The sequence below is a fragment of the Erinaceus europaeus genome, chromosome 1 (assembly GCF_950295315.1).
Source record: "Erinaceus europaeus chromosome 1, mEriEur2.1, whole genome shotgun sequence".
Classification (NCBI taxonomy): Eukaryota; Metazoa; Chordata; class Mammalia; order Eulipotyphla; family Erinaceidae; genus Erinaceus; species Erinaceus europaeus.
In genome coordinates this window covers 97079518-97223696 of record NC_080162.1, presented here as the reverse complement: position 1 = coordinate 97223696, position 144179 = coordinate 97079518, and the positions used below count along the sequence as shown (strand labels likewise).

The following is a 144179-nucleotide window of genomic DNA, read 5'->3' as shown; positions in this document are numbered from 1 at the left end:
CCTGGGGGAATCTCCTTCTCTAGGGTTTGTGGATCTTACCCCTTTATTCCTGAGTTCTTCCTGTCTTATGCAGGATCTTTCAGTATAAAGAGAGACACAGCCCCTGAGAAGGAAGTCAGTTAGGGGCCAGGCTGTGGTTTACCTGGTTGATTTCTCACATTACAAGGCACAAGGAACCTCAACCCCCCCATTTGCAGATGGGGTAGGGAAGCTTCACTAGCAGTGAAACAGTGCTACAGGTGTCTCTCCCTCTCTGTCTCCTCTCCCCCTCTCTATTTCTTTCTGTACTATCAAATAAATTAAGTTTAATTTAATTAAAAAGAAGTTGGTAAGAGGAGTTGGCTCCAGCAGAAGTGACAACTGTCAGGATGCAAAGTCAGAGTGGGCTCCATCTCAGTGGCAATCAGAGATGACTCAGTGGAGTCTACTGCCCACTTTTGGCCCTAGACTTCCTGTAAGAGTCTACTTTTATTTGCTTTGAAGGCTTGTGTCCTCCAGAAGCCATATGAGAACTGAAGGAGACACAGGAGGTCTTTGAACAGCTTGTAAAAGAAGTCTGGAAATACTAAGAGATATAGGGAACTGTGAAAAACCTCTATATTGCCCTACTTCTCAGCATTTTGAGAAATCCAGGCTGTAGGTTCCACAAAACTGGTCCTGCTGTTACTACTTGCTGGGTGAGCAAGGTGGCATCAGCCAGTTTGACAGCTAGTAGTCAAGGATCTGCAGATCCCAATCTGAAATCTGTGGGTCTTATGGTTTTTATTTTTTATTTTAGAAGGGGCTCCTTGTTTACCTTCTACTCTTCTTGCTCTCTCTGCCATGATTCTTCCTTTTGTTTTGTTTTTGCTAAAACTTTTTAAATTTATTTATTTTTATTTATTAGATAGAGATAGAGAGAAATTGAGAGGGGAGGGGAAGATAGAGAGGGAGAGAGACAGACACTGCAGACAGACACTGCAGACAGACACTTTCTGCCTGAAGGTGGGGACTAGCAGCTTGAACCTGGGTCCTTGCACACTTTCATGTGAGCACTTAACCAGGTGCACCACCGCCTATGGCTTACAAATAAAATGTTTCATACTTTAGGAAAACAAGCCATGTATAGACAGTACTTCCTCTTTCATAAGCTCCCAATGGGGCCTAGGGTAACACCCAGCATTCAAGTGCATCCATATTTTCTGCAGAGAAATGTGAATAGTCTCAGTCAAAATCTTAAAAAGGCTTATGTCACTTCAGGCAAGTTTTACCACTAAATGAATTAGGTACAACAGGTTTCACAGCCACAGAAGCTAGAACAAAAAACATAATGTGCCACTTGAGAAAGACTGGTCCTGAAATGAGTGCAGGCTAGAATGTTCCTTTATTGTTAGTGAACCTGTGAGGAAGGTAGTTTTGACCTCATTTTGCAGGTGTAGAAAATGAGGCTTGGTGACATGTGTGTAATCTTGCCAAAGCTGGGGGAGAAGGGATTTGAACAGATCTCTCTTCTGGTGCCCACACTCTTTCAGCCACAGTGTCCAGACATTGTTCCAAGCCATAATCACCTATCTAATCATTGCTGGAAGGACTGTCCCCCTACACACACACACACACACACACACATACACACACACACACACACACACACACCGTGCCTCCATGAATATGATTGTGGGCATGACTCAGGCTTCTGAAAGACAAACCAGTGTTGGGGCTAGTGGAATATGAAGACCAGATGTGGATTTTCTCTGCAACTTACCAACTGAAAAGAGTACTCTCTAGCATATAGCTCTGATATGCAGCTCCAAGTTTGGGAGTTACTTGGGTTTGATCAAGGGAAAACATAAATGGGGAAAATGCCACCTCCATGTAAGCAGTGTGTGGTGAATTGAAGCATGAAAGTGGGGCTAAGCTGGAGACAGAGAAGTCAAGTGGCCAGGCCAGGAGTACAGGAGGAATTGGGTGGGGGCAGCCTGGGACCTGTGTTCATGCATATATAGGGCTTTCTGGCCCACTCATTCCTTTTCAGAGCTACAGAGAAGCCTTACTAAGACAGGCCCCCAAATCTGAAGTAGAACTTACTGCATTTTACTTCTTTCAAAAGGAATCAGGCTAGTGGTTAGGCAAAAGCTATTTAGCAAAATAAAGAAACACATAATCAACTCCTACAGTAATGCCTATTGATTTGGGAGAGAATGGATGTGTGTTTGGCTGCAGGGTTCCTGAGTGGGCATCAGAGTTACCTGGAGGGCTTATTAAAATACAGAGTACTGGGCCCACCACCAGCGGTTTCTGATTCAGTAGGTTTGGGATTGTGTTCCTAATAAGTTCCCAGCAGAGCTTTGTTTGCTTGAGCCTGAAATTATCATATACCTTCCTAGAAAAGGTTGCTGGCCTGCAGAGCATAATTTTGAGAACCAGTGGTTGGCAAGATTCTATTACTGGTCTTTGCTGCCACATTCTGGTCACTCTTAAGAATGACATCTCTCTAGCATTTCCCCTCAGATCAGGTACTAGACAGGGCTGCCCACTATCACCATTACTATTCAACATAGTGCTGGAAGTTCTTGCCATAGCAATCAGGCAGGAGCAAGGAATTAAAGGCATACAGATTGGAAGAGAAGAAGTCAAACTCTCCTTATTTGCAGATGACATGATAGTATACATGGAAAAACCTAAGGAATCCAGCAAGAAGCTTTTGGAAATCATTAGGCAATACAGTAAGGTGTCAGGCTATAAAATTAACATTCAAAAGTCAGTGGCATTCCTCTATGCAAACACTAAGCTAGAAGAAATTGAAATCCAGAAATCAGTTCCTTTTTCTATAGCAACAAAAACAATAAAATATCTAGGAATAAACCTAACCAAAGAAGTGAAAGACTTGTATACTGAAAATTATGAGTCACTACTCAAAGAAATTGAAAAAGACACAAAGAAGTTCAAAGATATTCCATGTTCATGGGTTGGAAGAATTAACATCATCAAAATGAATATATTACCCAGAGCCATCTACAAATTTAATGCTATCCCCATCAAGATCCCAAGCACATTTTTTAGGAGAATAGAAAAAATGCTACAAATGTTTATCTGGAACCAGAAAAGACCTAGAATTGCCAAAACGATCTTGAGAAAAAAGAACAGAACCGGAGGCATCACACTGCCAGATCTCAAACTATATTATAGGGCCATTGTCATCAAAACTACTTGGTACTGGAACATGAACAGACACACTGACCAGTGGAATAGAATTGAGAGCCCAGAAATGAGGCCCCACACGTATGGACATCTAATCTTTGACAAAGGGGCTCAGACTATTATATGGGGGAAGCAGAGTCTCTTCAACAAATGGTGTTGGAAACAATGGGTTGAAACATGCAGAAGAATGAAACTGAATCACTGTATTTCACCAAATACAAAAGTAAATTCCAAGTGGATCAAGGACTTGGATGTTAGACCAGAAACTATCAGATACTTAGAGGAAAATATTGGCAGAACTTTTTTCCGCATAAATTTTAAAGACATTTTCAATGAAACGAATCCAATTACAAGGAAGACTAAGGCAAGTATAAACCTATGGGACTACATCAAATTAAAAAGCTTCTTCACAGCAAAAGAAACCACTACCCAAATCAAGAGACCCCTCACAGAATGGGAGAAGATCTTTACATGCCATACATCAGATAAGAGTTTAATAACCAACATATATAAAGAGCTTGCCAGACTCAACAACAAGACAACAAATAACCCCATCCAAAAGTGGGGGGAGGACTTGCACAGAATATTCACCACAGAAGAGATCCAAAAGGCCGAGAAACACATGAAAAAATGCTCCAAGTCTCTGATTGTCAGAGAAATGCAAATCAAGACAACAATGAGATATCACTTCACTCCTGTGAGAATGTCACACATCAGAAAAGGTAACAGCAGCAAATGCTGGAGAGGGTGTGGGGTCAAAGGAACCCTCCTGCACTGCTGGTGGGAATGTCAATTGGTCCAACCTCTGTGGAAAACAGTCTGGAGAACTCTCAGAAGGCTAGAAATGGACCTACCCTATGACCCTGCAATTCCCCTCCTGGGGATATATCCTAAGGAACCCAACACATCCATCCAAAAAGATCTGTGTACACATATGTTCTTGGCAGCACAATTTGTAATAGCCAAAACCTGGAAGCAACCCAGGTGTCCAACAACAGATGAGTGGCTGAGCAAGTTGTGGTATATATACACAATGGAATACTACTCAGCTGTAAAAAATGGTGACTTCACCGTTTTCAGCCGATCTTGGATGGACCTTGAAAAAATCATGTTGAGTGAAATAAGTCAGAAACAGAAGGATGAATACGGGATAATCTCACTCTCAGGCCGAAGTTGAAAAACAAGATTAGAAAAGAAAACACAAGTCGAACCTGAAATGGAATTGGAGTATTACACCAAAGTAAAAGACTCTGGGGTGGGTGGGTGGGTGGGGAGAATACAGATCCATGAAAAATGACAAATGAAATAGTGGGGGTTGTATTGTTAAATGGGAATCTGGGGAATGTTATGCATGTAAAAAAAAAAAAAAAGAAGAAGTAGAAACGCAAAGCAGAAATTGACTGAGTTTGGAGTATGGCACCAAAGTAAGAAAGCAGAAGTACACTAGAGTTTGCATTGAGTACCTCCCTAATACTTCCTCTCCACTTTTCCAAGCTTTGGGTCCATGATTGCTCAACAATTTGTTTGGCTTTGTATGTTAACTCTCTTTTCAGTCACCAGGTTCCAGGTGTCATCAGAATGCCGGCCAGACTTCCCTGGATTGAAGACCCCACCAATGTGTCCTGGAGCTCAGCTTCCCCAGAGACCCACCCTACTAGGGAAAGAGAGAGGCAGACTGGGAGTATGGATCGACCAGTCAACGCCCATGTTCAGCGGGGAAGCAATTACAGAAGCCAGACCTTCTACCTTCTGCAACCCACAATGACCCTGGGTCCATGCTCCCAGAGGGATAGAGAGTGGGAAAGCTATCGGGGGAGGGGGTGGGATATGGAGATTGGGTGGTGGGAATTGTGTGGAGTTGTACCCCTCCTACCCTATGGTTTTGTTAATTAATCCTTTCTTAAATAAAAAATAATAATAATTAAAAAAAAAAAAAAGAATGACATCTCTCTGACCTATTAGTTACACATTCACCTGACTGTCCATTTAATTTTCCCTCCCATTGGCAGTACCCATTCTGAAATAACTCATTCTCCTTGTTTCTCAACAACAACAAAAAAATTGATTTATTTATTAAACTAATTTTTTTACCAGGAAGACAGCATTATAGTTATTTAGATAGACTTTCTTGCCTGAGGCACCAAAGGTCCCAGGTTCAATACTCAGCACCACCAGAAGCTGGAGTTTAGCAGAGCTCTAGTAAAAATAAAATAAAATAAAATAAAATAAAATAAAACAGGTCTGTCTCTCTCCCTCTCTATCCCCTATCCCCTCTCAATTTCTCTCTGTCTCTATCCAAAAATAAATAAACTAACCTAAAAAAATACAATAAAATAAAATGTTCAGGGCTGGTGAAATAACTCACTTACATACATAATGTGCTGTGACCCAGGTTAGAGTCTGGCCCCCACAAGCAGTAATGTGGTTTCTTTCTATTTCTCTCTCTCTCTCTCTCTCTCTCTCTCTATCTATCTATATATATACACACACACACACACACACATATATATATATATTCTTCTCTTTCTCTTCCTCTTTATCTCTCTGATTTTATCTAAAAAAATTACTTCTGCTGATTTACCTACTGTATTTTCTGTTGATTATTTTGAGCAAAATCTCCAAATGTTGCTGAAGTTAAACTGACAAAGTCAAGATGTTTTTTCTGGGTCATTTCAGGATTATGAACTAAACTCTCTCTAACAAGAATCAAGAAATCTGAAATCATCAAAGTGGAAAGACCTGTACTTGAATTTAGGAGCTGTTACTCGCTGGGGTGATCTTGGGAAAGTTACCAGTTTTCTGGGTACTGAGTGGCCACCTAGATTAATACCTGACAAGTCCCTGGCATAGGGTTTGCATCCTGCAAAGATCCTCTGTAGGCTGGACTATGCTTTTATGTTTTTGTTCTCCTTGAAATGGAAATAGTGAGCCAGCTAGAGACCAATGAAGTTTGTTTGGTTCCTTTCTCTTCTATGCCAAGTCACAGATAGCACAATGCAAAACTCAAGCATGTATGGACCAAAATCTTTTGGGGGTGTAGAAGGTGAGAGTTCTAGCTTCTGTTATTGCTTCTCCACTGGCATACAGGATTTTTTTTTTCTTTTTTTTCTCCTCCAGGGTTATTGCTGGGCTCGGTGCCTGCACCATGAATCCACCGCTCCTGGAGGCCATTTTCCCCCCTTTTTTTGCCCTAGTTGTTGCAGCCTCCTTACGGTTATTATTGCCATTGTTGACATTGCTTTGTTGTTGGATAGAACAGAGAGAAATGGAGAGAGGAGGGGAAGACAGAGAGAGGGGGAGAGAAAGACAGACACCTGCAGACCTGCTTCACTGCCCGTGAAGCGACTCCCCTGCAGGTGGGGAGCCGGGGGCTCGAACCGGGATCCTTAAGCCGGTCCCTGCGCTTTGCGCCACGTGCGCTTAACCCACTGCGCCACCGCCCGACCCCCTGCATACAGGATTTTTAAAAATGGATTATCTGAGAGTCGGGCAGTAGCACAGTGGGTTAAGTGCACTGCGTGTGAAGCACAAGGACCAGCCTAAGGATCGTGTTCAAACCCCGGCTCCCCACCTGCAGGGGAGTCCCTTCACAGGTGGTGAAGCAGGTCTGCAGGTGTCTATCTTTCTCTTCCCCTCTCTGTCTTCCCCTCCTCTCTCCATTTCTCTCTGTCCTATGTAACAATGACGACATCAAAAACAACAACAACAATAACTACAACAACAACGAAAAAAAAAGGGGCAACAAAAGGGAAAATAAATTTAAAAAAAATCTTTTAAAAAAAAGAATTATCTATGACTTTATTACATGCAACTTTATTATATATAACCCATTCAATACATAGTTGGAATGACACTTTAAAGAGATTTAATTGGTAATTTCATAGCAATGGACAAGATTATAAGGTAATAGGTGTATCATCACTTCATCACTCCTACCACCAAAGTTCTATTACCTCCTACCCTCCAAATAATCACCATTGCTCTTAGTGAAGATCTTACAGACAGGTTGTTTTTTTTTCCCCCTTCAAATTCATATGTTTCAGTTATTTATATATGAATGAAATAATCAGGTAGTTGTCTTTTACTTCCTTCCTTCCCTAAGTATAATCACCTCCAGCTCTATCCATTTTTGTCCCCAAGGACACATATCATCTTTTTAAACTGAAGTTGCCATGTCCTGATGAGATTTTGCGCTGGACCTTTCTATGCTCTGAGATTTCTCAAAGGAGACCTACTCTCTCCCCCTTTGGCCCAGGGTCATTCATAGATAATTTCCAGCTCTGGGGTCCTGGGGAAGGTCTGACCCTGCAAAAGAATGTCAGGGGTTGGACTTCAAAGGACAAAGGTGACTGGTGAATGCATCAGTCAAGATCCTCCAGAAAGATAGAACAAATAGAACAAATAAGATGAGAACATATATAGAGAGAACATATATATAGAGAGAGACTGATTTTAAGATATTGACTGTGATGATGTGGCTTAGAATTTTGAACTTTTTTCTCTGTCTTATTGTCAACTGACAAATACAACATCTGTAGAGGAGACTAGCAGGTTGGAAGCAGAGGGAAGAATTAAGCTACAACCTGGGTCTAAAGGCTTCTTCCTACAGGAGGAATACCTTCTTCCCTGGCTGAACTCAGTCTCTTTCTCTTTAGGCCTTTGATAGTGTGGGTTCATCCACTTATAATATGGAGGGCAATAAGCTTTATCCACACAACTACTCACTTACTGTTAATCTCATCTTAAAAAACACCTTCACAGCAACACCCACATATGATTTTGACCAAACTTCTGGGTAACATAGCCTAGTCAAATCAATACATACAATTAACTATCACAATGGCCTTTGGGGAAGTAAGTCTCCAAATACAGGTTGGAGCAAGACACCAAGGCTGTATTTGTATTTGTCTTTGCCTGAACGTACTTTGCTTTCATTTAACACACTACCAGAAAGGTACTAGGTGCTGAGGGAAAGGATAAAGGTCATCTGTAGGGACCAGGCAGTGTCGTACTTGGTTAAGCACACACAAGCCAGTGTGTGAGGACCCAAGTTCAAGCCTCTGGTGGTGAAACAGGGCTGAAGATATCTCTCTGTCTTTCTCACTCTATCTCCTCTTCCCCTCTCAATTCCTCTCTGTCTCTATCAATAATAAATAAATAAAATTTTGTTTAAAGGTCATCTATAATATGTAGTACATGGTCTTCTCACATTGTCCCACCATTTTGAAAAGTTGAATTCTGAGACAGAGGAAACTTTTTTTTTTTTTTACTATCATCAGTTCCAGGCCAATTTGTTCAGAGAGAGAGAAACAGGGAGAAAGAGGAAGATACCAAAGCAGCACCAAAGCTTTCTCCAGTGCACTGGGAGCCAGATGCAAAACTGGGTTGCTTGAATAACAAAGCAAGCACCTTCCCAGATGATTTATCTTGTCATCCCAGGTGATACTATTTTTATGCACCATTTTTCCTGTTCATTCTTGCTATTTTTGTACTCCCGTGCCTCTCTGTGGTTTGGCATGTGATTTGTTTTGGTTGATCGATGAGACTGTGATCAGAGGTTTCCCTGTACTTTTTTTTTTAATTTAAGAAAGGATTAATTAACAAAACCATAGGGTAGGAGGGGTACAACTCCACACAATTCCCACCATCCAATCTCCATATCCCACCCCCTCCCCTGATAGCTTTCCCATTCTCTATCCCTCTGGGAGCATGGACCCAGGGTCATTGTGGGTTGCAGAAGGTAGAAGGTCTGGCTTCTGTAATTGCTTCCCTGCTGAACATGGGCATTGACTGGTTGGTCCATACTCCCAGTCTGCCTCTCTCTTTCCCTAGTAGGGTGTGTCTCTGGGGAAGCTGAGCTCCAGGACACATTGGTGGGGTCTTCAATCCAGGGAAGCCTGGCCAGCATCCTGATGGCATATGGAACCTGGTGACTGAAAAGAGAGTTAACATACAAAGCCAAACAAATTGTTGAGCAATCATGGACCCAAAGCTTGGAATAGTGGAGAGGAAGTGTTAGGGAGGTACTCACTGCAAACTCTAGTGTACTTCTGCTTTCAGGTATATATTTTACAGTAGTATATGGATACGTGTGAACATATGCTCTCTCTCACAAAAAACTGGTGTATATCTAGGTTTTGGGACTTTGTTAGAAAGTGAACCACCTGAGATGAAATTAGAGTATACTATGAAAGGAAAGGTCTCACCCGAGTAATGAAGCTGAAGGGTTGTCATTCCACACCTGAAGTCTCTGGACACAGTCTGAAGTGAAGCATGTTGAGGTGGCAATCGTTGCGTTTGTTAGGTTGTGATCGGTGGATGCAATGTTATCCCTGTACTTTTATGATGAAGTTTAGAATCCTGCGTTTCTGCTCTCTGCCCAGAAAACATCATGTCCCTGTGAGGCTGGTCCTAAACTGGAAGCATTGCCAGGGTCAAGCCCAGCTAACCTCCAACCATACACCTCCCAGAAAGAACAGTACATGAATGCTTCTTGCTATAAGTCACTAAACAGGGACGGGATATGTTGTATACAGAATGACTGTGGGAGGAAGTGACAATCTTACTCTCTACTGGTCCTTGGAAATATGACAGAAGTCACTGTCCCTCACTACCAAAGGCCCTCAGTTTCACATCAGATATATTGTGGTCCAAATCCTGGACCTCAAAAACTTGAGAATGAATTCTTTGTTATGGACCATTCTCAAATGTCAAAAATGTCAAGTTGGCAGACAATGTTCAGTTCTATTGTAACTTTACTGACTTTTTGCCTGCCTTTTCCAATCAATTGTTGAGGAAGAGGATTAAGATTTCTGAGTATTATGTGGATTTATCTATTTCTCATTACAGTTCTAACAGGTTTATTTCATGTGTGTTGAAAATTTCTTATTAGGGTCATAAACACTTATAATAGTTATATTTACATGTTAAATGGTGATAATAATGGTTATGTCCTCTTCATAAACAAAAGACCTTTTCATATTTATATATTACTTTGTCACTGATATCATTCACTGTTTTAAATCATCTTTGTCTGATGGTGCTATAGCTACCGTAATTTCTTGCCTAGTGTTAACATGGGTGATACTTTGTTCTTTATTGATAATTTAATCTATCTCTGTTTTTAGATTTAAAGTTCAGTCAGCATTTTAAGCAGCATATAATTTTGGTGTTTTTTGTAAGCTGACAATCACTGTCATTTATGAGATAGAGTAAGTGAAAGAATGTGCAATGCCAAGGATAGAAACTGGGTTTCCAAAGCATGCAGATTTTTTTTATAAAAAGGAAACATTGACAAAACCATAGGATAAGAGGGGTACAACTCCAAACAATTCCCACCACCAGAACTCTGTATCCTACCCCCACCCCTCCCCTGATAGCTTTCCTATTTTTTTTTTTAAGAAAGGAGACATTAACAAAACCATAGGATAGGAGGGGTACAACTCCACACAATTCCTGCCACCCAATCTCCATATCCCATCCCCTCCCCTGATAGCTTTCCCATTCTTTATCCCTCTGGAAGCATGGACCCAGGGTCATTGTGGATTGTAGAAGGTGGAAAGTCTGGCTTCTGTAATTGCTTCCCCGCTGAACATGGGCGTTGACTGGTCGATCCATACTCCTAGGCTGCCTCTCTCTTTCCCTAGTAGGGTGGGGCTCAGGGGAAGCAGAGCTCCAGGACACATTGGTGGGGTCTTCAGTCCAGGGAAGCCTGGTCAGCATCATGATGGCATCTGGAACCTGGTGGCTGAAAAGAGAGTTAACATACAAAGTCAAACAAATTGTTGAACAATCATGGACCCAAAGCTTGGAATAGTGGAGATGAAGTGTTGGGGGTACTCACTGCAGACTCTAGTGTACTTCTGCTTTAAGGTATGTATTTTGCCCCAGTTTATGGATACGTGAGAACATATGCTCTATCTCCTGGAACCTGGTGTATATCTAGGTTTTGGGACTTTGTTAGGAAGTGAACCACCTGGGATGGAATTAGAGAATACTATGAAAGGAAAGTCACCCGAGTAATGAAGCTGAAGGGTTGTCATTCCACACCTGAAGTCTCTGGACACAGTCTGAAGTGAAGCATGTTGAGGTGGCACTCGTTGCTTTGATTAGTTTGCGATCGGCGGATGCAATATTATTTGATATGAATTGGGAGAAGCATTCGGGAAAGTGGGCCCCACCCTAAGGTTCCAGGACTGGGGGAAATATAGGCTCTCTAGTGGAAATGTGAGGTTCTTGCTGTCTTAGGGTTCAAGAAGACAATGGATAGTTATTGTTATCATCACATTATTTGGTAATTGGATTAACTTTGAAAAGTCCCTTTGTTAGGGTTTGCTGTATAATACCCAGTATCTTATATATAGCTGTGCCACCGGTTGCTTCTGATCTACCTCGTCTAGGCTTTTGAGAGAGTCCGCATATCAAAGACTCAGCCTATGTATTAAAAAGACTCAGTCTGTGTTTTAAAAAGTTCAAGACATACAATCAATTTTCCCCCTCTCATATTAATTAAATAGTGATTTATATGACTACACTTTAATAGGAGTGTACATAAACACCATTCCCACCACCAAAAGACTGTGTCCCATTCCAGCCACCCACCCCTACCCCCACCTCCCCGGGAAGCCTAATGTCCACAGGGTTTTTACTTTGGTGCCCTAAGCTTTCCTATTCTTTAACCCTCTGGGAGTATGGACCCAAGGTCATTGTGGGATGCAGAAGGTGGAAGGTCTGGCTTCTGTAATTGCTTCCCCAGTGAACATGGGTGTTGACAGGGCGATCCATATTCCCAGCCTCCTTCTCTCTTTCCCTAGTGGGGGGGGGTTCTGAGGAGGAGGGGCCCTAGGACACATTGGTGGGGTTGTCTGTCCAGGGATGTCTGGTTGGCATCATGCTAGCATCTGGAGCCTGGTGGCTGAAAAGAGAATTAGCATACAATAGCATGCAGATCTTATAGTCTAATCTGTTGCTTAACTATATCCCATCTGAATCTTTGATTGTTATGAAATTTTTAGACCATGTACATTGAATATGATTTTTGATATGGTTAAGCCTACTATCTTATTTGACTTCTATATGTACCACCTGCTCTTGGGTCTTCCATAGTCACAACTGAGGATATTCTAGGATGTACTCATTTTTGGACTAGTCTTCCTTGAGTGGCAGAATAGGATGATTCAGCCTCTCATCAGAGTGGGACAGTCCTTACCATTGCTGCTTTATAGTGAGGATAAGGTCCTGGAGAGGCCCACAAAAGGACTTATGATGTCATTACTGATGAAAGCAACCAATGATGGTAAAGATAGGAATCTGGGTTGGGGGGGGTGGGGACTGGGCAGTAGCTCAGCGGGTTAAGTGCACATAGCGCAAAGTGTAAGATACAGTGTCAGGATCCCGGTTTGAGCCCCTGGTTCCCCACCTGTAGGGGGTTGCTTCACAAGCGGTATAGTGGGTAGGTGTGTATCTTTCTCTACCCTCTCTGTCTTCTCATCCTCTCTCTCTCTCAATTTCTCTCTCTCCTGTCCAACAACAATAGCTATAACAACAATAACAATAGCAGCCACTACAAGGGCAGCAAAATGGGAAAAACAGCCTCCAGGAGCAGTGGATTCATAGTGCTGGCACCTAGACCCAGCGATTACCCTGGAGGCAAAAAAACAAAAGATAAGAATCTGTTAGAAGATTATACCCAGAGTATCTAGAAGGAATCCAAGGATTTCCAGTGTATGAGGTGGTCTGGTACTGGCCCAAATGGCCATCACTGAGCCAGTTTCTTTCCATTTTGCAGTTTTTGTAGTCCCTTCTTTGTCTGACAAGCTTAGACTTTCTCCCAGTTGTTAAGGCTTTGAATGTCATTTATTATCCAAGTTGACACATGATTTACAGCCTAGCCTTGGGTTACTTCCTTGTATTTTGAAACAATTTAAGTAATTTTTCAAAGGTTTATACATTTACCCATGTAGTTATAATTTCTGGAAGCTCTAGGTTTTTTTAAATTAATTAATTTATTATTGGATAAAAACAAAGAGAAATTGAGAAAGGAGAGGGAGATAGAGAGGGAGAGAAACAGAGAGTTATCTACTTCACCACTCGTGAAGCTTTCCCCCTGCAGGTAGGAACCAGGGGCTTGAATCCCTCCCTGGGCCTTGCGCACTGTAGTGTGTGCAGACAAGGTGTGCCACCACCTGGCCCCGGATTTCTGGTATTTTTCCTTTGTTCCTTTGCATAGATCTAACTTTTTGCCTAGTGTTATTTTACTTCTACTTGATGGATTTCCTTTAACATTTCTTATACTGTAGGTCTGATTGTAATGATAAATTCTTCCAGATCAGAAAAAAAAAATCTGTATTTCCTAGGTCCATATTCCCAGAGGGATAAAGAATAGGAAAGCTTCCAAAGAAGGGGATGGGATATGGAACTGTAGTGGTAGGAATTGTATGAAATTATATCCCCTTTATCCTAAAATTTTGTCAATAATTATTAAATCAGTAAAAATTTTTTTATTTCATTTCTAGTTGTTGGGTATGGGCATTTAGTTGGGTTTTTTTCCTATTTTTTTATTTAATTTTTTATTTATAAAAAGGAAACATTGGATAAACTGTAGGATAAGAGGGGTACAACTTCACACAATTCCCACCACCAGAACTCTGTATCCCATCCCCTCCCCTAATAACTTTCCTATTCTTTATCCCTCTGGGGATATAGACCCAAGGTCATTGTGGGATGTAGAAGGTTAAAGGTCTATCTTCTGTAATTGCTTTCCCACTGAACACGGGCTTTGATTGGTTGATCCATACTCCCAGTCTTTCTCTTTCCCTTGTGGGGAAGGGCTCTGGGGAAGCAGAGCTCCAGGACACATTGGTGGGGTTGTCTGTCTAGGGAAGTCTGGTTGGCATCATGCTAGCATCTGGAACCTGGTGGTTGACAAGAGAGTTAACATACAAAGCCAAACAAATTGTTGACCAATCATGGACCTAAAGGCTGGAATAGTGCAGATGAAGAGTTGGGGGGGGGGGGGGTCTTCCATTTTGTAGGTAGCTAGTAGGCATATTTTAGTTAAATTCCAAAGGGCCTCTGGCTATACTAGTTTTTTTTTTTTCCCCTTTTTCTTTTTGCCCCTGAGCCTGAAATCTGATATGCCAGTGGATCCAAGTTATTGTCTAGGAGATGATGTCATTGCTGGGAAAAGGACCAGAAAGCTGGATCAGGGAAGAGAGTAGTTCTATAATATGGCAAAGGGGTATAAATGTTGTCCCTTTCATTTCTTTAGATTCCAAATATGAGTGAAATCATCTCGTCTTTCATTTTTTACTTATTTCACTAAGCACAATGGCCTCATCTCAAATATTTCCTGCTCTCTTTCATTTTAGTGACTCAACCACACATGTATTAGGCTATTTAAAGATATTCTTCATGTCAGTGGTTCTCTTTTTCTTTTTAAATTAAATATTTCTCTTTGAATTTAATTTTGGATTATTTCCTTTTTTTTCCTGTAGTGCTTATCCTCTCATTAATCCCACTTAATGTATTTTTCATTTTATATACTATAGCTTTAATCTCAGAGATTTAACTTGGATCTTTTAAAAGAATTTCCTAATGCTCACTATAGATCATGCTTTTCTGTTTTTTGAATGCCTGGTAACCAATGTCCAATAGGATGTTAGTCAGATATTGTGAATTTACCTTTGTTGGGTACTGAGTATTTTTTATTACTATAAATCTTCTTGAGTTTTATTCTGGGATGCAGTTAATTTAGTCAGAGACAGTTTGATCTTTTAAGTTTTGATTTATGGTTTGTTTGGTAGGTCTGGCACTGTGCCCAGTATCAGGTTAATTATTTTACATTATTGAGGCAAGATTTTACAGAGTACTCCTACTGTGAATTATGACAGTTTCCAGCCTAGTAGGAACAGGCACAACTCCAGCCACTCTGTGAACACCGGGCAGTGTTCCCACATATCCTCTTGGATGGCTCTCTTCCCAGACCTAGATAATTTCCTTACACAAACATGCTGGTCAGTACTTTGATAAATAAGGGGGATCCCAGCGTGTCTCTCTAGTTTTATTTGCTTTCTGGTGTTCTGTCCTCTAAACTCTAGTCACTTTGGGTGGCAAACATAAGAAACAAGGACTGGCAGAAACTAGAGGACACTGGATTAGTTACTGTAGAGTCCCATATAGTGTCAGAGACAAAGTCAATTCAGAGAGAGAGTCAGAGAGATGGGATGGGCACAGAACCAGTCAGAGTGGCTCCCTGGTCTTCAATTAAAAAAACTTTAAAAAAATATTTATTTATTCCCTTTTGTTGCTCTTGTTGTTTTTATTGTTGTAGTTATTATTGTTGTTACTGATGTCATTGTTGTTGCATAGGACAGAGAGCAAGTTTTTTTTTTTAAGGTAGATTGTGAAAATTTAAAATCTGAGATGGTCGGGATTTTTTAAATTAATTAATTAATTAATTAATTTATTTTCCCTTGTGTTGCCCTTGTTTTTTATTGTTGTTGTTATTATTGTTGTTGTTACTGATGTCTTCATTGTATATTTTTTAAGTCTTTCTACTTGCTTGCTGCACTTATTGAGTCACCACAAATTATATATAGTGTACTTTTACATTGAGGTATATATTTTACCTTAAGGTATGGATACATGTGCACACGTGCCCTGTCTCATGGGTCCTGGTCTATATCTATGCTTTGTGGCATTTGTTAGGAAGTATACCACTCAATATGGAATTGATGAGTCCTATGAGCTAGGAATGGTATCACCAGAATACTGGAGCTGAAGAGTTGACATTTCATACCTGATGTCTCTGGACACAATCCAAAATGAAGTATATTGATTATATCAATAATCAATATATTTATATATTGAATTATATTGAAATATATTGATATATACTGGTTGCATTGATTTGGTTGAGCTCAGCAGATGCAGTATCAAATGGTATGGACTGAGATAAGCAGGAAGGAAAATGAGCCACAGTCCCAAAATTCCAGGACTGAGAGAAATATGGGTTTTATAGAAAATGGGAAAGGTTCCTACTGTCTTCAAGCTTAAAAAGGCAATAGTTATTATTGTAACCAAGTTATCTGAGAATTTGGTTTACTTTGAAAATCCCATGATTAGTATTTGCTATATCATACAAGACCTTACCATGATTTATGTCATTTAATGCTGTTTACATATAGCTGTATCTTATATAGTGACACATCCAGTTTTGATATTTGACTTTTTAAAATTTTTATGTTTATTTATTTATTTTACCTTTTGTTGCCCTTGTTTTTTATTGTTGTAGTTATTATTGTTGTTATTGATGTTATCACTATTGGATAGTACAGAGAGAAATGGAAAAGACAGAGACGGGGAGAGAAAGATAGACACCTACAGGCCTGCTTCACCACCTGTGGAGGGACACTCCTACAGGTGGGGAGCGGGAAGGGGGTGTCAAACCGGGATCCTTAAGCCGGTCCTTGCGCTTTGTGCCACATGTGCTTAACCCGCAGCACTACCACCCGACTCCCATTTGACTTTTTTTTTTTTTCCCTCCAGGGTTATTGCTGGGGTTGGTGCCTGCACTATTAATCCACTGCTCCTGGAGGCCACTTTTCCCATTTTTGTTGCCCTTGTTGTTGGATAGGACAGAAAGAGGTTGAGAGAGGAAGGGAAGACAGAGGGAAGAGAAAGATAGACATCTGCAGAACTGCTTCACCACTTGTGAAGTGACATCATCTGCAGGTGGGGACTCAAGGGCTCAAACCAGTATCCTTACACAGTCTTTGTGCTTCATGCCATGTATACTTAATCCTGTGCTACAGCCCGGGCCCAGTGTTTGACTTTTTCTAACATCTGAAGATGGTGTGGCTGAGGACATCTCAGGTAGTGACTTAGTAGACCACCTTTTTTTTTTTTTAAATTGATTTAATATTGATATACAAGACCATAGGATGAGAGGGATACAATTCCACACAATTCCCACCACCAGAGTTCCATATCCCATTCCCTCCATTGAAAGCTTTCCTATTCTTTATCCCCCTGGGAGCATGGACCTAGACTCATTATGGGGTGCAGAAGGTGGAAGGTCTGGCTTCTGTAATTGCTTCTCTGCTTTACAGGGACACTGGCAGGTTGGTTCATACTCCCAGCCTGTTTCTTTTTTTTTTTTTATAATTTTTTTAAAATTTATTTTTATTTTTATTTTATTTATTTATTCCCTTTTGTTGCCCTTGTTTTATTGTTGTAGTTATTATTGTTGTTGTTGTTGGATAGGACAGAGAGAAATGGAGAGAGGAGGGGAAGACAGAGAGGAGGAGAGAAAGACAGACACCTGCAGACCTGCTTCACGGCTTGTGAAGCGACTCCCCTGCAGGTAGGGAGCCGGGGTTTAAACCGGGATCCTTATGCCAGTCCTTGTGCTTTGCGCCACCTGCGCTTAACCCGCTGCACTACAGCCCGACTCCCTCCCAGCCTGTTTCTATCTTTCCTAGTGGGGCAGGGATCTGGAGAGGCAGGGTTCTAGGACACATTGGTGAGGAGTAGACCATCTTCTTTTTATTTTCTTTCTTTCTTTCCTTTTTTTTTTTTTTTTTTGTAAGTACTATGGGGTCATTCAAAAAAGAATGTAATCACAATGAGAAATTAGAAATGACTAAGCTATTGAATCAATTTTATTTATACTAAAAGATTCTTTGTTATAGTAGACCACCTTCTAACAGTGACTATGACCTATGAGGACAGCAATTTGGCCCTTGGTCTATTCTGTTACTACCACCACAACCACCATTAGCAGACCATTACTACAACTACTACTGAGAGAGAGAAAACAGGAGAAAACCAGAACACTATTCTGACATATGCAACGTAGGGATGAAATTCAGGACCTCATGCTCACACATCAGATACTCTTACCTTCTATGCCACTTCCTGGCCATCCTCAATTTATCCTTGATTGAATCTGGGGACAATAAGAGCCATGGCAGGACGTTGAGAAATTTTTAAGTTCAAGGGAAGTGAGGCTATGTGTGGGTGGGCTTGGTTTGCAGTGGATGGAGGGGCTACTTTCAAGGTGAGGTCTGTGAAATTTGGTGACAAGGTGAGGTGGAGTATTGGCAGCATGCTAAATAGAAAGTCATGCTTCTCCTAGGACTAGAAAGTTCTAAACATCCTGCCTCATGGAAGTCTGTTCCTAGTCACCTTCTGCACCCTTCATCATCATTATCATTGTTGTTGTTATTAATAGTGGGTTATAGGATAGGAAGATTACAGGGGATTTTTCCAGGCTGTGTCCCCATCCTTTCACTTTCCAAAGATCTAAAGATAACCACTATCATTCTTAGATAAAGTGTAGAAACTGTTTGCTTCTGGTTTGTTTTGGTTTTGTTTTTTTAATATTTATTTATTTATCCGCCTTTTTTTGCCTTCTTTTTTTAAAATTGTTATAGTTATTATTGTTGTCGTTAATGATGTCATTGTTAGCTAGGACAGAGAGAAATGGAGAGAGGAGGGGAAGACAGAGAGGGGGAGAGAAAGATAGACACCTGCAGACCTTCTTTACCACTTGTGAAGCGACTGCCCTGCAGATGGGAGCTGCGGCCTCGATTGATTTGTTTTTTTAAGTTCACCTGTATTTGTTCTCTAGATTTTATATATGAGTGAAACCACATATGAAACTCATATCTTTCTTCTCTTTACTTATTTTGCCAAGTATAATCACCTCCAGTCCCACCCATTTTGTCCCAAAGGACATGCATCATCTTTTTTTGATTGAAGAGTAGTATCCCATGGAGTATATACCACATAATCTCTTTATCCAGTCATTTGTTGATGGTCATTTAGGCTGCTTCCACTCTCTTGCTATTGTGAATCAAGCAGCTATGAATATATGTACCCCTCATTTTTGCAATCTTTCAGAAGCTGGTGCTGCATCACAGCAAATTCTAGTGGATGATTTGTTTGGATGGAAATGCAGCCCCTCTGGGAACTTTATTTGCGTATAAGGAAGGAGGTTTCTAAAGGAAGAAGCTCCACGTTAATTTTTTTTTCTTTGCCTCAGCACCCCTACAGACTCCATAGAAAGAGATGCCCCAGGGAGTCAATAACTTCTCCCTTTCCCCACCCTTCCACCTCATTGTAGTTATTCTCTTGCCACCTATCTCAACTCAAGAGTAGCCTGAGCTGGGGGTATAGCATAATGGTTATGCAAAAGACTTTCTTGCCTGAGGTTTAAAAGTCCCACGTTTAATCTTTAGCACCACTGTAAATAAAAAAAAAAACTAAACAGGGCTCTGATGTTTTTCCAACCCCCCCCAAAAAAAACTAAGCAGGGTTCTGGTGTTTTTCTCTCTCTTAAAAAAATAAGTAAACTAGGGGTTGAGTGGTGGCACACCTGTTTGAGTGTACTTGTTACAATGTGCAAGGACCCAGGTTCAAGCCCCTAGTTCCTATCTGCAAGGGGAAAGCTTTGCGAGTGATGAAGCAGGGCTGGAGGTGTCTCCCTCTGTTTTTCTCCCTCTCTACCATCCCATTCCTTTCAATTTCTGGATGCTTCTATCCAATAAGTAGATACTAGGGAAAGAGAGAGGCAGACTGGGAGTATGGACTGACCAGTCAATGCCCATATTCAGCGGGGAAGCAATTACAGAAGCCAGACCTTCCACCTTCTGCAACCCACAATGATCCTGGGTCCATGCTCCCAGAGGGATAGAGAATGGGAAAGCTCTCAGGGGAGGGGGTGGGATGTGGAGATTGGGTGGTGGGAATTGTGTGGAGTTGTACCCCTCCTACCCTATGGATTTGTTAATTTATCCTTTCTTTAAAAAAATAAATTAGTTAATTAAAAAGAAAAGAAAGTTTAAATAAATAAATATTTTAAAGATAAAACTGATTTTTGATGGGGGTAGATAGCATAGTGGTTATGCAAAGAGACTCTCATGCCTGAAGGCTCCAAAGTCCCAGGTTCAATCCTCAGCACAACCAGAAGCCAGAGTTTAGCAGTGCACTGGTAAAAAAAAAAAAAAAAAAAAAATAGCCCAAGGCATGCACCTAGGCAGGCCATATAGCTGTTTCTGGTAGTGCATGGATCTGACAGGCTGTAACTTTGTGTTTCTCAAGTTTTATGATGTCAGGGATGACTCATTAGGTCGATGTTAGCTTTACTGATTAATCTTACTTATGCACATGTCTTATTTCTCCCCAAAGGCTTGCTGGGAGCATTCATTTTTGCTACACTAGGAACAAAATCACAAGCAGGTCTCTGGAGCATTGCATATTGCAAACTCCATCTCTTTGGCCCTCCACATTAATTTCCCTCAAATGACACCAAGGGGCCAATATGTTGCATGTACACCTTAGTCCTGACAAAATTTTTGCTTTCATTTCTAATCATTTGTACAAAATAAAGCTCTGGCTTGGATTTGTTTTGAGCAGGGAATTGATTGCCTCCAAACCATTTCCAAATTGCTTCCACTTTGGAATTTTGCTAAGCCTGATGTTTTCTCCCCTGGTCTGAAGACATCACACACGTTAAACTGGCTGGGGTTGCCAAGCCTTATGCCCTCGAAGGATTTTACATGTTTGTAATTAAAGCTGTGGCCCCATGCCTTTCATTGTTTGAGATGATTTTGCACTCCATTTGTATATATTGTTTTGTTAAACTGTTTTTTTTTTTCTTTTTCTTTCTGGGATTTATGCTGACTGCCAATCTGTATCACTTCTACATTGACTCAAAGATGAGAATAGGCAGCTGCAATAAAATACCTCATTCCTTAAAAAAAAAAAACACAATATTTTTTGATAGAGACAGAAAGAAATTAATAGGAGAAGGGGACATAGAGAGGGGGAGAGAGAGAAAGAGATCTGCAGCACTGTTGTGCTATTCATGAAGCGCCCTCCCTGAAGGTAAAGACTGGCCAGAGGACCTCACCAATGTGTTCTGGAACCTCACCTCTCTTGAGCCCTACTCCATTAGGGAAAGATAGAAACAGGTTGGGGGTATAAATCAACCTGCCAACACCCATGTCCAGCAGAAAAGTAATTACAGAAGCCAGACCTTTCAACTTCCTTCTGCACCTCAAAAAGAATTTTGATCCATGCTCTCAGAGAGATAAACACTATATCGTTTCTTCTCCAAAACAGAAGATTCCGGGTGCATCTGGGTGACAAGTCTAGCAGATGGAGACTTGTCTCAAGTGGCCTCCCCCAGGGCTCTGTTCTGGCTCCTACGCTATTTAATATTTACATCAATGACCTCCCAGAAACTTCTTCAAGGAAGTTCATCTACGCCGATGACATCTGCTGTGCAACTCAGGCATCAAAGTTCGACATCCTCGAGGAAACACGAAAGACATGTCTCTGATACCTGATTACTGTAAAAAATGGCGACTAATCCCTAGCACTGCAAAAACGGTATCATCTGTTTTCCATCTACACCATGCCTCGGCCTCACGTGAGCTTAATGTGCAGCTTGGCGATATGAGAATCCGGCATGAAGCCCAGCCAGTCTATCTTGGCGTTACTCTCGATCGCACCCTGTCATTTCACGAACATCTCATAAAAACTGCAGCAAAGGTGGGCGCGAGGAATAACATCATTGCAAGACTGGCCAGCTCCTCATGGGGCGCGAGCGCTTCCACACTACGATCATCATCTCTGGCATTATGCTATTCCACTGCAGAATACTGTGCCCCAGTATGGTTCCGTAGCCCCCATGTCCACTTGGTCGATTCCAAATTATATTCCTCCATGAGGATAATTTCTGGAACCATCCGTTCCACCCTGGTTCCATGGCTGCCAGTTCTTAGCAACATCGCCCCGCCAGATATTCGTCGGGATGCGGCATCATCTAAGTTCATTTCCCACGTCTACGCTCGACCGGACCTGCCAATATACGTGGATATCGTCGCCCACCCTGTCCAACGCTTGATGTCTCATCACCCAATCTGGTCCCCTGTGCCTACACTGAACTTCTCTGTTCCAGTCTCTTGGAAACAGAGCTGGCAGTCAGCTGAGGTAAAGAACAAACACCTCATCACAGACCCCTGCAAGCATCAACCCGGCTTTGACCTAGCACGTTATGATTGGGCCCTCCTCAATCGCTATCGAATAGGCCATGGCCGGTGTGCCGCTATGTTCCATCGCTGGGGAGCCAGAGACGACCCGAACTGCCCCTGCAGCTACAGACAGACTATGACCCACATAGTCAATGACTGCCACCTCTCCAGATTCAAAGGAGGTCTCGAAACTTTACATCAGGCTCAACCTGACGCTGTTGACTGGTTACGGAAGAAGGGAAAACGCTAGAAGAAGAAGAAGAGAGATAAATGTGGGTAAAGGGACAAGATCTTATTAGCATGATATCTTCAGTACCCAGTGGTGTGGCTGGCACAGAAAAGAAACCCCAAAAATGTTTGCAGAAGGAAGCAGGGAAGGAAGGGAGGAAGACAGGGGAGAGGAGTTATAAATGATGCCCTTCTACCCCAAACAGAGAGAGAATATCATTTGCAAATGAGTTGATCTTCACAAATCTTTGTAACATGGAGGAATTATCTGCTTCTTTGGCAATTTGCCAGAAGAGGCCTGATTCCAAGTCAGCCCAGGTCTTTGCTGTAAGTGGATACTGCTTTCTACCAACCACAGATCTTGATGAACCTTGATCTTCGCATACCCATCTTACGTGTTTAACTTTATCAAGAGTCCTGTTTTACCCATCCAGATGACTGCTTCCCCAAACATAAGGTCTCCTTATGAACTGTCATTTGCTTCCTTGTAGGAATATTGGTTACTATAACTGTGGTTGGCTTTTTCTTTTAACTGAGAATAATTTTTCTTTTTGTTAGGTATATCTTTTTCCTAGGCCCTTTGAATTTCTGAAGTGAAGTGTCTCATGCTCTATTTTAGTAAAAAGAGAGCATGGGAGGGCCAGGTGCTGGTGCACCTGGTTAGACATACACACTACAATGTGCAAGGATCCAGGTTCAAGTCCCTGGTACCCACTTGCAGGAAGAAAGCTTCACAAGTGGTGAAGCAGGGCTGCAGCTGTCTCTTTCTCTCTCCCTCTGTCACCCCCACCTTTCTCAATTTATCTCTCTCTATTAAATAATAAATAAATAAATAAATAAATATAAAGAACATGGTAGAGAAGACACTTGGGCATTTGGTGACAAAGACAAGATTGAAATTTTGTTCTTTTCACTTGTCTGTCTGGTGAGTGATTCATGAAAACTGCAGGACATTGGTCAGTCTGAATTCTTGGCTAATCGGCTACCTGACTCACCAGGTTGTTGGTATGCTTCTAAATTCTGCTTATAAGACCTTCTGTTTTGATCCTCACATTACGTTCGCTTGTATTACTTATGATGTGTTCTATTTACATAATCACCATTTTACCTGGGTCCCGCCCTGCCTGCAGGGTATTGGTTTAATCCCCACTGGTTAGATGGACGCTTTCTATATTCTGTTCGTGCTATTTTTTTTGCTCCGCCCCCTCTCCTAGTCATTTCCTTTCCCTTGCCACTTCCGGTGAAGAGATGCATAAAAGGCGATGTATCTTATTAATAAACAAGATACTGCTTCCCAGCTCAGCCATGAGTCCCTGGTCATCTCTCTACCACCCGTGAAGCTAGCCCAGTTCCAGGTGTGAACAAATCTAACAGCATCAGACTAGGGGACTGGTGTGCTATTTTCACAATGACATTAAAAAGCCCTTCCACCTCTACTTCCAATTTTTGGAAATTTGGGACTCGGTGAGCTGTGTGTTGCCCACTTTTCCAGCCTGGAAATTTAGGATATTTGTCAAAGAAAAAAAAGAATGGTGAAGTTGCATGGTTCTCTGGGATGGGGGAAGCTCAGCCCTAGCAACTGTCTTGACAGTTGCCCTTTCTATGCAATGCAATCTAGGGTATGACTCCTTTCCTTTCCTTTCCTTTCCTTTCCTTTCCTTTCCTTTCCTTTCCTTCCCTTCCCTTCCCTTCCCTTCCCTTCCCTTCCCTTCCCTCTCCTCTCCTCTCCTCCCCTCCCCTCCCCTCCCCTCCCCTCCCCTCCCCTCCCCTCCCTTCCCTTCCCTTCCCTTCCCTTCCCTCCCCTCCCCTCCCCTCCCCTCCCCTCCCCTTCCTTTCCCTTCCCTTTTGTTGAGGGAGTGCTCAGGGAAAGGAGCTCCTGAGGATTATTTTTTTCTAAGTTCACATGGTTGGACCAAGGACACACGCTTATAGAATAGAAATTTGCACATGAAAAGTGGATTTCTAATTGTTGGAAGGCTACTTTTGCACTATAGAAAGAGGGAAGAGCCAAGGAAAAGCAAGTGCTGGGGTGACATCAGAAGGGTAAAACTGGGGGACAGAAGGATGAAAAGGGGTCTTTTGGTTCCCTGCTTCTCTGGCTTTATTTTAGGTCCATAGGCCCTTGGGACATCCTTTTCACAAGACTCTTCTCTTTTTTTCCTTAAATCTATATTTTGCACAACTAAATAAAGGATCCAGACAAGGGAATCTCGTGTGCAGAATGCCTGAGTCAATCCTCCAACACCATGTAAGCATGGGCCTGGGAGGAGTTCCCAACTCTGGGGAACCTCTGCTTGTCTTAATATTGTCTTATCTGCTCCCATGTCAATCAAACACTTAAAAGGAATATTACCAAGCTTTACTGTCATAGTTGGGTGACCCCTTTCTAAAACAGGGGTGGTCCATAAAATCTCAGGCTCCGAATTCAAGCTGTTCTCTTGCTCCAGCTGGTTATTTCTATGCTGGAAGTTCCCACATACCGTGGGTTCCTCCTTCTGCTCACCCTCTGTTATTGTTACTTGGCGTGGTGGGTGTAGCGATGGATTGGGTCCCAAGCTGGGCTTCTGTTTGTGGAAGAAGGGCATAGCACCGAGCGGGTGACCTCCTTCCTTCCCTCTTGGGGGCGGGGCTAAGGGAAGCCCCACACCTAGTTTAAATCCCTGTTTACATTTGGCAGAGGCGTGCCGTTCCTATGGAACCTTGACCAACAATCTCTCCTCCAGTGAAATCCTTTCTGGCATCTGGGATAAGGCATTCGTGTTCTCTGATTCCCTGTCTGGAGGCGGGGAGCCCTGACTGGAGGTGGGGTTGCCCTGACTGGAGGCGGGGTCGCGGTCTATTTTCTGGACATTGGTTACACCAATGCCCTTGGCGACTGCACTGAAAGCAAGCCCCTTTTTGCTTATGTAAGGTAGCTGCATAGGCCTGTAACATAGGTCCTTGAAAAGAGCTTGATCTGAGATCCTGTGTAGCTATAATTCAAGTATCTGGGTGTTCATTTTTAAGAGTGATACAGGCCTGTCGAAAATGCGGAAGCATTCCATCCCAGACTATGGATCACAGGAGGAGAAAACGAGCGTCAGGATTATAAATCTTCCTTTCCAAACTCGACTGGACCCTGGCAATGAATTTAGCGAGGGATTCATCAGGTTCTTGTTGAAGGGAGAGAATGGGGGCTGAGGCCGCTCCCATGGGTGGTGTTAATCGCTCCCATGCTTTTAATGCACACAGGCGTACCTGATCAAAATACCCCGGTGGAAACTTGGTTTCCGCCTGTTGAATCCCTGTTTCTAATTGGCCTGTTCCAAACAATGCATCAAAATTCCCCTCTGGCTGATTTTGAATATTTTTCCGCGATTGTTGTAAGCATTCGTCACGAAAGAATGCCTCCCATTGCAGGAAGAGGGGGCCTGGGAGCGTAGCAGGAGTTACATCCCTCCAATATTGGGGGGTATTAAGGTTCTGAAGCAGGTCTTGTAAAATGGACCTGGTCCATGGGGCATGAAAACCATCATCCTTGATAGCCTGGCGTAGTTCCTTCAGGTCTGTGGCGGAATATGGATACCAGGCCTGAGGTTTTTGTCTATTGGGGGCAAAATTGACCGGAAATGTGTGGACTTGCTCTGATACGTGTGTAGCGGTAGGAGGAGTCACCGAAGTGGAAGCTTCTGGACAAGCGGCCGAAGAAGTGGTTTTGGAGGCTACAGGAGAATTCGGACATGTGTCTGTCAAAACAGGGGTGGGCGAAGAAGCAGCTGTGGAGGCAGCAGGAGGTTCCGGACATGTGTCTGCCAAAATGGGGGTGGCCGAAGAAGTGGCTGTGGAGTCCAAAGGAGAATTCGGACACGTGTCTGCCAAAATAGGGGCCTCAGGGCAAGATGCAGAGGAATTAGGGTGGGTCAGGATCATGACAGGCCTTTGCTTCTTGTTTTTACGGTGCTGGTTAAGTTCTAAGATCACTTCCTTTATCTCTTGGACCTCAGCCTGTAGGTCCTTAAGCCTTTTGAGAGGTTGCCCTATATATACCTTAAAAGCTGCTATGATGATCAACAGGATATAAGGTGCAGCCCCGAGAAAAATGTCCCAGATATATAAAAATTGTATACTGGAAAAAGAATGCAGAATTTGGAAAAGATTTTCCATGGTGGAGAGATCTCAGGAAAACAATAAGAAAGAAAAAAATCACAGTGCCTTAACACAATATTGCATATACCCAAAAGGTGTGTACTTATCTAGGATGTCTTCTTGTAAATCTGTTGCTTACGTGTCCCTGTTCCGGGCGCCAGATGCCGGGATAGCCTGAGGGTACTTCTTCCCGAGCTAGTGCTCTCTGGGTTGGAGAGAACTCAACTGGAGCCGATCTAGGCTGCTGTGTGGGAGAGGGATCAGGAACTCGTGCCACACTAACTTCGCAGGAGATACCCTCTGAAACTCTCAGAGCCGGAAAGCAATTTCCAAGTGTCTTTAATCAGAAGAGCAGCTGTTTTTATACTCTCCAAGTAGGGTGGAAACAGGATGTGATATAGAGAGGGTGGAGCGAAAAGTGACTGGTGAAAATCAGAGTGTGACAAGGAGAGGATCAGGGTGTGACAAGGAGAGGGGGTGGAGCAGGTGAGAATTCTACCACTAAACCACCAATGTCCTGGAGGGAGTGTGGTGCTTTATGTAAATGTAAAAGTGATTTATGTAAATAGACCAAAGCTTTGAATGGGATTAAATCTATCCCTATATGGTTAAGCATATGGTTAAGCAGAAGCCGGGGGGAGCTGGTATACTATCCAACGCAAGTGGACATGGGGGCTACGGAACCATACTGGGGCACAGTATTCTGAAGTGGAATAGCATTATGCCAGAGATGATGACCGTAGTGTGGAAGCACTCACACCCCATGAGGAGCTGGCCAGTCTTGCAATGATGTGATTCCTCGCACCCACCTTTGCTGCAGTTTTTATGAGATGTTCGTGAAATGACAGGGTGTGATCGAGAGTAACGCCAAGATAGACTGGCTGGGCTTCATGCCGGATTCTCATATCGCCAAGCTGCACATTAAGCTCAAGCGAGGCCGAGGCATGGTGTAGATGGAAAACAGATGATACCATTTTTGCAGTGCTAGGGATTAGTCGCCATTTTTTACAGTAATCAGGTATCAGAGACATGTCTTTCGTGAGTGTTTCCTTGAGGATGTCAAACTTGGATGCCTGAGTTGCACAGCAGATGTCATCGGCGTAGATGAACTTCCTTGAAGAAGTTTCTGGGAGGTCATTGATGTAAATATTAAATAGCGTAGGAGCCAGAACAGAGCCCTGAGGGAGGCCACTTGAGACAAGTCTCCATCTGCTAGACTTGTCACCCAGATGCACCTGGAATCTTCTGTTTTGGAGAAGAAACGATATAGTGTTGGCCACCCATGGAGGCAGGCATCTTGAGATCTTGACTAGGAGACCACGGTGCCAGACCGTCTTTAAATTCTTCTGGAATCCATTTTCAATGTAAATTGAGAGGGCCAGGACTTGTTCGCAGGTAGATCTTTCTGGGCGGAAACCAGCTTGGGCGGGTGATAGGAATTTCTCTGTAAGAGGAGAAATACGTGACAGAAGCATCCTCTCAAGGAGTTTGTAACACATGGAGAGGAGAGAAATTGGTCTATAGCTGGCGGCCAGTGTTGGGTCTTTCTTTGGTTTCAAAACTGCTATTATCTTCGCATGACGCCAATTTTTGGGCATAGATTCGGATTCCAAGATGTGGGACAGGAATGTAGTGAGCCACTTCTTTGCTGCAGGGCCCAAGTTAAGAATGAGTTCTGGGGTGATGTTATCATAGCCAGCAGCCATTCCCGGTTTAACCCTCTTCAAAGCGTCTTCCAGATTAGACAATGTAAAGGGAGAGAGTTTTGGAGATGGACAAGATAAACGGAAGTGGGATGACCACTCATGGGAAATTTCTCTTTTCCAGACTGGGTCGATCTTAGCACGTCCAACTTGAGTTAGGTGACTGGCCACTGAGTTTGGAGATATGGGAGCATGGGAGATGGGAGAGGGTTGGCTATCGGCACCCAGACTATGAAGACGCTTCCAGGCCTTCCTACTGGAGTGGGTAAAGTTCAGACTTTCCGTGAGTTGTTGCCAGCGGGCTTGGCGTGCTGCATCCAGGGAGGGAATGAGATGGTCAGCCACATCTGGGTCGCCCGACTCATCATATTGCTTTAGTAGTTGCTTGCATTCAGCATCAAGACAAGGCGTATAGTTAGCATGTCTCCCACGAGGAATAGCTTGGGAAGCTGCTTTGAAGATGGCTTGGCGGAAGTGCCTGTAGGAATCTTCAGAGGGGATAGAGTTAATTGGAATTGCAGGAATAGATTTGTTGGTAAGATCACTGAACAGACGCCAGTTTGCTTTCCGAAAGTTCCATCTTAGTTTCTTCGAGCACAGAATCAGTGGGAGCTGGAGACCAATGCGGATGATAGCTGGGCGGTGATGACTGTGCGGGAAGATCTTGAGAACTTGTCTCGTAGCGGGAAAGGCTTGGCCGTTGACTGTGCTAATCCAGCACGACGAGTCTTTATTCCATCTAGCACTGTGAAAAGAGCCTGGCTGTTCAGGATCGTATAATAGGGAGAGGTCATTCGCTGAAGCCCAGTCAGCTAAGATAGAGCCATCAGCACGAGTGGAGGAATATCCCCAGTCTTGGTGATGACTATTAAAGTCTCCAAAGTAAACGGCTGGGTGATTCGGGCTAGGCAGGACCTCATTATCCCATGAGGCACTGGGAGGCTTATATACGTTGACGAGCTGAATAGTTCCAATAGTAATGGAGTCGTAGAAGGCCGTATGGTAAACGTCCGCAAGATACGATTTGGCGTAGATGGCTCAGCCGTGTTTAGGATGGAGATTATAGCATATTAAATCGAATCCACTGATGGTGAATTGAGCAGCTTCATCGATTGCTATATGTGTTTCTTGTAGGCAAATAACATCTGCCTGATGCTGTATTGCCAATTGACCAATAAGAAGGCGTTTGGCAAAGGACAGCCCCTCAACATTAAGTTGGAGGACTCGAAGAGCAGGACCAACAGCTTGAAAGCTGTCAGGAGCTGCTTGTTGCTGGCTTTGTAAGTGACTGGGATCCATATGGATTCAGTCGGCTAGGGACAACAGTAAGAGGATATCACAGGTAACTGTAATCACCTTCCAAGGGCTCCATCTTCAAATAATATTAGTTTGGTGATTAAGATTTCAACATATGAATTGGGTGAGATCATAAACCTTCAGCTCATAAAATAATCTTTTGTCAAGTTTCTGGACCTGAGCCAATTTGGAGACCTGAAACATAATCAGTGAACTAGAAGCTTGAACCCTGGTCCTTGCACATAGCAACATGCACTCAACCACTGGGTTCAAGCCTCTGGTCCCCACTTATCAGGGGATATTTCACAAGCAGTGATGCAGGGTTACAGGTATTTCTCTTTCCCTCTCTATCTTCTCCTTCCCTGTCAACTTCTCTCTGTCCTATCAAGTAAAAATTTAAAAAAAGGTGGGGGGAAGAGATAGTATAATGGTTATTCAAAGAGATTCTCATGCCCGGGACTTCAAGGTCCCAGGTTCAATCCCCACACACCATAATAAACCAGAGCTCTCTCTGGTGAGAAATAAATAAAGAAAGAAAGAAAGAAAGAAAGAAAGAAAGAAAGAAAGAGGGTGGGGTAATTAGCATAATGGTTATGCAAAGGGAATCTCATGCCTGAGGCTCCAAAATCCCAGTTTCAGTCCCCCACACCACCATAAACCAGAACTAAGCAGTGCTTTGGAAAAGAAGGAGAAAGAGAGGAGAAAGAAAATCAATGGCACTTAGTAGGAGGCCATTCGGTTAATTGTTCTAATGAGCACTTCCTTTCTTGCCTGAGACAAGCCTGTGATGTCCTTTTACTGTTGTCTCATTCTAGTGTTTGTACTGGCAGAGGTTACAAAAACTGCATTGCTTCAGCATGATTGTGGCTGTCTATTACACTGACCTTAGCTCTTAGCGATGAGGCCCTTAGTACTCACAACCTAGGGGATTTTTCAGGGTATATCCTTCAGGGCTTCATCTTGCGGTCCCACCTACCACACTGTCCCAGTGTCCAACCCAGACCTGGGTAACTCTATCCTCAAGACTGGTTCTGATAGTGAGTGAAAAGTAAAGAAAACCAAGTAAGGAAGACTCTGAACTTCCTAATAAGCTGTAAGAACTGGAGAAGCATGGGGGCTAAGAGTGAGATTCTGAAATGTCAGTTGCATAGAGGGTTTGTTCTTAGGACAATGTGCTCAGGTTCATGAATTGCTCCAGGGACTCAGCAAATGTTATTGGAAGTCTTCGGGAACTTGAAATAGAGCTGATGAAATGGTAAGGATGGGAAATGAGAGGATCAGTGGGAGAACATATTCTTGAAAATGCTCTTGACAATTTTCACAGCTGGCATGAAGAGTGGTTCTCAAACTCATCAGATTCAATGTGCTCTGTAACATATGTGTGTGTGTGTGTGTGTGTATGTGTGTGTGTGAGAGAGAGAGATAGAAATAGAGATAGAGAGAGAGAGAGAGAGAGAGAGAGAGAGAGAGAGTTTTACAAGACTGTTGTCACAGAGGCACCATTTTGTATTTCCCCACAATAGGTGTCAGGATAGAGAATGGGAAAGCTATCAGGGGAGGGGATGGGATATGGAGATCGGGTGGTGGGAATTGTGTGGAATTGTACCTCTTCTATCCTACGGTTTTGTTAATGTCTCCTTCCTTCCTTAAATAAATAAATAAATAAATAAATAAAATCATAAATACTTTGGGAGCCAGGTGGTAGTGCACCTGGTTAAGTGCTCATGTTACAGTGAGCAAGGACTCAGGTTCAAGCCCCCGGTCCCCACCTGCAATGGGAAATCTTCAGAAGTAATGAAGCAAGGCTGCAGGTCTCTCTCTCTCTCCCTCTTTTTCTCCTCCTTCCCTCTTAGTTTCTCTCTTTTTTCTATCCAATAATAAAAAATAAATCTTTTTTAAAAATAAAAAAAAAGAATACCAGACCTTCCACCAAACTGTCACCTTCTTCCACCATCAGACACTGGGTCCATAAACCCCTTTAGTCCCTTCTTGCCTCCCCACCACTCTTCAGGAATCCTTACCTGCTGTAATAGACTATAATTAATTAAAGTTTCATCCTGTATTTTTCCTTTCTTTGTTTCTCTATTTATTTATTTTTTTATTTGACAGGATAGAGAGGAGAGGGGAGATAGAGAAGGGGAAAGATAGACACCTGCAGACCTGCTTCACTGCTCATGAAGCATTCCCTCTGCAGGTGGGGAGCAGAGGCTTGAACCTTGGTCCTTGTGTATAGTGATATGTGCACTTTACTGGGTGTGCCGCTGTCCAGCCCTCCACTTTTTTTTTGTTTCTATGATGAGATCATCTGGTATTTATCTTCCTTTAGTTTAACATGACTCCTTCAAGTTCTATCCAAGATATAGGAAAAGAGAAAATTCATCATTTTTTTTATTATTTTATTTATAAAATGGGAAGTATTGACAAGACCATAGGATAAGAGGGGTATAATTCCACACAATTCCTACCACCAGAACTCCGTATCTCATCCCCTCCCTTGATAGCTTCCCTATTCTTTATTCCTCTAGAAGCATGGACCCAGGATCATTATGAGGTATAGAAGGTGGAAGGTCTGGCTTCTGTAATTGCTTCCCTGCTGAACATGGGCATTGACTTGTCAATCCATACTCCCAGCCTGTCTCTCTCTTTCCCTAGTGGGGCAAAGGTCTGGGAAGGTGGGGCTCCAGGACACATTGGTGGGGTTGTCTGCCACAGGAAGTCTGGTTGGCATTATGGAACCTGGTGGCTGAAAAAGAGTTAAGACAGAAAGCAGAGCAAATTGTTGATTAATCATGAACCTAAAGGCAAGAATATTGCAGATGAAGATTTGGGATCTCTGTTTTGGAAAAGGCTAGTAGGTCTACTTTAAGTATATTTCAAGGGGCCCATGTCTTTAATAGTTTTCGCCTGAGCCTGACATCTAGTATGCAGGTTGTCTAGTACCCTGGTTGTTGTCTGGGGAGATATAATAGTTGAAAGAAAATGCATCTTTTCTCCCATCCAAGTACTAGTCAGGCCCGACCCTGCTTAGCTTCTGAGATCAGACGAGATTGGGCATGTTCAGGGTGGTATGGCCATAGACTAAAATTCATCATTTCTTTTTTTTCTTTTTTTTTAAATTTCTTTATTGGGGAATTACTGTTTTACATTCTACAGTAAATACAATAGTTTGTACATGCATAACATTTCCCAGTTTTCCATATAATAATGCAACCTCCACTAGGTCCTCTGTCATCCTTCTTGGATCTGTATTCTCCCCACCCACCTACCACAGAGTCTTTTACTTTAGTGCAATACGCCAATTCCAGTTCGGGTTCTACTTGTGTTTTCTCTTCTGATCTTGTTTTTCACCTTCTGCCTGAGAGTGAGATCATCCCAAATTCATTTTATGCTTCTGACTTATTTCACTTAACATGAAAAATTCATCATTTCTTATAGCTGAGCAGACTCCCATCATATATATGTGTGTATGCCACAACTTCCTTAACTACTCACCCGCCATTGGGAAATTGGGTCTAACAAATATTTCTTTTTTAAAAAATTAATTGTATGATTATTTTCTTTTAAAATATTTATTTATTTTGAGAGAGAGAGACTAGAGTACTTCTCAGCTCTATGGTGGTGCTGGGGATTAAACCTGGGCCTCAGAACCTCAGGCATAAATCTTTCACGTAACCATTATGTTGCCTCCCCAGTCCAACAAATATCCCTTTACATACATGCACACAATTTCTGAGACCTATATAAATGCTCTGGCTGAATAAAGTAGAAGGGCGATCATTCATAATAAAACAATATTCTATTTTTTATAAATTTTTTTGTATAAATTCATTTTCCCTTTTGTTGCTCTTGTTTTTTTTTATTGTTGGTGTAGTTATTATTGTTGTTATTGATTTTGTCATTGTTAGATAGGACAGAGAGAAATGGAGAGAGGAGGGGAAGACAGAGAGGAGGAGAGAAAGATAGACACCTGCAGACCTGCTTCACCGCCTGTGAAGCGACTCCCCTGCAGGTGGGGAGCCAGGGGGCTTGAACCAGGATCCTTAAGCCGGCCCTTGTGCTTCACACCACATGTGCTTAACCCATTGCGCTAACACCTGACTCCCTAAAACAATATTCTTTACAACATATAAGTTTTTAAAAATTTTTTTATTAATATTTATTTTATTTATTTATTCCCTTTTGTTGCCCTTGTTGTTTTATTGTTGTAGTTATTATTGTTGTTGTCGTTGTTGGATAGGACAGAGAGAAATGGAGAGAGGAGGGGAAGACAGAGAGGGGGAGAGAAAGATAGACACCTGCAGACCTGCTTCACCGCCTGTGAAGCGACTCCCCTGCAGGTGGGGAGCCGGGGTTCAAACCCGCTTCCTTATGCCGGTCCTTGTGCTTTGCGCCACCTGCGCTTAACCCGCTGTGCTACAGCCCGACTCCCACATATAAATTCTTGATCAGACCTCCTCTTAGGAGACTAAATGTAAGATGCTTGTGCCTATATGTGGAATCAACCTGAAAGTGACAAGCTACAGTGTAGATTATGGATACTAGGAAGAAAATTGCCACTGGAAATGGAACTTTTTTTTAAGTTTTAAAATTTTATTTATTTATTTATTATTGGATAGAGACAGACAGTAATTGAGAAGAGAGGGGGAGACCGAGAGGGAGAGAGACAAAGAGACACTTGAAGCCCTGCTTCACAATTTGTCTTCACTTTGTTTCTTTCCCCCTGCAGGTGGGGACCAGGGGTTTGAACCTGGGTCCTTGTGTAATGTGTGCACTTAACCAGGTGCACCACCACCTAGTCCCAAAATGATACACACTTGAAGTTTACATAATGTTCTTTTTTTTCTAAAAGATTTTATTTATTTATGAATGAGAAAGATAGGAGGAGAGAGAGAAAGAACCAGACATCACTCCAGTACATGTGCTGCTGGGGATTGAACTTGGGACCTCATGCTTGAGAGTCCAATGCCTTAACCACTGCACCACCCCCCGAACCACTACATAATGTTCTAATTAGACAGTACTTCAATAAAGAATTATAGATTTTGGGGGCTAGACGGTGGCACATCTGGTTGAGTACATATATTTTAATGTGCAAAGATCTTGGTCCAAGCTGCTAGCCCCCACTTGCAGGGGAAAAATTTTATAAGTGGTAAAGCAGGGCTGCAGGTGTCTCTCTGTCTCTCTCCCTCATTATTGCACTCCTTCCCTCTTGATTTATATCTGTCTCCAATAAATAAAGAAAAGTTTTTTTAAGAAAACTAATTTTTTATTTCTAAAAAAATGAAATAAAATGATGTCAAGACCTTTGGTGGTGGGTGTGGTATGGAATTAAATCTTTTTAATCTGATAATCCTCTAAACCACTATCAAATCACTTAGAAAAATGCAATAGTGCCAAATAAAGTCCCAGACTACTTCACCCACACAGTAGTTATATATCTGGAAAAGTCCTTAGTGACACTGTACAAAAAGCAATTTCTGCTCAATCTAAGCCCCCAGATCATCTTGAATAGATTTTTACTTACAGGAAAAGTATTTGGTAAAGTCAGGCACATTCATAGTGGAATGGCCATAGACTGAAAAGTCAAGAGGAATATGGGACAATTCTCCCTCCATCTTCTATAACTTGAGCAGTTAGGATTCCAGCTCTTTATCCACTGGAATATCTATAGTGTGGCCCCATCTGCTGTTTCCTCAAGGGGAACAAAGACATCGGGGGTACCCTGTGTAAAGTATGCTAAGGATGTACAAGGAACAGGCATGCTAGCTGTCCTTTTTTTTTTTTTTTTGAAAGGACCATAAAGTGGGACATTTTCTGTGAAATTATTTAATAAGGCACACCAGGATGGGGATTCCACCACTTGCAAATTACAACTCAGTGGAGGAGCTCTCTGTGGCCTCATTTCTGCTGGCCCTACACTTCTGTTAAAACACATCACTCGCTGTGTGACATTTTCATTATTTACTGCTCCGAGGCTCAGAGAGTAAAGCGGCCAGGCTGGTCTCCACTCACTCATTCATTAGTTTTAATTAAACCCTCTAATTTTATTTATGCTGCCACAAACTGATTAACAATTTTCCAGCAAAGAGAAGGGAGTCTTAAAAAGCATCTAGAGGAATCAGTGAGTCTCTTAACACAGACCTCACACAAGTGAGGTGGGCTATGGGAAGGGTTCCCCTTAGGCTGCAGGAGGTGTGCTTTTTTTTTAAAAAAAAATTTTTTTTAGGAGGAGTGCTTTTTGAAGCTTTGCCACTTCATACAAACTTGGAACAGATGATGGCTTTGAGACCTGAGGTCTCCACGGATCTGATGCATTGAAAGTCAAAGGGCGCATCTCTAACTGCAGTGCCTCATAGTCCATGTGACTGTAGGATACAGAAGGACTGAGAGTGGCATCCTGTGACCCCAAAGGAAAAAAGGTCAAGGTTATTGGAGGCATCAAAGAACTGTTCCCCAGTTCATCTGGGGAAATGGACGATCCAGCCAGTTACAAACCAGTCTGGTGAGTTCTGCGCTGGAGTTATGAATAGTGAGCAAAGAGAACTCCCTTGCAGGCTGAAAATGGGTGTTGGGAAAACTTTACTACGAAAGGAACAGGACTTGAATTAAATCATGGAGTGTTTGCAGGCTACCTACCACTATATTGACAACCTGAAGTGAAGAAAGACTTGATCAAAGACTCAGGCATTTATTTCCCCATTTTCCAAGGAGCAGGTCTATTTCTTCCTTTCAAATGTGGATGAAAGATTATAAATGACTGATTTGGAGGGTTTTAATCCAGTAATGTGCAAATATTATTTTCCCCTCCTCTAGATGTCTATCAGCTTTGCTTCTTCAGGTTCACTTTCTGCTTCTCAAAGTAGGGTGTAAAGGAAACTTGGTATCTTGCCAAGATAATACTACTCATATCATGTCTTATGAGTTTGACCTATATTCTGGTAGAAGGTTAAAACCTGTTGGGCCAGGTGGTACACCTGGTTGAATGCACATGTGACAATGCACAAGGATCTGGGTTCAAGCCCCTGGTCCCCCACCTATAGTGGGGAAGTTTCATAAGTAAAGCAGTGCCGCAGGTGAGTGTCTCTCTCTCTCCCTGTTCCCTCTGTCTCCATTCAATAAATAATATATAAATAAAATTAAAAAGGTAAAAACGTGCATCTTTTCTGGTAAACATTCAGCTTAATTAATTAAATTCCAAGTCCAGTTACCAGAGTTCTACTTATCGAGCCCTTGCCTACCTTGACTTTGCCATTGTCATCCAATCTTTGGTTTGCAAAGCTTTCAAATTTCTCTCTGCACTACTAGTTCCTGTCTGGAATTCTGCCTCGCTTATTCCCAACTTCTTTCTGTCTTTAAGATTGTAGCTTAAGTGTCTCCTATATCAACTCATTTTCTTTTCTTTTTTTTTTTTTATCGTTATTGTGGTTATTATTAGTTATTGATGTAGTTATGGTTGGATCGGACAGACAGAAATGGAGAGAGGAGGGGAAGACAGAGAGGGGGAGAGAAAGACACCTGCAGACCTGCTTCACCACCTGTGAAGTGACCCCATCCCCTGCAGGTAGGGAGCCAGGGGCTTGAACAGGGATCTTTAGCCAGTCCTTGTGCTTTAGGCCATGTGCACTTAACCCACTGTGCTACAGCCCAACCCCCTCATTTTGTTTTCCTTAATAACACTTAGTACTTTATATTTTATGGCTTCTATTACCCACCTCAACACTAGACTATAAGTCACATGAAAGCAAGGACCTTGTCAGCCCTGTTCACTCTGTGCCTCTTATATCCAATAGACCAACTGGCTCATAGTAGACACTCAATAAAATCCAAGTGTTCAAGTTACTCACATTCATTAGTTGGTGTCCTGCTTCCTCTAGTGATGATTTATTAAACTGTATGTTTTTTAAAAAATACTTACTCCCTTTTGTTGCCCTTGTTTTATTGTTGGTTATTATTGTTATTGATGTTGTCATTGTTAGATAGGACAGAGAGAAATGGAGAGAGGAGAGGAAGACAGAGGGGGGAGAGAAAGAGAGACACCTGCAGACCTGCTTCACCACCTGTGAAGCGACTCCCCTGCAGGTGGGGAGCTAAATTGTATGTTTTAAGAGTCAACTACTCAAAGGAAGATGAACAAAAAAGTTAAATTGCCCAACTAAGATCACATGATTTCACATTTTTTATTCTCATTTTTGACAGCTTATAAGCATGTTTGTACCCTCATGTTGTCCTCACTATTGCTAAAATCATATATTCTCACTGTTTCCATTCACATGAATGGATCAGCAATAACATTTCTTCTCATATGTTCAGAATTATAATTCCCTTCAAAATCTCTTTAATGGCCAACTGCACATGTTCATATCAGTGCTGGTTACTACTAATAAAATTACATGGATGTAGCAGACTTTAGCTCTAAAATCAGGGCACATTGAGATCCATATCTTCTAAAGTTTGAATAGAATTTGGCTCATACATACCTATACCTGCTCTTTCATTATGTTAACTTGGAAGAATGAGGTGTTTGCTGGAGATTACAAAAAATGACCCTAAGTGACCATCAAAACAAACAAATAAACATCAACAAAATTAAACGACAGTGAACAAAATTAAAGAGGTTTAAGAAAAAAAAATCATAGCAAAGACAAATTAAATTTGGGAAGACAATGAGCCAAGAGAAATCAATGCACAGAATTTTATGATAGAGGTAGAACCAAAAAGTAACGAGATGGCTCTTCATCCCCAGCTTGTATATTTTTACTGTACACACATGGACACAAACAAAACCATGCATACATTTCAGTGGGAACATACGATTTCATTCATCGTTTTATATACTATATTGTGAACTGCAAACTCCCCAATAAAAATGATTCAATCATTCATTCAACTTATACATAACATTGGTTATTCTAGTGACTGCTAACATAATCTTGGCAATCACAGTTCAACCTATAAGTAAGGAGTAGTACTGGAGCAAGGAGAGTGCTTGCAAAAGTCAAGATAATTGAACAAGGGAGATGGGGAGTTGGGACTGAGTGGATGCAAAAAGAGGGGTCTGAAGGTTCAGGTGGGCACAGTAAAAATTTGAGTTATTACTGCTTTCCCCTCTTTATTGAGGGGTATTAATGGTTTACAGTCAACAGTCAAATACAGTAGTTTGTATAAATGTACATTTCTCAGTTTCCCACATAACAGTCTAACCTCCCACCTCATCTTCCTCTGTCATCATGTTTCAGGACCTGAACATGTTTCAGGATCTGGACTGCCCCCACCCCACCTGAGTCTTTTACTTTGGTGCAATACAACAGCTCCATATTACTTAAATTTTTTTTTTGTTGCTAATATTATTATTATCAGAGCAGTGCCTTATGTTGGTGTGGGGGATTGAACCTGGGACCAGAGTCAAGCATGAAATTCTTTTGCTCAATCATTATGCTATTTTCCCTGCTGGTTTTTATCTCTTTCTTTTGTGGAGTCAGTGATTCTTTCCCAGCCTTTTAAAATCTTAAAAATAAATATTTATTAATGAGAGACAGATATAAATAGATAGATAACACTAGAGCATTACTCTGGAATGGGAGGATTGAACTTGCAACTTCAAGCTAACAGATCAGAAGTTCCACCTACTGTACTATTTCCCCAGGGTTTCTCTTATATAGATTTTATAGGTATTCATCCATCCATCCATCCATCCATCCAGGTAGAGAGACAGAAAAATAAAGAGACGTCAGAGCATTGAAAGCCCCCCCCCCCCCCCCCCCCAGTGCTGGAATGCTATCAGAATCTCAGGCAGAGAGATGGACACACTGAGGCTTTAATGCAGGAAGCAGTGTTTATTATGCCAGGAGATCCAGCCGAACTTGCACCATGCAAAAAGGTGCTTGCTCTTTTATACGGTTATCAACTTTCCCATAGTAACTCAAAGAACAAGCTTAACAGATTATTTTTTCCGTATACAGAGAGTACAACTTGTTTGGGTTATCAGCAGACTCTTGGGCAGAAGTAGCAAATTCTAAGGCTACAGAGCAAGGCCACTTTGATGACAGCAGTAGAAATCCCTGTTGATGCTGAGAGGAGGGGTAGAATTGCCTCCAAGTGCAATCTTCTTCAACTAAGGTGTTAGCTTGCTTTTCTCTTTAGAAATTACCTTGCTCACCACAGTGATACATCCCATGCGATGCTAAGGATGGAATCTGGGTTGCTGGCATGACAAGATACAGATTTACCTGATGGGCTACCTCTACACTTGATTGAAGCAAGGTGGGTAGTGTGTGTGTTGGGGCGGGGGCTGGGGAGAGAGTGGTGTCTGAGAAAAAAAAGCCCTCTTGTGAGTCCCGGGGTAGTGCAGCAGGTTAAGTGCACGTGGTGCAAAGCACAAGGACCAGCTTAAGGATCCTGGTTTGAACTCCTGGCTCCCCACCTGCAGGGGGGAGTCGCTACACAGGCGGTGAAGCAGGTCTGTAGGTGTCTATTTTTCTCTCCCCTTCTGTCTTCCCCATCTCTCTCCATTTCTCTGTTCTATCCAACAACGACGACATCAGTAACAACAATAATAACTACAATAAAATAACAAGGGCAACAAAAGGAAATAAATAATAATAATAAAAAAAGAAAACAAGAAGAAAAAGCCCTCTCTACTCTTAGTCTTTACTGATGACCAAGGTGGTGGCTACAAAAATATGGGTCACTCAAGCCAGTTCCCTTCTTTAAGGTTAATTTATTTTCTGGAATTCAAGATGTAAGTATCAGCATTCACGTTTTCCCACCCATGCCCATATTTCCTCCTCCTCTCTCTCTCTCTTTTTTTCAAGTGCTTCAAGAATAGCGCTTTATTTTTCCTCTCTCTTTATGGAAAGGCATGTTCTATTTTATTTTTTCATCTCTTACTTAAAGAAGTGTCCCATCTAGGGTTGAAAGGTCAGGCCCGCACACTTGTTCGACGTAGAGATGATACATACTGTCAGCTGGTAGAATGGATACACTTACAGCCTTTTCTCAAACCACATGGTCCCGCGGGCGGCGCATGCGCTCCAGGCTCTACCCATGCCAGCCTCGGTCGGACCGGAATTGCTGCAGGGGGCGGCGCTTAGGCGGTGCCAAAGACGCATGCGTGGTGGCGGGTCCTTGTCGGCTTCTATGGCAGCTGGTGGCGGTGACGTCTAAAGTTTCTGTTCCGGCAACCTCGCGGCCCTAGGGTGAGTGTTTGCACTGCTGGGCTGAACGTCAGGCGGTGAGTATCTGCTTCGTTTGGGCTTCCCAGCTGGTTACCGTGCACTAAGCCGTCCTCCCAGGTCGCCGGAAAACCACCTTCTGGGGAGGGGTCCGCCTTCCATGTCTGGGCCACCTGCGGCCGGAAGTGACGTTGTGGGGCGCGCTCACCTAGGCCGGCGGGGCGGGGCTCTGACACCCCCCCCAACTTAAATCACGGGGGTGGGGTGGCGAGCGTGCGTCTGTCTGTCTGCTCCAGCTTTAGTGTCAGCGTCTTGCCTGTAAGGGCCGGCTGTGCCATCTTAGATCCTGATGGAGATTCTGCAGCTGTAGAGCAAACATGGGGTAAATGCGGGTCCAGCACGTTGGATGCAGGGAGGAATGGAAATGCTAAGAAAATGTGGCTTTTCACGAGCTTTCCTTGCTCACTGCGGTGCCTTGCTGCCAGCACTTCACCCTATGGCGCGCCATCACTTTTACTGTTTCTGCAACCCACCTTCCAGACTCTGTGATCCTGTACAAACAAGTTGGGTCGTGCCATCATCGCCTTAGTCTAAAACTCTTTTGAGAGTCAGTCCATTGCTCTGGGTGGAGTCAAATCCCAAACTCTTTGTTTTTGGCCCCTTGCCAATCCCTCCTTTTTTGGTTCTTGCCTCCCCACAAACCCCCCAGTGTTCCTATCCACATCAAATACTTTGGAGAAGACTCCATTGAAATCACTCAAGATTTTCCAGGGGAGCCTTTTTCTCCTTTTCTTTTCAATTTATGAGAGCTGAAAGAGAGACTAGAGCACTACTCAGCTCTGGGTTGTGGTGGTGCTAGGGATTGAACCTGGGGCCTCTGGAGTCCTAGGCATGCAACCTGATGCTCTAACAATGTTGAGTTACCTATATGGCACCAAGAATAACTTTTTATTATTACTATTTCTGTTCTTTTAATTGATTTAATAGTGATCAACAAGACCGTAGGATAAGAGGGGTAAAATTCCACACAATTCCCACCACCAGAGTAGAATAACTTTTTATAGGTGGCTACCCACATAGCCACATTTCTTCTTACTCTTGGTGAATTATTTATTATCAAATTGAAAAAGAAGTTTAGTTTGTGTTCTCTTGAGAGAAATAATACTTGGGAACTTGAATTTATGTAATTGAGGGACTATTGATCTTTTGTTAGAAGTTAGCCTGCTTTAAGATAATAAGCTGCCTGTTATCATGGGTGGGAGGAGCACTAATCTATGTTGGGTGTGGAAATATATCCCTGTAATCTTAAAATCCTGTAAACCACTGTTCAATTTAAAATAAAAAAATTTAAAATACACGTCAATGTGTAAAATACACGCTGGATTCTGAAGTGTTAATATAAAAAGTGAATATTTAATAAGCACTGTCATATTAAAAAGTGATATAAATGCCAATTCTTTATAGCCAAAAGGCTTATTGAAATTTCTTTTTTCCTCTTAGTCTTTAGAGGATGTCAGATGAGAGAGTCTTCCATTCATGTCAAACTCAGGAACAAGACAGCTTACAAGGTCAGTCTGTCAGTGGTCATGTGGAAATGACAGTCAAGCAAGAAAATAATGACCATGCGGAGATGGAGGAAGACCTTCCCTCTTGTTCTTCTGCTAATGTCCCATCCACTTCCATGGAGGGCTGTCCATTGGAACTTCCAAGGAAAGGGCTGTCGCTGCTGCACATCGACAGACATCAGATCCAGGCAGTGGAGCCAAGTGCACAAGCTCTTGAACTTCTGGGGTTGGGAGTGGATGTCTACGACCAGGACGTCTTGGAGCAAGGGGTACTTCAGCAGGTGGACAGTGCGATCCATGAGGCCAGCCGTGTAGCTCAGCTTGCTGATGCAGAGAAAGAGTATCGGTCAGTCTTGGATGACCTCACGTGAGTGCTGTCTTCTTGATTTCAGAGTTTGTTTATATTTGACAGAGAGATTCAGTTAATAGAGAACTGTAATAGTACACAGATTTAGATTCATAGAACTTTGTGGGATGGAGTTAATAAGGGCAGTCCTTAACCTTGTATTTGAACTCTGGCCCTTTCCCTTAGGAACAGTACTGTACATGGTAGTTAGGCTCTTACAATAGCCAGTTATGTATGATGTCTTGGAGTGTTCTTTTTTGTGGGAAAACTATCATCTGCCCTCTTACTTATAAATAAAAGCTGATTTTATTTTAATGAGAGAGAGAAAAAAGACCAGAACACTGCAGCAGCTCACCTGGCTGAGTGCACACATTACCAAGGACCCGGGCTCAAGCTTCCCCAGTCCCCAGTTTTGCAGGGGGAGGCTTCACAAGTGGTAACGTGGTGCTGCAGCTATCCGTTTTTCTCTGTCCCTTTTGAGCCCTCCTTTTCTCTCAATTTCTCTCTGTTCTATCAGATAAGAGAAAAACAATAAATGAATAAAAGAAGAAAGGGCTGCTGGGGCCAGGCAGAAACACACCTCGTTAAATGCTCACATTGCAGGTTCAAACCCTTGGTCCCCACCTACAGGGGGAAAGTTTCATGAGTGATGAAGCAGTGCTGCAGGTGTTTCTCTGTCTCTCTCCCTCTCTATTTCTGCCTCTCCTATCAAATTCTCTCTGTTCCTGTTCAGTAATAAATAAATAAGATCAGAAAAACAGAGGGTGACTCAGTGCCATCTTTTAAGGAAGAAAGGAAGAATGGCTGTTAGGAGTGGTAGATTTGTGGCTTAGAACTTTCTAGCTTGTACACAAATAATATTCAGGAGACATGTACCCTAAGGTCTAATGTGTTCTTTTTGAGATACTAGGAACAAAACTACTCTCTCACATACTTTCTTTCTTATAGTTGCTTTCCCTACCCTTCAACTGAATGTCAGTCTTCTGGCAATATTTTAGATTTTTTTTTTTTTTTAATTTCTAGAAAAAAATAAAAAAGGCTCCTCATTTTTCCTTTCTTCTCTCCTACTTTCCTATAAGGAAAGGTAGAATCCCATGGAAACTCCCTTCTTTTCAGAGAAACACACTTGGGCTCTGTTGAGCATCACACAGTGATGGGGAAGTAGAAGCTCTGGACATGGGCTAGTGTGAGGGGCAGAGGGTGGAGGATTGAGCCCACTCCCTATTGCCTATTTGTCCTTGCCTGGCCAGTGTTCTGGCATTGTCAAGCAAGAAAGAAGGTGAGGACTGGGTCCAGGGATGGTGTAGTCAGATGGGGCAACTGGTGGAGGTCAGAGGAGGGAGGACCTTGGAGCTAGTGACTGTACAGTGGGAGAAGCTGCAGCTACATACACTATATATGTATTATATGTACATACAGGTAACTGTTGATACTTGAAAACCATGTTTTTTTTTTTTGGGGGGGCTCAGGTTTCCTGGATGTTCTTTGGCCTCTTGAGTACAGATATTCTCATATAGCTATATAAACTGATATTCAGGCATAGGAACATTGACTTTTTATAAGAATACACCTTTTGCTTTTGAGCTTGAAATTGTGCCCACTGCTTGCAGAATTGACAAGAAAGTGCTATAGAGTCACAAGGCAAAATGCCACTCGACTGATGATTACCAGCCTGTCAGTAACTTGACTTGGGATTATCAGCCTGTCAGTAACTTGACTTGATAGCATCCTAAGTGTCTTGAAAATTGGGAGCTACAGTCCTATAGTATCTATCTTAGTGGTAGTTCATTGTAAACTGATTTTATTTTCTTCATACTACAAATGTAGTGCTACAGCAAATAAGTCGTCTAGTCAAGAAGAAAAGATTATCATAGATGTCTGGCATATATAAGGAAGTATTTAAGAACATACCTAAAATTTGGACACTTCTCTCATGGGATTTAAAAACCTGAGTTGTTGGGGGTCAGGCGGTAGTGCAGTGGGTTAAGCACACTTGACACCAAGTGCAAGGACTGGCGTAAGGATCCTGGTTTGAGCCCCCAGCTCCGCAACTGCAGATGAATCGATTCACAGGTGGTGAAGCAGGTTTGCAGGTGTCATCTTTCTCTCCCCCTCTCTGTCTTCCCCTCCTCTCTCGATTTCTCTCTGTCCTGTCCAACAACGAACGGCATCATCAACAACAATAATAACCACAACAAGGGTACAACAACAAGGGCAACAAAAGGGGGAAAAATGGCCTCCAGGAGCAGTGGATTCATGGTGCAGGCACTAAGCTCCAGCCATAACCCTGGAGGCAAAAAAAAAAAAATATATATATATATATATATATATGTATTAAAAAATCAAAAAATGTGAGTTGTTGATAATGGGAGAGACTATTTTTGGGACAAGAGATACGTGGGAAATCTATCATCTGCTTACTTACTTATAAATAAAAGCTGATTTTACTTTAAAATTTGTTTTTAATATTTATTTATTTATTGGATAGAGACAGCCAGAAATCAAGAGGGAAGGGGGAGATCGAAGTAGAGAGACAGAGAGACACCTGTAGCCCTGCTTCACCACTTGTGAAGCTTTCCCCCTGCAGGTGGGGACCGGGGGCTCAAACCTGGGTCCTTACGCACTGTAACATGTGCACTCAACCAGGTGCACCACCACCCACCCACCCACCCTTTTTTTTTAAGTTGATTTTATTTTAATGAGAGAGAGAAAAAAGACCAGAACACTGCTGAGCTTTGGATTATGGTGATGCTGAGGACTGAACCTGGGGTTTTCATGTATGCTTTTTTTTTTCTCATATAAAAGGATGATCTATTACACTTTGTTTTAGCACAGTATCTTGTTTAATATAGACACTTAACATGCTGGTAAGATGAATGAATTGATTTACAAATGGGAATAAATTGATTGAAATCAGCCAGATAAAAGAAAAACATGGTGCCAGGTGGTAGTGCACCTGGTTGAATGTACACATTCATGTGTTCAAGGAGCCAGTCCCCACCTGCAGGGGGAAGCGTCATAATTGGTGAAGCAGTGCTGCAAGTGTCTTTCTGTCTCTCTCTCTCTTCATCTCCTCCATTGCTCTCAATTTCTCTTTGTCTCTACGTAATTGCCGGGCTAGCATCAGGTTGTTTCTTCCCGGGCATGTGCTCTCTGGGTTGGAGAGAACGTGACTGGAGCCAACTTGGGCTGCTGCTTACTCAGCGACGGGAGAGAGACCAGGAACTCGTGGCGGAGCGGGAACACAATGTGTCTTTATTGATCAGAGACAACACTTTTACATGTTAGAACTGGAAGTGGCAAGTCAGAAAAGGAAATGGCTAGGAAAGGAGGAGAGAAAAGGAAAGAGTGGGTTAAGGTAGAAACTCCCTTAGCAACTGTTGCGAAGGTTTTAACCGGTGGGATTAATTAATACCTTGTAGGCAGGGCGGTCTCCAGGTAGAAAGAAGATAGATCAAAGGTGGGGATCTTTCAGGCAAAACAATGATTATGGGGAGTCGGGCTGTAGCGCAGCGGGTTAAGCGCAAGTGGCGCAAAGCACAAAGACCGGCATAAGGATCCCGGTTTGAACCCCGGCTCCCCACCTGCAGGGGAGTCGCTTCACAGGTGGTGAAGCAGGTCTGCAGGTGTCTATCTTTCTCTCCTCCTCTCTGTCTTCCCCTCCTCTCTCCATTTCTCTCTGTCCTATCCAACAACGACAACAACAATAATAACTACAACAATAAAACAACAAGGGCAACAAAAGGGAATAAATAAATAAAATAAATATTAAAAAAAACAATGATTATGTAAATAGACCATAGTATCAGCAATGGAGGATGGAGCAGAAGGGAGGGGGGCGGGGGGCGGTGGTGGTGGTGGTGGCTTAAGGCCCGACACCTAATAATGAGTAAAACTTAAAAAAAAAAAGACACTAACAGTCATCTTAAACTTCTAACAGTTCTTCAAGTTCTGTTTGTGACTAAAAAAACAAACGCATTTGCTGTAAGAACTTTTATCTTTTAGTTAATAAGTAAAGGGACATGTTTTTATTAGCATTTCTTTCCTTATATCATCCTATGAAAAATTGTTACCAGGGTGAACAATGGACATTTTCTTTTCCTTTTTCAGGTCATGTACAACATCCTTGAGGCAAATCAATAAAATTATTGAACAGCTTAGTCCTCAGGCTGCCACCAATAAAGCCATCAACAGGAAACTAGATTCTGTAAAACGACAGAAGTATAATAAGGTGATTCCAAATAACATATGAAGTAATGGATTTTTGATAAGTCATCATTTATGCCACTTTAATAGGAAGTGTCCTGAAAAGTATTTATAAGATGTGAAACAGATATATATGAGTAAGTTCCCCTTTTGATGTTGTACTCCGCCTCACTCACGTACGTCTATGGTTGGCCTAGTTTTCACTGTTTTGTTTGTTCAGCTTAGACTCTGGTTTGGCAAGCTGGCCTCTCTCACCATTGTCATCCTGGTCAAGTCTTGCTTGTATTGTTGGTCAACATTTTTTTTTATCTTCCTGTGATCTTTCAGGGTCTTGTGTTCACTAGATTGGCCTTAGGTATTACAGTCATTCCCCAGCCACATTGACTGGGTCTGCACCTAGGGATATAGGACCTAGAGTAGGAAATATCTATGACTTACAACATTGTTAAGAGGCTTGAAGCCTGCTTTAGGTTTTACATGCACTGTATGAAAGTACTGCAGTAGACAGGAGTGACCGGTCGTTTTATTTCTTCATGCTGTCAAACATGATTAGCAGATATTCATGTGCTTGTGAGATATATTGCAGTGTTAGAGAGCTTGTTTCATTTTTTATTTAAACTCTACTTGTAGAGGTATGCGTAGACTCAGTTTTGTCTTTTATTATCTTTTCACTCACTAGTCCATTATCTTCACTATGCCATCTTTTTCACTTGCCTCCAGAATAGTAGCCCAAAGGTCAGAGTTAATGGTTTGTGACAGCACATGAGAGGAGACATGTGGCCTCTTAGGAACATATGAATGAGTGTGCTGAGACTTTACTTACCAGGATCTTTTTATTAGTTGGGTTTCAAGGCGTGTAGAGGAACAAACTTTAGGTACTAGTCTAAAGCAGTGAAATATTTCTGTCTTTCATTAGCAGCTCTTTTATGTTTAGAAATCAACTAATTAGAAAGTAAGGTTGTTGTAAATAAGGCTTTGCTGAAAGATTTTGTTTTAATGTAGTCAACCAGAATCTCAGTTGTGTGCATTATCTGAACTATCTTCTGGCTCAACTTCTTAATATTTAGAATGAAAGAGCATGAGAGAGGGAAAGAGAGAGAACAAAGCATTGGTCCGCCATCTTTGTTCTCCCTACTTGTCTGAGGTGGTGCCAGGTGGAGTCTAGAGCCTCATTTGTGCAAAGTAGGAACTCTGCTTCTCAGCCGCCTCTGTGACTTGCAAAGAAGGGTTTTTTAAGAGACAATGAATTGTAAATTATTATAGCATTATATCTATATTCAGGATTTCTACCTGGCCCTACACTCATTTTGGTGTTTACATTTTATTGATCTTGGGCAGAAGAATCAGGTATCACAGGCCTAATTGATGGGGAGGTCTTAAAAGTGGGTATAGCCAAGCTCGGATGATGTAGAGGGAGACAGGACAAAGAGGAGTCTGGAGTGGGTATGGTAAAATATATGGTATAGCAATATGTATTTTGCTGTCTTCTAAGTTAGTAGAGTCAGTTCAGATGAACTTCAGTACTCTGCACAGAGAAAACTGTGGTGGCCACGTTGATGGGAATGTTTTTAGGTCTACTTTCTGCTCAGAAAGTGATCATTATAAGTTTATGGCATAGTCAGATACAAGATTTCTGTCTGATTTTATCTTGCTCTTAACTGACGTTTTTAAAGTTTGTGATGATACCATTTCTATTTAATAATAAATTGCTTTATTGTTGTTTTTTGTTCATTATTTACCATTTAAGGAACAACAGCTAAAGAAGATCACAGCAAAACAAAAACGTCTGCAGGCAATCCTTGGAGGAGCAGAGGCACACATTGAACTAGATCATGCCAGTCTGGAGGAAGAGGATTCAGGTAAGAATACTGAGGATAGGGAGTCGGGTGGTAGCGCAGCGGGTTAAACCCAGGTGGCGCAAAGCACAAGGACCTGCAAAAGGATCTGGGTTTAAGCCCCCCGGCTCCCCACCTGCAGGGGAGTCACTTCACAGGCGGTGAAGCAGGTCTGCAGGTGTCTATCTTTCTCTCCCCCTTTCTGTCTCCCCTCCTCTCTCCATTTCTCTCTGTCCTATCCAACAACAACAACAGTAACAATAATAACTACAACAATAAAACAACAAGGGCAACAAAAGGGAATAAATAAATAAATAAATAAATATATATATATATTTTTTTATATCCCCAGGAGAGGAATTGCAGGGTCATAGGGTAGGTCCATTTCTAGCCTTCTGAGAGTTCTCCAGACTGTTCTCCACAGAGGTTGGACCAATTTACATACCCACCAGCAGTGCAGGAGGGTTCCTTTGACCCCACACCCTCTCCAGCATTTGCTGCTGTTACCTTTTCTTTTTTTTATTTTTTTTATTTTTATTTAAGAAAGGATTAATTAACAAAACCATAGGGTAGGAGGGGTACAACCCCACACAATTCCCACCGCCCAATCTCCATATCCCACCCCCTCCCCCGATAGCTTTCCCATTCTCTATCCCTCTGGGAGCATGGACCCAGGGTCATTGTGGGTTGCAGAAGGTAGAAGGTCTGGCTTCTGTAATTGCTTCCCCGCTGAACATGGGCATTGACTGGTCGGTCCATACTCCCAGTCTGCCTCTCTCTTTCCCTAGTAGGGTGGGTCTCTGGGGAAGCTGAGCTCCAGGACACATTGGTGGGGTCTTCAATCCAGGGAAGTCTGGCCGGCATCCTGATGACACCTGGAACCTGGTGATGCAAACTCTAGTGTACTTCTGCTTTCTTACTTTGGTGCCATACTCCAAACTCAGTCAATTTCTGCTTTGCGTTTCTACTTCTTTTTTTTTTTTTTTTTTTTTTACATGCATAACATTCCCCAGATTCCCATTTAACAATAAAACCCCCACTATTTCATTCATCATTTTTCATGGACCTGTATTCTCCCCACCCACCCACCCACCCCAGAGTCTTTTACTTTGGTGTAATACTCCAATTCCATTTCAGGTTCGACTTGTGTTTTCTTTTCTAATCTTGTTTTTCAACTTCGGCCTGAGAGTGAGATCATCCCGTATTCATCCTTCTGTTTCTGACTTATTTCACTCAACATGATTTTTTCAAGGTCCATCCAAGATCGGCTGAAAACGGTGAAATCACCATTTTTTACAGCTGAGTAGTATTCCATTGTGTATATATACCACAACTTGCTCAGCCACTCATCTGTTGTTGGACACCTGGGTTGCTTCCAGGTTTTGGCTATTACAAATTGTGCTGCCAAGAACATATGTGTACACAGATCTTTTTGGATGGCTGTTTTGGGTTCCTTAGGATATATCCCCAGGAGGGGAATTGCAGGGTCATAGGGTAGGTCCATTTCTAGCCTTCTGAGAGTTCTCCAAACTGTTCTCCACAGAGGTTGGACCAATTGACATTCCCACCAGCAGTGCAGGAGGGTTCCTTTGACCCCACACCCTCTCCAGCATTTGCTGCTGTTACCTTTTCTTTTTTTTTTTTTTTTTTTATTTTTATTTAAGAAAGGATTAATTAACAAAACCATAGGGTAGGAGGGGTACAACCCCACACAATTCTCACCGCCCAATCTCCATATCCCACCCCCTCCCCCGATAGCTTTCCCATTCTCTATCCCTCTGGGAGCATGGACCCAGGGTCATTGTGGGTTGCAGAAGGTAGAAGGTCTGGCTTCTGTAATTGCTTCCCCGCTGAACATGGGCATTGACTGGTCGGTCCATACTCCCAGTCTGCCTCTCTCTTTCCCTAGTAGGGTGGGTCTCTGGGGAAGCTGAGCTCCAGGACACATTGGTGGGGTCTTCAATCCAGGGAAGTCTGGCCGGCATCCTGATGACACCTGGAACCTGGTGATGCAAACTCTAGTGTACTTCTGCTTTCTTACTTTGGTGCCATACTCCAAACTCAGTCAATTTCTGCTTTGCGTTTCTACTTCTTTTTTTTTTTTTTTTTTTTACATGCATAACATTCCCCAGATTCCCATTTAACAATAAAACCCCCACTATTTCATTCATCATTTTTCATGGACCTGTATTCTCCCCACCCACCCACCCACCCCAGAGTCTTTTACTTTGGTGTAATACTCCAATTCCATTTCAGGTTCGACTTGTGTTTTCTTTTCTAATCTTGTTTTTCAACTTCGGCCTGAGAGTGAGATCATCCCGTATTCATCCTTCTGTTTCTGACTTATTTCACTCAACATGATTTTTTCAAGGTCCATCCAAGATCGGCTGAAAACGGTGAAATCACCATTTTTTACAGCTGAGTAGTATTCCATTGTGTATATATACCACAACTTGCTCAGCCACTCATCTGTTGTTGGACACCTGGGTTGCTTCCAGGTTTTGGCTATTACAAATTGTGCTGCCAAGAACATATGTGTACACAGATCTTTTTGGATGGCTGTTTTGGGTTCCTTAGGATATATCCCCAGGAGGGGAATTGCAGGGTCATAGGGTAGGTCCATTTCTAGCCTTCTGAGAGTTCTCCAAACTGTTCTCCACAGAGGTTGGACCAATTGACATTCCCACCAGCAGTGCAGGAGGGTTCCTTTGACCCCACACCCTCTCCAGCATTTGCTGCTGTTACCTTTTCTGATGTGTGACATTCTCACAGGAGTGAAGTGATATCTCATTGTTGTCTTGATTTGCATTTCTCTGACAATCAGAGACTTGGAGCATTTTTTCATGTGTTTCTCGGCCTTTTGGATCTCTTCTGTGGTGAATATTCTGTCCAAGTCCTCCCCCCATTTTTGGATGGGGTTTTTTGTTGTCTTGTTGTTGAGTCTGGCAAGCTCTTTATATATGTTGGTTATTAAACTCTTATCTGATGTATGGCATGTAAAGATCTTCTCCCATTCTGTGAGGGGTCTCTTGATTTGGATAGTGGTTTCGTTTGCTGTGAAGAAGCTTTTTAATTTGATGTAGTCCCATAGGTTTATACTTGCCTTAGTCTTCCTTGTAATTGGATTCGTTTCACTGAAAATGTCTTTAAAATGTATGCGGAAAAGAGCTCTGCCAATATTTTCCTCTAAGTATCTGATAGTTTCTGGTCTAACATCCAAGTCCTTGATCCACTTGGAATTTACTTTTGTATTTGGTGAAATACAGTGATTCAGTTTCATTCTTCTGCATGTTTCAACCCATTGTTTCCAACACCATTTGTTGAAGAGACTCTGCTTCCCCCATATAATAGTCTGGGCCCCTTTGTCAAAGATTAGATGTCCATACGTGTGGGGCCTCATTTCTGGGCTCTCAATTCTATTCCACTGGTCAGTGTGTCTGTTCATGTTCCAGTACCAAGCAGTTTTGATGACAATGGCCCTATAATACAGTTTGAGATCTGGCAGTGTGATGCCTCCGGTTCTGTTCTTTTTTCTCAAGATCGTTTTGGCAATTCTAGGTCTTTTCTGGTTCCAGATAAACATTTGTAGCATTTGTTCTATTCTCCTAAAAAATGTGCTTGGGATCTTGATGGGGATAGCATTAAATTTGTAGATGGCTCTGGGTAATATATTCATTTTGATGATGTTAATTCTTCCAACCCATGAACATGGAATATCTTTCCACTTCTTTGTGTCTTTTTCAATTTCTTTGAGTAGTGACTCATAATTTTCAGTATACAAGTCTTTCACTTCTTTGGTTAGGTTTATTCCTAGATATTTTATAGTTTTTGTTGCTATAGAAAAAGGAACTGATTTCTGGATTTCAATTTCTTCTAACTTAGTGTTTGCATAGAGGAATGCCACTGACTTTTGAATGTTAATTTTATAGCCTGACACATTACTGTATTGCCTGATGATTTCCAAAAGCTTCTTGCTGGATTCCTTAGGTTTTTCCATGTATACTATCATGTCATCTGCAAATAAGGAGAGTTTGACTTCTTCTCTTCCAATCTGTATGCCTTTAATTCCTTGCTCCTGCCTGATTGCTATGGCAAGAACTTCCAACACTATGTTGAATAGTAATGGTGATAGTGGGCAGCCCTGTCTAGTACCTGATCTGAGGGGAAATGCTTCCAGTTTTTCACCATTGAGTATGATGTTGGCTGTAGGTTTGCTATATATAGATTCCACTATCTTCAGGAATTTTCCATCTATTCCTATTTTTTGTAGTGTTTTGATCATAAAGGGATGTTGTATTTTGTCAAAGGCTTTCTCTGCATCTATTGATATGACCATGTGGTTTTTGGTCTTGCTTTTGTTGATGTGGTGGATCACATTGATTGACTTACGTATATTAAACCAACCTTGCATGCCTGGGATAAACCCCACTTGGTCATGATGAACAATTTTTTTGATATACTGCTGTATCCGGTTGGCTAGAATTTTGTTCAATATTTTCGCATCTATGTTCATCAGAGATATTGGTCTGTAGTTTTCTTTTTTGGTTGTGTCCCTGTCTGCTTTTGGTATCAGGGTGATGTTGGCTTCATAGAAGCTGGCAGGGAGTATTCCAGTGTCTTCAATCTTCTGGAAGACTTTTAAAAGTAGAGGTATTAGTTCTTCTTTGGAAGTTTTGTAGAATTCATTTGTAAAACCATCTGGTCCAGGACTTTTATTTTTGGGAAGATTTTTGATAACTGTTTCAATTTCATTAGCTGTGATGGGCCTGTTCATGTTATCCACTTCCTCTTTACTTAGTTTTGGAAGTTGGTAGGTATCTAGGAAATCATTCATTTCTTCCAGGTTCTCTAGCTTGGTGGCATATAGTTGTTCATAGTAGCCTCGCATGATATGTTGAATTTCTGCAGTGTCTGTTGTGATTTCTCCTCTTTCATTTACTATCCGATTTATTTGGGTCTTCTCCCTTTTTTGTTTTGTGAGTCTGGCTAAAGGTTTGTCGATTTTGTTTACTCTTTCGAAGAACCAACATTTACTTTCATTGATCTTTTGTATGGTTTTCCTATTCTCAATGTTATTTATTTCTGCCCTAACTTTAGTAATTTCTGTCCTTCTGGTTGCTTTAGGATTCCTTTGTTGTTCTTCTTCTAGGTCTTTGAGATGTGCAATCAGGCGGTTTATTTGTGCCTTTTCTTGTTTCCTAATGTGTGCTTGTATAGCTATGAACTTCCCTCTTAGGACTGCTTTAGCTGTGTCCCAAATATTTTGATAGCTTGTGTCTTCATTTTCATTGAACTCTTGAAACATTTTGATTTCTTCCTTGATTTCCTCTTTGACCCAGAAGTTGTTAAGAAGTGTACTGTTGAGCTTCCACATTTTGGCACTGTTACTAATCTTTTGTTGATTGTTAAATGTTAGTTTAATTCCACTGTGGTCTGAGAAGATGCTTGGGATGATTTCAGTGCTCTTGAATAGGCTGATGCTGTCTTTGTGGCCTAACGTATGGTCTATCCTTGAGAATGATCCATGTGGATTTGAGTAAAATGTGTATTCCAGTTTCTTGGGATGAATGACTCTGAAAATGTCCAATAGTTCTAGTTTATCTATCTCTTCATTTAGCTCCCTTATGTCTTTACTGATTTTCTGCCTGGATGATCTGTCAAGTTGAGATAGTGGGGTGTTGAAGTCCCCTACTATGATTGTGTTACTGTTAATATATTGTTGTAGCTCTTTCAGTAGAAGTTTGATGTATTTAGATGGCTTCTCATTGGGTGCATAGATATTAATAATTGTTAAGTCCTCTTGATTGACTGATCCTCTGAGCATTAAGTAGTGTCCATTCCTATCTTTTTTAATCTTATCTATTTTAAAGTCTATCATGTCAGATATGAGAATAGCTGTTCCTGCCCTTTTTTGTGGGCCATTGGCTTGAATGATAGTTTTCCATCCTTTCACTTTAAGTCTGTGTTTGTCTTGTTGCGTTAGGTGAGTTTCCTGTAGACAACATATTGTTGGGTTGTGTTTTCTGATCCATCTTCCTACTCTGTGTCTTTTAATAGGTGAATTCAGGCCATTCACATTTATTGATATCAAAGATTGAAGATATTTTAACGCCATTCTTGTAGAGTTTTAGAGTGTTTTGATATATGTCTTATTTGTGGTGGTCTGACTGTTTATAGGAGACCTTTCAGAACTTCTTTCAGGGCAGGCTTGGTGATGGTTGCTTCCTTCAACTGTTGCTTGTCTGAGAAGGTTTTGATGCTTCCATCTAGTCTGAATGACAATCTAGCAGGATATAGTATTCTTGGCTGAAAGCCTTTCTCATTGAGCACTCGATAGATATCTTGCCATTCTCTTCTGGCCTGTAGTGTTTGTATGGAGAAGTCTGCTGCTAATCTTATGGGTTTTCCTTTGTAGGTGACTTTTTGTTTTTCTCTTGCAGCCTTGAGGATCCTTTCTTTATCCTTATTCCTTTCCAATCTAAGTATGACATGTCTTGGTGTCTTTAGGTCTGGGTTAATTCTGTTTGGGACCCTCTGGGCTTCTTGAATCTTTATGTCTTTGGTGTTGTCTAGACTAGAGAAATTTTCAGCTATTATGGCCTGGAGAACGCTTTCTTCCTCCCCTTCTCTTTCTTCCTCTGGTAAGCCAATAATGCGTATATTGTTTCTTTTGAAGTCATCCCATAGGACTCTGTTGTTGTTTTCAGCATCTCTTAATCTCTTTTTGAGATCTCTTACTTCTTTTTTAGTTGTCTCTAATTCATCCTCAATCTTGCTAATTCTGTCTTCAGCCTCATTGATTCTATTCTCTCTGCCCTCTACTGCTTTCTGGAGTTCATCTATTTTGTTGCCCTGCTCTGATACTGTTTTAGCTTGTTCAGCTAGTTGCCTTCTTAGCTCAGAGATTTCAGCTTTCAGCTCTCTAATAACCATGAGATAATTAGAATTTTCTTCCATATTCTCATTTGTTGTTCCTGCATTTCTGATTACAATTTTTTCAAATTCTTTACTCACTCCTGTTATTATTTCCTTAGCTAATGTTTGGATGTTGAACTCGTTGTTTTGTGCTTCACCCTCTGGAGGACTTTTAGCTGGACTCTTGTCCTGGTTCGAGTCTCCAATATTTTTTCTTGTTGTTTTAACCATTTTAAATAAGTTAACAGTTTTTTCAATCCCTGAGTTGGAGTTCAGTGGTGTAAAAGCCTTTTTTTTTTTCCCTTGTAGGCTATGGGAGCCTGAGGGCTTTTAAACTATCAATAGGCTTCTTAGCTTAATCACTGACTCCTGACCAAGAGATAAAGCAGGGTGTGGCAGAGATAATCCAGTGGTTATGCAAAGAGACTTTCACAGCCCCTCAGCTATGCCACCGAGGTATAGGTCTTCTGAGTTTCCCGGTTAGATCTCTGTACCCTGGTGTCCCTCCCTGTTGCTGCTCCAGATTCTGAGGGTAGTAGCAGTGGAGACTCAGAGTTGCACTTGGTGAGTCTCTGGGGAGTCCTTTCCTCCCTTCAGCTGTCCCCTTGTTGGTGGAGCAGACTGAAGGTGGTGTCTCCACTGACAAACTGTCGAACTGTTAGCAGTCACTTAATCTCTCCTTAGGCCCCTCTCTCCTCTCTGTCACCAGCCATGCGTGTTTGTACTCACGGGTGATTTACTGGGTTTCTGTGGTCATTCTAGTCCTGTCTTGTTTCGGTCCGGGTGGTCTCCTTTGGTATTCCTAGTTGATCCGGGAGAGGAGAGGAGAGGAGAGGAGAGAAAGCAATCTGCTGCTCGTAGCTCCGCCTCCGGAAGTCGAATCTAAATAAATATTTTTTAAAAAGAATACTGAGGATAGTGATGGGTGTGTGTGTGTATGGGGGTTGGGGGTATGGGGAGATAACTGCTGACTATAGGCATCAAACATGAAGAAAAGACTTTTTTAAATTTAAGAATATGCTTTTATAGGTCAGGGAGATAGCATAGTGGTTCTTTTACAAAAAGGCTTTCATGCTTGAGGCTCTGAGGTCGCAGCTTTAATCTCTGAGTTAAAGCTGAGCAGTGTTCTCATAACAAAATAAATAGGGAGTTGGGCGGTAGTGCAGTGGGCTAAGCGCACGTGGCACAAAGTGCAAGGACTGGCAGAAGGATCCTGGTTTGAGCCCCGGCTCCCCACCTGCAGGGGAGTCACTTCACAGATGGTGAAGCAGGTCTGCAGGTGTCTTATCTTTCTCTCCCCTCTCTCTCTTCCCCTCCTCTCTGAAATGTCTCTCTGTCCTATCCAGCAACAATGACATGAATAACAACAACAATAAAAAAAGGCAACAAAAAGAAAAATAAATATTAAAAAAATAAATAAAAATAAGTGTATATATGTATATGAATGTGCGTGTATGTATCTTCTTTATTTTTTCAGAGATAAAGAGGAAAGCGAACCAGAGTACCACCAAGGCACATGAGATGCCAGTTCACTGTGTTACCACCCCCAGCCGCAGCCCCCACAGTTTTTATGATTTCACCACTCTTAGGCTGCTTTGCTTAAATTTTATTTCATTAGTGATTTAATAATGATTTACAAGGTCACAAAAATAATAAGGGTATAATTCCATACCACTCCTGCCACCAAAGCTTTGTATCCTCTCACCCCCACTCCTCTCCAGTGGTAAACACCATAGTTCTCCTAAGATCATAGATAAGTGTGTGTGTGTGTGTGTGTGTGTGTGTGTGTGTGTGTGTGTATGTATATAATTGCCCATTTTTATTCACGTCTACAGTCCTGCCTTCACTTCTTTTCTAAGATAGACCTACATCTATTAAAACTGCTGAGTATCTTTCTATTTTTCCCTCTTCCCTCGCAGATAAGAAATAGCTCTTGACATCCTCAGGTGTTCTCAAGATTCTCTTCTCTCTCAGTGATGGGAATTTCCTGGTTACTGATGTTCTGAATTTCAGTGGTCATCTTCCCCTAACATTTACCCCTCTGCAAGTATGGACCAAAATTCTTTTTTTTTTTTTTTAAATATAAAATGTTTTTAATTGTTTTTGAAAACATTTAAAAAACAATTTTTGAGCACTTTCAATAAAAAAGAGAACTGAAATGCTACTGCAGTATTCAACTACTGTAGTTCCAGCAGGTACACAGACAACAAAACAGTGGGGAAATCTGACTTTTTTGTACTAAATGAAAACATGAAAGAGGGCTTGTTTTTGTCATTATGATGGAGTAAAGCACAGTATAGTACAAGACTGTTAAATGAATCTCAGAGGCACTGCACACATACACACACACACACACACACACACACACACACACCTTCTTTTCAGTTCAAAAGTCAGTGCGTATTGCAATTATATGCAAAGTTATTATTTTGTTTTGGCTGTATTGAAACTGGTTCCATGCTGAACAGACAGGCATAGTTATCCACAGGTTATTTACTGGGACTTTCTTTTTTCTTTTTTCTTTTTTTTAATGTTTGCTCCTTTTGCTTAGTGTTGAATATGTTTCTTTACTCAGACTGTTCTCATTGTTTTGGTGTTTACCACATCTTTGCTTGATGTTTATCATGATAGGACTTCCTGAAGTAAATAACTTTGCATATAATGGACCAAGATTCTTTTGGTGGTACAGAAGGAAGGGGTTTTGGTGCCTGTAATTGCTTCTCTGCTAGGCATGGACATTGGCTGGTTGATCCATACCCCCAGATTATCTCTCTTTCCTCAGGCTGCTATTTCATTTGGGTAGGGTAGAGAGAAACACACGGCACCTGAGCTTCCTAGTGTACCATGGCACTCCATGAGGTGTGGGATTAAACCTGGACTTGGCCTGCTTTGCCTGGTGAACTATTCGTTTGGTCCAATATTATGTCTAATAAGTTCAAAATCTCAGCACTGTTGGTTAGTTAATTTCATAAAGAAAGTTAAGTGATCCAGGAGGTGGCACAGTGCATAAAACACTAGACTCTCAAGCATGAGGTTCTAAGTTTGATCCCCAGCAGCACATGTACCAGTCTCTGACCATGCTTGTGTTTCTTTACTTTCCCAAGTTTTTTTTTTTATTTTTTTTTTAACTTTTGAGAATAGCAAAGGGAAGCTAACCTCCATTTCTCTGCTCAGATGACTCCCTGAGATTCTCTTTCCCCTGATCTTCACATTTCATAAATTGTTATGAGAATTAAGAGTCCTTTCTTACAAGTAGATGGACAAGAATAAATTAAAAGCAAAACCTAAAGTTGCAACTCTTGGCTCTACTTTTCTCATCTAACATGAGATGAGGTACTTGTTGCCTTTTATTCAACATTGTACTGAATAGTAGATTAATGGAATAAAAGAAATGTAAATGTATGAATTAAAAGAAGAAATAGAAGTATCATTATTCAGAGTGTATGATTATGTAGAAAATCCAAAAGAATCGATAGATAATCTATTGTAATTACATTTTGATTTAACAATATTATTGAATACAAGGTCAATATACAAGTCAGTCATTTTTATATATAGACTAAAACAATTAAATTTACCAGTGATGCCATTTAAAATCAAGTATGTGGAAATAAACTTATATAGCTTTCGAGTGGGAGTAGATTTCATAATGGTTATGCAGAGAGACTTTCATGCTTCAGGATCCAGAGTCTCAGGTTCAATTCTCCACACCACCGTAAATCAGGGCTGAGCAGTGCTCTGGTAAATAACAATAATAATAATAAATTAATTAATTATAGCTTTCTGTAATACTTTTTACATTAAGAGTTATAAAATGCCATTGAAATATTAAAGATAACAGACAATGAGGATATAGACCATGGTTGTGGATCAGAAGACACGAAATTATAATACTAGTTTTTTCTATTTATAGTTTCAACACCAGTATAAATTTTAGAGTACGTTAAAGGCAGTGGTATAGGTTGGAAAGTGTAAGGTGAGGACACTAACAAACAGATACCTTTTCTTTTTATTTTATTTATTTTTTCCCTTTTTGTTGCCCTTGTTTTATTGTTGTAGTAATTATTTTTATGTTGTTATTGATGTCGTTGTTGTGGATAGGACAGAGAGAAATGGAGAGAGGAGGGGAAGACATAGAGGAGGAGAGAAAGATAGACACCTGCAGATCTGCTTCACTGCCTGTGAAGCGACTCCCCCTGCAGGTGGGGAGCCGGGGGCTCGAACCGGGATCTTTATATCGGTCCTTGCGCTTTGCACCACGTGCGCATAACCTGCCGCGCTACCGCCTAGCTCCTACCTTTTCTTTTTTTATAAAAATATATTGGGTCTGGATTGCCAAGATAGCTCACTTGGGAGGGTGCCTGCTCTGTCATGTGGAGAACTCAGATTTAAGCCTTACCTTCACTGCATTGGAGCAGGTTTGGTGCTGTGGTATCTTTCCCTCTGTTTCTTTGTCTCTATCTTTCTATCTGCTTTTGGGTCCAAAGCTCAGTCACTGCACCACCTCTCATGCCTCTGTCTTTCTGTCTGAAAAAGTCTTTCTGGAGTGGTCAATTCCTGGAAATGAAAACAAAACAAAGCAAAACAAAACTAAAATGTAGTGGGCTGAGAATAGCCAAAGGAGTTTTGAAGAACAAAATATCAGGACCCAGGGTTATATTGTTACAAGGGCAGAAATATAAGCCAAGGGGTGGAATGGAGAGTCCAGGAAACAGACCCACCAATATATACTCAGATTTAGAAAATGTTTACATGAAGCTCAAAGCCAGGTATAACTTACCTATGGTGTTAATAAGTCAGTTATTGTTTTGGAGTAGTATTGTGAAGGGATCCACTGGGGTGCTAGTAATTTTTTATTTTGATCTGGCTTTTGTGTGTGGCTATGTTTTGCTTGGAGAACTCATTGAAATAAAACAAACAAACAAACAAAACCTGGTAAAACGTTTTAGGATACAAATGCCTTCCCGCTAAGCCTTATTTCTTTTGTATTTTCAACTATAAATAATTTTTCCAGAAGTTAATTTCTACTAGTTAATAATGGATGATTTTTGAGTGGCATTATAGTATGGCATAACTTCAGAATTTACTTCATCTCTTCAGGCAGGTAACACCACATGCCTAATTTAGTGTTGTCCAGTAGACCTTCTTGCTATAATGAAAGTGTTCACTGTGTTGTCTATTACAGGTTTTTCCCATTATCTGAAAGTAGACTGTTCCTATTTTTTAACTGGATAGATTATTTTGGGGGTTTGGGAATGTTGTTAACATTAATTTACGTGGAATAATTTTTATTGTTTCCAAACCCCCAAAATAACCTACTAAATTATATCAAATGGGAATGCTCTACTTTGGATATTGGGGGAAAACCTGTATGGTAACCATTAGTCACATGTGATTAGTTTAAGACTGAAATGTGGTAGGTGGACCTGAGGAACTGAATTTCCAGCCTAAATTTAAATAGCTCTAGTTGACTGACTAGTATAGCCACATGATGACTCTTTTTTGGGTAAGAGCAGAGCATTTATACTTTAGGTATATATCCTGATTTAAAAAAAAATATTGAAAAGTAATTGATATATAACTTAATTTCACATAGACAGCAGAATGCTTTGTATATAATAGGAGGTGATTGCCATTCTAAATATAGTTAGCATCTATTATCAACCACAGTTAGAAGTCTTTTTCTTTTTTTGACACCAGGGTTATTAGTGGGACTTGGTGCCTGCTCCTGGCAACCATTTTTCCTCTCTGCTCTTTTTATTTGCTAGGACAGAAAGAAATTGAGAGGTGGAGAGGGGAGAGAGAGGGAGAGAGAAAAAGAGACACCTGCAAGGACTGCTTCACCTTTTGTGAAGCTTCCCGCTTGCAGATGGGGATCTGGTAACATGTGCACTCAATTGGGTGCACAACCACTTGGCCCTCTGTAATTTATTTCTTTGAGACATTTTAAGATTGCTCTCAACTCCTATATAGTGTTGTTAACTATTGTCATTAATGCTGCACATTACATCCCCAGGACTTACTTTATAATTAGGTGTCTGTACCTTTTGACCACCTTCTGCTTCTGCACAATGACCACCCCTAGCCTTTTGCAACCACTTGCCTGTATTTGTGCAGATTGTCTATTTTCAGTTATTACTGTTTCTTTTTTTTAATTATTTTTATTTATTTCCTTTTGTTGCCCTTGTCTAATTGTTGTAGTTATTGATGTCGTTGGATAGGACAGAGAAATGGAGAGAGGAGGTAAAGACAGAGGGGGAGGGAGAGAAAGATAGACACCTACAGACTTGCTTCACCACTTGTGAAGCGACTCCCCTGCAGGTGGGGAGCTGGGGGGGCTTGAACCGGGATCCTTACAGGTCCTTGTGCTTCGAGCCATGTGCACTTAACCCGCTGCTTTACTACCCGACTCCTAGTTATTACTGTTTCTTAAATTTAATGCCATGTGAATACTGGTATTAGCAATGACATGGAAACTTGGGAGATTCTTTCCTCATAGGTTTATCTTTAACTCTTTAAACACAGCTTGGGGCCAGGCTGTGGTGCACCTGGTTAAGCACACACACAACCGTGCACAAAACCTGGGTTCAAGCTCCTGGTCCCCACCTGCAGGGGACAACTTCTCGAGTGGTAGAGTTGCAGGTGTCTCTGTTCTCTCTCCCTCTCTATCTCGCCCTTCCCTCTCAACTTCTCTCTGTCTTTATCCAATAATAAATAAATTAAATTTTAAAAAAGAAACAGCTAAATTTACTGTCTTACATGACATGAATAGGCCTGTTTGGGGGGGTGCATAGGGAGTACATTTATAGTGAAATATTTTGGGAAAAGTTATTGAAAAATCACCTTTTCTTAACAGGAATAATTAAATTTGGCCTGATGAATGTTGTTAAATTTTTTTCTCTATTCATCTATGATAAGCTTTAATGTGTCTGATTTTTTTTTTTCATGAGTTACACGTGTCTACTATTTCTTGAATAAGTGACTATTCCCATTGTACTCCTGGGAAGTTTTACTGTGTTCCCAATGCATTGACCTCTCTTTCAGAGCCAGGACCATCCTGTCTTGGCAGCATGCTCATGCCTGTGCAGGAGACTGCTTGGGAGGAGCTTATTCGCACTGGCCAGATGACACCATTTGGTACCCAGATCCCTCAGAAACAGGAGAAAAAGCCGAGGAAACTAATGCTCAATGAAGCATCAGACTTTGAAAAGTATTTGGCAGATCAAGCAAAACTGTCTTTTGAAAGGAAGAAGCAAGCTTCTACTAAAAAAGCAACTAGGAAAGCTCCAACTTCGGTGACTTCTAAGCAGAGTTCAACACCCAGTGAAAACAAACCAAATAAGAAAAGTCAAGTTTTGTCAAGGACAGATAAGCGCTTGAAAAAGCACATGAAGAAACTCCAGAAGAGGGCTCTTCAGTTCCAGGGGAAAGTGGGATTGGTAAAGAGAAAGAAATCATTAGAGTCTGATGTGAGGCCAAAGACAAAGGGAGACTCTGAGGATGAGGAGTCCGAGTACTTACCTTCAGAGGTAGAACAGGAAGAGGCTGAAGGTGCAGAGCTGTCAGGAGAAGACACAGATTGTGAGCTGAGGCCTGTGCTCAAACACCGACAGAAGAAAGTCATCAAGCAAGAGGTTGATGACGACTTCTTACCAAGTTCTGGGGAAGAAACTGAAGCTGAAACTGCAACTGGAGGACGTCGAAAAGCAGTGAGATGCCGAGATGATGGAGATGAAGATTATTATAAGCAGAGGTTAAGGTCAGTTTGCAAAGATGGTAAGCAGATTGTACTTTATCTTGGGCAGTCGGTTTACTTTTAAATAAGAGTCCAAGGAGGTGTTTTAGTGGGCAGAGTGTATGCTTTCAAGCCTGAAGCCCCAGCAGATTCTATCCTGGCTCAATAATCTGGCATTGTATACTGCCTGAGTGGTGCTCTGATCTCTCTATTTATCATTAAATAAATAAGTAATTAAAATATTTTAACTTAATTTATTTATTATTGAACAGGGACAGAGAAGAAATTGAAAGGAGAGGAAGAGAGAGAGAGGAAGAGAGAGGAAGAGACACCCCTGCAGCCCTCCTTCACCACTTGTGACGCTTTCCCCCTGCAGATGGGGACCAAGAGCTAGAACAGAGGTCTTTGAACTGTAAAGTGAGCGCTTAACTAGGTGTGCCACCGCCTGGTCCCCAGATAAATATATTTTTTAAGTTATTAAGAAGTTTAAAGAATTCTTGATCCAACTTACTATTGTAGCTGTCTGCACATTCTAAGAGTCGGCTTCTTGTAGCCTTAGCTTGCTAGAACTAGTAAAGCTCTTAACCTGCAATGCTTCACTCACTAGTTCGTCTTCATCTTTGGGGTCAGCATTAGAAAGAAAAGCTCGGGAGCAGGACTGGACCAGGAGCTGTGAGGGGGACTAAATATTGTAATCCTTTCCACCAATAGTGGGCTTCTTGCAGGGTCAGGAAAATGGAAATGTTCAGTCATGTGGTATACATGAGGTGGTTATTGTTTTTTTTTTTTTCTTTTGAAGCAGAAAATCATTCCAAGGGATCAAGGGATATTCCTTTCAGAAAAGCTGTGGGCAAATTAGGCTTTAGTATGTTAGAGAAGCAGCTTGCTTTTTAAAACCTCTTGTCACGAGAAAATAGTCATTACAGATTCATAAACCACAGACATACCAGTATACTTAGTATGTACCACATACCTCTCCTTTTCATTGTAATTTTTATTCTTGAGACTGACTTTGCTTTATTTCCATGACTTTATCAGTATATGGTGCTGGTAAGTTACAAAGTGAGTACATTGTTTTATGAGGTAACTATGATGTGTTTTCCTTTATTTTGTGTGAAACAAAAAAGTCTGTACACTGTAGATTTCTCTAGTGTCACATAGAGCATGATGCTATTCTCATGTCTTATACTTACTGTGAACCTTAAGATACTCTAATGGGAAAGGAATCTATCTAGTAGATTCACTTTAAAAATATTTGCTTCTAAGGTGGTTTTTCCCTCCAACCTCTAACAAACTTTCAATCTTAATTCTTAAAGTAGAGAAACCAGTTAAAAAAATTATTATTATTATTTTTAATCAACTGTGACTGTTCACTGGCGAACTGAGGGGGCTGGGTAGTGATGCACCTGTTTGAGTGACCTGTGTTTAATTCAGTCTCCTGGTATCTGCTTGCAGGGGTGGGGGGGGGCGGGAAAGCTTCACAAGTAGTGAATCTGTATCTCTTCTTCCTCTCCTCTCAATTTCTTATGTGGCCTAAGATGAGCCTGGCCCCCACCTCATTGAAGGAGCTTTGCTGTGGTCTCTTTTACTTTCTGTCTCTATCTTGAAAGAAAAAGAAAAAGCTCATGATCCATATTTAGACTGCTACATGTATTTCCTAAAGTTTTAAAAGTAGATGCAGCATAGTTCTTGTAACAAGTAATTTGAGGGGGCCAGACGGTGGCTCATCTGAAAAAGTGTACTCATTACAAATAATTTGAGGACCCGTGACCTAAATTTGTTTTTTTTAAGAGGTAGTATACTCAAGTTGAGTAGTACTATTTATAGTATATGGTACTACATAACTGATGAGTAATTTAAATTTGTCACAACTTTAAAGTTACTTTGCACATTTAATATCAAAAGATATTTGGGAAGCTATTGCTCAATACTCTTGGATAATCTTAATCTTTTTCTTAACTACTATAGAGAATTAATAAAAGTGTTAATCTCAACATATTGATTATATATGGAGCAATACATATTCTTCCCATTAAGTTGTGTCAATATTAAATGTGTTTTTAGTAGATCAGTATTATTATCAAGAGCAATCTCTTTTGATTAAATTTTAAATATGAATACAGTTTAACTTCTAGGCAATACGTTTTTCTTAATAATATTATGATTTTAAAATGTAAACTTTACAAAGCCATATCATAAAACAGCTTTTTGTTAAAGTTCCAATAAACTCTTAAATGATTTAAGAAATATCAATAACTAATTACCACCAAAATACTGAAGTTTTAAAAGTTTTATAGCTATATTTATTAATGCCATTAAACTGCAAAGATTCCACATTGAAATGTTCCTAGTATGTCTTCCCACATACTCTTTGGTTTGAGAAATGTTAAAAAAAAATTAAATGGTCAGGATGGAGAAACACAGTAGCAATATTTTATTTTTTAATTTAATTTAATTTAATTTTTTTAAATTTTTTATTTAAGAAAGGATTAATGAACAAAAACATAAGGTAGGAGGGGTACAACTCCACACAATTCCCAACACCCAATCTCCATAACCCACCCCCTCCCATGATAGCTTTCCCATTCTCTATCCCTCTGGGAGCATGGACCCAGGGTCGTTGAGGGTTGCAGAAGGTAGAAGGTCTGGCTTCTGTAATTGCTTCCCCGCTGAATATGGGCGTTGACTGGTCGGTCCATACTCCCAGTCTGCCTCTCTCTTTCCCTAGTAAGGTGTGTCTCTGGGGAAGCTGAGCTCCAGGACACATTGGTGGGGTCTTCAATCCAGGGAAGCCTGGCCAGCATCCTGGTGGCATCTGGAACCTGGTGATTGAAAAGAGAGTTAACATACGAAGCCAAACAATTTGTTGAGCAATCATGGATCCCAAGCTTGGAATAGTGGAGAGGAAGTGTTAGGGAGGTACTCACTGCAAACTCTAGTGTACTTCTGCTTTCAGGTATGTATTTTGCAGTAGTTTATGGATACGTGTGAACATAAGTTCTCTCTCACAGAAACTGGTGTATATCTAGGTTGTGGGACTTTGTTAGAAAGTGAACTACTTGAGATGAAATTAGAGTGTACTATATAAGGAAAGGTCTCACCCGAGTAATGAAGCTGAAGGGTTGTCATTCCACACGTGAAGTCTCTGGACACAGTCTGAGGTGAAGCATGTTGAGGTGGCATTTGTTGCATTGGTTAGGTTGTGATCGGTGGATGCAATATTATTTGGTTTGGATTGGGAGATGCATACGGGAAAGTGGGCCCTATCCAAGGGTTCCAGGACTGGGGGAAGTAGGGGCTCTATAGTGGAGATGTGAGGTTCCTGCTGTCTTAGGGTTCAAAAAGACAATCGATAGTTAATGTTATCATCACATTATTTGTTAATTGGGTTAACTTTGAAAAGTCCTTTTGTTATGGTTTGCTGTACAGTATCCAGTATCTTGTATATAGCTGTGCTATTGGATGCTTCTAATCTACTTGGTCTAGGCTTTTGAGAGAGTCCGCATATCAAATACACAGCCTATATATTAAAAAGATTCAGTTTGTGTTTTGAGAAACTTTGAGACATACAATTGATTTTCCCCCTCTCATATTAATTAACTACTGATTTATATGTCTACATTTTGAGTAGCAATATTTTAGAGCTGCCTTTCTGTTTTGTTTTTTTCTGTTGTTGGCAGTGTTGATCTTTGTAGATTAAACTTGTAATGCTATTCCTTTGAGTAAAGACAAAACCCTCTAGGATTTTTTACAAAAACTTGGTGATAGATTCTCAGAGTAAAGCCATATAGTTTACAACACAGAAAATGAAGTTTTATTCTTAATGGTCAGAACACATGAATAGGAACGGTGCACCCTTTGTTGAATTTTTTTTTTAAAATATTTATTTATTCCCTTTTGTTGCCCTTGTTGTTATTGATGTCGTCGTTGTTGGATAGGACAGAGAGAACTGGAGAGAGGAGGGGAAGACAGAGAAGGGGAGAGAAAGACAGACACCTGCAGACCTGCTTTACCGCCTGGGAAGCGACTCCCCTGCAGGTGGGGAGCCGGGGGTTCGAACCGGGATCCTTACGCCGGTCCCTGAGCTTTGCGCCACCTGCGCTTAACCCGCTGCGCTACCGCCCGACTCCCCCCCTTTGTTGAATTTAACAGTTGTGTATTGGATGTAGCCTTGTTAATTATTTAATCATAACTACATTAAGACATTTAATTCTTTCTTAAAATATATTAATGCTTTAGGAACTAGGGCTTGCCCTTCTAAACTCTTGGAAGTGAAAATGGATGATTCTTAGATATTTCATCCATATTTATTCTCTCACCTCAGAAGTCAGATCTTTTATTAGCTCTAGGTAAGTGTTAATTGACTGGTAGGAGTTTCCTATCAAGTCTTTTCTATAGCTTATCCTTTTCTGGAACTGGATAATAAGGTTTACGATCCTACTTTAATTTAGCCCATGACCAGTTTAGACCAAGATAAATCTTTGAAGGATTTTCTTTCTAATTTAATATTTATTTATTTATTTATTATAAAGAGAGGGAGAGAGAGAAAGAAAAAGCTAGAGTACCAGTCGGGCATGTGTGATGCTGCAGATTGTACTCAAGACTTCATGCTTGAGAGTCTGACACTTCATCCACTGTGCTACCTCCCAGGCTACAGTCTTTGAAGTTTGAACTGTTTTTTAAAATGATCTTATTTTTTCCACTCTCAGTTTTGTTATGTATGTATGTATGGTTTATCAATGTATTTATGTTGGTTGTGATGCTGGGGATCAAATCTGAGATTTGTTTTACCAAAGTCCAGCTGTCCCAAATTTTATCTTTCTTCCTTTTCTGTACTAAATTGCAACCGGAGGCTGTCTCCTTAGTAGTGTTCCCTAGTTTTTTATGCCTCTTATAATGTACCCAGATGGGTGAGTCACTTAGAAGTAAATCTCAGGTGGAGGGTAGATAGCATAATGGTTATGCAAACAGACTCTCATGCCTGAGGCTCCGAAGTCCCAGGCTCAATCTCCCCCTCCACCACCACCATAAAGCTGAACAGTGCTCTGGTAAAAAAAAAAAAAAAAAAAAAAAAAGTAAATCTCTCCACGTTAGTGGCATATGCAGATCTAACAACATATCTTGCTTTTTTATTTTAATTTTAATTTTGTAATACCAGAGTTTCCACTAAGGGATATCTCTCAATTTTGAAATTTAGTTCTTTCTTAAAATATATTACTGCTTTAGGAACTATGACTTGTTGGGAACTCTTAAGAGCCATTGACTTAATAGAAATAACATATATTCATAGGACTTCTGCAGGCATGGCCAGGGATTCACAGCTGCTTCATGTCACTCCATTGATCAACTAGTTAAAGGAACGGAAAATCACCTGAAAAGTACAATTTTAATTTCTTCAGAAATAACATGTATTCGGTGTTGGAAGTCACATGTGTTCAAGGTCACTTACCTTGTTCACTGTTTAATATGTGAACCTTTCCTCTCAAGGTGATCAAAAAATCAGTGGCCATTTTTTTACCTTAGTGTTGCTGATTTATTTTTCTGTTGAAATATGAGGCCAACTGTTATTGTTTTATCTTGGTGGGCAAGGAATAGCAGCATTCATGCCAGCTAACTGCCAACCTTGATACAGAGCACAGTGTCACCAACTCTTCTCCTTTCTTCTGTCAGTACTGCTTCAGGCAGGCTTGGGGCATAAATAGGATTACGTTGTGAATGTAAGAATGTACTTCCAAAGTTAGGTTCTGTCTTCTGGAATAAAGTCTGAACATCTGTAATCTGACTAAAGCCTGTTCCCTAGAGCTCTTGTATTTCTTGTTTAAGTTGCTAACCCAATAGTTTGTATTGTCTTGGCAATGAGTATCGACTAAAGTAAGGGTTCCTAACCCACAGACGGATTTTTGCAGAATCACTTAAGAACCCCACCACTGGAGATGGTGATTCAGCAATTCTAGCCTGATGCCATCAAGCAGTCATTTTTAAAAGCCTCTTTGAGTGATTCTCATGCACTTCAAGTTTGAAACTGCTTGATGTATGTTGTTTTAGCCGAGCTGGCTTCACGGGCGGGTAACAGAGACTTGGGGACACACGGCTGGGCTGAGAAGCTGCAGTTTAATCTTTATTCACGAACAGGCAAATCACCACACCATGTGCTTCCCCCATCATCCTCTCCCCGTTGGTGCTGCTGGGACTCTGCCCGTCCTTAGCATAGGGGGCGGGGAGAAAGAGGGGCGCAAAAGTAGCAAGGGGCAAACCAATTCTTCTCAGAGGTCGGGGGGAAGGGAACATATCAACAGATGTATATAAGTTCACATTACTTCTGCTCCTCAGCAATTTCAGCCTTTCCCTTTTAAAGCTGAACATAGGATATTAAGATATAAATATACTTCTTACATCTTATTTGTATGTTATTTTTCTACGCTTCATTCTAGGCTTTGACCATATGCACTGTTGTTACAGTGGCTGTACACACAGTTTGTTCACTTTGTTCATATGTGGAAGTAGGAAGGCAGTGAAGCTGAGTAATGACAGTGTATTGGTTCCCTTTCTAATCATGGTCTTGAGTGGAAAGTACAGTATTTAGATGTGACCACAAGGTGGTGCCAAGAGTCAGCAAATATATGTCTCCACTTCCCTGGATGGGAAACCAAATTAAAAAAAAAAAAACTAACCCAGGGATCTAGGAGTTTAGGGGAGATTACTAGGGAGTCTAGAAAATCAGGCAAGTATGGTATGAGTGAGTATAGAATTTGTCTCCTAGTCAGGTATAACCCGTATCTGTAGTCATAATGTGCAATGATGTAACTTTTTTTTAAATTAAAAACATTTTTTTAATTTGCTTTCATTTTCCTCTTTTGTTGCCCTTGTTTTATTGTTATTGTAGTTATTATTGTTGTTGTTATTGATGTCGTCATTGATGGATAGGACAGAGAGAGAAATGGAGAGAGGAGAGGAAGAAAGAGAGGTGGAGAGAAAGACAGACACCTGCAGACCTGCTTCACTGCCTGTGAAGCTACTCCCCTGCAGGTGGGGAGCGGGGGCTTGAACCAGGATACTTCTGCCGGTCCTTGCGCTTTGTGCCACCTGCGCTTAACCTGCTGCGCTACTGCTCGACCCCTGATGTAACTCTTTAATACATTTTTAAGCCTAAAGATTTTATTTTCTTCTAGGTTTTACTTTTTTATGTGAAAATTTTTGAGGTAATAAAAGGTTGAGGGCTCCATTTGCTGTGTAAATTTTTTGTTTTTGTTGTCCTTGTTTTATTGCTGTAGTTTTTATTGTTGTCTATCTTCATTGTTGGATAGGACAGAGAGAAATGAAGAGAGGAGGGGAAGACAGACAGGGAGAGAGAAAGATAGACACCTGCAGACCTGCTTCACTGCTTGTGAAGCGACTCCCCTGCAGGTGGAGAGCCCGGGGCTGGAACCAGGATCCTTATGCCAGCCCTTGTGCTTTGCTCCGTGTGCTTAACCCACTGCGCTACCACCCGACTCCCCCGCTGTGTAAATTCTACAGAATATTTACTAATACCTTTCAGAGCTCAATCATTTGGGAAAAATAGTATCTTTATAGCTCCTTTTCCCTCCCTACCCCCTCCCCAAACACACACAGCAGGACTTCTGAGATGAAGCATGAATTGGATGCTAATTTGGAGGGTTTGAATGTATCAAACCAGGCCAGACAAATGTTGAAAATAGTCTCTTGGAGTTGGAAATTTGGGGTCTTGGCCTGAGCAAGAGTGTCTTAAGTAGGGGGTGGCATGGTGCAGTATGATAACATCAGGAGTAACTAACATTATTGGTTGCTTACCATTCAGTAGTACTTCACTTCACTGGTTTAATTGTCATAACTCCCCCTAGGAGTGGAATCTGAGCCCAAAAGGTTGAGTTTGCCCAAGAAAGAAGTAAGTATTGGGTTGTTGGAAAAGTCATGCCGTATTTTTCTATGCAAAAATGCATCATGACTTTTCTGACAAACCAATAGAATAGAGCAGAGAAAAGGAAGGAATCTGAAGGTGACTGAGTCAGGTGGCAGTGACAGGTCAGTTTGATCTGGTGCTATGGACTCAGATGAGTTCTGCCTCAGTGACTAGTTTCTCCATCTGGGGGTCTCATTATTTGCCTGAGATATTGCTAATGACTGTGAATGAACCTTTCCCCTACTGCTCTGTTTCCACTTTATTCTTTTCTTGGAGTCTCTTTCTTTTCCTTTTGCCTAGAGCTGGCTCATTTCGTTTTAGAATTACCCTTCTATTGAGTCTTTTTACCAGGTGAGGGTTTTTATACCTTTAGGCTATACTTATGCAAATACATGTTACACCTTGAGTTTGATTTACTTGTACTTTAAAAAAAAAACTAAGTCATTTGAGCTTCAAAAAATGTGAACTTACTAAAAGTTTAATATTTGAATCAAAAACCTAAATGTGATGATACAGAAATTTTTCCTTCCAAGTTTTGGAAGTTCATTTCTTTCATTCTTTTTTTTTTTTTTTTTAAAGAAATAAACCTATGATCTTTATTATTCTTATTAGAAATTTCTGTTTTAAAGAGAGTGAAAAAAGTTAGTCCTTGAGGAGTTTTCTTAGAGAGCATCTGGGCTTCTTTTAAATGACGAAGACACAAATGAAGACTAATTCTGCCTCGTGCTATGCACACACACCTCATTCTCAGCTCCAGTGTATAATTGTCCACATCAGTCTTAATTTACTCTGTGAGAGCTGGACTCCTAACTGAGGGTATTTCATCTGCTCAGATGTGCCAATTAAATCTACCCAGATAGACCATAAAAAGGCAGATAAGAAAAGTAAAACACTGAGTATCGCAATTTAGCAAATTAGACTAATCTGTAAGGGATTCTTAGCTCTCTGAAATAGAAAACTTATCACACTACAGAAATGCAAGCTATATTAAATAACCAGCTTGGTGCCTTGAATATATTTTAAAAAAACCGAATTGTGCTCACTGTGCTTATGTTGTAGATTTTTTTTATGCATATTGCAATAAGTAGAGGGTGACTCTGATACTACTGTTTCACCCCAGATTAATAATGACTCCAGGCATAATGTGTGACATTTTCCTCATGGTCAGTGTAGGTCTGCACTGCTTGGGCTTGCTGCTGCTTTATGACATAACAATGAAGACAGAGTAGTGAGGGGAGTTTTGAATCTCAAGTACCTCAATATATAACTATCCTTAAATTTTACAGATCTCATTTATTTTATTAGTATGTGATCTCAGGTTACTAAAAATCTGACAAATCCCATTAATGGGTATGTTGTGCCCTTTTTTGTAGGTTAGCATAGGCAGTTGTGTATGCTAGTTTTTTTTTTTTTTTCTTTTCCTCCATTTTTTTTCTTTATTGGGGGAGGTTAGTGGTTTACAGTTGACAGTAAAATACAGTAGTTTGTACATGTGTAACGTTTCTCAGTTTTCCACATTAACAATTCAAACCTTCTCCAGGTTCTCCTCTGCCATCATGTTCCAGGACCCAAACACCCTCCCCAGAACCCCAGAGTCTTTTGTGCAGTACACCAACTATTTTTTTAAATCAAACTTTTATCAAATATATATTGTTTCTTTTGCCCAGATTATCTGTAGTTAAAAGAACTGCTGAACTGATTTTACTGTTATTTGGAAAAGTTGGCAGGTGTCTAGTGAAAAATGAGTTTTGATTAATCCTGCCATATCAAAGGAAGCCAGGAATCATGCTGTTGTGCAAAAATGAAGGTCATTTTTCTCCTCCTTAAACTTTAGCCCTAATTTGGGGGCAGTGGTCGTAGTAAGGAAGCTGAATTTTTTGAGAGAGGAGGGGGGTGAGAGGGAGAGAGACAGACAGACAGACACCAGGGGGACCAGAGGCTTGAAAGCAGTCTCTGCAAAGCGGGCGCATGTATTCTTTACTTGTTGTGTCACTACCGGGCCCCAGCCCTAACATTTTAAATACAAACTTGAAATTTTAGAAATTGATTTCCCTGAGTCGGGCGGTAGCGCAATGGGTTAAGCGCAAAGCTCAAGGACCAGCATGATAATAACAATGATAACTACAACAACAGTAAAACAACAGGGGCAACAAAAGGGAATAAATAAATACCTAAAAAAAATTTTAAAAATTGATTTCTCCTTGTGCAATCGTTTTAATTTCATAGCAATTATAAAGGTGATCCTAATACTTTTTTTGGTTCATACTGTGACTATAGTATAGTTTTAGTGAATTTGAAATTTAAAAAAATATATTTACTTCCTTTTGTTGCCCTTGTTTTATTGTTGTAATTATATGATTGTTGTTATTGGTGCCGTTGTTGTTAGATAGGACAGAGAGAAATGCAGAGAGGGGGAGAGAAAGATAGACACCTGCAGACCTGCTTCACCGCCTATGAAGTGACTTCTGCAGGTGGGAAGCCGGGGGCTGGAACTGGGAACCTTATGACGGTCCTTGCGCTTTGCGCCCCATGCGCTTGACCCGCTGTGCTACCTACTGCCCGACTCCTGAATTTGAAATTTTTTTTGTCATCGCCATGGTTTCACTGATCTGGGTCAGCTTTTTTCAGATAAAGTCAGAAATGGTGAAAGGGAGAAAGACACCACAGCATGAAAGTTTTCTCCAGTGCAGTGGGGTCCAAGCTCAAGCCTGGGTTGCATGCATAGCAAAGCAGGTACACTATCTAAATGAGCTAGTTTGCATCCCCAGAGAGGCAAGACTGTGTATAGACTCTGGGGCCTGTTTATCGGGGTGAAATATTTGCTGTAGTGTTTGGGGGTAAGCTACCTCTCCTTGCCTACCTTTCTTCAATTGTGAAACAAAGAAGAGATACTACTACTATTACTAGTAGTATTTGCCTCATAAGATGAAGTATTAAATTAGCTTAGTACATGTAAAATGCTTAAAACAGTAGTCAGTATGCAGTGAGCACCTGTAGCTTAATTATTACAATTACTTAGTACTAGTACTAAGTGTTTACTTAGTACTTAGTATCTGTTTCCTGACTCAAATTAAAAAAAGATACACATCTTATGGATGTTTATATGTATAATTCCAAAGTACAACTTTGTCCAGAGTTAACTGACCTTACTTAAGGATGTAATCTATCTGGTTGAGACTAGGAATTATAGACCACAAAATCAGAATGCCATACTTCTAACCTAGTGGCTGAGATCACCATGTTTTATCTCCATGCTTATAAAATGCATGTTAGAGTAGCACATGCTCTTCAAGGGTGACATGCAGACTATAAGAGATACAGAGATCTAAGATATTTGGCATATGATAAACTCTTAATAAAATTTTAACTATGCCTATTTGCCTGTCCATTAGATAAAACATTTACGACACAGATTCTGCTGATCCAGTAAGAGGGACTGTGAGAATTATGAAGAACTTAGTGATATATATGAAAAGGTGACCTCTTGCCAAAATAAAAGATAGTTTAACAGTTGGTATTAGTATGCATAAATCATTAATTGTTACAAATTTAGTTTTGTTGATGTAGGCTTTTTCTTTTCATGCTTTTTTATTAATATGAGTAAGATCCATTTAGTGATAAAATCTTTAGGAATGTAAGTGTATTATCGCTTACTAGGAAGAAAATAAGCCTTTTTTTTATTTTTTTCTTTTTCTTTTTCCTTTTCCTTTTTTTGGTGGCTGTGGATGTGGATCAGAGACAGAGCACAGGAAGTACATGCATGAGGTCCTAAGTTCAATTACTGGTACCTCTCTTATGAATAAATTGAAAGATACACAATTCTCCTTTGCACACACTAGGGGGCACTAGACATCTGCCCAGGGGAGATACTTAAAACGTCACAGCATATTCTGTTCTAAGTGTGGATAAGTAAGAATGACACCCTGGTTCCTCACAGTCCTCTCCATTCTAATGGCAGTGTTTCAGATTCTTCTGTTGTACCTTGTAAAACTTGATTTCTATTTTTTTTTTTTTGCCTCCATGGTTATCACTGGGGTTCAGTGCTGGCACTATGAATCCACTGCTCCTGGCCACCATTTTTTCCATTTTATTGGATGGGATAGAGAGAAATTCAGAGAGGAGGGGGGGTAGGGAGAGAGAAAGACACTTGCTGACCTACTTGACTGCTAGTGAAGCAGGCATCCTCCTTGCAGGTGAGGAGCAGGGGTTGGAACCCAGATTCCTGCATGGGTCTTTGTGCTTTGTACTAAACCTCCCCTTACCTGTTATAGGCCTATAATACAGCTCTCTGGCTGCATTTACTTTTATTTTTTTTTAGTGAGTATCTTAAATCTGTAATTTTTTGGATAGGACAGTGAGAAATTGAATGAGGAGTGGAAGATAGAGAAAGAGAAAGACACCTGCAGGCCTGCTTCACCACCTGTGAAGGCGACTCCCCTGTAGGTGGGGAGCCGGGGGCTCGCATCGGGATCCTTACTCCAGTCCTTGTGCCACCTGCGCTTAACCCGCTGCACTACCGTTCAACTCCCAAATCTGTGATTTTTAATAGAGTTCTTCTCTAATAGATGCTACCAAAGTCTGAGAGAAAAACGTCCATTTGATTGCAGCTATAACTGTTACATGTATGTACTCAAGAAAAAAATGAAAGTGGAAACACCAGAACCATTATTACATTTAAATATCGTTAAAGACTAGTTCAACTTTTTCCTCTATCAGATGAGAATTTCTTTCATTAAAAAGTTGATTCGTGTGGTCCAGGAGGTGGTGCAGTGGCTAAGGCACTAGACTCTCAAGATGAGGTCCCGAGTTCAATCCCTAGCAGCACATGTACTAGAGTGATGTCTGGTTCTTTCTCTCTCTCCTATCTTTCTCATCAATAAATAAATAAAATCTTAAAAAAAAAAAAGTTGATTCAGGCAGGGAGCATGGATCAGCCTGCCAATGTCCATGTTCAGCGGAGAAGCAATTATAGAAGCCAAACTTTGCACCTTCATTCTTTATAATGAATCTTGTTTATCCAGTGGATCTAGTTTGGAGTCAGATGTTGAAGGAGTCTGATTTGTAAGACAGTCAGTAGGAGGCAAAGTAGCAAGTCATAAATGAGATAGAGCAGGGAATTTCTTTAATTCTTTTGGTGGAAGTGGTGGAATTGGGGGTACTTAGATGATTTACTTAGATGATTATCTGATTACTGTAAAAAATGGTGACTAATCCCTAGCACTGCAAAAATGGTATCATCTGTTTTCCATCTACACCATGCCTCGGCCTCGCGTGAGCTTAATATACAGCTTGACGACACGAGAATCCGGCATGAAGCCCAGCCAGTCTATCTTGGTGTTACTCTCGATTGCACCCTGTCATTTCACGAACATCTCATAAAAACTGCAGCAAAGGTGGGCGCGAGGAATAACATCATTGCAAGACTGGTCAGCTCCTCATGGGGCGCGAGTGCTTCCACACTACGATCATCATCTCTGGCATTATGCTATTCCACTGCAGAATACTGTGCCCCAGTATGGTTCCGTAGCCCCCATGTCCACTTGGTCGATTCCAAATTATATTCCTCCATGAGGATAATTTCTGGAACCATCCGTTCCACCCTGGTTCCATGGCTGCCAGTTCTTAGCAACATCGCCCCGCCAGATATTCGTCGGGATGCGGCATCATCTACTAAGTTCATTTCCCACGTCTACGCTCGACCGGATCTGCCAATATACGCGGATATCTTTGCCCACCCTGTCCAACGCTTGACGTCTCATCACCCAATCTGGTCCCCTACGCCTACACTGAACTTCTTTGTTCCAGACTCTTGGAAACAGAGTTGGCAGTCAGCTGAGGTAAAGAACAAACACCTCATCACAGACCCCTGCAAGCGTCAACCTGGCTTTGACCTAGCACGTTATGATTGGGCCCTCCTCAATCGCTATCGAACAGGCCATGGCCGGTGCTGGGGAGCCAGAGACGACCCGAACTGCCCCTGCGGCTACAGACAGACTATGACCCCACATAGTCAACGACTGCCACCTCTCCAGATTCAAAGGAGGTCTCGAAACTTTACATCAGGTTCAACCTGACGCTGTTGACTGGCTACGGAAGAAGGGCAAACGCTAGAAGAAGAAGATGATTTACTGTTCCCAGGTTACTTTTTTATATTCGAGGAGGGAGAGTTAATATAAAATGGGGACTTCCCATGATGCTGTAGCATTCTTACATGGTACCAGAGCTAAAGTCTGTGTGTATGGGGAAAGCACATGCCCTAACCAACAAGCTATCTCACCAGCCTAGGAAATGTCTTGAAATCATTTCCGGATGTTTCACTTGATTCATTTTAAGGCCACACTTCTCTGACCCTGGTGTCTTTCTGTTATTTGCTCATTTGTTTAGCACTTATTGAGGGTTTGTAGTGAAGCAGTAGTATCTAGAGGTTTAGAAATAGCAAGTGACTTCCAGTCTAATGAGAGAAGAGAGTATGACTTTCAAAAAGTGGTAACACTTGATGAATGTTCAGGTAGAGATTCCAGGTGTGTCCAAGGTGCAGTGGGTTTGGGAAGGCAGTAGGAGGGTAGGACACTTAATTCTGATTCCAGTGAAGACTTCTTACTCTTGCTTGTACAGATTGGAAGGGTCCCTGGATATATGTTGGAGTCAGAGAACTTGGGCACAGTATAAGAATGCAGATTCACAGAGATGAAGCTATAGTTGTAGCATAATGGGCAACAAACTATACTTTAATAAAAATTATTAGTGATTTAAATGATGTAGAAAATTATAAGCTAATGGGTATAATTCCACACATTTCCCACCACCAGAGTTCTGTGTCCCCATTCCCTCCATTGGAAACTGCATTAATTCTCCCAAGATCACAGTTTTGGGTTGACTATTATTTCTATAGCTATATATCCTTTTTTTCCTATAGCCCTGCCGTCTCATCTTTTCTAAGTTAGACTTACTACTTCTGAGTGTCTTTCTTCCTTCCTTCCTTCCTTCCTTCCTTCCTTCCTTCCTTCCTTCCTTCCTTCCTTCCTCTTTCTTTCTCTCTCTCTCTCTTTCTTTCTCTCTCTCTTTCTTTCTTTCTTTCTTTCTCCCCTCTTCTCTCTCTGGGTCCTGATAGAAGTGGAGTTCAGAGCCCTCTGATCATCTTCCTCATACCTCTCTGGGAATATGGATCAAAATTTTTTATTGAGTGCAAAGGGTGGACAGTCTGGCTTCTGTAATTCAAGCTGTGTTTTTTTGTGCATACATATTTTGAGTATCCTTGGAGTGTTGGGAGTTGTCCCATAAAAGTAAATTAACTTTAAATGGCAGCATCTATCTCTTAGGTGTATTTATGGGGTTCTATTGACAAGATACCCCAGGAGGTTACAGCTGGAGGAAGTATTGTTCCCCACACGGTTCCAGTGGTTAGACTGTGCAGCATTGCTAGCAGTCTAGTCCTGGGTCTGAGCTGGTCTTGATAGATCTTTGTTGCAGCATCAGCCCTAGGCCCTCCAGCCTGGGCCAGGTTCTCATTCCTGCATATAGTGAAGCCAGGGAGTGTTTTCTCTGCCTGCATTTGATTGGAATTGCAAGTTTATGTTTATTACAGGCTTCTCTTCTAAGTGGCTGCCAGTGGAGTCGACAGCAGGCTATGACAGTTGTGTGAGGAGATAGAAACACTGCCAGTGAACACCATGCCCACTTGGTTTTATGTGACTGCAGCTGTGACTATTACATGTGGTTTTTTTTTTTATTATTTTTTATGAGAGGATAGAAAACATGAAACAAGTTTTTTTTCCCCAAAAATGTAACTGTTGTACTAACTTCTTCCTCTCACTGTTGAAATCATTTATCTAGCTTCTCAGAGTGTAAGACTTATTGAGACTATTTTTTGTTTAAGATTTTATTTATTTATGAGAAAGATAGGAGGAGAGAGAAAGAACCAGACATCACTCTGGCACATGTGCTGCCGGGGATCGAACTCAGGACCTCTTGCTTGAGAGTCCAAAGCTTTATCACTGCTCCACCTCCCAGACCACAAGGCTGTTTTTAATTTTAAGGTTTCTGATTACTTGGGCCCAGATTTTAATTTTGACTCACCCCCAATCAATTTTAGGTTATTCTGTGCTTTTTGTTGTTGTTGTTAATATGTTAAAGTGGGCCGTATGCTACAACAGTCTTCTGTTTGGATATCTGTTACTTGGTTTTTATTTCACTTATTTTTAAAAAGATTTATTTAGTAATGAGAAAGATAGGAGAAGAGAGAGAAAGAACCAGGCATCACTCTGGTACATGCACTGCTAGGGATCAAACTCAGGACCTCATACTTGAGAATCCAGTGCTTTATCCACTGCACCACCTCCCAGACTTATTTTTGAGCCGGACAGAGAGAGTGAGAAAGATCACGTGCCAAAACTTCCCTCAATGTGGTAAGCACCTGGGTTACCCACATAGTAAAGCAGCATTTTATAGTTTTTAACTTGAGATCTCCCACAGTAATCTTCTGATGAGTTCATATATCTGTTCTTACTTAAGATGGTTGCTTTATTCATGATAATTTAGTGGCTATTCATTTGGCAGATTTTTATAGTTTCTATAGTTTTTATAGATTATATATCTATATATCTATAGTTTCTATAGTTTTTATAGATTATATATATATTTATAGTTTCTATAGTTTTTATAGATTATATATATTTATAGTTTCTATAGTTTTTATAGATTATATATATATTTATAGTTTCTATAGTTTTTATAGATTATATTTATTTATAGTTTCTATAGTTTTTATAGATTTTATAATTTGAAATCTATCAGTACATATTCAGGTAATTCTGTCAGTATTGTATTGCAGTGTATTATCTCACATTGATTGGATTGAACTATCTGTTGCCTCTCTTTCTCTGTAAAAAAACATTATATTAGTACTTGCCTCAGAATTGTGTGATGATTTCAGTTAGTGACTATTCATTAAGCACTTATATTGCAGGCTCAGGTTCAGTGTTTCACCTGGACACCACATTTAATCCTCCCCACATCCAGTGGGGTGCATGTTATATTCCGTCTCGCAGCTTCGTAAACATAGATGCTATAGGGGTTGTTACTTGCTAAGAGTGGGAGAGCTTTATAAGTAGCAGTCGGAATTTGTATCTAGAGTCTGAGTCCAGATTTTATCCTTGTTGCTTGTATCTTTTTTTAAATTTTAAATATTTATTTATTAGATAGAGACAGTCAGAAATCAAGAGGGGAGGAGGAAATAGAGAGGAAGAGAGACAAAGAGACTCCTGCAGCTCTGGCTTCACCACTCACAACTTATTCCCTGCAGGTAGAGACTAGGGGCTTGAACCTGGGTCCTTGTGTGCTTTAATAGGTGACTCAGTCAGGTGTGTCGTCATTCAGCCTCCTTGTTGCATATCTCAAAGTCAGTTTATACATAGTGTAGACTTCCCTCCCTGACCCAGCTATCACTCTGTCAGTCTACAAGTCAGCTGGCTTAAACACACTAGAGAAAGCTGTCTAAGAGTAAACAGTTTTAAGAACCTGATCACATCTAGCATGGGAAAGATGTTTGTTATTCTCAGGATTCAGGGGAGTCTGGCTCTTCTCTGCCTCCCAAGTGTACTGTGTCCTACTTGTCCACCAGCATGTGGTGCTACATTTCTTCAGTGGCTACTAGTTAGGTGGTCAGGCCTATTTTGGTTTCAAGCCACATGGGGAATTGCTCCTTTATATAACAGAAGAGTCAGCCTGAGCCGCATGTGCATGTGGTTTTATAACCCTGGTATTTTCTGTCTTTTAATATGTGTATATGATTCTACTGGGGCAGTTTGTCTCCACAGTGATACAAACATTGGTAGGCAATAATGATTTTTTTTTTTTCCCCACCACCTTTAGTCATTCCTTAGCCAATCTGAATAAGTGTTCAGCTCTTTTCATCTTTCTTTATGAAGCAGAAGGCACTGTAATGCAATCATTTCCGTAGTGGCTTATGTGGTTTCCTAGGTGCCGTGTGTTCTGTGGTGACATGATGCCTATATTTTAAGAGGTGGGAAAAGAGGAAGCTGAGAATACCTGTTGATGCAGAGTGATGTGGTGAGAAATTTAATAGCCTCAAAGATTTACTAGCTAAGTCTGAGGAAGTAGCTAGCTATCAGTGAAGTTTAATATATTATATTCAATGCCTTTATTGTGCTAAACATCTAAAGTCAGAGTCTTTTGGTGTTTTTCTTGTAGTGTTCTATCACCATAGTAGTTAAATGAGAAGATTTTTTTCCCCCTGATAAATCACCTTATTGGGGGAAATAATTATTTACTAGACAGTTAATCACATAAGTAGTTTCATATCCCCTCATGTTAGGTGTCTGTGCACCATTCCCACCATCAAATGCAATCTTTCCTCACAGTCATGCACTGAGTCCCCAGTATATTTAAGTGGCTGTGAGTCTTTTTTTTTTTTTTTTTTTTTGCTCCCAGGGTTATGACTGTGGCTCTGTGCAGGCAGAAATCCACCCCTGCAAGCAGCCATTTTTTCCATATTATTGGATAGGATAGAGAGAAATTGAGAGGAGAGGGAGATAGAGAGGGAAAGAGAAAGACACCTGCAGATCTGCTTCACTGCTTATGAAGCCTTCCCTCTGCAGGTGGGGATCTGAGGGCTCGAACCTGGATCCTTGCAAGAGTCCTTGCACATAGTACTATGTGCATTTAACTGGGTGTGCCACTGCCTGGCCCCTTGATTTTTCTGAGTTTCATGATTACTGAGTTTCACAGATTACTAAACACATGTATCTTTTGCTAGGCATGTACTTAGCACTGAGTTCTGGTAATACATGTTTGTATAATGAGGACTATCTCCTCTAAATTTGCTTCTTTGATAAGTTTCAGGTATTAAATAGCAATGATTCAGATTTAAAGGTGAAATACTGGCCTATCAGAAAAATCATGATGAAATTTTCTATTTTCTCTGTGCAAAAATGTGTCATGACTTTTTCGACAACCCAACCTAACACTCAGACACACGCATACAAGAGAGAGAGGGAGAGGGAGAGAGAGAGAGAGAGAAGAGGGAGAGAGAGAAATACATGTATGTATCATTTGGCTTCTAAGTTCCACCAGTAAGGGGTACCAGGATTTCTCAGCTTTGGCACTGTTAATATTAACTTAAAAGTTAAAAAATTAAAATTATATTGTGAAGGACTGTTAGTATATATCCCCTCTCTCATAGTTATAGCAATCAATGTCTGCAAGCATTTGTCAAATTAAAGGGCTAACAGTGGCTATGTCACCCACAAGTTGAGAACCACTGCTGTACACTCTTGCTTGCAACTAAACTTGTTAAATAATATTGAACTCTAGAAGAACAGCGAAGGCTGTTATAGTCACCCAGAAGTACTTCTTCACATTATCAACTGCATGGAGAGAACTCTTCAGGAATAAAAATGGAAACAAAGGAGAAAAAGATTCCTTTTAGAATTTAAATCACACATGGTTCAATTACATTTTTTTTTTTACAAAAAAAAATCCTATTATATTAAACTTTACAGCTAGCCAATAGCTGTTTGCTAACACTTAGTCTTACACTGCCTCTTCTAGTTTCATATAAAATGTCTTTATTTCCTTTTATGAGCTAGAGAGGGAAGAGATTGGAGCACTGCTCCAGCTTATGTAATGATCACACCCGACCTCACACATTCAAGGCCTGCACTTTATTTGATGAACCACCTCCCTAGTTGCATACCCTTTCCATTGCTTGTTTGTATTTAATTTTTTAATTTATTTTTTCCTTTATTGGGGGACCCTCTCCATTTCTTTTTAAGTTACCAACAACACTAATTTGTAGATTCTGCTAACGCTCTGAGAAGCAGTTTCAACTATTTCTTCTTTAATAATTTATGTTTATGCCTCAGCTAGCCCTTCCGTTGGTTACTTTGAGGAGCTGAAACTTTGAGGAAGGCAAGCCTTTATTTAAGGGTATGTTTTACAGCCTTCAGTGGCTATCTGGCTGGGATTTCCTACCACTCTTGTATTTCGGCCTTGGTGTTGCTTCTGTAGTTGATACTGGAAAATATGCCAGTCCTCTAATTGGATAATGTGTACAATATTATTTCTTCTTATTGCCTTTCTCCCTCCTTCCATATTCTTTATTATTCTTGCATGATGAGTAGCAGATAAATAAATGCCATCCTATATATTTTTTAACTCTCATTTCTTTCTGTTGAGCCTTCTGTTTTGATGGCATTTCTCTATATTGCTATTTCTTTTAATCATTTTCTGAAATTCAAAGAAAGTGTGAGCTGCGTACATGCTGAAAAAAAGTAATCCTTTTATTGTGAAAGGGAATAGAATGTGAAACTATGGACATATATTTTCCGACTCCTATACCTATGTCCATTATGGTTCTGTGAATTCAAAATTAGTTTGGTTAGATGGCTGCACCTTATCCTAATAGTTTTGATTGTTACTAAGACTTCCTGTAATATATACATGGCATCACTCTTCTAAAATATAAATGTTTACATATGAAAAGCATCACACTACTAAACTTGTAACTTAGAAGGTATTAAGTGAGAATATCTCCGCCCCCCCCCCCCAGTGCTGTAATTAACCGTGATTTTATATCATTGATGCACCCTGGTAATATATGAATCTGATTTATAACAATTTTAGCCAAATTTTGCTTTATCTTCATGGCATTGTGCTCTTTTAGACTATAACTATTTTATCATTAACACAGAAATAGTGATTATAAAATCTTTTTTTTTTTTTCTTGGTTATGTTGTCATTTTGCCTGCCCATACTAAAATTTTCACTGGATCTTTTCTAGAATTAAGTTTACATATCTTAGGGCTTAGCAGAGAAATTTTCCCTTCGGGTTTGCCAGAAGAGGAGAAAGTAGTTTTGTTAATGAAATGGGACCTTGTAGAAATATTTTTAGAGCAGTCATAATAATAGTTCAAGTAAGAATTGAATTGAGAAAGAACTACCAGAGCAGTGTGTTGGCTAGTGATGACAGCAGAAAGCCAAATAGCATTGTAATTTGTCTGTTTTTTTTTTTTTTTTTCTTTTTTGAGAGAGAAACACAAGAGCACTACTTATCTCTGGTTTATGGTGATGCAGGGGATTAAACCTGGGACTTTGGAGCCTCAGGCAGGAGAGACTGTTTGCTATCTCCCCTGCCCAATTTCTTTTTCTTTACATTTGTGTATAACTAGTTTAATCTCCTTATTACCACAATAACGAAAATATGATTTTTCTTTCCATGCTAGGAAATGGAATAAACTGAGACTTCAGGACAAAGAGAAGTCTTTGAGGCATGAAGAAGATTCCGAGGAAAGTGACGCTGAATTTGATGAAGGTTTTAAAATGCCAGGTTTTCTGTTCAAAAAACTTTTTAAGTACGTGCCATGTGTTCTTTATCAGACCAGTGTATAGAAATTAAGATTTTAGGAATTAGGTAGAGCTGCAGCAGTTTATTGCAAATATAGATACTGTCAAATGAAATTTTAGCCCATGCAGTTCGTTAAAATTAGATGATAATAAATTGGCTAAAGTGAGCATGTTGGATGGTATGTTTGTAACCTGATGAATCTATATGGACCTGTCACAGCAGACTAAAAGCAGCACATTTTAAAAAGCCATCTACATCAGATTACTTTTTGTTTTAGTAATTTTGAGGGATCAAACCTTTAGTTCTTAAATCAGATGAATTAAATAGGACTTGTATATTAAGATGACTATTGGGAGCATTTTTATTTCTGTGTAGAATTTGAAAACTTAATTGTCTTTGTTATCTTCTATTGAACATAAGCATAGACTGCTTTTGAGCTGATCAGATATGTATCTAAATATTTTATGGAGATGTTCTCATGTCCAAATAGAAGGATATAAGCAGCCACCTTTATAAGTAAATTGCTGCTTGAAACTATATCTCATATGTGAAAATGGCTGGCTGTTACATAACTAACCGGATGTTGTTTGGTAGATGCATGCCTATGGTCTGGATGAATCTCCTGTGATAAATGTAGATACTGAGGCGCATTTTCTGTCTCATCACTCCTGGAATTTACTTAACAAGATATTTTAGGAAAGCTCCTTCAAAGCTTATGGGAATTTAAACCATTAAGTAGCTCCTTTCTGTCTCTTATATCATTACTTGGTAGTTAGATACAGGGTGCAAACTTTCTTTCCAGAGGATTATATTTAGTCCCATTCATAGATTCAGCTGTCAGCCATGCCCTAAGTTTCTATTTCAAAATAGCATGTTTTTAAAATTAAATAATAGTTTTTATTTGTTATAGTTTGTTACAAGATTACGTGATTACAATGTATAGTTCAACACCACACCCACTACCAACGTCCTGTATCCCCAAAAGATAACCTCCCAAAGATGACAACAGTAGTTCTCATAAGTCTTACAGTTTGCTTCTGTTTTGTTTCTTTTTTGCCGAGTTCACGTAAGTCAGATTTCTAGATTCCACATATGAGTGAAACCATCTGGTAGTTGCCTTTCATCTCTTTACTTACTTCACTGAGCATCGTCACCTCCAGTTCCATCCATTTTCCCCCAAAGGACACAATCTCATCTTTCTGATAGCAGAGTAATATTCCATGGAATATATATCACATAACTTCTTTAGCTAGTCATCTTATGATGAGCATTTAGGTTTCTTCTACTCTTTGGCTATTATGAGTAATGCATCTGTGAACATAGGGGTGCATATGTCTCTTCTAATTAGTGTTTGGATGTCTACTGGATTAATGCCCACTTTTTTATTGGGTTATTTTTGCTTCTTTTGTAGATCTGTACCAGTTTTGTATAGATGTTTCCTATCAATTGTTTGATGTGCAGATATCTTCTCCCATTTACTCTTACCTGGTTAACCTTGTATAATTTGCTTTCAATATGTAGAAGCTTTTTAGTTTCATATAATGCCATTTATTTACTTTTGTTTTCATTTCCCATGCCCAGGGGGTTGAGTTTCCAAATACATTTTTGATGTGAAGACCCTGAAAAGTTTCACTGACATTTTCTTCTATAAAATTTAGAGTTTCTGGTCTAATATCTAGATCTTTAATCCATTTAGATTTGACATTAGTATATGGTCTTAGGTGGTGCTCTCATTTTGATTTTCTGCATTTGGCTGTCTAATTTTTCCATCACACTCTGTTGAAGAGAGCTTCTTTATCCCCATTGAATGGTGTTGCCCCTTTGTCATATATTAGGCAGTTGTGTATGTATGGGCTTATTTCTGGGCTTTTGATTTTGATTTTGCTCCATAGATACAAGTGTCCATTTTTATTCCAGTACTGAAAATAGTACAAAATAGTACAAAAACATTTATTTATTTATTTATTGGTCATTAGGGTTATCACTGGGGCTCACTGCCTACATAAGGGCTCTACCTTATGTCTGGTAGCCGTTTTCTCCCTATTTTTCTTTTGAAAGAGGGTGACTATATTTATAGCCACCTCTTTGTCTCTAAAGTGGTTGTATTAAGGAATAGGCCAAATTGTATCAGTGTTGTGCTAGCAGAAGTAATACTCAGATTATAGATTAAATTGATCTAATAAAGACAGGCCAGTTCTCCATGTGTAGCAAGTGATTTGGCAAATATCCACAAGAGTCAGGTCCTATGTATATTTTTGTATGAACATAATTTTCTATTAAAGGTATTTTACAGTTAATAGGACCAAACTTGGCTTACTAAAAGTGTATAAGCCCATTTTACAGTTAATAGGACTAAACTTTGCTTACTAAAAGTCTATAAGTCTCAGTGCCTCAGTTATTAGTAGTATGATAATGTGAATACTTGTAGTTAATTGTTATTATTTACCAGGGCACTGCTCAGCTCTGGCTTTATTGTGGTACAAAAGATTGAACCTGGGACCACTGAGCCTCAGGCATGAGAGCCTGTTGCTTAAATTGTTAATGCTATCTCCTTGACTCTGTTTATTTTTTTTTGTTTTTTATTATTGCCACTGTTTATTGCTGTGGCTTGGTGCCTGCATAACAAATTAGCTGTCTCCAGTGGCCTTCCCCCTACCTCTTTTTATAGGACACAGAGAAATTGGGTGGGGGGAGACAAAGACAGTAAGAGAGATACCTGCAGACCTGCTTTACTGCTCATGAAGCTTCTGCCTTGCAGGCAGGGATTAAGCAGGGGACTGGGTCTTGAACCTGGGTCCTTTTGCACGGTAATGTGTACACTTAACTGAGTGCTCCATCACCCACCCACTCCCATTTATTTATTTTTTAGTTTTATTTGAACAGTCCTGGAAAGTGTTCTGTTGTTTCACCTCTGAAAAACGTTTTCTTTCAAAATGTTGTAAGACTTCCTTTTTTTTTTGTAATATTTTTCATTTATTTATTTTGAGATACAAAGAGAAATTGAAGGGGGTAGGAGAGAGAAAGATAAAGGGGGGAGGGAGATAGAGAGACAGAGACATACCTGCAGCACTGCTTCATCACTTGTGAAGCTTTCCCCTGTAGGTGAGGATCAAGGGCTTGAGCCTGGGTCCTTACGCACTGTGATATGTGCTTTCAACCAAGTGTGCCACCACCCAGCCCCATAAAACTTCCTTTCTTCGGCTTTATTAATAGGTTTGATAGTCTCCATTTTTCCTTTATGATTAGGCTTTAGCCAAACCAATTTAACTTTAAGCTGTAGCTAAATGTTTACTGTGTTTACCACACTCTCTGGAATTAAATTAACAGGGTCTAGTTGTACACAAGGGAGTCAGAAAGTGCAATTTATCCATTTAAGTGCTATTTTCTGCAAGATCATGTTTAACTTTTAAAATTCTGTTTTGAAAGTTTGCCCAGCAAATGTATTTGTCAATATAATTTAGCAGTCAAATGACAAGCTTCAATACATTGACCTTAATTTTTGCCATACTAGCAAATGCAACCTTGGGTTAGTGTGACAGTGCCAAAATAGACCAATTTTATGTGGCTGTTTTGTGATGCTTCAGCCTCATGGGAAAGCAGAGGATAGTTATTTATTTACTATTACAGAATAGCTTGTAATTTTTAAAAATTTCCTTAAAGAGTAATTTTATATATATATGTATGTGTGTGTGTGTATATATATATATATATTTTGAAGTTATGTTTATTTCCGTGCATCAGAAGGACCAGAACACTGCTTAGCTCCAGCATATCATAGTGCTGCTGATTAAGCTTTCAGCCTTTCACATGCAACTCTGGTTCTTTACTGCCACTGTGATAGTTCTCCATCTCTAGAAAGTAATTTTTATATACTTAGTAGAGGTCCTGAAAAGTGTGTCCTACAAGCTGCTTTCATTTAAAGCACATACTTGTTTTTATTGTGTGTGTGTGTGTGTTTTAATTAGGAAATTAAAGCAGTAAAACGCGAGTCACTTAGTGGCACTACTGAAAGTAGGACCCAGACTCTCAACTCACCATCCAGTAGTGAATATATGTCAGAGTGCTCTGATTGATTCAGTTTGAGGATTATGGGAAAACAGAGCCACTCTTTATTATTTTTCTACAATGTCCCCAGCTGCTATTGGGTATTCCATTTAGTAGTGAGACATATGGAATAACTTAGTACTTCTCCTCTAGTAGTGTTATTCATCTTTTTATAAACACATTAATCACACGCTGTTTGAAGACCCTTAGAGATAACATTTGTAGATAAGGAAATGACCAGCACACTTATTTCCTCTGTTGAATCACATTAAATCCAGATGTCTTTACTCTGTCTTTAATTTTTTCTGGGATCCCACACTGGTCACCATTTTTTACTCCTTTCATGATTTCTTGGTTGTTTCCCTCCAGAGTCTTTCTACTTAAAAGTTGATTGGCTCAAACAAAGAGGGACGTTGGATGGCAGCTCTGGTGAGTAGTAAAACAGAATGATAGGAGAGAGATTTTGACTCCTTTTCTTCTCAGAGAAGCTGGCCACATAGTAAAGGACCAGTTGACTAAAAATTTAGTGATTTTGTTTACGTATCTGTTTGAGACCTTTTTGGAAAAAAAGACACACACACACACATACACACACACACACACACACACACACACACACACACACACACACACACACACACACACACACACACATTATATTGCTGAGTATGCTGTAATGAATTCCCAGTGAGTCTTTATTCTAAGTAAGCATTTCTTACCTTTGACACAGTTGACATTTTGGGCCAGATGATGTTTTTCTTTTAACTGTTTTTATTAGATATAGACAGCCATGTATCAAAAGAGGAGGGGGAAGTAGAAAGCAGATGAGACAGAAAGACACCTGCAGACTTGCTTCATCACTCATGAAGTTCCCCCCCCTGCAGTTTTGGGGACTGGGGGCTTGAACTTCTGTCCTTGCACATTGCAACATGTGCATTCAACCAGATGCACCACCACCCTGCCTGGTATTTTTTGTTTGTTTGTTTGTTTGTTTTGTTGTAGGGGCTCTCCAGTGCATTATGTATGTTGAGCAGCATATCTGACCTCTGACAATTGTACTTACCCAGTTGTGACCAAAGAAATATATCTAGGTATTGCTAAATGTTACAAAGGGAGCAATCTCTCTCTCTCTTTCTGAAGAATCTCTGGTCAAGAATATGCCAGAATGGGAACACTTTGAAATCAGGGCTCCTACATTTCAATTCTAGATTATTGATTTATTTTCCTTTAAGGAATGTGACTTGCAGCAAGTTACTTATGTGTTCCATCCTTTCCTAACTGAAAAAATGGGCTATTGTCTCAGTGCAGGCTGGTTACATGCATAGTGCCTCCCCAGCAGGTTCTCCAAGTGGTAGCTTTTATTCTCTGGTTACATACCTCATATTAATAGAGCATGTCTTTCTTCCCAAATTAAATGATAGGATATACGTACTGGACTTCATCATCTTTTGTTTTCTAATCTTACTCTTCTTCAGCATATATAATCTTCGTTGTGTTTATTATAAATAACAAACTTAATGAGTAGCAGAATTCTTCATAATTTTCCTTTCATCAAGATAATAATGGCAACAGTTAAAGTCAAACTTTTGGGATTAGTTTGCAAAATACCAGGGGAAAGTTAATCATAATACACTTACTGGTAAGAGATTAAATAAGCTAGTTAACAAGAATAGAAGTACATAATGAGATTTTATGTAGACATGTCACATAATAGATAGTAAATATCTGGGAAGTAAAACAATAGAGCCACTTCTTTGAAGGTAGGAAACTCATTAGCCTTTATATTATCTCTTTAAAAGTTCCTGTAGCATTCATTGTCATTTATTTACTTATGTTTATTTATGTGTCAAGCTGGGGCTTTGGAATTACTCCTGGTTTTTCACTGAGATAGAGACAAGGAGAGAGGCAGAGAGAGAGAGAGAGAGAGAGAGAGAGAGAGCGCCAGATAGCACAGCACTTGTGCTTTCCCTGGTGTGGCTCTCCCACGTAGTGCCAGGTCTTGAGCCTGGGCTCTGTCTTTACCTGGCTACCTGTCTCTGGCCTCTTGCTGCCTTTTGACTTACGTATTTTTTGCTCTAGATTTTTCAGTTTTACATATAATCTTTATATCATATGTTAATGTTAAATCCTCTCCTTCTTAGAAAAATGCTCCTTTAGCTCCACTTCCCCAGAGACCCACCCTACTAGGGAAAGAGAGAGGCAGAATGGGAGAATGGATCGACCAGTCAACGCCCATGTTCAGCGGGGAAGCAATTGCAGAAGCCAGTCCTTCCACCTTCTGCAACCCACAACTACCCTGGGTCTATGCTCCCAGAGGGATAGAGAATGGGAAAGCTATCAGGGGAGGGGGTGGGATATGGAGATTGGGTGGTGGGAGTTGTGTGGAATTGTACCCCTCCTATCCTACAGTTTTGTTAATGTCTCTTTTCTTTAAAAAAACAAACATACAAAAAAACAGAAAAAAAATGTTCCTTGAATTAGACTTTTTTTTTTATTAGTGACTTAGTAATGATTAACAAGATTGTGAGATAACGGGGTACAATTCAATACTGGAGTATGCCCCATCCCCTCCATTGGAAGTTTCCCTATTCTTTATCACTTTTGGAGTATGGACCAACATTCTTTTTTTTTTTTTTTTTAATATATTTTATTTATTATTGGATAGAGACAGCTGGAAATTGAGAGGGTAGAAGGAGATAGAGAGGAAGAGATATAGCGACACCTACAGCACTTCATCACCACTCTCAAGCTTTCCCCTTGCAAGTGGGGACTGGGGGCTTGAACCTGGTCTTTATGCACTGTAACATGTGCTCACAACCAGGTACATCACCATCTGGCCCCTGGGCCAAAATTTTTTATGGGTTGCAGAAGGTGGAAGGTCTGGCTTCTGTAATTGCTACCAGTTGATACTGGTAGGTTGATCCATACCACCAGCCTGTTTCTGTCTTTACCCAGTGGGGTAGAGCTCTGGAGAGGTGAGACTTCTGGACACATTGGTGAGGTCGTGAATTATTCCTTTTTAAAAGCTTCATTCTCAGTTTATAGATTCAGCATGCTATTGATGGAGAAAGGAAAATACTAACTCCCTTTTTATTGCTAAAGAGAGGGAAGATTTTCTTTTTCTCTTTGATCTGTGTTCCTTATTGAAAATTTTAATTGTTCTGATTTTTTTGTATCTATAAGGTCCCTGAATCAAATCCTACATTAAAAAATAAAAATGATTTTTATATTATTGAGCCCTTACACCATTTTTTTGCTTTTGCTAGTAGTTTGACAAAATCATCTGTTATATGCTAATTTTGTGGGCAGCCCTGTTATTCTGATTTATTTATGGCCTTAAAATTTAATTTTGTCTATAAAAGAAATATGATTACCAAGTGACTTTTCAGTGGTATATGCTATAAATTATGGTATTCTCCAGATTTTTGGTACTGTTAAATTAAAGCACATGTTATTGCTTCCTTTTCACAGAAAAAATTATTGGAACTTTATGTAACTAAGAATCTTTGAGATTTTTTTTTTCTGGAAGGATATTAAGTAAAAGATAATAAGTTTATGCTTGTTTACCAGGCCATTTCTAATGTTGAAAAAGAAATGAAATAGCCCTTAATTATCCCATCTATCAGTTTAATTAGAAATGTGTTAACATTCTGTAAAGGAAAATTTGTGATTTTATGCCTTGGTGATCAAAAATGTATGACCTTATAAATATAATACTCATGTAAAACACACATCCGGCCTGTTTCTATCACTGGTACTAGAACCTAGCCGGATGATTAATTCATGAGTACTTTCTGTTATGATCTGTATTATCCACCATTTGCCATTTTCTTTTTCTTGTTGGTGTTTGTTGTTGTAGGTACCAGCAGACAGGTGTTAGGTGGCTGTGGGAATTGCACTGCCAGCAGGCAGGAGGAATTCTGGGAGACGAAATGGGATTGGGCAAGACCATCCAGATAATTGCCTTCTTGGCAGGTCTGAGCTACAGCAAGATCAGGACTCGTGGTTCAAATTACAGGCAAGTGCTCCTCTGCAGACTGTCAGTCTGTGGAGCTCAATTAATATTTCATCAGATGTATTGCTGTGGAGGAGGGTCTTGTGAATTATTGATGACATTTCAATTACAATATTCCTTTAATTCTTTTAGTGGGGGACATCAAAGGAAAATTTTTACGAGACAATGGAGCTGTAGGGCAGGAGAAATTAAACATGTAACACTTTTAATGAATTCCAGGCATTGATGCTTCATTTTGCAGATGAGCCCCACTAGATATTTTGGGTCAATACGATGTCTAAGGTTAGCTTCTACAAATGGATTGTTTACAAACTCAATTATGTTAATATCAATAGTTTACACAATATGGAATTTTAAATTAGACATGATACCTTTAGTTCCATTTATTAAATTTTACATTAAAATATTTGTTCTGGCAGGGGACCAGGTAAGCATCACAGTAAGTACAAAGTCTATTCATAGGGAAAGTTCAAGCTTTGGAGAAACTATTCGGAATTTTTTTTTTTAATTTTAGAATTATTTATTTTCATTTTTACTATTAGTGATTTACTATTGGTTTACAGGATTGTAAAGGTCTAGTTTCCCATTGAACACACCACCAAAGTGCCCTTACCCTCCCAACAATAACCACTATAGTTCCCACAATAGAGACAGTTTGGCTACTTCTGGTTTTTCATTTTGTCCTTCATAAGTTCATGTGTTTCACTCCTTTATTTACTTCACTAAGCATTCCAGTTATTTTTATAATCAGATGCTTTAAAAAATTATAATCACTTGTCTCCTCACTATATCTTCTATCTTCTTCTCAATCCTTTAGAAAATCTTGTATAAATTTTAAGGCCATAGCCTAAATGACTACCTAAAATGATTAAGAGGAAACAACTATGTTTAGGTTTTAATATTTAGTCTCATTTGGAACTTAAGCTATTAAAGCTTTAGTATTATGAAGGACTAAGCATTTAATTGTGTTCAATACAGTAGGCCTGAAATACTTTATCTTGAAATAAAGTACAGTGAGCATTTCCATATCTAAGCAGTAAATTATTTTTTTAGCCAGTGTTGGTAAAATATAATGCTATGTGTGAATAATGTGAGTATTTAATTTCAAAACCAGATAATCCAAGAATTCCTTGAAATCCAATAGGTTTATTTAATGAGTTAAGGCAAGATATTTTTTGCATGGTTGAGTCATAGAAATCTCAGGTACTCAATATGATTTAGAGACATCTTTAAAAAGATAGACACCTGCAGACCTGCTTCACTGCTTATGAAGCAACTCCCCTGCAGGTGGGGAGCTGGGGGCTCGAACCAGAATCCTTATGCTTTGCGCCATGTGCGCTTAACCCACTGCGCTACCACCCGACTCCCTCTTCTTTTTTTTTTTAAAATCAACATTATTCACTAGAGGAAATTTAGAAAAATAGAGACCAATAGAGAAAGTCACCTGTAACTGTAATCCCACCATCCATTTATATTATCTGGCTCTTTGGTTATTTTCTAATAATATATACTTTTTAAAAAATTTATTTATTCCCTTTTGTTGTCATTGTTGTTTTATTGTTGTAGTTATTATTGATGCCATCGTTGTTGGATAGGACAGAGAGAAGTGGAGAGAGGTGGGGAAGGCAGAGGGGGAGGAAAGATAGACACCTGCAGACCTGCTTCACCACCTGTGAAGTGACGCCCTGCAGGTGGGGAGCCGGGGGGCTCCAACCGGCATCCTTAGGCCGGTCCTTGCGCTTTGTGCCACGTGCACTTAACCTGCTGCGCTACCACCCAACTCCCTATTTTTTTTAATAAAAAGAAAGATAATGTGAAAAAATATATATTATCAGTGGGCTTGAGGTCAGCAACTGCTGAAAGTTACTACCCTAAACTCTGGTTTATCAACAGAGAAGTGTTTAGTGGAAGGCCAAACACCAACCATAAACTATTGAATAATGATTTTTTTCCTTAATCCAAGCATTCTTTGAATTACAATAGGTTTATTTAATGAGTCAAAGCAAGATACTTGAAAAAAAAATTTTTTTTTTCCACATTCTAGAAAGTTTCTTTGGTTAGCTTGGCCTTGGTTTTTTGATAACTAGAATGATCCAAACTGTCCCAGATGGTTTCTGGGACTATCTTTTCTGATATCTGGAAGGGAGTCGGGCAATAGTGCCGCGGTTTAAATGCACGTGGCCAAATGCAAGAATTGAAGTAAGGATCCGGCTTTGAGCCCCCGGCTCCCCACCTGCAGGGGAGTCACTTCACAGGTGGCGAAGCAGGTCTGCGGGTGTCTATCTTTCTCTCCCCATCTGTCTTCCCCTCCTCTCTCCATTTCTCTCTGTCCTATCAAACAATGAAGACAGACAACAATAATAACTACAACACTAAAACAACAAGGGCAACAAAAAAGGAACAAATAAATAAATAAATATTAAAGAAAGTTAAAAAAATGATATCTGGGATTTTTTTTTTTTTTTTTTTTTTTTAATTTCCCATCTCTTTTCTTCACTTCCCTTCCTATTATCCTGAAACTTGTGTAGAGTCTAGTACTCTGGGCCTTGGAAACCTAAAGTCATCCCTACAGTGTAGTTTTGATCTAAAAATTAAAGCATGTTCTCTTGAGTGGTGACAATCCTACTAGGAGTGAAGTCAGGGCTAACAATGAGCAGCAGCTGTAATCAATTAGCTATCAATGTTCATATCCCCCTTTCTATAATGAAATAGTGTGGCATGTTGGACTACAGCCCAGATCATCTTTATTAAAATAGTACTGGTAGAAGTGGTGTCCCAAAATGCAGTTATGTATCACCCAACCAACTGGGCTTTTTCTGAAGAGAGGTTTACTGAGAAACTCAGCCCTCTCCATTTCTACATGCCAGATCAAACGGTATAACTTTTTTCTATCACACCCTCTGAATTAAATGTACTTGGAGTTCTCCTCTGTGTTCATGTTCTAAAAAAAAGTGACTCTTGAGGCGCAATGAGATTATTATTATACCTCACTATTTATAAATAAGTACCTCATTATTTATTTAAAATTATAAGTACTTCATAATTTATACACAAATTAGCTTTATTTTTATCAGCTATGGTTATTTCCTCAGAACTGCTCCAAGGCATAGATTTTTTACCCTAATTTGTAGTGGTTTTAGTATTAAAATTCTAAGGACCAGGAGCATTCAAACAGTATAAGTTTTAGCATTTTTAAGAAGAAACTTTATAGCAAAAAAAAAAAAGTTTATGAGCTGAGTGGTGGCTCATCTGATACACGTCACCATGTTTGAAGACCCTAATTCAATCCACCTGCTCCCCACTTGTAGGAGGGAGACTTCAACAGTGGTGGAGCGGTGCTGTAGGTGTCTCTCTCTGTCTCTTACCCTTTTATCAAAAAAGAAAGAAAATGAAAAGAAATGAGCATTAGGAATGATGGGACTATATAGGCATAAATAACCTTGGGGGGAAAAAAACAAAAATAACTTTTAACGTTACTTTAACATGTTTTATATATTTGTGTTTGTTTTACACTTTATTTACTTTTTTTAATCAGACCACTGCTCAGCTCTTGAGTCTGTTGGTGCTAGGGATTGAACCTGGAACCTCAAAACCTCAGGCATGAACGTCTTTTTTGCATAACCACTGTGTTGTCTATACTGACTGTTGTGTACTTAGTTCAAAATCTGTACACTAATTTTTTCCTTTTTTTCTTTCCCTTTGTTTTTTTCTTCTTCTTCCTCCTCCTCTTTTTGTTTTAGTTTACTTTGCCAAACATATTGTAATGATGGACCCCCTGCGTTTTCTGATGGAGAAGAAATTTATTTTTCAAACCAGTTAATATTTTAAAGTCTTAGGTATCATTTAGTAAATTCCTGGTTAAAATACTATTAAGTATTAAGTGACTTGAAAAAATTATGAACTTTCAGTGGTAGATATTTTACTTTATAATTCTTGGTAAATCCTGGACTATGCATAGTAAATTTTCATCTTTAAAGTTGAAGTATCTGACCATGGAACTATGAATTTGTCCTAAACTCATTAGATAAGTAATGGTAATCAAAGATGAAAGGAACTATAGAGCCAGTTGACTGCTGATGCTAATCAGTCTAGTCCATTTAGCTGTTTCTTGTGCTCATCTCGCCAGTATTGAGGCTTACAGAAGGGCGATTTGGTTGATGTGACTGTTAATGGATTTGATTGCTTCTTCTGTGGTTCAGGAACAATCTAAGTCTATTCCTAGATTTCACTCAGTGTGAAAACCTTCTAAGAGAAAGAGAACTGCAGGAATTAAAGGGCCTAACAATGCCTCCTAGATGTTTAGGAAGAATAAAATATTGGTCTTAAATGATAAAGTGTGAATCATCAGTATTGTAGTTTGCAGAAAGTATGTTGTAAAAAGGAAAAAAAAAAGCTATATAACCTAAAAATGTCTTTATTTTTGCGTACTTGACAGTGGTTTGGTTTTAAAAATATTTTGCACAAGTTTTGCTTGGTTATTCCTAACCCCTGCTAAGTGCATATTGATAACTCTCTTTTGGAGGATCTAAAGACACTGGGAAGGAATATTATTGCAGATTAGGCCAAGACTGTCATGCTTTCCCAGTGGAGTTTGAGTGACTTCTTACATAGGACCTGCTATTAGTGATAGTAGGGAAAGATGTAGGCATTATACAGGAAGAGTCCAGGGTCTTTTACAGTCTATGTCTGGCTTCTTGTAGTGTGAATTGTTTTTATGGAGCAGAGGTCAGGGGCTCTATAGCTAGGTATTGAAATACTCTGACTGTAGCTAGATGTTGAAAGACTAGGTATGGGTGGAGGCATTTTTAACAACGGAGAGTAAAGGTAAGTCTTATTAAACTTTTCTATTAAAAATGTAAGTTAATTTTCAGTTGTGCAAAAAAAATTCTTTTTAATTTCAAGCACTGTGTGAATTAAATAATTTACTTTTTTTTAAGTTCAGGAGTGATTTATTCAACTATAGCAAAAGATAAGAATCTACAATCACCCAGCTTACAAATAATCTCTTAAGATTTCAATATCTTCTCACTTTAAAATGTGTTTTTAAAAGGTTTATTTTCTTTTTTTTCAAGATTTCATTTTAATGTGAGACATTCAGAGAAAGACCAAAGCACACTGCTCAGTTCTGCCAGGGATTGAACCTGGGTCCATGGAGCCTCAGACATGAATGTCTTGTGCATAACATTTATCACTAAAAATATATTTCAGGGATAGAGGACTAGCTCACTGGGTGGGGTGCCTGCCTTGCTATGCCCATGAATTAGATTTGAGTTATGGCACTCATGGAAGTCTCAAAGCAGAGGAAGACCTGATGCTGTGGTGTCTTCTATCTGAATGAAAAAGTGGCCCAGAAGCATTGAAATCATGCATGTGTAAGACTCTAGGCTCATCAGAAAAGTTTTATTTAATAAAGCTATTGTTCATTAATTATTTCCTCTATCCTTTTGAACTTGGGAAGGGGCCAGAAAAATAGTTCACTTGGGAAGATGCCTGCCTTTTCATGCGACTTTTCATGCCCACACCACACTGGGTGAAGTGTCAGTTGTTGTAGTGTCTCTCTCACTCTCTATCTGAAGTTGCAATGAGAGTGATAGGGTTAGTTGATTAAAGATCTCTTAAGATCAATTCTTAAATTGTAATCCTAAGACCTCCTCACTATAGCCCAAGTGCACAGCAGCTACTGGACTCTTTCTTTGCTCTCTTGCAGGAGAGACCAAAGGAAGACACCCTCAGTCTAGAGTGTAAGTCCTTCCTTACAATAAGAGAGACAGTTTTTTTCCCTTGGTTCCTTTGTTGGACTACTAATCTTCACTAGTAGAATAATATGTACTGACTGACTATAAATGAAGCAGGGCTCTTCCTTCTCTGCCATAGTCAGAATGGTGATCAGAGTTTCATCCAAGTACATCTCTTTTGGTAATAAGATAAAATGTCTTTGTGGAGGAAAGCACAAAATTATGATTGAGTTAAGAAGAGAGAGGAGAGGGAGTCGGGCTGTAGCGCAGCGGGTTAAGCGCAGGTGGCGCTAAGCACAAGGACCCACATAAGGATGCTGGTTCAAGCCCTGGCTCCCCACCTGTAGGGGTGTCGTTTCATAAGCGGTGAAACAGGTCTGCAGGTGTCTATCTTTCTCTCCCTCTCTCTGTCTTCCCCCTCCCCTCTCCATTTCTCTCTGTCCTATCCAACAACAATGACAACAATAATAACTACAACAATAAAACAACAAGGGCAACAAAAGGGAATAAATAAATAAATAAATATTAAAAAAAAAGAAGAGAGAGGAGAAAGAGACGTTGAGAAAGATACTACAGCTAGTATACTGGCTACCTAATTGGGGTGATTCTTCTATTGATATTTTTGTTTTATTTATTTTTTTAAGTTTAAGTCTTCTGATTTTTCTTTTATATTTAAAAAATTTTTATTTTAGTGAAAGAGAGAAAGAGAGGGAAAGATATAGACAGAAATCAGAGCACTGATCAACCCTGTCTTATGGTAGTGCTGAGGATTGAACCCCAGGGCCTCAGAGCATTGCTCTGAAAGTTTTTTGCATAACCATTATGCTATTTTCCTAGTCCCACAGGCAATTTTGTCTTTTAAAAGGCTTACTGTGAGCATTTCCCCGTGTTTTAAAAGATTTTTTTAAGTGGTCCAGGAGATTGTGCAGTGGAGGTCCTGAGTTCAATCCCTGGCAACACATGTACTAGAGTGATGTTTGGTTCTTTCTCTCTTCTCTCCCTCTCATAAGTAAATAAATAAATTTTAAGTGATTTTTGAATGGCTATAAGATACTTTTCTAAGAAATCCTTGTAGTATTTTATGGTTTTAAGCACTTTTCAGATATTAACTAACTATATCATCATATAACTTTATGTGATTATTAATGTAATTTTGTTTGATTCTCCTTTGCTCCAGATATTAGTTTTTGATTTATTATGTAGTATTTTCTTTTAAATTTTTGTATTCACTAATTAATGAATGAGAGAGTAGAGATAATATCAATAAATTTTGGTAGCTTTTCTCTTTAAATTATTAAGTTTTTTGTTTTGTTTTTGTTTTTGTTTTTGATTGTTGGTCATCCATATGCTATCACTAATGATTGTGTTTTCTTCCTGGCCATTTTGGGTTCAGGTTTGAGGGTTTGGGTCCAGCTCTAATTGTCTGTCCAACAACAGTGATGCATCAGTGGGTAAAGGAATTTCACACATGGTGGCCTCCATTTAGAGTGGCAATTCTACATGAAACCGGCTCCTCTTCCCACAAAAAGGTAATATTACAACATTTGATACTTTTTATTAGTTTTATACATTTCTTTTTTTCTTTAGTCTATGTGTTTCTCAAATGTGTGTTCATTTTTCATTAATTTAAACTTAATCTTATTGATTAAATTTAATTGAGAGCTCCCTATTTTAAAAATAATGGTGAATGTAGACTTTTATCGTTATAATACTTATAGTTTTGTTGAGACATATTTGTTGTCCTACAGAGCAAAACTGGGAGTAAATAGGACACTATCCTGACAGAATAAATCAGGAGGCTTAGGTAACAGGTAACTGGCTGGGTATGGAACATTCATGACTTTAGATAGTTCTAGGAAAGAGGAGTAGAAAATGTAGCATAATAACTCCTCACTGATAAATGCATTAAAAATGCTTATAGAATGTTTTTTAATAAACAAAAGAATGTCAGTTTAAGAATTTTACATTTTGTGTTGTTGGTTTTTGCTTCATATTCTCTGAACCTTTGATTTTTTCCTTTTCTTTTCTTTTTTTTTAAGATAGAGACAGAAAGAGTGAGTGAAAGAGACCACGGTACCAAAGCTTCCTTCAGTGTTGTGGGGCCAGGTCAAACGTGGGTCTTGTACATGGCAAAGCAACACACAATTCAAATGAACTGTTTTGCTTGCTTGTGAATCTTTGATCTTTATATAACTATAATCACTATATTTTGAAATGTGTGTTTCTTTATTTGTTATCAGTATCAAACACAGATATATATCCATGCTGTTATGAGTAATATAGGTAGGTATGTTATTGGTACTCATTTTTGTGACCTAAGTGCCCTTAGAAGCATATGCATAATAAATAATAATGATATAATTTCACTGTGGGTTTGCAAATTGTTTTATTGACAAGAAGTAGCAGTTTTTTTATCTTAATTTTATTAATAACTTAATACTGATTTACAAAATTATAAGATAACAGGGGTATAATTCTGCACTATTCCCACCACCAGAGTTCTGTATCCCCATTCCCTCCATTGACAACTGCAGTAGTTCTCCCATGGTCACAGATATGGACTATTATTTATATAACTATCTGTATATATTTATATATATTTGCCCAGTTTTTCCCATGGTCCTATCTTCTCTTCCTAAGCCACACCTATACCTATTACTATTTCCAAATGCCTTTCCTTTTTTCTCTTCTCTCTATGGTTCCTGTTGGAGTTGGATTTTCAGAGCCCTCTGGTCATCTTTTTCTATCATTTCTTCCCCTCTGGGACATTGACTAAGATGCTTTTTGGGGTACAGAAGGTATAATTGCTTCTCTGCTAGACATGGACATTGGCAGGTTGATTCATACTCCCAGCCTGTTTCTCTCTTTCCCTAGTGAAGTAGGACTCTGGAAAGGTGAGTTTCCAGGATACATTGGCTAGGTCATCTGCTTAGAGAGGTCAGGATGAAATCATGATAGTGTCTGAAAATTGGTGGCTGATACAAAGATATAAAGCAAGACAAAATGTTTAATAAACAGGAACCAAAAAGTAGGACCAGAGCAGATGAAAATAGAGATCTTAGGATGAAAAGAAGTGAGAAAATCTATTTTAGGTATGTTCCTAGGGCCTGTGACTTTTGTAGTTTTTGATTGAGTTTGATAGCTAATGTGGAGTTTGATAAAAATATTGTCTGAGAAGATAATGCCTGAGTTGAGAATAGGGCCAGAGTGTTGGATTAGGGCGGAGAGTAGCTTCCAATCTTGAAGGAAATCTGAATAAAATCAACTGTTTACCCTGTCCACCTGACCCAGGCCCATATACATTTATGTTTAGCACAGGAGCCTGTGTTAATTTCTGAGCTCGCTGTTCATGACCACAGCTGGAAACATTCTAGGCTGCACTCATTTAAGGATCAGTCTTTCTTGAATGGCAGGCTAGGATGACCCAGCCTCCCTTCATAAAGTGGGGCAGTTCCTACCTTTGCTACTTTATAGTGAGGACCAGTTCCTGGAGTGACTTGTGAGAGGGCTTATGCTGATGTTCCTGATGGTGGAGAGAGAAGGATCTGTTAAGAAGTCTAGGCCATCATATCTGTGTGGGAATTCAAGGATTCCCTAACTAGGGCCCCAGATGGTGCTTTCCCTTGGTTTTGGAGCTCTTGAGTGAGCTCTCATGCCCCCACTAAAGTAGTTCTATTGCTGAAGGGGTTTTAAATGTTGACCTCACTGAGATAGACAAATACATGAGCCACTCTAATTTTGGCAATAGACCTTTTCCTTCAAGCCCCCCCCCCCCCCCCCCAGTGCATTTCAGTTCCAGGGCCTTATGAATGCATGAACCAATCTTAGCTTACTTCCCTGGGTGAGATCTCTCATTCTGTTTTATAGAGGAGACAGCATGGTTGCTAGAGCTTCCTAGGTGTTTCCATGTGATTCAGAGGCTCAAGCCTAGCACCTCACACATGGTCAGGCATGTGCTCTATTGGGTGAACTTTTATGGCACCAAAATTTTCTTCTTTTTTTCCCTATTGTCATAATTTTTTGTTTGTTTGTTTTTGTTGGTTTTTGGTCATGAATAAACATGTCTTTTGCTGGAAATGCATCAGGATTATTTATACTTGAGTATTTCAAGTTGATGAGCTGGAATCTTGTTTTTACTAGGTATTATTAAAACTAATTGACTTTTTCTCTGCCCTGAGTTTAACAAATAGAAAATAGTAATTAATAAAGCAGGATAAATGTTTTGATTGAAAATAAAAACTAACTTTAGAAACATTCAATAACATATGTTTTTTGTAGTCAAAATAAATTGTAACTATCAGTGTAGTCATCTTTTTAAAAATTTTTTAGAATTAATTTATTTATAAAATGGAAACACTGACAAAACCATAGGATAAGAGGAATACAATTCCCACCACCAGAGCCCCATATTCCATCCCCTCCCCTGATAGCTTTCCTATTCTTTATCCTTTTGGGAGTATGAATTTAGGGTCACTGTGGGGTGCAAAAGGTGGAAGGTCTGATTTCTGTTATTAATTCCCCACTGAACATAGGTATTGGCAGGTCAATTCATACTCCCAGCCTGTCTCTCTCTTTCCCTAATGGGGCAGGGCTCTGAGGAAGAGGAGTTCCAGGACACACTGGTGAGGTCATCTGTCCAGGGAAGTCTGGTTGGCATCATGTTAGCATTTGGAGCCTGGTGGCTAAAAAGAGTTAACATATAAAACCATACAAATTGTTGATTAATCATGAACCTAAAGGCTGGAATAGTGCAGATGAAGATTTGGGGGTCTCCGTTTTGGAAATAGCTAGTAGGTCTATTTTAGGTATATTCTAAAGAGCCCATGACTTTATTAGTTTTTGCCTATGCCTGACATCTGATATGCAGGTGGGCCCAAGTCATTGTCTGGAGAGATGATGTCATATCTGGAAAAAGGACTAGAAAGCTGGATCAGGGAAGAGAGTATCTCCCAAATATGGGAAAAGTATATAAATATTGTTGACTGTAAACCCCATTGATTTGATCTGGGGCCCATATTCAGCATAGGAACCTAAGTAACCTCTGCTTCCCTGTAGGTCCGACTTGCATTAGGACCCATCTTCTTCAGGTGGTAGATAGAATATGTTATCTAACCCCCCTTTGAAGGATGAAACATTCTCTACCATTGTTGATCTACATTTTGGGCAAAGTCCTATGGGGATCCCTAAAGGTATACATTATGTTGTTGCTGATGGAGATGACCAGTGATAATGGAGAGAGGGGTCTATTCCAGGTCTAGGCTCATTGTGTTCGTGTGGGAATCCCAGGACTCCTGGACTTGGGCCCCAGCTGATGGGGTGGTCTGATACTGACTAAAGAGTTATCATTAAAGTATGCCAGTCTCTTGCCCTTATTCAGCTTTTGTAGTCCCTAACTTTGATAAGGTGAGCTTTGGAGTAACTGAGGGAAGTATAATAGGAAGTAGGTAAGGAGGGTATCTATTTGGGTCTAAGTAGGAACTATTTCATTAGGTACTTTAAGGTGTCTTTTTTAGGTCTTTCTATTTGCTTGCTTCATTTATCAACTCACTGCAAACTATTGTGCACTTTTGCTTTCAGGTATATATTTTGCCTTAATTTATGGATACATGTGAACATCTGCCCTATGTCATGGGACCAAGTATATATCTAGGTTTTGAGGCTTTGTTAGGAAGTGGACTACCCGAAATGGAATTAAGGAATCCTATGAGAAAGGAAAGGTTTCACCCACATAATGATGCTGAAGGGTTGACATCTTTTTTTTTTTTTTTAAATGTTTATTTATAGATAGAAACAACCAGAAATGGAGAGGGAAGTGGTTGACGGGGTGAGAGAGACAGAGAGACACCTGCACCCCTCTTCACCACTCGTGAAGCTTTCCCCCTGCAGGTGGGGACCAGGAGCTCGAACCTGTGAACCTGTGTCCTTGCACACTGTAGCATGTGCGCTCAGTCAGGTTCACCACCACCCAGCCCCGGGTTGACATCTTTTATAAAGCATTTTTTTGTTTCACTCTGTATTCTGTTGGCATTTCTTAATATTTTTTATTGCAAAGTCTGTTTGGCATTTCTTAATATTTTTTATTGAAAAGTCTGTACTATCCTTCATTGATATTTTCCTTTAGAAGGTAAGCTTAGGGCCAGGGAGTTGGCTCAACATGTCAGAGCATAGGCTATGTCTGAGACCCTAGAGATCTATGTTTATCACTGGCACCACCATAAGCCAGAAGTGAGTGGTGCTTTGGTCACTGTCTTTCTGCCTCATAAAAAATAAGTCTTTAAAGATAAGTTTTTTGGTTTTATATATATATATATATATATATTTTTTTTTTTACGAGAAAGAGAATCAGACATCACTCTGTTACATGTGCTGCTGCCGGGGATTGAACTCAGAACCTCATGCTTGAGAGTCCAATACTTTATCCACTGTGCCATCTCCCAGACCACTAAAGATAAGTTTTTCATGCGTCTACTTCATTTTCTTTTGAGCCACTAAAGTGTCTGTATTTCATACCTTACGTAAATCCTGAGTTAGCTGTATTCCCTCTGCTAGAATTTACAAAGCTGGCCTTGTGTCAACATTGACTCATTAATGACAGCACTGAGTTTGTCAGTATCTGTTGGAAAATTCGCTTTTGTAACTTGTTTGGAGGACAAAACTTTAAAGAATAGATATGTTATTTTTTTACAGTTATTCTAGCTTCTGCGGTTATTTTGTACACACAGGAATACATTTATACTTACTAGTTTACCAAGGATTTCAACCTGAAGTTTCTTAAATTTTACAAAAGTAGTAGAGTTGTACTTTACTCTTTCACTCTGTGTTTCTTTTCTGTTATAAAGTTTCTCATTTCTGAAGATGTGAGCTGTCCTGTAGAAGATAAATATATATATATATATATATATATATATACGTATATATATATATATGTTCTTTTGCATATTACTTAAGTCATAACTTTTTTTTTTAAATTTTTTATTTAAGAAAGGATTAGTGAACAAAAGCATAAGGTAGGAGGGGTACAACTCCACACAATTCCCAACACCCAATCCCCATAACCCACCCCCTCCCATGGTAGCTTTCCCATTCTCTATCCCTCTGGGAGCATGGACCCAGGGTCGTTGAGGGTTGCAGAAGGTAGAAGGTCTGGCTTCTGTAATTGCTTCCCCGCTAAACATGGGCGTTGACTGGTCGGTCCATACCCCCAGTCTGCCTCTCTCTTTCCCTAGTAGGGTGTGACTCTGGGGAAGCTGAGCTCCAGGACACATTGGTGGGGTCTTCAATCCAGGGAAGCCTAGCCAGCATCCTGGTGGCATCTGGAACCTGGTGATTGAAAAGAGAGTTAACATATGAAGCCAAACAATTTGTTGAGCAATCATGGATCCCAAGCTTGGAATAGTGGAGAGGAAGTGTTAGGGAGGTACTCACTGCGAACTCTAGTGTACTTCTGCTTTCAGGTATATATTCTGCAGTAGTTTATGGATATGTGTGCACATAAGCTCTCTCTCACAGAAACTGGTGTATATCTAGGTTGTGGGACTTTGTTAGAAAGTTAACTACCTGAGATGAAATTAGAGTGTACTATTAAAGGAAAGGTCTCACCCGAGTAATGAAGCTGAAGGGTTGTCATTCCACACGTGATGTCTCTGGATACATTCTGAGGTGAAGCATGTTGAGGTAGCAATCGTTGCTTTGGTTAGGTTGTGACGGCAGATGCAATGTTATTTGGTTTGGATTGGGAGATGCATACGGGAAAGTGGGCCCTATCCAAGGGTTCCAGGACTGGGGGAAGTAGGGTCTCTATAGTGAAGATGTGAGGTTCCTGCTGTCTTAGGGTTCAAAAAGACAATCAATAGTTAATATTATCATCACATTATTTGTTAATTGGGTTAACTTTGAAAAGTCCCTTTGTTATGGTTTGCTGGACAGTACCCAGTATCTTGTATATAGCTGTGCTGTTGGAAGCTTCTAATCTACTTGGTCTAGGCTTTTGAGAGAGTCCGCATATCAAATACATAGCCTATATATTAAAAAGATTCAGTTTGTCTTTTGAGAAACTTTGAGACATACAATTGATTTCCCCCTCTCATATTAATTAGCTACTGATTTATATGTCTACATTTTGCTAGGAGTGTACATAAACACCATTCCCACCACCAAAGGACTGTGACCCATCCCTCCCGCCCACTCCCACCCCCCACTGGCCCAGGAAGCTACATGCCCATACTCATCTTTATCTTTAACTCCATTTCTCTCTGTCATATTCAGTAACAATGTCATCAGTAACAACAACAATAATAGCTACAGCAATAAAAAAAAGGGGGGGCAACAAAAGGGAAAATAAATATTTTAAAAAATTTTAAAAAAGAAGAAGTTCTTTCCAGAACACTCTTAACCCACAACCTCGGTCTTTTTACATCATTCTTCTTCTAGCGTTTGCCCTTCTTCCGTAGCCAGTCAACAGCGTCAGGTTGAGCCTGATGTAAAGTTTCGAGACCTCCTTTGAATCTGGAGAGGTGGCAGTTGTTGACTATGTGGGTCATAGTCTGTCTGTAGCCGCAGGGGCAGTTCGGGTCGTCTCTGGCTCCCCAGCGATGGAACATAGCGGCGCACCAGCCATGGCCTGTTCGATAGCGATTGAGGAGGGCCCAATCATAACGTGCTAGGTCAAAGCCGGGTTGACGCTTGCAGGGGTCTGTGATGAGGTGTTTGTTCTTTACCTCAGCTGACTGCCAACTCTGTTTCCAAGAGTCTGGAACATCATGATGTACCAGGACTCCAACTTTCTCTTCAGTTCCTCCTTCTCCCTCCTCTCCCAGAGCCCTTTTCTTTGTTTCAATACTCCTTACCAGTTCAAGTTTCACTTTGTGTTCTCCACCCCTGTTTCTGTTTATTAAGTCCTGTCTATAAGCAAGATCATTTGGTACTTGCCCTTCTCTCTCTTTTTTTTTTTTTTTGCCTTAAAATGATGTCTTCAAGTTGAGTACTATTCCGTTTGTATTTATACCACAGTTTTTTTAACCACACATTTATCATTGGACATCTGATTTGCTTCCATGTTTTGGCTATTACAAATTGTGCTACTGTGAACATAGGTGTATATAGACCTCTTCTGATGTTTTTGTTTCTTTTGGGTAAATCCCCAGGAGAGAAATTGCTGTGTCGTAGGGTGAGTCCATTTTTAGCTGAGAATTCTCCAGACTGTTTTCCATTAAAGTTGGACCAGTTGATACTTGCACCAGCTGTGCAGAAGTGTCTATCCCCCCCACACACACATCCTTTCCAACACTTGTTATTGTTCTTTCTAATGTATGACATTTTCAAGGATGTAAAGTGGTTTCTCATTGTTGTCTTTATTTACATTTCTGTGATAATCAATGAGTTTGAGCACTTGCTCTTGCATCTGTTGATCCTCCAGATCTCTTCCTTGGTGAAGTTTCTTTCTGTGTCCTTGTCCTATTTCCTAATGGAGTTTAAGTTGTTGTTGTTGCTAAGTTTACTGAGTTCTCTTTATATTTTGGTTAATAGTCCTTTATCTGATCAAGTTAGATAAAGATATTTTTAGGATTATGACCTAAAAGCCAGTTGAAATTTATTTAATAGAAATCAGCCTCTTTTTCTCATGTTTTAGGATTTTTTCCTAGCTTGGAGAAGCTATTATATAAATTAGTTTTTGTTGAATAAAAAATATGATATTTCAAGTGTTTAATGCTGTTTAAGGTAAAAAAAAAAATGGACACAAATGTTTCAGCCAACTGTTTTCTTGGAAATTGAAATAATATGAAAAGATAATAAAAGATGTCCGATTGTAATACTTATCCATAGCTTACATTGGGTGATGGCATTTTTAGCACTGTGCTATAAAGTCTATTTAATTACTAAGGACACTTTTTTTCTAGCTTATTATAGGATATGCAATGAAAAAATTTCTTATTCTGGAACATTTGTCACTTTTTACCTCACCTACCTTCTCCTTTTGTGTAGGACAGTAATTCTGTGGAATGTTATGGATAGTTCAAAGAGTTGTCTGTCTCATTTTGGCCAATTCTTGATATTTAGAGGCATAAAAGCGGTAAGGTACCATTAGTGTGTGTGTGTGTGTATATATATATATATTTGCCTCCAGGGTTATTGCTGGGGCTTGGTGCCTGCACTATAAATCCACTACTTCTGGAGGCCATTTTCCCCATTTTGTTACCCTTGTTGTCGTTATTATTATTGTTGTTAGGACAAAGAGAAATTGAGAGAGGATGGGAGACAGAGAGCAGGAGAGAAAGGCAGACACCTGGAGACCTGCTTCACTGCTTGTGAAGTGACCCCCCTATAGGTGGGGAGCCGGGGGCTGGAACCGGGATCCTTACGCCGGACCTTGTGCCTTGTGCCATGTGTGCTTAACCCTCTGTGCTACCGCCTGATTTCCAGCATAAAGTTTTAAGAGCATAGATTTCATAATTACCAGGTCAGATTTGTATCTAGGATCTGCCACAATATAGTTTTAGGAACATGTACAAGTCACATAGGTTCTCTGAGACTAATTTTGATCTTTTCTAAGTAGTGTGTGTGTGTGTGTGTTTGATTTTGTGAAGACTTATTGAGTTAATAAATGTGCATAAAGAACTTAGTGTTTGGTTCCCAGCATATAGTATATTTTTTATTATTTGAAACAAAGAATATTATAAACTTCATAATCTTAGTAATTGAGATCAAAGAAAGCTGCCCTGACATTGCTCATTGATTCAGTGTACAAGTTTTCTCTCACATCCGACGGCAGTCTCTTCTGATTTAGTAAGTGTTTTTTTTTTTTGGGGGGGTGAGGCTCTGCTCAATTTGTTTATATAAACTAATGGTTGTAGTATTACACATCTAAAAAACAAGCTGCCAGATCATACTAGATGAGAGCATTTTACTTTTAGATAACAGGGAAGACCTGTAAGCAGTCATCTAGGTAGAATGCACATACATCCTTTATCAGAAATGCCTTTGGTCATTCATAGCCAAACACTGAATCCCAGATGAAAACAATGACACAGAATGTTAAAATTCTTTATGAGAGCTGCAAGGTGTGATTAAAGAACAAAACACACAAAAACATCGCTGTCTGATAAAACAACTATCACATGTTCTTTTAAAAGGCCCACTTTTTGAAACATTAGAATAAAAACTCTAGATATTTTTAAAAGGTAGGAGTCAAGTACAAATAAAACAAATCAAAGTAGAAAAGTACCACATAGCCCCTCAAGCATCTTAAATATTTCAGAGCCATTCCAAGTACTCAAATTATAACGCAAAGTGATGTAATTCCTATTAACTTTAGAGACAGTGTATACACATGGTACAAGAAATGATAGATGCTATGCTTGTTCTGTGAGGTATAATGTAAAATTATGTTGCGGGAACCCTTTTTTCTTCATTGTCAGCACAAATCCTTGTTTATTAAAGATTTAGCTTGAAGGAAATTTTAATTAATTACAGGTGCAGTAAATCCTGCCTGGGAAGCTGCCGTGCCGTGTTTACCATGAATGGCCTTCATGTGCCTGTGCTCCACTCTGCTCTCCCCGCTGCCTGACAGTGTGATTTATGGCTGTTGTTTTCTACCAGTCCACTGTTTGCCCTCTAGGAGGGATTGGTCTCCTGAGCCTCCATAATAACAGCAGCACTTTCACAGACATCTTTTAATGACAACAGCACTGCATTCAGTAAGTCAGGCTAATTGCAGATGTACCCTATTAATTGCAAAAACTAGTAGAGGTTACATATTTTACAAGCTTTTAATTTGAAACCGCCCGAGATGATTTGTCTTAAGTGTTTGGATAGAGACGTCCATAATATTCAACAATTCACCATTATTGAAACACTGGTCTAGGCAGTTATAGAATTTAAAATTGAATCAAGTGAAAATGAATAGTCTTAGATTTTTTTTTTTTTTACCAGTGGCTGTTAAGTAGAGGTTATATTTTTAGTGGACACTTTTAATAATTTTATGAAATTTTATGAAAGTCTCTCTTTAGTTCTTATTCACTGTTGTACTTTTCTCTGAATATAATAGACATTTTGTATTTCTTTCACTAACATTACAGGATTTACCAAGTAAATTTCAGTCATTAATTAGGCAAAAGAAGCTGAACACAATTTCAGTGATCAAGAAATTTGGCATCTTGCTTATTTGTGAGGTAGAGCGATGTCATTTTTGGAGTTTTATGGAGTGCCTGACAAGTTTTGTGTATCCAGCAGTTAGGAGTTTCTGGATCTGTGGATAAGAGGACCAGTGTTTGCAAGAATTGACTATGATCTGATAGACATTTTTCTAGATGTGAGTGATAATTTAATTTCTGCTATATTTCAAGCCCCAGTTGTAGTCATTTTTCATTTCTTCATAGGGCTTGTAAATAGCTCTCTGTTGTTGAGGTGGTCTGGTGTCGGGCTGCACCGCGGAGAAGAGAGCGGACGTCCAGAGCAAAGGGGTACACAGATCTTTATTATAGGATGGGGGGGGAGGTTTGGTTCAGACCACGTGGAGCCAGCCAGCAATGGCCGACCACCGGGGGAGAGCAGGGAGCGAGACCTCAGAGAGGGAGAGCCGAGAGCCCAGAGAGAGAGAAGGGAGGGGTGAGGGGGCTTTTTATTGGGCGACAACCAGGGGTGACGTGTAGGGCCAGGATTGGTTGAAAGGGGGCACTCTAGGATTTAGCGGGGCATAGAAAAACCTGGGGGTGGAGCCAGGATTGGTTGAAAGGGGGCACTCTAGGATTTAGCGGAGCATAGAAAAACCTGGGGGCGGAGACTGCATCAGAATAAGTCCTCAGCAACATCTCCTCCTATCCCTTTATATCTAAATGGACACAGTAAAGAAAAATGGAGCAGGCTTAAATGTTTTAGAGGAATGCCATGCTCAGGTGGGAAGATGTAGGACTTTCTGTGGAGAAGGGAAGGCTTAAATGGCTGCCAACCTTGTGAGATTTATGCGTCTTCCTGTGCTCAACCCCTCTTTAGAGAGAGAGACTTACCTGGAGAGACTCATCTCATAGGTTTAAGCGCAGCCTGCTCAACCATCTCTTCACAATATCTCTACATCTTTTCTATCTTTCTACCTAGTAATAGCATAAGATGTACAAAGTCTATAAAAGACTATCATGGGGCAGAAACCTTTTGGGCATAAGCCTACATGACATAACAAAATAGGAAGGGACATGAAGGGGAGAAGTAAAAGCCAGTGTGGTGTGAAGGGAAGGATTGGTGTGTAAAGGAGCATTCCCTGTTTGGGTGGGGAAAGGGGCAAGGTTACATAATGAGGGGGAGGCGGGAGGCATGACCCACCAAACAGAGGGGCTATTTGGCATTGTATAGTCCTCAAGGCAACAGTCTGTAAAGTCTATGAATTACTCAGGATCAGTCTATGAAAAACCAGCAACGTGAAGGGAAGGAAGCTGCTGTAAAATTGTCTAAAGTGTCCAAAGGGTATACCAGCAAGTCCGATAGAAGTCTCAGTCCAAAGTAGGCGACTAGGGGGAGAAATGGCAGGGGATGAAATGCTGCATGAGGAAGGTCAGCCTCTGGAATTCTGCTTTTCTGTAGATTGTGAGCTGGAACCGCCAAAACGTGACAGGTCAAAGCGAAAGCAGGAAAGGCAGACAGGCAGTAAAAAGGTTCTGTCCTTGGAGTCTGCGAATCAGATTCCTCAGATCGCGTTGAGTGACATCTAGGGTTTCGGGGGTGTGCCACGGTAGTCGTGCCATCTAGTGAGTGACGTCAGGGTGTGCAGGGGTTCAGATGGTTTTTCCGGGATTCCTGTGAAAGAAACACAAACAATCTGCTTCTCGTGGTTAGCAGGGCATCTGATTTGAATGCTTTATAGAAGAAGAGGTTTGGTGCCTTGACCAACTGAGTATTGGGGGATGTATCTTTCCTATTCATTTATGATTACATTTTATATTATTTGTCATGGTAGTCAGCCATTTATCTGGAAGGTCCTGGGTGATTCATGGGGAAAAAGACCTTATCTTTTAACAAAGACTCTAAGGTGTAGGGAAGCGGGAACTATCTTATCCCTTTTTTTTTTTTTTTTTTTTTTGTATCTTGCCTTTTGTTGCCCTAGTTGTTCTTGTTGTAATTATATTGTTGTTATTGCCGATATTGTGGTTGTTGGATAGAACAGAGAGAAATGGAGAGAGGAGGGAAAGACAGAGGGAGATAAAGATACCTGTAGACCTGCTTCACCGCCTGCAGGTGAGGAGCCGGGGGCTCAAACTGGGATCCTCAAGCCAGTTCTTGCTAAACTCGCTGCGCCACCACCCGATTCCCAGGAACTATCTTTTAACATAAACTCTATGGCCATGCCAATAGCAACCTTGAGGGCACATGTGGCTCCCCACATGTCCCCCTGTCTTATATCATGTTTTGATGTTTGGCGGACTTTGTTTTGTGGCAGGGTGGACAGCTCTCTGTCTCTCTCTCTGGAGTAGAATCAGGCACAGCATTTCTGTGTTTTAGTTTGCTGTTTTCTCATGCTTCACCTACTCCATGGCTTCGTGCAGCCACTTCTGTCATTCATGGTGGAGAAAGTGGAGATAGAGTAGGGATAAATGTTAAGTGTAGGTCTTGGTGGAAACTTCAGAAGTGAGACGATTACTAAAGTCAACTCTAGTTTCTCAAAGTTGGGATACTGGTGGGGTTAGTGGCCTGTAGCAGAACAGGACATTTTTGGACTGGTGCCTACTCTTCATGTGCACAAGCAGCTGTGGTAGCAAAGAAGGAATGGTGTAGTCGGGAAAAAAATGGGTGGAAGAAGTATTTTTTATGTTAGATTTATTTATTTGTTTAGTAAGTAGTCACACATAGTGAAAGAGGGGAGAGAGACTAGGGTACCACTTGGCTCTATCAAATGGTGATGCCAGGGGTTGATCCTCTGGGGTCTTGAGCATTCAAATCCAATGCTCTAGCATGTTGAGCTTTCCCTCTAACTGTAAAGCAGTCTTAAGGGAATTTACAGGTGTGTGTGTTAGGATGTGAACCCTGAAGCATTTATTGATACATTAACTGGAGGGTGAAAAGTCAGGTCTGATCTGGAATTGTAGTATTATGATGGCATTGTCGATTATGAATATAGGAATATGGACATAGTCATAATAATACTGTTCTCACCTGTCAAACCTTTACTAGGATTTAATTGCCTAAAACAAACTACCATACCTGTAGTTTACAGTGTTAGAGTTCTCTAAAAAAATCTTAACTCTGAAGTGTTGGGTATATTACACATATGAGAAGATAATTTCTCCCTTTTTTCTCTTTCAAAAATTAATAAATAATAAATTAATTTAATTTAAAAATAGCTATTATATATAGAACAGTAAACCCATATCTATGATTGACCTTGGGAGAACAACTGTACTTTCCAGTGGAAGAAATGGGGACACAGAACTCTGGTAGGAGGAATGGTGTGGAAGTATTCCCCTGTTATCTTGAAGTTTTGTGGGTTTATTATTATTTTTTTATGTTTATTTATTCATTGGATGGAGACAGCCAGAAATCAAGAGAGAAAGGAAGGATGGAGAGGGAGAGAGACGGAGAGACACTTGCAGCGCAGCTTCACCACTTTAGGAGCATTCCCCTTACAGGTGGGGACTAGAGGCTTGAACCCTGGTCCTTGCGTATTGTAACGTGTGTACCACCACGTGGTTCATTATTTTAGAATTTTGTAAACCAATATTAAATCACTAATAGAAAGAAAAGCAGAGACAATAAAAAATTTCTTGATCTTTGTTTTAATCTTTGATACTCAAGTGAATTAAAACATATTCTAACCCATGTTAAGATACTAGTATTGCCGTTTTTCTTTTATTTTTGTAAAATGTAGGATTATATATATTTAATATTTTTATTTATTATTGTTTGGAGACAGAAAGGAAGGGTAGCTAGAGAGGGAGAGAGAGAGAAAAACACCTGCAGCCCTGCTTCGCCACTTGTGAAACTTCCCCCCCTTGCAGGTGAGTAGGATTATATTTTTTATAAGTAATGTGTCTCTAGTGGGGATATGTTTACATACAAGTATTGTGGGTGGGGGAAATAGCATAATGGTTATGTAGAGAGTCTTACTCCTGAGGCTTTGAAGTCCTAGGTTCAATCTCCCATAACCACCATAAGCCAAAGCTGAGCTTTGGTTAAAAAAAAAAAAAAGTATTATCTGTCAGTTTTGTAAAAAGTATCTTGTTAAATAACCATATAGTAAAAAAATTGGGGTGTGTTCAATCTTTTCTCTGGATTAATACATCTTGTAGTAACTTAAATAATGGGATCAATTTATACTTCGCTCATGAAACCCTTTGGTTCTGGTAGACCTTTTGGTAGGAAGAATGTAACTTTTTTTTTTTCAAATTCTTCATTATTATTCTGATTGCCATGCTTCATTTTTCTTGGGTCCACATTGGTAATTTATTTATTTTTGATATTTGCCCTTTGGAAAAAAAATTCAGATATTTTTGGCATTAGGCTGCATATAGTGCTAACTTAAAAATTTTTTTTTTTCTTTTCCCACTACTGGGTTACCTTTTTCATTGAGATAGAGAGGGAGAGTTGTCACAACACCAGAAGCATGGTGCCATGACACCACCCATATGGCTCTAGGCTTTGAAACTGGACAGCTCACAGGGCAAACAAGGCATCTGTCTCCTACCTGGTGAGTTTTTTTTTTTTCTTTCCCTAATGTTTTTCATATTTTTTACATCTAGTTGTACTCCTTTGATGTACTTCATGCTGCATATATATAAGTCTATTCTTTGGGCCAGTTTTTCAGAGGCTTGTCTTGGTTTTGCTTTGTCTTATTTATTTATTTATTTTTTATTTATTTATAAAAAGGAAACACTGACAAAACCATAGGATATGAGGGGTACAACTCCACACAATTCCCACCACCAGAACTCCGTATCCTGTCGTCCTCCCTGATAGCTTTCCTACTCTTTAACCCTCTGGGAGTATGGACCCAAGGTCATTGTGGTCTTTTTAAAGAGTTTTTTACCTGTTTGTTTTATCAATTCTACAGTTCTTTTTTTCTTTTTAGGATTCACTATTTTAAAAAAAGTTATGATAGATACAGAGAGATGGGATGGAGGGAGGAAGAATGAGAGGCACCTGCAGCTTGCTCCACCACTTTTGAAGCTCTCCCCATAGGTGGGGACCAGGGGCTCGAACCTGGGTGCTGGTGCATGCTAACATGTGTGCTTTACCAATTGTAGCACTGCTTGGCCCCATAATTTTTGCTTTTACTTATTAACTCTGTCATTTACACTTGTTTTCTTGGAAAATTGTGTTGACTACTAAGTTTAACATAATCTTTTCTTAATGTCAAGACCTGTAGGCTGTGGAAGTGCCACTCTTTTTTATTTATTAATTTATTCCCTTTTGCTGCCCTTTTTTTTTTTGCTGTAGCTGTTATTGTTGTTGTTATTGATGTCATTGTTATTGAATAGGACAGAGAGAAATGGAGAGAGGAGAGGAAGACGGAGAAGGGGAGAGAAAGACATTTGCAGACCTGCTTCACCGCTTGTGAAGCGACTCCCCTGCCAGTAGGGAGCCAGGGGCTCGAATTGGGATCCTTATGCCTATCCTTGCACTTTGCGCTGCTGTGCTACCGCCCGACTCCCAGAATTGCCACTCTTATCAATACAGCTGTAATCACTTTGCTTTTATGTTTTGTTCCAGTATTATTTGGTAGGTAAAGGCTCAGGACTCTTCCTTCTTAGCGTGCCATTTCCCTCGAATCATGAAGCAGTCCACACAAGGGAGATGGCTCACCTAGGAAGACACCATTGTCACGCATGCCACTTAGGTTTGAGTCTCCAGCCCCCAAGTCACTGTGGGAAGCTTTGGTGCTGTGTGTTTCTTCAGCCTTCTTGATTTCTTTCTCTTTTTATCTGAAAATGTTGGTCCGAAGCAGTCAAGCTCTGCCAATGAAACAAGCAGCTCTTGAAAAAATATGAAACACTCCCCCATTTTTATCTTCCATTCTTTCTGTTTGCTATTCAAATTTCTAATGTTGCTTGGGTTTTGTTTGTATTTCTTTCAAAGCTTTGGTAGGTAGTTCCATGTTTTCAACTCTGGTTTTGTTCTCTTTTAAATGCAAGTACAGGTTTTTACTATACTTACCAGTGAAAATTCTTGTTGCTTATTTACCCACTGCCATACAGAGACCCCTGATATGGTTTGTATGGAGCCAACTATATCATATTAGTTTTCTGTTTTCCTGATGGTTTTCTGTTTTTGTCTCCCACTTCCATAGTAGTTTTAATAGTTTTACAGTCTATCTTATTTCTAATACTTAGTGCTGAAGGAGCAACTATTTATCTGCAAATAGACTTAGCTTTTTAAAAAGTATTTTAAATTTATTATTGAATAGAGACAGAAATTGAGAAGGGAGGGAGAGGAAAAGAAGGGGAGAGATAGAGAGATATCTGCAGCCCTGCTTCACCACTCATGAAGCTTTCCCCCTGCAGGTGGGGACCAGGGCTTATACCCCAGTCCTTGTGCACTATAATGTGAGTGCTTAACCAAAGGTGCTCCACCACCTGGCCACTAGACTTAACTTTTTCACAAATGTATCACAACTTTTTTTTTTCTCCTAATAATTATAAATTAAACAGTAGCACCTATGCCCCATTTTTCCCTTAAACTGGGAGGGATTTTTAGTACACTTTTTTTTTTTTTTGTCTAATCTCTAAGTTCCATTAAGCTAAACCAAAATTGTAGTAACACTTAAAAAATAGATCTGTTATTTATATTTTAGATTGTTTTAATAGTTCTACTAGTTATCAATTTCTTTTTTTAAAATTCTTTTATATATTTTTTGTTGCCCTCATTGTTTTTATTGTTGTAGTCCTTATTGTTGTTGATGTCATTGTTGGATAAGACAGAGAGAAATGGAGAGAGGAGGGGAAGACAGAGAGCAGGAGAGAAAGATAGACACTTGCAGACCTACTTCACCGCTTGTGAATTGACTCCCCTGCAGGTGGGGAGCTGGGGGCTCAAACCGGGATCCTTCACTGGTCCTTGTGCTTTGTGCCACGTGTGCTCAACCCACTGCGCAACCCCGCCCAGCTCCCTAGTTAACAATTTCTTTAGTGTTGGCAATCTTTCTACATTCAAATCCTGGTTTTATCACCTGCTGTGTGGCCCAGGAGACTAGATACTAGCTTAGCCATAGTTTCCATATTGAAATAGGATATCTTTCCTCTCTCAGAGAGTTGCAAGGAGTGCTTTGATGTGATAAAATTTCTGGGATGGTGAATTATACTATCTGGTATTCTGCAGAGTCTAGTGACTCTACTCTAGCACAATACTGAGGCAATTTTACTAGTTTATTTTCTGTCCTTGCTTGCCTGAAGATGGAATTTTAAAAAATCTAAGCAACAAAACACAGAAAACAGGGAAACCCCACCACTATCCATGACATTCTCCCTAGACTTCCACTTTCTACCTCTACCTCTCTGATAGTTCTTTCAGCTATTGTGCCATCTGCTGTTCAGAGGTCCACTTCTCTCCAGATCACAGGTGTTCCGCTGTCCCAGCCAGAGAACAGTCTTCATACTGAGGCTGCCTTGGGGCATAGTCATGTTTTAAGATGGAGGCATTTGGACAAAAGCGTTTTGTATCTGGCATGTGATATTGGGAGGTCTTGCACCCCTGGCCTCATATTACTCTGGTGGAGCGTGAAGATGGAGGTGGCAAAGGCAGGCTGGAAGTGAGGAGTCCATGGCAAGCAGTGGACAGGGCTTCTCTGCCCCAAAGGATAGGTCAGGGACCTGCAGGGCTTGGATCCCCAGCTCCAGGCAGGGGTAGGGGTGTGTGCATGTAGGTGTGTGTGTGTCTGTCAACCAATGTGTGTGTGTGTGAGTGTGTGTGTGTGTGTGTGCGTGTGTCTGCCAGCCAACATGGTTAACCCAGGTTGGGCCAGTGCTTGATTCTGGAGTTCATTCTTGGGTTATTTTTTTCTTTTACTCTTTTTCCCTTTCCCTTCCCCCTCTCTTCCTTGGCACCAGGGTTATAGCTGGGGCTTGGTCCTAGCACTAAGAATCCACAGCTTCTGGTGGCTATTTTTTCTTTTCTTTTTTCTATTTTATTTGCTAAGACAGAGAGAAATTGAAAAGGGAGACAAAGAAGGAGAAAGAGACACTTGTACTACTGGCTCATTGCTCATGAAACTTCCTCTCTGCTTGTAGGGAGCAAGGACTCAAATCCTGGTCCTTGCACATGGTAATGTGTTTAATTCTTTCTATAAATTGTCTTTATAAGTGTGTGTGTGTGTGTGTGTGTGTGTCTGTTTCTTCATTCTTCAACAAACATTTAATTGCCTGTCTACAATGTTCCCCATACTGAGCTGGGTCTAAGATATAGAAATGGCATTAGCATGACCTCTGCCCTCTAGGGAGACTCTGAGTGAAAGATCAGAATATCACTTCTCAGGTCCTTGGCCATTAGCCCTGATTCTTGTCAAAGTGCCTAATACTGAATTTCATGGAGAAGTAGAGCACTATATGCCTTAATCTTTTACTTTTGCAGAATTGTTCCTCATTGACACACTTAATCCAACTGAAAACTAGTTCCATCTATTTTGTCCCAAAGGGCATAATATCATTGTTTTTGTTTACAGAATATATATCCCATAACTTCTTTAGCCATATCTGTTGATGAGCATTTAGGCTTCTTCCACCTTTGGCTGTTATGAATAATGCAGCTATGAACATAGGGATGTATATATCCCTTTGAATTACTGTTTGAGTGTCCTTTGGGTAAATGCCTAAGAGTGGTATTGCTAGATCATAAAGTGACTCCCTTTTTTAAAAAAATCTTTTTTTGGTTACTATTTATTTATTTATATTCCCTTTTGTTGCCCATATTGTTTTATTGTTGTAGTTATTGTTGTTGTCGTTGTTGGATAGGACAGAGAGAAATGGAGAGAGGAGGGGAAGACAGAGAGGGGGAGAGAAAGATAGACACCTGCAGACCTGCTTCACCGCTTGTGAAGTGACTCCCCTGCAGGAGCCAGGGACTCTAACCGGGATCCATACGCCTGTCCTTGTGGTCCTTGCACTTTGCGCCACCTGCGCTTAACCTGCTGTGCTACTGCCCGACTCCCAAAGTGACTCTCCATTTTTATTTGTTGAAGAACTCTCCATACAGTCTTCCAAAGGGGCTGTACAAGTTTGTATTTCTACCAGCAGTGTAGCAGAGTTCTCTTTTCTGCACGACCTCTCCACTGCCTGTCATTTCCTGGTTTGTTGATATAAGCTATTCTTTCAGGTGTGAGATGGTATCTCACTGTAGTTTTAATTTGCATTTCTCTAATGATAAATGGAATATTTCTTCATGTGTCTGGGCCATGTATATCTCTTCTTTAGAAAACTGTCTGTTTAGTTTTTTGGCCCACTGAAATTTTTTTTATTATCTTTATTTATTGGATAGAGACAGCCAGAAATCAAGAGGGAAGGGGATAGAGAGGGAGAGCGACAGAGAGACACCTGCAGCACTGCTTCACCACTTGAAAAGCTTACTCCCTTCAGATAAGGTCTGGGGGCTAGAACCTGGGTCCTTGAACCTGGGTCCTTATACAAGGTAACATGTATGCTCAATTAAGTGCCACCTTGCCCCACCCACTTTTTAAATTATGTTATTTTTTTACTTCTTTTGCATATCTGTACCAATTATGTATAGATCTCTGGTATCAGTCACTTGTCAGATGTGTGATGTACAAATATCTTTTACTCACTGGGCTGCCTGGTTATCTTTGTGTAGCTTGCTTTTGGTGTGTAGAAACTCTTTAGTTTCATGTATTGCCATTTACTTATTCTTATTTTCATTTCCCATGGCCATGGGGTTAAGTCCCCAAATACAACTTTGACAGTGGAGAACCTGCAAAGTTTGACCAGAATTTTCTCTTATAAATTTTAGAGTTTCTGGTCTAGTATCTAGATCTTTGATCCATTTTGATTTGACTTTGGTGTATGATGTTAGGTCGTGGTCTGTTTTCACTTTTCTACATGTGGCGGTTCAGTTTTACGAGCAGCATTTGTTGGGGACCATGATACCTCTGTGTTTTTCCTTTTTTCTCAGAAGTCCCTTTGGCCATTCATTGCTTTTTGTGGCTTCACACAATTTTTTGGACAAGTTGTTTAATTTCCTTGAAAAATGCCTTTGGGGTCTTGTTAGGGATTTTTTTTAAATTGTATATTTGGGTGCACACAGATTTGGAACATATATCTTAGTCATGGTTATATCTTCCTGTTTGATTGATCCTCTGATCAATATGTAGTGTCCATGACTGTCTCTTTTCACCCTCTTTACCTGAAGGTCTAATTTATATATAAAATAGCTGTTCTTGCCTGTTTGTTGTTGTGTCAGCAGGAGGCGCAGTGGCTAAGGTGTTGGGATTTCTCTAGATACATAGCTTGGTGGGGGAGGGGATATTTTATTTTGTGTCTGTAATGTCAATATAGCGTCTCCATATTGTAGTTCCAGCCTGTGGGAGGTAATGGTAGGGAAAATTCCTTTCTTCTGTGTGTCCAAATAAACAGCAGGACTTACTTTCCTAGCTAAGTGTCAGTGCCTGTGTAGACCACACAGTATTAGTTGTCAGTCACTTTTTGCCTTAAGTCCTGGTGACCCTTGTGGGCAGTTTATTATCCTGAGCCCCTTAGTTCACAGTTTCAGATTCCCAAAATTCCCTTCCTTCCTTCCTTTGACCATGTGCAGTGTTTTATAAGTATCAAAATGGTGTCAGTTGCCATTAACATGACTTCTTTTTAAGTCTTGAGATTCTCTCCCTCATTCCTTTTTTACATCACTGACCACCCTTGCCTGCACGTACTTGTGACTAGTTGACTTACTTAAGTCACAGTTATAAAAATGGCAAGTTTTTAAGTTTTTTTTTTTGTTGTTGTTGTTTTACAGTGTTTGTATCTCAACCCTGAGAGTGATGTGCTGCACCTGCTAATCCCTTGCCATGCTGCAGGAATTTGGCAGATTTATTTTTCTAGCAGGCCTGAGCATATCAGAGGCCTTTAAATCCAGCCAGATTTTTCTTTTAAATACTAGTGAGTTCTCATGGGCAGTTCAATATCCTTTAGCCCCTGAGTTTACAAGTTAAGCACCTGGACCCACTTTCCTGCCATCACTAAGTATGGCTTCTTCAGTCTGGAGAATCTTTCTTACCCCTTTTTCATCCACTGACCACACGTTGTCTGCACTCATCTATAGCTTAGTGAGTTTCTTAAGAAATCCCAGTTGTGTTTTGTTGAATTTTCGGGTGATTTTTTCATTGCTTTTCTATTTGATCAGAGGAGTGATGTGAGACAGATGTTACTTCATAGCCACACCTCCAGAAGAGGAAATTTTTTTTTTTTCCCTATCAAGCATGACTTCTAGTTTAGATCAGTGCAAGGTCTTGATTACTCTGTAAAATTGTAAAAGGATCTTCTCTTTGCTTTCTGATATGTTTTTAAAATTTTTTAAATTTTCTTTCTTTATTTTTTGGATAGAGATAGATAGAAGTCAAGAGGAAGGGAGAGACAGAAAGGGAAAGAGACAAATAAATGCCTGCAGCACTGCTTCACCACTTGCAAAGCTTTCCCCCTGCAGATGGGGACTGGGGGCTCAAACCCAGGTCCTTGAGCATTGCAATGTGTTCTCAACCAGGTGCGCCACCACCTGGCTCCTTGCTTTCTCATATTTTTAGTATTACAGAAAAATGTCTAACCTAGGCAGAGCTCTTTACCTCTGAAAGAAATTCATTCTTTTTCTTTTTTGTTCTGACCAGAAATTGCATTTTGTCTTTTGAAACTTAGTTATTTAGTACGTTTATGCCATATAGGTTTGTGCCTCTTTCTTAATGTTTCTACCTTATATCCAGGGATGTTTTACTCTGTAGATTCAAGTTTCTTTTCAGAATTTTTCTTTTATATCCATTCTAATCTATCTTATAATTTATATGATAGGTACTTAGAACTTACAGATTTTTTTTCTCTTTGACTTTTCTCATTGCTTTTGTTTTAAAACTGGCTTTTTGTATTGAGTTTAACAAGGAAAGACATATTTTGGAAAAATAAAAATTGAATGTTTATATGTCACAGCTTTATCTGGATTTCTTTTGAGCTCCACCCTACTATCCAACAGTGAATACTACTTATAGATTAAGTCAACATAAGGCAGACTCCCACTGCAGTGTATCACGTTTGTTTACATATTTATAAAGCACTTTAAGTTGCATCATGATTGAAAGGTTGTCATCTTAAGAGTCATACTCATTTCATTTAAGTTCTTACTTAAAACTGGCTGTACCAATCTGTTATATTGTAGGAGAGACTTATTCGAGATATTGCTCACTGTCATGGAATTCTGATCACTTCTTACTCCTACATTCGACTGATGCAGGATGACATTAGCAGGCATGACTGGCACTATGTGATCTTGGATGAAGGACACAAAATTAGAAATCCCAATGCTGCAGTAACTCTTGCTTGCAAACAGGTATAATCTTTTATAAAAAGGTTTTTCTTTTTCTTCTTCTTTTCCTTCTCCTCCTTCTCCTTCTTCTCCTCCTCTTCCTCTTCCTCCTCCTCCTTCTCTTTCTTCTTCTCCTCCTCCTCCTTTTCTTCCTCCTCCTTCTCCTCCTCCTCCTCCTCTTTCTCCTCCTCCTTCTTCTTCTTTTAGGTGGATAACAATATCTAATAGAGAAAAGCCTCTGCTTTTAGGAATATACTTACGGAACTTTTCTTTATGTCTCCTCATAAAGAATTTGAATATAGATTGTGCCTTATTGTAGAAAACTATTCTTGTCCTTAATCATGTCTTCCTAATGTTTAAGTGTGTAGATTAATATCTCTCGTGATGTGATCAGCTTTTAAAATGTAAACAAGGGCTGGGGAGACAGTATAATGGTTATGCAAAAGCCTTTCAAGCCTGAGGCTCTGAGGTCCCAGGTTCAGTCCCCAGCCCTATCATAAGCCAGAACTGTGCAGTGTTCTGGTCTCTCTCTTTCTCTCTCATCTTTCCCTCTGTATTTACACTTTCTCATTAAAATAATAAACTAAATAAAATATTAAAGCAAATTCAGCTTTAATTCATGTTATTCAGTTTCACCAATATAAAAATATTACTATTTAAAATGTTTATATAATTGAAGAATTGAAAATATGTAAAATGTCTAGATTCTAGAGAATACCCAAATGATGCCTATTAAATAATATAATTATGTGGAGTGTTTGGGGTTGAGCTGGAGGTTATTTGTTAAAAGAGAAGTTTTATGGGAGCCGGTGGTGGCATAGCAGGTTAAGTGCACATGGTGCAAAGTACAAGGACCAGTGTAAGGATTCTGGTTCGAGCCCCTGGCTCCCCATCTACAGAGGGGTTGCTTCACAGGTGGCAAAGCAGGTCTGCAGGTGTCTATCTTTCTCTCCCCTCTTTGTCTTCCCCTCCTCTCTCCATTTCTCTCTGTCCTATCCAACAGCAATGACGATAAATAACAAGGGCAACAAAAGGGGAAAAAATTAAAATAAAATAAAATAAATTGTTAAACAGTACAAAAAAAAAAAACTTCAAAAAAGAGAATTTTAATTTTTTTTCTCTCCAAAATAGTTCCGTACTCCTCATCGCATCATTTTGTCTGGCTCTCCGATGCAAAATAACCTTCGAGAGTTATGGTCGCTGTTTGACTTTATCTTCCCAGGAAAGTTAGGAACATTGCCTGTTTTTATGGAGCAGTTTTCAGTCCCTATCACCATGGGGGGATATTCAAATGCTTCTCCAGTACAGGTAAGATATTAATCAGGTAGCACATCTAATATTTTAGTATAGAAAATATTCCTACTAACTACTGCAATTCATAGGCAAGCCATTCAGAATGACCACGCTGATACCTGATAAAAATCACAAAGTTGCTTTTTTTTTGATAGTTTATTGTTTCTTTCTTTCTCTTTTCCCCTTCCTTCCTTCCTTCCTTCCTTCCTTCCTTCCTTCCTTCCTTCCTTTCTGCCTCCAGGGTTATTGCTGGAGCTTGGTGCCTGTACTACAAATCCACTGCTCCTGGCAGATTTTTTTTTTTTTTCCTGTTGGATAGGACAGAGAGAAATTAGGAGGGTTGCTGGGATAAAGAGAGAGAGAGGGGCAGAGGTAAATAGCATAATGGTTATTCAAAGAGACTCTCATACCTGAAGCACAGAAGTCCCAGGTTCAATCCCCTGCACCACCATAAACCAGAGCTGAGCAGTGCTCTGGTTAAAAAAAAAAAAAAAAAGAGGGAGAGAGACAGATACCTGTAGACCTGCTTTACCACTTGTGAAGCGACCCCCCTGTAGGTGGAGAGCCAAAGGCTCAAAACAGGATCCTCGCACTTCATACTATGTGAGCTTAATCCAGTGCTCCACCGCCCATGGGTGCCCAATAGTTCATATTTTCCAGATTCATTTTTTAAAATTAGGTAAGATGTTCAAGATAAATCAGATGGTGAAATAAGAGTAAATTAGTTTGGATAGCATTTAATTTAAGTCCTTATAATGCAACTTGTAATGTGAAAGCTCAGAAGAGAAGAAACTAGAGAAGATGGATTTTTTTGGGGGGATGAATTATTGTGACATTATGGGGGTTATCTGTAACACAAAGTTGCACATTAGTTGAATTTTTTTTGTTAGATGTTACTTCAAGTGAAAGCTTTTTTTTTTTTTAAATAATTTATTTCTTTATTGGGGAATTAATGTTTTACATTCAACAGTAAATAGTTTGTACATGCATAACATTCCCCAGATTCCCATTTAACAATACAACCCCTACTATGTCATTCATCATCTGAAAGCTTCTTTTTAAAAAAGCATTTTTTTAAACTTTCTTTTATTTTGATAGAAATTGAGATGGGGAGATAGAGAAGGAAAGAGACAGAGATGCCTGCAGCCCTGCTTTACCACTCGTGAAGCTTTCCCCCTCCAGGTGGGGACCAGGGGCTTGAACATGGTAATACATATACTTAACCAGGTGTGTCACTACCTGGCCCCCAATAAAAGCTTTTTTTAAAAAAAAAAATTTATATATACACAGGATAAAGCACATACATATATGTAGGCTTGAGTGAGGTATTGTTAGTCCTTAAAAACTCCTTTATACCATGTGAATTTTTTATCACAAATTTTCCTGTATTACTATAGTCCAGCTCTTTTAATTATTCATCATAGCTAACTTTCTTAAATTTAAACTTTGGTTAAAATTGTCCTGGTTCCAATAAATAATAATTTACTAGTTTGCTTAGCCAATACAGGTTTTTAAGTATCAATAATTTATTAAATTCTTTGTTTGCCTTTAAGTGAATCAGAGGGAGTGGTTTCTTACACTTTGGGTCTTTGTTTTTCTGTGTACAGTTAATACCCATCTCATGTGGCTAAGCTCCATTACAGAACCATATGTTCCATTTTAGGCTAGAGTGACCTTTCATTTCTGGGATCATAGGGCTTTTCTCAAACTTACTCTCCTAAATCTCCAGTGGGCAGTAATCTCTGCTTATTATATAGCTGCTCCCATTGCTACAGCTTTCCCCTGGAGTTAGCTTTTGATCTCCAGCATGGAGAGTAGCAGTTCTTTGTAGCTTTTGGAGCATACAAGGTTGCAAAGAGAGATTCATTTGAAAGCAGCATTTTTCCCTAGAGGGTGGTTGAGAACTGAGTAAATCTCTACTTTTTGGCTTAACTAGATAAAAAGAATCAAAGCAAGGTATAGGAGAGGAATAAAGCACAGTATTACCCATTGCTCTTCTGTTGTATATTTTAGCTTACTAGATAAGTGTCCTTATGAAAGCCACCACATCCTTAAATGCACATGCAATTTTGTGCATGAAACACATGCAATTTTGTACAACCATTTGTCATCCTTCTTTAGCGTCATAATATGCTGTGATGTAAGAACAGTTGTACTATATGCATATACTAACTGCTTACCTCTCTCTTTTATTAAAGGTTAAAACTGCATACAAGTGTGCATGTGTCTTGCGAGATACCATAAATCCGTATCTGCTTCGGAGAATGAAGTCAGATGTCAAAATGAGCCTTTCTTTGCCTGATAAAAATGAGCAGGTATGTAAATCCTGGAGCTGGTAAGATATTACTAAAACCCGGATATGCGCATCTGTTTTCTCTGTTTTTCAGATGTGCAACAGGCCAGGTAATAGTTGTGATTGCGATTGGGCAGGCTAGTCCATGTCTATAGATGCCTGTATGTGTTAGGTAAGCCTGCCATGGCATCTGCATTCAGCATGACTCTTCCTCTAATCTGCAGGCTTTGATGTCCCCTTTTTAACACATGATTCCTACAGCTAATCTTTCTGAACACCATCTTCCTCATGCCACTAATCATATTCGGTGCAGACCACATGACCGGGAGATAGCAGTGAAGGAAGCAAATGCTTGTTCTCCTGGAACACATTCATCACTGAGGGGAGAAAGAATCATAAATACTATAAATACGTCCTATGGCAAGTGGCAGTAAGCCTGTAGGAAAAGTGAGGAAAGTAAGAGGAAGAGCTGAGGGATGATCAGAGAAGAACACTGATAAAGTGACCAAAAAAAAGATGAAGGAGCAAGTCACAAGGGGTTTTGGAAGAACATTTCAGGTGGATATGGATTGTAAATGTACACTGAAGGATCAGGAAGGAGGAGGCCAGGGTAGCTGAGGGCAGAAGGAATAAGGAGAGGAAAACAGATCGTGAGGGCCTGCTGCTCAGGGATGGTTTTGCTTTATGTGAAAAGGAAAATTCTCATAAAGATACTGATCAAAGATCTGATATCATTTGAGTTAGATTTTAAAGGCATCATCTATTTAATTCTGTGTTAGATAGGTAGGTTTCTGTTTTCTTTCTCTTTCTCTCTCTCTCTCTTTTTTTTTTAAGGTTTTATTTCTTTAGAGAGAGAGAGAGAAAGAACCAGACATCACTCTGGTACATGTGCTGATGGGGATGGAATCCAGGACCTCATGCTTGAGAGTCCAATGCCTTATCCACTGCACCACCTCTTGGACCATGGTTCCTGTTTTCTTAATAGAGGTGACTCACTGCATCTTCTATTCAGTATTTAAATGTAAATACATTATAGACTGTGAATGCTATAACCATAGAGGATCTTAGAGATCTCACATGAAGACTACTTTTTCCCTTTATTTGTGAATAATAGTAGGTCATAAAATTACAGAATATAGTTCATATCACACCTACCACCAGAGTTCTATGCCCCCACCTTCCCAGTAATAACCACCATAGTTCTCACAAATATTTACTTTCATCTCTGCTGCTTTCCTCTCTCCAAAACTCACCTCTGAATTTAGCCCTTGAAATTAGGAAGCTCTCATCTTCCTGTCAGTTACTCAGACCAAATCCTCTGTCCTATGTCATTCCACATCCACTTGTTGCTGTGGTTTTTATCACTGGTTCCTTTCATTTTCTTCTTTGCTTCGTGTTTTCATAAATCTTAGTGTAGACAAGGTCTGACTGGTCTTTCAATCATTTGCATCCCCCCATGTGATCAGCATTGCACATTGTGGCTAGATTACTTTTTCAGGATTCATCTTCTTATCTGCATATATTCAGTGTCCCTCTCCCTACTAGGGAGACTTAACTTACTTGCACTCTTGTGTTTTTGTTGTTGTTGTTGTTGTTGTTGTTGTTACTATGGAGTCTCAGAATGTTTACTATATTCCATGCAGTAGCCAAGGAAGATTCTTGCTGTTTTACAAATGTGCCATTTACCTTTCCATTTGTATATGGGTGTTTTCCATCCTCATTCCATACCCTGCCTCATACTTCTTAGAATGTGTGTGTACACACACACACACACACACACACACACACACACTCACACACTCACACTCTTTCATTTTAAAATTCCACTATGATCTCCACTAAAGTCTTTATAAGGTTGGAGTTCTTCGAGGTTGGGACTGTGTCTTACCTAAACTTACTTGTGATTAGGAAACCCATCTCTACGGACTGTTGGCTGTAGGTGTTGGTTCACAGATAACAGAAATGAAGTTGGTAAAAAGAACGGACTGTTCGCTTTGTTCAGCTCTGAGATGTGGCATCATTTTAGTTATTTTTTTTAAATAGTTATTTAATAGTGACTGACAAGATTGTGGGTTAAGAGGGCTATAATTTCCACCGCCAGAGTTCCACATCCCATCCTCTCCATTGGAAGTTTCCCTATTCTTTATCCCTCTGGGAATAGACCAGAGATCTTTTCGGGGTGTAGAAAGTGGGAAATCTGGCTTCTGCAATTGCTTCTCTGCTGGACATGGGCATTGAAAGGTCGATCCATTTTCCCAACCTGTTTCTATCTTTCCCAAGTGGGGTAGGACTCTGGAGAGGTGAGGTTCCAGGACACATTGGTGAGGTCATCTATCCAGGGAAGTCAGATAGATGTCATGGTAACATCTGCAATTCAGTGGGTGAAAAGCATTAAGATACAAAGCAGAACATATTGTTTAATAATCAGAAACCAAAAGGTAAGCATATAGTAAATGAAAATTGGGGTGTTCATGTTGGAGGCAGTTAGGAAGTCTATTTTACATGTATCCCAAGGGGCCCATTACTACTACTTTTTGCCTGAGCCCAACAGCTAACTTGCAAGTGGGATAAATGTATTGTCTGGGAAGATGGTGTCAGAGTTGGGAATAGGATCAGAAAGCTGGATCAGGGCAAAGAGTAGCCCCTATGTGTGGGAAAAGTATATAAATACCATTAACTGTAAACCCCATTGATCTGACCTAGGGCGAATGTCTATTCATATTCAGCACAGGAGTCTGTGTAACCTCTGGATCCTTGTAGGTCTGAGCTCACATTCCATGGTCATAGCTAGGGACATTCTAGGCTGCACTCATTTCAGGACCAATCTTCCTCAAGTGGCAGAGTATATTGACCCAGCCTTCCTTTGAAGAGTGGGGCAGTTTCTACATTTTGGTTATTTTTATCAGTAAGAATTATAGTATTAAAATTATATATATCATGCTTTTCTTCTAGAAAATTTTCAAGTCTTTTCATCTGTAACTTTTTTAATTACAGTTTTTTTTTTTCTCTCTCTCTCTCAGGTCTTATTTTGTCGTCTTACAGATGAGCAACATAAAGTCTACCAAAATTTCATTGACTCCAAAGAAGTGTATGGCATTCTCAATGGAGACATGCAGGTCAGCTAAATAATAGAAGCTGGAGAAGTGAATTATGGGTCAAGGGAAGTAGAGAATAAAAGGAAACTGGTACTAGTCCAGGATTTCCTGTCCTCCCCTTTAAAACTTCTCCATGCAAACCTTTCCTTAATCCTAAGCCCCTCTGGAACAAGTAGAACATGGTTAAATTCAGCATGCTCCCTTTTTGCCTACACGGTAGCACTGTTAAAACTAACACCACAGGGTCTAGTAGAAGAATCTAGATGCCAGATTCTTGCTACATAATGATCTTTTGCAGAGTGTAGAAAAACAGCTCTGGACTATTAGTGTTAACAGGTGCGCGGAGGAAAAACTGTGAAGAATTTTTCTATAATAATATTTCTGTTAGTGGAAATATACTGTCATATGTATGGTTAAATATCTGATAAACACACACAATAGATTTATAATCAACAAGGGAGTCAGTCGGGAGGTAGTATAGTAGGTTAAGCGCAGGTGACACAAAGCACAAGGACCGGAGTAAGGATCCTGGTTCGAACCCCCAGCTCCCCACCTGCAGGGGAGTCGCTTCACAAGTGGTGAAGCAGGTCTGCAGGTGTCTATCTTTCTCTCCCCCTTTCTGTCTTCCCTTCCTCTCTCCATTTCTCTCTGTCCTATCCAACAAGGACAGCAATAACAACAACATTAGTAACTACAACAATAAAACAACAAGGGCAACAAAAGGAAATAAATATGTTTTTAAAATGCAGACTAGATTTATAATTAGCATTTAGTATAAAGTTTCATATAAACAATTCAACCCTTCTAAGACCTTAGGAGAACTATGGGAGGAAGCTAAGAAAATGGTAAAAAAAATCCTTTTTTTAATCTGTACTTGAACTGTGCCCTTTTCTTCTTTCCTAAGTAAATTTTATTTTATATGGGTAATATGAATGCATATCATTCTTTTATACCATAGATTTTCTCTGGACTTGTAGCCCTAAGGAAGATATGCAACCACCCTGATCTCTTTTCTGGAGGCCCCAAGAATCTCAGAGGTCCTGCAGATGACGTACTAGAGGAAGATCAGTTTGGGTACTGGAAACGATCTGGGAAAATGATAGTTGTTGAGTCCTTGTTGAAAATATGGCACAAGCAGGGCCAGAGAGTATTGCTGTTTTCTCAGTCAAGACAGGTAAGTACATAAATCTTGACAAAAAGGAAGTTGGGAACCTGGAGTTACTTGTTTTTTAAAATGAGATGTAATCCAGGGTCTAGGAACTAGTTCCCCCTTAGAGTACTCACACTTCTCCATGTACAGGGATCTGGATTTGAGCTCCCAGTACTGCCTGGGCATACCATATACAGATTCAGATGAAGTTCCATGAATGGTGGAGTGGTGCTGTGAGGTCTCTTACTCTCTCCCCCCCCCCCTTGTCTCTGCTTAAAATCAAAAAGGAAGCAGTAGGTTTGGGTAGGAGCAAGGCCTCAGTGGACAAAAAAATAAAATGATGAATTCAAAAGCAAATTCACCTGATACTGAGGAAACAGCCTATTAGTCTCTTTGGGAACTTGCTTAAATCATTCTCTAAAGTTAGTACTTGGAATTGTCTTTTAAAAAAAGGTTACATCCCCACATGTAGGGGGAAAGCTTCACAAGTGGTAAAGCAGGGCTACAGGTGTCTTTCTGTCTCTTTCCCTCTCTACCTCCCCTTCCCTTCTCAGTTCCTCTCTATATCCAATAATAAATAAATAAAATAAAATGATTAAAATAATAAGAATCTTAAAAAAAAATTGCTGTGTGACTCTAGTAGGTTTGGACCTAAATTCAAATGCCCAATTGTTTATAAAACTTAGTAGAGAAATACCAAAAATACCCTTGTATTTTATATTTATCTGCTTCAAGCTGCATTGTCTTGTCTACCTCAAAGCAAGAAATCTCTTTTAGTTTAAATCTTTTGGGGAAAATGTAAGTCTACTTACACAAATGTAGAAGCACTTACTGGAATTGTGTATGATTTTTAAACTCTCAACTCCACCTTCTGTTGTAAACAGATGTTGCACATACTTGAAGTATTCCTCAGAGCCCAAAAGTATACCTATCTCAAGATGGATGGTACCACTACAATAGCTTCAAGACAGCCACTGATTTCAAGATATAACGAGGTAGGATGTGAATATAACAGTAAAGTCAAATAAAATATTGTTATAAAAAAAAAACATAAATAACCTGAGCCATTCTTACATCTAGGATTGAGCAGCAGGTGGTGGGAAATTTTTATATCTAAATTCTGTACAATCTATGAAATAGTGGTTTAAAGTTTCCTCCTTGGAAACCCAATTGTTATTCCTAACATATTTGATATTAAAAGAGCTGTGACGCTATAATCTCCAGATATAGCTCCTTCCTTATGTTGGGAATAGATTTCGACACTGTCAAATGTGTAAAAGTAGAGGTAGAGAGTCATACCAATCTTAAATGTGCATGCCAAGTGTTAATCTGTCTTCTAGGACACGTCCATATTTGTGTTTCTTCTGACCACTCGAGTGGGTGGCATAGGAGTGAACTTGACAGGAGCAAACAGAGTCATCATCTATGACCCTGACTGGAACCCAAGCACAGACACACAGGTCTGTTTAAATTTTAAAAGGAGTGTTTCGGTGACTTACAGCATAATGGCTAATATTTGGGTATACTTATATTAGCCGTAACTTGTAGATCACAACTTACTTGTTACCTAGACTTCATCATGGAGGACAACATCTTGTAGCATTACATAGAAAAAAATCTTCCAACAGTTTATCCAAAGTCTCCATTGCTAGATCTGGGGCAAAAAAAGAGAATTTACAGAGTTACAAACACACTGTTTTAGTAGAGATGCCTAAGTCTATCTTGGTCACCTACCTGTTTAACTTATTTAATAGGTTTTAGGTATATATAGTCTCATTAAACAAAATTCTAACTTAGGGAGTGGAAGGAAGTGACCAGCTATCTCTGTTTATTTGTTAGTACTTGTTATTGCGAGGCCTTTATTGAGGCCTCTATTGAGATTTATATCTCTGCTGTAGGCCCGGGAACGAGCATGGAGGATAGGCCAGAAAAAGCAGGTGACGGTATACAGGCTTCTGACTGCAGGCACCATTGAAGAAAAGATCTATCACAGGTCTGTATAGATGGCTGACTACAACTGCTTGACTGGCAGTTGCTCACCTGGCTGTGGTTTGTATAAGATATTGAAGAACTCAAACCAGAGTTTCAAGCGTGATTTCTATATAGTGCTTAAAAAAATCTTTCCATTTTAGAGCAGTGATTGCTATGACTTGATGAATTGGGGGGGCTAGGGGGGGATTTTAATTTTTTCTCTTTTTCATTACTATGGATCCAGTGGGCTGGAGAGACAGCATAATGGTTATACAAACAGCTTTCATGCCTGAGAATCTGAGCTCCCAGGTTTAATCCCCAGCATTATCTTAAGTTTGAGCTGACCAGTACTCTGGTCTCTCTTTCTCTGTGTTTCTTCCTCTCATTTTTCTTTTCTGTTAATAATAAAATAGAGTTAGAAGACCTGTTGCAAAGTTTTCAAAAAACTACCTTTAAACCTGATTGTTTTTCCATTATTTGAGAAATTTTCCTATTATGATGTACTATTAAAAAGAAAAAGGCTTTAAATAGCTGAAGATGAAAGACTAATGATGTTCATAATGAACCACACAAACATGATTAGGGTGGGGGTCCTGGTGGTCTTTGACTCTGATGCTCTGTAGAGAGAGGTTGACCAGTACACCTGTTTCTTCCTCGATGTCTATAATGACTAGGGGCCTGTAGCTAAGTGTCACTTCCACAGTAAAGTAGCGATATTACCAACTTCTCCCTTTCCCTAAGTAAATAATTTATTCTTGAGCCTCACCCCAGCTCCCAAAGGAGCTTCTCCACTTACCATGTGATCTAACAAGTCACATGCACTGGACTGCTCCTGGAATGGCAAGTGTTTTCCCAAGGACTTGATATGAATGAGAGGGCTGGGGTCATTTAAGGCTCAAGTCCTTTGAGAGCTTCCTCTTAGAGATGCACTCCATCACTGGAAAAATAGCTGGCTGGGCATAAATAATAATAACCTACCATTTCTCATTGACATTTGGTAAAATATGAGAAACCACCTGGTTTTTATTTATTTATTTATTTTTTATATTTATTTATTTTTTATTTTCCCTTTTGTTGTCCTTGTTCTATTGTTGTTATAGTTATTGTTGTTCTTGTTGATGTCATCTTTGTTGGATAAGACAGAAAGAAATGGAGAGAGGAAGAGAGATGGGGAGAGAAAAATAGACACATGCAGACCTGCTTGTGAAGCGACTCCCCTGTAGGTGGGGAGCCTGGGGCTTGAACTGGGATCCTTAGGCCCGTCCTTGCGCTTCGCACCGTGTGCGCTTAACCCACTGCACTACCGCCTGACCCCTACCACCTGGTTTTTATGTACTTCCTGATTTGTAATTCACCAACTAAAAGTTTTGCAGATCATTAAGACAGTTGAACAGATACACTTAGTATATCTTTCTTATATTGTTTTATGACTGTTATGTAGACCTAAACATTCTTTCATGGCAGTATATAAATAATAATATACTTTAATTTTATTAATAATAAAGTTCTGTTTGCTCCCATCTTTCCTTTTTCTAAGTTAAGCCAGTGCTTTGTTTTTCAAGTATTCTTTGCTCTTATTTTTAAAATAATTTTTATCTTTTTAGACAAATCTTCAAGCAGTTCTTAACAAATAGAGTGCTAAAAGATCCAAAACAAAGACGATTTTTCAAGTCCAATGATCTGTATGAGCTATTTACTCTGACCAGTCCTGATGCGTCCCAGAGCACTGAAACGAGTGCTATTTTTGCAGGTATACATTAAGCATTGAACTTAAAAAAGTAATCAATTTCATAAGAGTTGTGCAATGTAATACTAACCTGGTTTTCCCGTTAACAGGAACTGGTTCAGATGTTCAGACACCTAAGCACCATTTAAAAAGAAAATCTCCCCCAGCCTTTGAAACAGACCATAATGCTCTAATAAGCCAAACTTTTCCTGATTCTAATGCATCTACAAATGATGCCACATCATCTGAAGAGAAATCTATGACTATAGGAGCTGTAGATCGGGCAGTACCCTCTAACCAAGGTATTCTTCTGGAAGATAGCCCTCAAGCACCTTTCAACTTAACTAGCAATGACAGACTTGAGACTAGACCAGAGGACTCTTCAGTAACTAGTGAAAATGGAGAGTGTTCAGATTCCCTGAAAACCAGCACAATATCCACAACACCTTGTATCAAAACTATTGAAGGAAAGTCTGGTCTTCCTGATAAAAGAGAAAGGTTCCAGATTCAAACAGAGCTGCTTTGTGAAAATAAGCAAATAGAAAATAATTTTTCTAAGCACAAGTCAAAAACAAAGCATAGTATGGCAGAAGAGACCATGGAGAAGCAGTCCAGACGAAAGCAAAAGCCTAAACATTCCAAGCACTGCGGAGATGCCAAGTTTGAAGGAACTCGAATTTCACACCTAGTGAAAAAAAGGCGGTACCAGAAGCAAGACAATGAGAATGAGACCATTGAAAAGAGCAATGATGATTATGTTTTGGAAAAGCTTTTCAAAAAATCAGGTAATCTTTTGCTGAATTTGCCTCTGGTGTGCTAACAGCAGAAAATGAGTAGCTATGTGTGGTAGTAGTGACCGCTAACTGACAATGTAAAAGGACTGTCAAGTGGAAAATTTTCTTCTTATAAAATTCAGATTTGAAATATATTGACATTTAAAAAAAATTTTTTTATTTTTTATTTAAGAAAGGATTAATTAACAAAACCATAGGGTAGGAGGGGGGTACAATTCTACACAGTTCCCACCACCCAATCTCCATTTCCCACCCCCTCCCCTGATAGCTTTCCCACTCTCTATCCCTCTGGGAGCATGGACCCAGGGTCATTGTGGGTTGCAGAAGGTGGAAGGTCTGGCTTCTGTAATTGCTTCCCCGCTGAACATGGGCGTTGACTGGTCGGTCCATACTCCCAGTCTGCCTGTCTCTTTCTCTAGTAGGGTGGGTCTCTGGGGAAGCGGAGCTCCAGGACACATTGGTGGGGTCTTCAGTCTAGGGACGTTTTTGAAAATCATATTCAGCTCTTTTCTGAAGATCTAGAAGAATTTAAAACTTTGGAGAATAATAGTACTTGAATTACAATAATAAAGAAGAGGTATGATGTTTTCAGTAGATTTGTCTTACCTGAACATTAATAGAAGATCTCTCTACATGCTATGTTTACCTAATTTCCCCCCCCCCCCCCAAATACAGGAAATTGAAGTAACAGATCATGGGGGAGAAAGGCAGAAATAGGACTAGAAGCAGGGACTTTGGAAGTAAGAGAGCAAAATTGCCAATATGAAGGGAGAAAAATTATGAAAAGCCTAGTCAACAGTTCCTCAGGACCATAGAGGACTGGGGATCTCACTCAGTTTGGTCAGCCCTGGGAGCATCACCTTGTGCAGACCTTGCAGTTACTGTGTCACAGGATGATGGTCTTCACTCACCAAATCCAGATGCTTATGGTTTTCTGTTCAAGAGGGCAGATTTATGAATGACACTTAGGAACATACCAACTGGGACTGATTTTTTTTTTAACTCCCCACTCCTTCTCATTAGGTCTTTCATTATTTTTATGATTTTATGATTTTTATTATATTTTTATATTTTATTATTTTTCTCCAGTTTATTATTTTTACTATTTAAAAAAATATTTTTATCATTTTATTATTTTTCTCCAGTTATGATCAGTTATCCTTGGGAATTTATTTCTTCCTACTTTTTAACTTTATTTATTTTGCATAGAGATTAAGAAGAATGCTCTTTTATTTGACTGTTTGAAGATAATGCTCCCTTGTCATTTTATACCTTTCCTTTGCTTCTTTTTTTTTTTTTTTTTTTCATCATTGGGGCTTTACTGTTTCAGGCCAGTTTTTATTTTTAGAGATAAAGAAACAGGGAGAAAGACAAAAGACACCACAGCACTGAAGTTTCCATTGGTGTGGTGGGACCTGGACTCAAACCTGAGTCTTGCCTATGACAAAGCAAGTGCACTAAGTAAACTATCTTGTTGTTGCCACCCCACCCCACCCCCCACCTTGCTTGATATCAGGGTTCTTCTTATATGAGTGACAGACCATTTTCAGTGTAGATTCATCCAAAATTCTGCTGTGTGTCCATCCCGATCTTTGAAGGAACCCTGTAGAGTCCTTCCCTATTCACCCATCTGGACCTCCCAGCTCATACTCAACAAAAGATTTTTTTCCCCCCTCCAACTCCAGTATCACTTTATTGAGGAAATGCTGGTTTAATGTGTTGTTGCTGTCACAAGGGCACACTTCCACATCTCCCCCAAATAGGTATCAGTACATTTCACCCTCCATCAAGCCATCAACTGGTTCCTAGACTTAGGTCTCTAGCTTCCCTTTAGTGCTCTTTCCCTCTGTTTGAGTTTTCTGTTACTATTCTAAATTTTCTGATAAGTTGCTTTTTTATCATCATTTTTTCCCCCTTTTAAACATTATTATTTTACTTAATGAGACGGATACAGAGAAAATGACCAGATCACTGCTCCGGCTTATGGTGGTGCTAGGGCTTGAACCTGGGACCTCAGAGCCTCAGGCATGAAAGTCTTTAGCATAACTGTCTCCTCAACTCCTTATTAATGATTTAATAATAGTTTACAAGATAACAAGATTATGAGAGTATAATCTTCCCACCACCAAAGTTGAGAATTCTGTGTGGCTTCCCCAGCCTCCCCCTCAAAACAAACAAAGAACACCATAGTTCTCACAGAGTCTAAGAGATAGTCTGGTTCCTTTTTTTTTTTTTTGCACAAGTTTGTATACTCTATATTCCACATATGAGTGAAGTCGCCCAGTTGCCTTTCAACTCTTATTTCAGTAAGCATAATCGCATAATCATCTGTAGTTCCATCCATTTTGGACCAAAGGAGACAGCATCATCTTTCTTAATTGCAGAGTAGTATTCCATTGAATATTTCACAACTTCATTATCTAATCATTCATCAGTGGGCATTTAGGTTGCTTCCACTCTTGTGACTGGTTTGAGTAATGCAATCATGAACATAGGGGTGCATATATCCCTTTAATGTTTTCATATCTTTGGATATATGACTAGGATTAGATCATAATGTATTTCCATTTTTATTTTTCAAGGACTCTATCATAGTGATTTTTTAGATCTCCTATAATTTTGGATTGTATTTTTCCTTTCAATAAAAAATTTGACTGTTTAAAATTTTGCAGGGGAGTTGACCCATGGCATACCCAGTTGGCCCACACATTACCTAATATTCAAGGACCCAGGGAAGCTTCATGAGTGATAAAGCAGGTCTGCATGTGTCTCTCTCTCCCAGTCTATTTCCCCCTTCTCTCTCAATTTCTCTCTGTCTCTAACCAATAAATAAATGTTAAAAGGAAAATAAAAATGTTCAGGTAGTAGGGAAGACCTTTAAGTTGTGGTTAAAGCATTATGCTTCAGTTATTATCAAATAGGGATAGTTAATAGTGTTTACCTCATAGGATATGGACAAAGGTCAATGGAAATGACATTTATTAATTATCTGGGCCACTTGTTTCATTATTTTTTTCTTTACAACTTACTAGGCTATGTAGAAGGCAAGCACAGTTGTTTACATACTGCATGACTTAACTTTACTGTTTCCTTTGCTCTTCCTAATAGGTGTGCACAGTGTCATGAAACATGATGCAATCATGGATGGAGCCAATCCAGATTATGTGCTAGTGGAGGCAGAGGCCAACCGAGTAGCCCAGGATGCCCTGAAAGCACTGAAACTCTCTCGGCAGAGATGTCTGGGGGCAGTGTCTGGTGTCCCCACCTGGACCGGTCATAGAGGGATTTCTGGTGCACCTGCAGGAATAAAGTAAGATTACTATCCTCCTATGTTTTTGAAAAGATTAAACTATCCAGGCTAGGACTGAATTTGAGACAGGTGTGGATGCTAACTCCATTTTTACCGACAACGGTAGATACTCTTAGGGACAGATTGTGTCAGTCAAATGTAGGCATTTGGGGGAAATTAATTCTTAATCACCTCCCTCACTTTTGTCCTCTTGTTTCCCAAAACAAATATTTCACAGGAGGAGAAGGGATCAGTTTTTCCTGAGAGGCATGCTATTAAAAAATGGTAATACAGAATAATGATTAAGAAATTAACCAGTTCAACAATAAGTTCTCACTTTTCTACTCAATGTGCTCTTTAAGAATCATTTTCCTGTTTAGAATTTGAGGGTAATTTCTGTCATATGTTAAATAACAATCTTAAGTGGTTCTTACTTGAGATGCAGCGACACCTTCCTAGGAGAGTAAGATAAAGGAACTGAAGGAAAATAGAAAAGAAGTGTTATGGATATGAAAGAATAGCCATGGGCTAGGGAGCTGGTGTTGTTTATACAAAGACTTTCATGCCTTTGTCTCCCAGGTCCCAGGTTCAAACACATGTCCCACATAGGGTATAATTGAGTAGCGCTGTGATTTAAAAAAAAAGATTTAGATGAGAATTTCATCTTAGTCACAAAGCAGCATCTGAACTACTTTAGTTTTTGTTTGTTTGTTTTCCTTATTTAGGAGTAGATTTGGTCAGAAAAGAAATTCCAGATTCTCTGTGCAGCATCCTTCTTCTGTATCTACAAAGGAGAAATGCCAGGTAAAATGCTAACCTGTCTGTTTTCCATGCATAAGACCTGCTTGATTAAGAAGCCATGTAATTTTACCCAATTCCAGATGTGAAGAAAACAGCATTTTCCTTCTTATGTTTTTTTAATATATATTTTTAAGGAATACTCCTTAACAATGGGTGAGTTAAGATACTTGACTCTCTTCCTTTCCCCTCGTTCTAGACAAAGCCTTACTCTGTCCCCATCTACAGCATTGCCCAGGGACCATGTTTTGCTTAATGGCCTCTCAGAGCCTTTGGGGAGGTAAGGGAGTCTGATCTATAAGTTAAAATAAATCAAGACCACTGCTTTCTTTTTCCAGGATGGCATCATGAAAAAGGATGGAAAAGATCATGTTTCTGAGCATTTTAGTGGAAAGGGAGAAAATGCAGAATCTTCATCTGGGGCCCTCACTTCATCCTCACTGTTAGCTAAAATGAGAGCTAGAAACCACCTGATTTTGCCCGAACGGCTAGAAAGTGAAAATGTCCACCTTCCAGAGACGTCAGTTCCTCCCCCCTCCACAGACCATGATGACCTTCTGGTAGAAATGAGAAACTTCATTGCTTTTCAGGCACGTGTTGATGGCCAGGCCAGCACTCAGGAAATTCTGCAGGAGTTTGAATCCAAGTTAACAGCCTCACAGTCGTGTGTCTTTCGAGAACTCTTGAGAAATCTGTGCAATTTTCATAGGACTTCTAGTGGTGAAGGAATTTGGAAACTGAAGCCAGAATACTGCTGATCAAAATTACTTTCTAAACTTTAAATAACCTGTGTTAATTGGAAATTCATGATTATTAATTCTATCATGAATAATCGTGTTTGTGAACAGAAGTTGGCCACACTTGTTTACTTTGAATATCTACCTCATAGTTAATTTTTTTTTAAGAAGGAGAAATTCTCCTAAGTGTAAAATAATGCTAAATAACTAAAGGAGAAAACATTCAGGTTTCTTTTGGGGGGGGGGGGCACTATGAATTAAGTTGTAAAATCAGGGACCTAACAGTTAATCCTTGAGACACATTTGTTTCCTTACCCAAAAGATCAAGTCAGGGAGTATATTACTGCTTACTTAGGAGTTTGTGCAGGAGTATTGCAATAATTCTTTTTTACTGGTGCTAAGAACATGTCTTATGTTCAGCAAGATCTGCTCAATAAATTAGTTCCTCAAAATCTGATAACAGCATTATTTTTGGTGCAATTTTTAAGTGTTTAAATCTATTATTTAAACACCCCTCTCCTCTCAGAATATCAAATTTGCTACCTTTGGAGGATCATATTAATTGCCTTTAAATGAGAAATACTTTAAGGTACAGTTCAATTCATAAGTATTTTGTTACTAAAGCATGAGATAACTTGGTAATAAATGATAGGACCTAGATTGCCGTTATCCATGTTTCTCATGTAGTATGCTCAGTTTACACTAACTTTACTGTAAGCAAAGGACATCTTCCCTCCCTTATAGTGGCTCTTTGTTTTTGGAAGATGAAATATGTTGTATTAAAGAAAAAAAAATCAAGCAGAATGAAAAAATGAGGTGTAGTAAAACAGACAGCACGCAGGCACACAAACATCACGGCAGAACCTCTATGATCCTGAGATGACTGCCGTCCAACCCTCTTGTTTGCTTGCATGCTGAGAGGTCACTGCATGGGTAAGGGTGCTGATAACTTCTATATCATTGTTCTTCTCTATGTGTGGTTTTTCCCTCTATTCCTTTGCTTTCACTGTGATTTTCTTTCCTATTCTTAGAAACTTGTTTTTCAGCTACATCTATTCTATTTCTAGCTGTTTCTATATTTCTAATTCTTTGCTGATGCTTTTGACCCTTGGCTTATTTTTTTCCTTTTCTTGTTTCCTTTTCTTCATTATTTCAACATCTCAGCTCTAAAATGTGGTATTCTTAAATTCACTGTATTTCTTTCATTTTGTCTGTAATTGTCATAGTACTTATCATTTCTTGGATTTGCTTTCTCACCATTTTTTTTTAATCTTTTAAGACAGATAACCTGCTTCACTTCTTGTGAAGCGACCCCCCCCCCCCCACATCTGGGAAGCTGCGGGCTTGAACCAGGATCCCACATACGCTTAACCCATTGTGCTACTGCCCAGCCCTGCACCATTGTTTTCTTTCTGGGAGTTGTTGTCTGTTTTAGGTTTTTTGTTTGTTTGCTTTGCTTTACTTTTTATTTTTGTAAGAAAATTGCATTGTCCATGTGCTCATACTAAAGTGCTAATGCAGTTCACAGTTGTGAAGCATTGGAATGTTATATCTGTATTGTTTGAAATCCAGGTTGTATTGAAGTTTGCAAACTCACCAAGTAGAAAATGCCATCAGAAATTATAACTCGCTAAAAGCAGAGTGATCCTTGTTGTCCTTGTCTACCCTGCCACTGGCACTGGAGAGGTCATTGTCCTGCTTGTGTTTCAGTATGGATAGTTGGTTTTTAGCTTCCTCTCCCCTCCCCTGCCCTCCCCCTCGCCTCCTTTCCCCTTCTCTTTCCTTTTCTCTTTTTTTCCCTTCCCTCCCCTCCCCTCTCTTTCTCTCCCCTCCCTTTCCCCTCCCCTTCCCCTGCCTCTCCCCTCCCCTCCCCTCCCCTTTCCTTCCCATCCTTCCTGTCCTGTCCTTTTCTCTTTTTCCCCCTCAATTTCTTGATTTTCATTAGTGACTATAAGGTTTCAAGGGTATAATTTTACACCCATGATAAGTGTAAATCTCCACACCCTCCACCCAAGTTCTGTCCCCCGCCCCCATCCACACCCTAGCATCCACCATACTTCTCACAAAGTTTGAGACAGTTTGATAGCTATAGTATAGTTTTGAACTTTGCCATCATTCATCCCAGAGGGAACAACTTAGAAGACAATGCTCTAAGTGTAATGTCTAAACTAACTTATTCATTTAGATGAAATCTAATTTTGGAAACTTTGAAAGCCTTGTATAATGTAGATAGATTTAATGTATTTAATATATTGGCATCAAGCTACAAATAAAGAATTTAAATTTTTTGTGAAATGTCTTAATTCCTTGGTTAATACATGATATTCTGTCAATCTACTATCACTCTTAACATAATTTCATACTGTGTCTCCCCACCACTCTTAACCCCTAGAGGTATTTTTCCAGGCTACTTTCCATAAATTTACATTTGAAGGTAACATATGGTGAAGATGGTTGCTGCCAGGTTGCCCACTTTCCCCCTTGCTTGACTAATGGAATTCCTGAATTATTTGACTAAATACTACTGAAAGATCCTACTCCTTAGCCTCTCTTGTAGAACACATGAATAAGCAACTTGAATGTAAATAGAACTTCCAGAGTGAGCCCTTAAATAAGGAATTTAGTGTATACTTTTCTTGTCACTCCTCTTTCTTGCTGTCTGGGATGCCAATAGGAGCTTAAGCAGTGACTTGGGGTCAACAAGAAGCCATGTGCTAAGGGTAGAGCAGTTGGCCTGCTGCTCAGACCATGTGGTACTACTGCTTTCTTTTCACCTGATACTTAAGACTGAAATCAATTCCTTACCTGTTGAAACTCCTAGCATCTGGACTCTTACTGGAAGCAGCTAGTTTTGTTTTATACATGTGGTTTACATAAGTGGGATTATTCCATGTTTATTTTGTAACCAACTTCTCATTTAACAGTATGTGCAGTGTGTGTGTGTGTGTGTGTGTGTGTGTGTGTGTGTGTGTGTGTGTGTGTAGTATATAATATATCAGATATGTATAAAATTTATTTGCCCTCAGGGTTATCGATGGAGCTTAGTACCAGCACTGTGAATGCACAGCTTCTGGTGGCCATTTTTTTCTTTTCCTATTAGCATAGAGAAGTTGAAAGAGGAGGAGGGAGGGGTCAGAGAAAGAAAAAGACACCTGCAGACCTGCTTCACCTCTGGTGAACCATTCTCCCCTGCAGGTGAGGAGTGGCTACATGAACCCAGGTCCTTGCACATATGTAATATGTGCCCTTGACCTAACCCGGTGCACCACTGCTCAGCCCTGCAATATATCTTTATGTTCCTTTAATTATGGTCCTGCCTTCACGTACTAAAATTATGTAGGTTTCTAATTTTAGTGCATATATAAATACTGTCTTCAATCCATAGTATTGATAAAAGAGAATCCAATTCTCTATACCCTTGCCAACAAAATATAGTATCAATCTCGGGAGTTTTGGGGTTTCCTTTTTTCTAAAACAATTTTGTAATTAAAATATCTTGTTTCAACTTGAGTTTTCCTGATTACATACACAACGAAGCACTTGCATGTTTACTGGCTATTTGTAGTGCCTCTAGTACAGGCTGCCTGTTTATGGCACTATTTATCTAGTTTTAATATTGCTTATTTGTATTTTAGGGCCCCCCTCCCCTCCAGACAAAAATGAAAAAGCAGTTGTCCCAGCTATTACTGAACAGTTCATTTTTTTCTCCACCCAATGGAAATGTCATTTTATTATATTCAATTTTTTATTTTTCCAGATGATCTAGATGTCTTTTCCACTGACCACACTCTTTTTTTCTTTTCTGTAAGCTTTTCACTATATTTTGTTAATTATTGGCAGGCCCCTTCTACATCTCTTTTAGTCCTTCAAAATAACTTCTCTCTCTTCTTTGCCTTACCGATCTGGATTTTTAATTCAAGCTGACTCTGTTTACATTTCTACTAAAATTGTGTGGCTCTTTTTTTTTTTTTCTCCAGATTTTTAAAAATATTTATTTTATTTATTTATTCCCTTTTGTTGCCCTTGTTTTTTTTTTTATTGTTGTAGTTATTATTGTTGTTGTCGTTGTTGGATAGGACAGAGAGAAATGGAGAGAGGAGGGGAAGACAGAGAGGAGGAGAGAAAGACACCTG

At 39.9% G+C, this 144179-nt stretch overlaps 1 protein-coding gene across 3 annotated transcripts; it reads left to right on the top strand.

Moving 5' to 3' along the window:
* Nucleotides 1-40669: 40669 nt before the first annotated feature.
* Nucleotides 40670-142679, top strand: ERCC6 (ERCC excision repair 6, chromatin remodeling factor). Of its 3 annotated transcripts, none has more exons than XM_007526483.3 (21): nt 40670-40767; nt 42244-42675; nt 46765-46885; nt 48608-48719; nt 62655-63369; nt 84505-84633; nt 92530-92688; nt 99814-99949; nt 122754-122924; nt 124032-124208; nt 126392-126508; nt 129507-129602; nt 130540-130755; nt 131616-131726; nt 132072-132191; nt 132630-132724; nt 134307-134452; nt 134539-135213; nt 138331-138532; nt 139237-139315; nt 139648-142679. In XM_007526483.3, the coding sequence occupies exons 2-21, from the start codon at nt 42254-42256 to the stop codon at nt 140065-140067; spliced, it is 4419 nt and encodes a 1472-aa protein (XP_007526545.1). In that variant the 5' UTR covers nt 40670-40767; nt 42244-42253; the 3' UTR covers nt 140068-142679. The 3 variants fall into 3 exon arrangements, with proteins under 3 accessions (XP_007526545.1, XP_060047438.1, XP_060047446.1); XM_060191455.1 differs by having other exon boundaries at nt 40688-40802; XM_060191463.1 differs by lacking the exons at nt 40670-40767; nt 46765-46885 and having other exon boundaries at nt 42590-42675.
* Nucleotides 142680-144179: the final 1500 nt, after the last annotated feature.

Excerpts from the sequence above, each read along its gene's own strand:
- ERCC6 (XM_007526483.3), top strand. The coding sequence starts at position 42,254 with ATGTCAGATGAGAGAGTCTTCCATTCATGTCAAACTCAGGAACAAGAC. Across the intron at positions 84,634-92,529 it reads CTGTTCAAAAAACTTTTTAA|GTACCAGCAGACAGGTGTTA; the intron begins GTACGTGCCATG and ends TTGTTGTTGTAG. Across the intron at positions 129,603-130,539 it reads TTCTCAATGGAGACATGCAG|ATTTTCTCTGGACTTGTAGC; the intron begins GTCAGCTAAATA and ends TTTATACCATAG.